This window comes from Melitaea cinxia, chromosome 10 (assembly GCF_905220565.1).
Source record: "Melitaea cinxia chromosome 10, ilMelCinx1.1, whole genome shotgun sequence".
NCBI classification, from domain to species: Eukaryota; Metazoa; Arthropoda; class Insecta; order Lepidoptera; family Nymphalidae; genus Melitaea; species Melitaea cinxia.
Window position 1 is genome coordinate 13,296,371 of NC_059403.1, and position 121,896 is coordinate 13,418,266.

The 121,896-nt window shown below is 34.3% G+C and overlaps 5 protein-coding genes and 4 long non-coding RNA genes across 9 annotated transcripts; 6 read left to right on the forward strand and 3 right to left on the reverse strand.

The window, feature by feature from the left end:
• Nucleotides 1-12,689: 12,689 nt before the first annotated feature.
• Nucleotides 12,690-22,083, forward strand: LOC123656978 (cytoglobin-like). Its single transcript, XM_045592586.1, has 4 exons — nucleotides 12,690-12,806; nucleotides 19,232-19,392; nucleotides 20,865-21,090; nucleotides 21,946-22,083. The coding sequence occupies exons 1-4, from the start codon at nucleotides 12,726-12,728 to the stop codon at nucleotides 22,081-22,083; spliced, it is 606 nt and encodes a 201-aa protein (XP_045448542.1). The 5' UTR covers nucleotides 12,690-12,725.
• An 11,556-nt stretch (nucleotides 22,084-33,639) lies between these two features.
• LOC123657032 (protein Gawky) lies at nucleotides 33,640-45,877 on the reverse strand. Its single transcript, XM_045592632.1, has 18 exons — nucleotides 45,810-45,877; nucleotides 45,071-45,171; nucleotides 43,877-44,896; nucleotides 43,697-43,798; nucleotides 43,494-43,616; nucleotides 43,228-43,409; nucleotides 42,417-42,986; nucleotides 41,890-42,338; nucleotides 41,552-41,803; nucleotides 41,196-41,352; nucleotides 40,656-40,778; nucleotides 40,324-40,461; nucleotides 39,957-40,111; nucleotides 37,189-37,333; nucleotides 36,256-36,588; nucleotides 35,866-35,985; nucleotides 35,471-35,608; nucleotides 33,640-33,756 (listed from the first exon to the last, which is right to left on the reverse strand). The coding sequence occupies exons 3-18, from the start codon at nucleotides 44,670-44,672 to the stop codon at nucleotides 33,640-33,642; spliced, it is 3,900 nt and encodes a 1,299-aa protein (XP_045448588.1). The 5' UTR covers nucleotides 44,673-44,896; nucleotides 45,071-45,171; nucleotides 45,810-45,877.
• A 4,321-nt stretch (nucleotides 45,878-50,198) lies between these two features.
• LOC123657089 (transmembrane protein 104 homolog) lies at nucleotides 50,199-55,833 on the forward strand. The gene is made up of 5 exons (XM_045592676.1): nucleotides 50,199-50,438; nucleotides 51,487-51,699; nucleotides 52,750-53,009; nucleotides 53,448-53,653; nucleotides 54,922-55,833. The coding sequence occupies exons 1-5, from the start codon at nucleotides 50,361-50,363 to the stop codon at nucleotides 55,680-55,682; spliced, it is 1,518 nt and encodes a 505-aa protein (XP_045448632.1). The 5' UTR covers nucleotides 50,199-50,360; the 3' UTR covers nucleotides 55,683-55,833.
• Nucleotides 55,834-62,337: 6,504 nt separating this feature from the next.
• Nucleotides 62,338-98,725, reverse strand: LOC123657447 ((E3-independent) E2 ubiquitin-conjugating enzyme). The gene is given in 25 exon segments (XM_045592990.1): nucleotides 62,338-62,881; nucleotides 64,158-64,308; nucleotides 64,995-65,192; nucleotides 66,508-66,740; nucleotides 68,365-68,483; nucleotides 69,711-69,800; nucleotides 70,592-70,694; nucleotides 71,291-71,396; nucleotides 72,393-72,650; nucleotides 74,539-74,628; nucleotides 75,280-75,410; nucleotides 75,593-75,749; nucleotides 76,535-76,621; nucleotides 87,417-87,552; nucleotides 87,907-88,007; nucleotides 88,579-88,701; nucleotides 89,813-90,020; nucleotides 90,415-90,546; nucleotides 90,820-90,980; nucleotides 91,605-91,758; nucleotides 92,244-92,379; nucleotides 93,188-93,299; nucleotides 94,272-94,514; nucleotides 95,113-95,340; nucleotides 98,429-98,725. Coding segments are annotated over 25 exon segments (4,011 nt in total). The 5' UTR covers nucleotides 98,654-98,725; the 3' UTR covers nucleotides 62,338-62,552.
• On the forward strand, nucleotides 77,497-78,517 carry LOC123657106. Its single transcript, XR_006743653.1, has 3 exons — nucleotides 77,497-77,665; nucleotides 77,762-77,851; nucleotides 77,930-78,517. It is a non-coding gene; the product is annotated as an uncharacterized LOC123657106 (long non-coding RNA).
• Nucleotides 85,429-86,681, forward strand: LOC123657105. The gene is made up of 3 exons (XR_006743652.1): nucleotides 85,429-85,597; nucleotides 85,694-85,783; nucleotides 85,862-86,681. It is a non-coding gene; the product is annotated as an uncharacterized LOC123657105 (long non-coding RNA).
• A 2,466-nt stretch (nucleotides 98,726-101,191) lies between the features above and the next one.
• LOC123657014 lies at nucleotides 101,192-102,002 on the reverse strand. Its single transcript, XR_006743636.1, has 3 exons — nucleotides 101,752-102,002; nucleotides 101,515-101,639; nucleotides 101,192-101,451 (listed from the first exon to the last, which is right to left on the reverse strand). It is a non-coding gene; the product is annotated as an uncharacterized LOC123657014 (long non-coding RNA).
• Nucleotides 102,003-106,567: 4,565 nt separating this feature from the next.
• On the forward strand, nucleotides 106,568-107,352 carry LOC123657027. The gene is made up of 2 exons (XR_006743638.1): nucleotides 106,568-106,764; nucleotides 106,877-107,352. It is a non-coding gene; the product is annotated as an uncharacterized LOC123657027 (long non-coding RNA).
• Nucleotides 107,353-111,058: 3,706 nt separating this feature from the next.
• LOC123657046 (TBC1 domain family member 16) lies at nucleotides 111,059-121,118 on the forward strand. The gene is made up of 7 exons (XM_045592644.1): nucleotides 111,059-112,112; nucleotides 116,378-116,574; nucleotides 117,273-117,774; nucleotides 118,009-118,153; nucleotides 119,352-119,458; nucleotides 120,408-120,589; nucleotides 120,677-121,118. The coding sequence occupies exons 1-7, from the start codon at nucleotides 111,238-111,240 to the stop codon at nucleotides 120,865-120,867; spliced, it is 2,199 nt and encodes a 732-aa protein (XP_045448600.1). The 5' UTR covers nucleotides 111,059-111,237; the 3' UTR covers nucleotides 120,868-121,118.
• Nucleotides 121,119-121,896: the final 778 nt, after the last annotated feature.

Here is a 121,896-nt window from a genome sequence, read left to right on the forward strand (position 1 = left end):
CACCTGCTGCGATACGTCGCTGCGGCAGCATCAGACAGAATGTTGATTACAGTGTCATATATTTTGTCAATAATAGCCCTATGCTCAGAATTATTACAGTACCTATCACAACATTTAGTCATTTCTTTCGGAAAGTTAATTTCTCTAAGTTTAGAGTTACAAATCTCACTATACCTTTGTATTTGAGAAATATTCCTTTCCCCCCACAATACTTTAGCCCTGTCGCCATTAGGCCGACAATTAGGTAACATTATTATAGGTTTTACACAAAATAAATCACAGTCTAGCACAAGTGGAAAGTGGTCCGACCAATAGACAACATATTTAATATATATACCTATTATTTATTGTCTTACTAGCTGACTCTGTGACTATACAATGATCCAACCACCTTACACTGCCATGCACATCGCTTACAAAGGTATAAGAATTTGAGTCTATTCCTAGATTTTTAACAGTAAGGTTAAAGCCCCGATTGAACATTTAATCTTTATTTAATAACTAGCTGACCTGGCGAACTTCGTATCACCTTATTTTTTTCTGAAATATAATAATAACATAATACATCAAAATAAAATATAGCCTATCTTTTAAGTTGGATCAAACTGCACACGGTGTGCAAATTTGACTAAAATCGGTTAAGTAGTTTAGGAGTCCATTGAGGACAAACATTGTGACACGAGATTTATATATATTAAGATTAATATCGCCGATCTCTATCAAATTTGTTATAATTTTGAATTTTGTGTCTTTTTTGTATGAGCGAGACAGAAGGTAAAAAGCAGGTGAGAAAACGGATAAAATACGAAGAAAATTAATTAAAAAAGTTTAAAGAAGAAGCAGAAATAAATCAACCATCTAGCCTTTTATATCCTGGGGAATAGGGTCGCCAACGCGCTTGCGATGCTCCTGGTGTTGCAGACGTCTATAAGCTACGGTAATCGCTTACCATCAGGTGAGCCGTACGCTTGTTTGCCGACCTAGTTGTATTAAAAAAATCCTACTGCTTGGCTAAGGCGTTTTTCTCCATGTAGAAGAAGGATTGAAACTTAATCTATTACACTACTCCACTGCAGGTTGGAAGACAATAATATTTATAATACTTAAACATCTTAATATTAATGTGTTCTTTCTTCTTTATTTGTTTTGTAACTGTATCGTAAAAGTTTCCAAAAAGACTCGATTATTCCTATACCAGACGGGTACATAATTGACTGTACTAAAATTGTAGCCCGTTCGTATCGATTACATTGGATTGTGTCCAGCAGCCTTATATCAGCCCTATATTAAGACTGCATTCGCACGAACAATAATGTGTCACATTTCACGTATAAACTAAAATTGTTTGCGGTAGCAAGTTAGTGTTACAAGTTTACCTATTGTTTAATTTGCCTTGAATTTTGGTACAATGTACTCTGTGTTTATTGCACTATAACTGATAGGTTTTATGTTACTGCCCTTAAGCTATAAATTGAGTTGTTTAATTATATCGTTGTGCAATACGCGACTGTGCTTAAAGCCCTCGTTTTCGTCACTCTCATAAAACATTACCATTAGCATAATATAAATTTTAGGCTTTTTAGACTATAATTACATACAGGTCTTTGCCGTGGTCCGGGTGTTTATGCAGTCCTAGTGGGTCTCCCCACCGTGCCTCGGAGAGCACATTAAGCCGTCGGTCCCGGTTGTTATCATGTACACCTGATAGCGATCGTTACTCATAGTAGGGAATATATCCGCCAACCCGCATAGGAGGGGCCTGGTGGATTAAGCTCTGATCCTTCTCCTACATGGGGAAAGACGCCTTTGCCCAGTAGTGGGATATTATAGGCTGAAGCGATTACAGGCTGAAGCGAGACTATAATTAAATTAAGTAAAAAAAGCAAATTAAGTAGAAATGTAACACAAGGAAATATCCTTCTTAAAATCTAGAGAAACTCAACTAGTGAAGTGCCTTCCCCTCCTGTTGATTTGTTCTTATGGTGAATAATGTAGTTAGAATTCCTGAGGATAGGCTGCGTTAGCGGGGGACCCTAAGGTCGGCGACATGTTTGTAATGCTCCTGGTGTTGCAGGCGTCCTTAAGCTACGGTATCCGCTTGCCATACGCGGATCGTACAATGATTGTATAAATTAAAAAAAATGTGGGCTGCTATTTGTACTTTAAAAAAATACTGTAAAAAATGTTTGCAAATTACATGCTTGTTATGTAAGCCGAGTAGTAAGTACGTGTAACTATGTGTGATATTTGGTTGATGGAAATGTATTTTTTTATTATGAAAATAAAAGAATGTTAAATTATTTACTGTCCATTCTAATTAAATAACTTAGGTCATCATTCTGGCATAAGTGCGATATAAGCATGGACGCGCATAAAAAAGTGACTTTTGACCTCCTTGGTTTACCGTTTTATATTATTGAAAACACAAACAGTAAATAAGTAATCTGAGTGTGCTAGATGTAATATTGCATTGGGCATGGCTACATCCTATTAGTCGATTGGTTGATTCAGTCTGTAATATTCCACTGATGGGCACAGGCCTCTTTCACGGTGTAGGAGAAGGATCAGAGCTTAGTCCACTTCGCTGCTACACTGCGTGTTGGCGAATATATTCCCTACCATGAGAGACATAAAAAAAAGAAACAAAAAAAAATTTTACTATTAACTTTTAATAAAGGAAGTCTGTCCGGGCAGCTAGTTTACAAATAATATCGACTAGCACGTAGAAAAACATAATTGTCCTTAAGCAATTTGCTAGTAAGAAATGTCACTCAAACTTACTATACCAGTGTGAAATTCGTCAGGTCAGCTCAGGTAGTTTTATATGTACTTATAATTTCGGTTTTATCTACGCAGTACTGAAATAAATTTTAATTCTGATAAGGTTATTTCCGCATATATAATTTCATTAGTAAAGGTAAATAATAACGTGATTATAATAATAATAATTGTTTTTGCTCGCAAACGAAAAAAAACGACTTCATTTACATCGACAAGTAATACGAAAATAGATGAAAAAATAATCGAGTAAATGCGCATTATCAAAGATTACTCAAAAGGTTGTTATCAGGTCTCTATAAAATTTAAATGAGACCACGCGAAGAATATCACCTTTCGATTAAAATAAGAATCAAAATCGGTCTACCCAGTCAAAAGTTCTTTGGTAAAATACATAAAAAGAAAATACCATCGAATTGACACCTCCTCCCCTTTTGGAAATCGGCTAAAATAACATGCAAACAGTATTATAATCATTCATGTATCGAATTCGTAAACAAGCTTTAAATATAAGGATACATATATTAATATTATATAAACATTTAATGTATTTTTATATGTATTTACGTATACAAATCAATTGTCCATTGTTCTTTTTTTTCCCAGTGGAAAAAACATAATGATAAAGCACGTTAATGAAATATTATAACGTCTATATTGATTGTCATACAATAAAAAATAAACAGACAAATTTATTATTTTGTAGATTGTAAAAACTTTTTTTTTGGAACTTTTAAAATTACTTTTGTTTGATGTGTTTTAATTCCCTCAATCTTAAGATAATAAATATAACATAAAATATCTTGATAAGCTTTTAAAAACCACCGTATTTCTTCAGCATATCTGATCAGTATGGATTTTTTAATAGGCTTAAGCCAAGTCTCGTATGTAAACTAATAATGAGACTGCAACTTTTCTGTAACTTTACTGTTACTTTAAGCAATGAAGTGTTTACCTTAGAGCCAAAAAAATAGAGCCCTGGCCTGGGGTGGTATTCTCTGAGGGGCGGCGCAAGCCGAGCGCAGGTGGCAGCGCAAGCCGAATATATAATATATTAGGGATGTAAAAAAATAATCAATTTTAAAGAAAGGTTCCTATAAATATGCATATATTTCGGATAATTTCCCAAGACTCGATTATTTTTTGGCCTAGAAAAGACGAAAATTAAAAAAAAAACGATTATTTTTTTAATCGATTATTTTTCGAAATGTCACGGCTCTTAAACTTACACTGTTTTTGCCTTTTTGCCTTAATTTACGGGGTGTTAAATTAAAATGGCCTGGGGCGCTGAATCTTAAATTACTTCACTGACTGACTTACTGATTTATCTTACAAACTTAATTTGACCTATTGACTTTAACCTACACATCAGGTTAACAGATTTAACCTGTTAGCTAAAATCAATAAGGAGATTAAAATAAATTTAGGTTCGACTAAGTTTATCCTGTAATTATATTCTAACGACACTACATAAATGTACATAAAAACCAAGTACTTATAGACCAGTGCAGTAGCTTTTGAAACCAAAAAAAAATATAATAGGATGAAACCCATTGTAAAAGAAAGAGAATATAACGAAAATGAAAGGAAAAATAAATTACGGATTTAAGAGTTAAAAAAAGGTTTATCTCGATTTCCGGCTAAACTACAAGTCCTATGGAAACAAGTTCAATGACAAAGTTGTAGGTAGTAAAAAGATCTACAACTATTGAATTTACACTATTTTCACATAACTTAATTCGTGTGAAAAATTAAAAAAAAAAACAAGTTTTGGTTTTTTTATTTTTTATCTTTTGAAGAAAAAAATTTTTTTACTGGTCTATTAACACTACACTCCCACAAAATTATCAGTACATATGTGTTAATTAACTCTTTTTCCGATATCGTACGACAGTTCAAGAAAACCCCCAAGAAGAGAACATCGATAAATCTGAAAAGAAAAAGAAAGAAAGACAGGGAGTTAAGTGAGTAATATTGAACACATTATTTATTTTTATTCAGGTAGGGCATAGCAGGAAATATCTTATTCAAAATCTAGAATAGCCGGATTGCGGAAATATCTAAACCTTACAGAAGATCACAGCAAAATAATACCGTTCTCAAATAGTATTGTGTCCCTGTGGTGAGTGTAAATAAATGCCGAGTAATAAACTGACTCAATCAACAAGCCGCAAATATAGCATAACTAATTAACTGTGACAATTATCCAAATGTATTCGTATCCTCATGACAAAAACAATCGCGGGATAGTTTTTTTTTTTTATGTATAATTGATTTAGTGTATATGTAATATACTTATAATGATAGTAAGCCAAATGAGTAATTTTGTATGTGAATAATAAGTCTTCAGAATAATTGCAATTATTAAAAAAAATCTTTGTCCCTTATTATTTTTATTGAAAATAGGTCATTAAAGAGATATGGCTCATACTAGAAACAGTTAGTAGCAGTAAACAATCGAAAAATTTTAGACGACCAACACAGATAAAATCTAAATTACTTCTAATTAAGTGTTAATTTCGTTCAGTTCGTGTATTTCGAGCGTCTATAAAGAACCTTGGACAAAAAAAGAAGCAGAAAATTAAAAAAAAATTAAGACCAAACAACCTATACGACATCTATCGTTAATAGCAAGTAAGGTGGTTGTCTTACTGTCTTCCTGTACATAGTTTTATCCGAATTTTAAATAATACTTTTCTTTTGTCATACAAACAACGATTATAAACAAACATTTATAATATTTTATCTTTAATGTTTATTATTATTTCTCTTATATTTTTTTATGACCTTAATGACGTAGCGCCTGGTTGACCGAGCTAAGCTCGGTATTTTTACTAAATCGTGAAGGATTAGTAGAAGAGAGAGTTAAAATGATTTGCTGCCGGTTTTAATGAAGTCTTTTTTAATAATAAAGTAACGCACGATGTGTAACAAAGGCAATGTATAAAATTAAAATAAAAAATGCCGGTAAATTAAAAATTGATACTAATCACAAAATCACAAGATTGAGAGTAATTGCTTCTCAAAAACTGATAGGCGCTCCAACAAATCGTGTTTTTTGGAAATCATATATATTATTGGAATCATATGTATTATTGGAATCATATAATACGAATTATATATTTATAAAATATGAATAATATTTTTTTTACCGAAATAATCAAAAATATAAATAAATATAAAAAATCAAAAATAATTAAAAAATAATAATGATAAAATATGAATAATATTTTTCAGTATTACCGACATAAATATTAAAAAAATGAGAACTGGCTATTTAAATAAAAAATAACGAGTGCAATTAGAAAAAAATAATAATAATCGATCTTGTCGCGCGTTAAAAAAAATATGTAATAAATATATGTAAATGCAATTAAATTAAAAGAGCATAGAACAAGAGAATATTAATTCTTTCTTAACGCGACGAACTAAATCACAGAGAGGTAAATATATATTTTTAAAAAAAAGTTAGCGATCAAATTCGATTGAAGATCAAAATTAAATTAGACTAATGTAGAAAGTAATTTAATACAAGGAAAGACAATTTTAAGCTTAATACAAATTTGAATGAACAAACAACTTTATCTTCCTTTTATGGATTAAACGAACGAGTTTAACAGAACCCGAAATTATTTTAAATCTATACTATGGACTGAAATACATTTTTGATTAATCCAATATTAATTAAAACTACACTGAGCGTTCGAATTATTTCTGACACGTGGGTGGAGGTTAACTGTGGTCACTTATCATAACGGGTCTCCTTGACACGTGGCTCCGCAGAAACTCCCTGGATGATCACCCGCCAGTCTCTCGACTTCAGTTGTCCAAACTCCACCACCCCATCTCCATCACGATGTCAGCCGGGGTTAAAAAAAATTTTCTCGGCCAGAGGGAAGAATCCCGATGCTGATCCGTGCTCCAGCACAGCACGAGCCACAAGGAGGATCGAAAAGGTTGAGCAGTTATTTATCGTAGATGTTGGGGTTCTAGCAGTCAACCCACAAAATCCTGCCACGTGGTATCACCGGCAAAGACGGCACCGCACGTGTCCGCCACGCCAAGGACCCCAACGAAATCGTACCCAGAACCTGACCGAGGCTGAAGACAAAGGAAAAGGAAGGAGCTGCACAGCACCAGCGCTTATATAGTGCTGAGCCTAATCTACACCGCGAACCCCACCATTGGTTGCTTACGCAGCCCTACGTCACACGAAATACGCTAATAGCGAAACACCTAGCAATGAAGAATAATAATTCGATGAAACGAAATAATTGTTAAGAGAATGACGAAGAATAAAAATATACGTTACAATCTGGAAATTTGAGGATTTGAACCGTGATCTTTTCAGTCGATCGCGACTGGCCGATTTCCCACATCAGCTATTACAACTTTATTGACAGGTGCGAAATTTACTTTCGTATTCTAACGATATTGTAGCCATTTTTTCATTGTCTTAAAACTGGGATAAAACGACATTTTGAATCCTAGCTAGATGTATTTATTTCCATATTTTCATATATATATATAATTGCTCGTTTAGTATTAGATATACAGAACTGTTTGTTCGCTTACAATAATGAGGAGGAGTTAATTAAGAAATGACTAAACTCCGTGAATGTTGTTTTTTTTGTGAATACATGATATATATAAAATTGTGGTGTAAGCAAAGTTGCCTTACACATAGGTACATTTTTTTTATTCTTTATTATTTATGGAGGGTTTCGTCAGTCTGACGATGCCACCCTCATAGGTCTTACAAAATATTTAATACTTTCTACGCTTAAGAGCTACTTTCACAATTTTACACAACATTCTGGCTTCCTCAAATAGCGGGTAAGCCAGAATACAGTTACACTAGCCAACCTCATACAAATCCACTTGCAAAACTGATTTTTCAACTTCGTTCCGAACATATTCTACCATAACGTGATATACGTCTTCTTTTAAATTACATTCGGTGCAATTTGGCGAATTTATTTTACCAATTAGATCAAAAAATCCGTTTAGAGGGATGTGTCCAGATCGAACATAGGTACATAAAAAATATTAAATAATATTTACAATTCATCATTCCGTCATTCCGAACACCGAGTCTAGTTAATATTTTTCCTAAAAAATCTATAATAATAATATAAAGTTTGTTTGTTTTTTTGAACGCGCTAATCTCAGGGACTTCTGGTCAAATTTGAAAAAAAATTTCAGTTTTAGATAGCCCATTTATCGGAGAAGGCTATATATCATCACGCTAAGACTAACAGAAACGGAACACCAATGAAGAATGTTTCAAATCGGGTATTTTTTTCCTTTTTCTCAAAAGCTTACTCTGCGTACGTTGCGTGCGGATTAAAGTTAGCATTAGCCAAAGTAAATATTCTACTTGGACAAAGTCGCGTGCAGAAGCTAGTTACTCCATAAGTTGACAGTTTATGTATTTATATAAAAATATAAATAAATCAATAAAAATAAAGCACATTATTTTACGTAATATTATAGTACTCATTATCAACTAGGTCCCCGATATGAACATTGACAAGGTACTGGGAAAAACGATGTATATCTATTTAGGTATAATTTTTTTTTATAATCATACTTTTTATATCAGTATCCAAAAATATCTAATTCACTTAACATAACGTTAAAAAAATACCGGATTTTGATTCTAAAATTGAAATAATTACGCGTTGTCACAACATTACAAATCATTAAATTCGACCGTTTCACAATTTTGTGTAAATTAAATATGATTGATATTTACATCAGAGTGCTTATGAACGTGGGCGTTTCTATAATTCTGTAGTAAATAATTGTGTTTTAATGTTGTCACAGCTAATGAAAAGTTAAGTTAGAGCGTGCTTACATCATGTTCACATACGTTTATTATTTTGTTTTCCTTCATAAATAAATCATTCTGATATAGCATTTTATTATATATTTTTTTATTATCTCATCGACATCTATTTTCACCGATTTTAATTTCAAGTATACGTTATAAATAATAAAATATACTAAAACACAGTTTTGAATATGTGGTATGGTAACGTTTTTACCTCATTTAGGTACGTAGAATTTCAGAACGTGTAGTAAGATTACGAATTTAGTTTATTTATTTAAATTTTTCACATATATTAATTTAATTTAATCGTTAAAATACTAATTATAACATAAACTGTAACCTACCTAGGCCATACCATCCAACTAGGCCGCAACAACTTCGAGAAGGAGGCCGATAAGAGAATTCGGTTGGGCTGGTCGGCGTTTGACAGGCTTCGTTGAGTCTTCACTTCGAAGATTTTGCAATCATTACAGCCTATACAGTCCACTGCTGGACATAGGCCTCCACAAGTTTACGCCAAAAATAACGTGAACTCATGTGTTTTGCCCATAGTCACCACGCTGGGCAGGCGGCTTGGTGAACGCAGTACTGGCTTTGTCGCACCGAAGACGCTGCTGCCCGTCTTCGGCCTGTGTATTTCAAAGCCAGCAGTTGGATGGTTATCCCGCCATCGGTCGGCTTCTTAAGTTCCAAGGTGGTTGTGGAACTTTGTTATCCCTTAGTCGCCTCTTACAACACCCACGGAAAGAGAGGTGGTGGCTAAATTCTTTAGTGCCGTAGCCACACAGCACGTTTTGCAATGCTTGAAGATAAAAATCTTCGAGCGATGCGTCCTGTCTGTGTTAACGTATGAAGCGGAGACGTGGACATTCACGAAGGGACTGGTTCACAAGCTTGAAGTCACTCAACATGCAATGGAAACGGGCTATGATTGGGGTTTCTCTCAAAAATAGAAATGAGACTCCGAGAGAGAGTGAAAGTAACCGACATAACCCACAGAATTAGTAGGAAGTGGCTGTGAGCTGGTCATCTGTGTTGCAGGACCGATGCCCGTCGGAGCAGACGTGCTCGTGGAGTGAAGACCGCGCTTGGCAAACGCAATGTGGGACGTTCTCCAGCCCGCTGGGCAGACGATCTACGTAACATTGCATATGTAGGGTAGATGAGGATTGTGAAAAACCCGGGTCCTATGTCCAGCGGTGGATTACAATTGGCTGTACTGATTGACTGACTGATAAAGCCTGCAACACCAAAAGCACCAATCCCCACGCCAGAAGCTCTGGTCACCTTACTCACTACAGAATATAACACTGCTTAAGTACAGTTTTATTTAGCTGTGATCTTTTGTAAGCTCGAGTTACTTCCCCAGTCGAGCTGCTCCAGATTTTGAGCAGAATAATATACCCTGCTATGTGCAACCTTAGTTGATATAATTATCCTGGTGTGCTCTACCTCAGTTAAAATAAAATCATCAACGTTATAACTAAAAAACCCAGCCGAAAGTTCTACCGCGAATTTCAGTTTAATTTAATTAACGAGTTTTAATTTTGTCAACGTACTACCGAGTAGGTACGTGACGTTTATTTTCAATTTCAAATTATATCACATCATACATTCGCTCGTCATTTATAAGTTCTTTTAACCTAATTGAAAAAAAACATAGCGAAAACTCCGACTGATGGTCCGCCTAATATTGTGTACTAATTATAATGCTTAAATTTATGTGAAAGAATTAGAAACATGGATATTTTATTTTTTACTAAACTAGACACACAAAAGCTGGTAATTGAACAATGAATAACACAGACTAATTTTAATCCACGGACCACGGTTAGATAGCGTTATATTTCGCGGACTATATGTTCTAGGGTATATCCTGATATTTTCGTTTGAATCGCTTTTTGTTGAAATCGCTTCTTAAACCCTTTGAGACATTATTCTACTTACATAGGCAAAAACTACTTTACGGCTTATCGTTAAGACTAGCTTACTAAACGTATTCTAACTTCTAAAAAATTGGCACTGCAGTAATTGAAAAATTATTTAGAGGGTAACAGTTTTAATTGTAATATAAAATACGTTACTTTCTTTGAGCATTTTATATTATAAATCTTACACCATTCAATTTTAACGAATATCTTAGGAGTTATTGTGATTATTACAGTGTATTCAAATAAGTTTTTTTTTACTTGTAATGTGTATGTTTTTTTTTACAAGTTTGTCTTTGATTGTAAACACACCAACAATAAACAAAGCTGTCAGCTTTACCCGTATTTTTCGTGTTTTCTCAAGTGACATCAGATCAACTTTATTCGACTTAACTATGGTATTGAAAATATTGATATGAAATAAAATTTCTCATACATTCGTATCTACCTTAACTATTCTTCTTTCTAAGCAATAACTACTTCAATACATTTAATTAAAAAAAACTGTATATTTTATTTATACATATTACGTCAGCTTTTTATTTTGGACAGACCATCGTCTCTAAATATAGTTATTTACTGTACATTTACATGTATGTCATGTGACGCATGATGTGAATTGACAGCATGCTGTAAATGGGCTGTTATCCTTAATTAATTTATTAAATAATAATTATAATAATAGACCAAACCGGAGTTGTATAATTCAACATTATAAATTGTTTATTAATAAAAATATTTACACTTCTAACTTAAATATTAAATTCTCAATTTTGGTAAATCTCGAGCTTCCCCCCCCGAGGGTTCCCAAAAGGAAAATATAAAAAAAACATAGACTGAAGATATTAATTAAGAAACACATGATATGATAAACATCAAAACTTTTCTTCTCGAACTATTGTCCGATAATAATGTACATATTAAAAAAAAAAATGTTTAATTTAATAACATAAACATAGCTAAAATCACATGACACAAAATCAACCCAAAAAATTAAACCAACAAACAATATATTTTTTGATAAGGCTTACTAAGTTAACTAATTTACATAGAGATAACTAATACTTAGAGCAGTTTAACAATTTACTTTCTAATTAAATTTTAATTTAAAAATTGACATAGCATTCTTGAAGAAAATAGTTTTTATGTATAGTATGTATACACATGCATATAATGTGACATTAATATAACATGAATGTCACGTTAATAAATAACGTGACATGAAATCTAAAAACAATGCTAATATTTATATTATATTAATAAAAGTGAACAGGGTTGAGAACACAAATGAATAATGCAGACTTTCTAAATAACATAATTGTGTTTGCAAGCAAACGAAGAAAAACCGACTTCAATTATATCGACAAGTAATACAACGTAGGTAGACAAAAAAATGTCAAGTAAATACGCATTATCAAAGATTACTCCAAAAGTTATAATCAGATCTCGATGAAATTTAAATATGACCACATGATAAACATCGGCTTTCGATCAAATTAAAAATCATCAAAATCGGTACACCCAGTAAAAAATTATGCTGATTTTCGAGAGTTTCCCTCGATTTCTCTGGGATCCCATCATCAGATCCTGGTTTCCTAATCATGGTACCAAACTAGGGATATCTCCTTTCCAACAAAAAAAGAATTATCGAAATCGGTCCATAAACGAAGGAGTTATCCCCGAACAAAAACGAATTGAGTAACCTCCTCCTTTTTTGAAGTCGGTTAAATAAAAAGTATGTTATCTAAGTTAATGAAGGTATTTATTTATTGCAATATAAATTGATTCGAAGTTACATTACTCATTATTACTTTAGCTTCGTCAGTATTCATTAGTTGTCCTGACTGTCCTTGCCCAGGCTTATCGGGAGACGGGTGTATTTGTAGGGAAGCCTCTACGTCTAAGCATATTCTCTTATCTAACAAAGAAACATACTTCTCTCTTTCGGCGCCTTAGATATACATTATTATATTATTATTTCATCGAAATAAAATATTTATTTAACCGATAACCGAGCAATTGCTTTTTGTCATAATTATAGTTATTTATTTAAAACTTACCACTTGACAGACAGTTAAACAACATGTCTGGTACACAAAGTAGATTACAAAAAGGTTTAGTGAGTGTAACTTACTTCAGTTGTTGTTCATTTACGATTATGTGAGGTTCTTTTGTTTCGAAGTATGCTTTTTTTTTACTTGTGTTCAACATTTGTTTTACTGTCTGCTTTCGTTGTACTGAAGAGGGTGAAACTTAAACGTAAGGTAAACCGATATTTTGTATAAATCTTCGTGTTATTAGATAAGTAGTTTATCCTATGAATTCCTTTAACGCCGAGTTGCACGAAAAGAAATTAAAATTTAAGTAGAGATTAAACTAATTTAATCACAAGAATTTCATACAATTCTTGCGATTAAATTAGTTTAATCACTACTTGGCGTAAGTCACTTAGATTAAGTGTACTAGTGTAGTAACTATTTATTAATATTATAATAATTACAACATACTTAGATACAGAACAAAAAATAACGAATTAGTAATTTTCAAATAATTTAATACGATTAATTTATTTAAATTTTAAACGGATGGATGGTTGTGATTGGCCTTTTTGATTATATTTCATTCTTGTTTGTTTTATAATTTTTTCTGTGCTGTGTACCATCCCTTATAAGTAAATAAATAAATAAATAAATAAATAAATATTAGGAAATTAATTTACGAATGAATACTAGCTAGATAAGCCTTTATAAGATACGAGTAGATAGACAATTTGTTACATAAATAATAAGTAAATTGCAGTTGAAAGACGGTTTAAAAAAGTAAAGATAGAATATTGCCTTAAAAACTCTACAATTTAGTTTATTATTTTCAAAATTATAAAAGTCTTCAAACCAACTTGACACAGATCAGGTTTCATTATTTAATATTACTAGCTGTGCCCGCGGCTTCACCCGCGTTGAAATCAGTGAGTCACAAAGTTTTTTCAACAAACTTCCAGTGAAACTCTCATCAAAATCGGCTTAGCCGATCCGTAAACCTTTCCCTTGAAGCCCTCTCTCCATTGGTGAAACCGCATAAAAATCCATTCAGTAGATTTTGAGGGAATCGATCACATACACTTTTGGGGACTTGGTTTTATAATACACTAACTGTTGCCCGCGGCTACGTCCGCTTGGTTATGAAGATATGCATTACTATTAAGATGTTTAACGCAAATTATTTTTTTATTTCAGTTACTTGAAATGCTTATCACAATGAGTAACTTTTTGAAAGGCACAATTTAGTATAATTTAATAGTTATTTTTATAAAACCTCTCTATACACCCCATTTTTAGTTTTATTTTCAGGCTGCAGTATAAATAACCGATCAGGCGAACTTATAGCTGCTGTATATGTTTCATATAAACTATTAACCCCAATTAAACCCCCTTCGCTGTGGAATATCGCAAAACCCGTTCTTAGCGGACGTCTACTAACTATAATCTATCTCCCTGCCAAATTTCATCTTTGTTCATCCTGGATGGATGGACCATCCAGCGGTTTTTGAATTCTCGTGATGAGTGAGTCAGTGACCTTTCTGTTTTATATATATAGATTACGATGCATTATTTGGACACCTCCTCAGCATCTATAGAGCATATATTTTAAAATTTCAAGTCTCTTACTTCAAAAACATAAGACTTTCATACAAACTTCCGAACCCCGTTTTATCCCCTTATGAGTTGATTTTCGTAAAATCAGTTCTTAGTGGATGTCTAAGCCCCATAAGGAACCTACCTGCCGAACCTTAAGTTTGTAGTTGTTATAGTTCGGAGATTTCGTGATGAGTGAGTCAACCTACCATCCCCCGTTTTAACCCCAAAAGGGAGTCGATTTCTAAAGATATATTATTTGAACACCTCCTCACTATCGATAGAGCATAAATTTTAAATTTCAAGTCTCTTACTTCAAAAACATAGGACTTTCATACAAACTTCTAACCCCCGTTTTATCCCTTTAGAGGTCAAATTTCGTAAAATCCGTTCTTAGCGGATGCCTACGTTTTATAAGGAGCCTACTTGCCAAATTTCAAGTTTGTAGGTGTTATAGTTTCGGAGATTTCGTGATGAGTGACCTTTCGCTTTTATATATATTATTATAGATTATTATAGATTACCGACTTAGAGCCTGTTTCGGTAGGAACCCCTGATAAAGTTTATCTGGCACGTAAGTTACTGACAGGCTTTATCAGAAGAAGGTTAAAAATGTGTTAGGGTATTTTATTTAGGGTTACATTAGAATCTGTTTTCCTTCAATTTATAAACTATAACTTTTTGATTTATAGTTCGATTTGACAAATAAATTTGAATTTTCTGATAATTAATTGTGTTTGCTCGCAAACGAAAAAAAAAACCGACTTCAGTTACATCGACGAGTAATACAACGTAGATCGACGAAAAAATAGTCAAGTAACGACGCGTTATCAAAGATTACTCAAAAAGTAGTTATCAGATATCAATAAAATTTATATGTGACCACATGACAAACATCAGCTTTCGATTAAATTAAAAATTATTAAAATCGGTACACCCAGTAAAAAGTTATTGCGGATTTTCAAGAAGTTCCCTCGATTTCTCTGGGATCCCATCATCAAATCCTGGTTTCCTTATCATGGTACTAAACTAAGGATATCTTCTTTCCAACAAAAAAAGAATTATCAAAATCGGTACACCCAGTAAAAAGTTATTGCGGATTTTCAAGAGTTTCTCTCGATTTCTCTGGGATCCCATCATCAGATCCTGGTTTCCTTATCATGGTACTAAACTAGAAATATCTCCTTTCTAACAAAAAAGAATTATCAAAATCGGTACATCCAATAGTAAGTTATGCGGTATAATACAACGTAAGTCGACGAAAAAAGCGTCAAGTAAAAACGCATTATTAGATATAGCTCGAAAAGTAGTTGTTAGATCTCAAATAAATTTAAATGGGACCAATTGGCACACACCACCTTTCGATTAAAAGAAAATTTGTCGAAATCGCTCCACCCAGTCAAAAGTTCTGATGTAACATACATAAAAAAAAATAATTGTGTTTGCCCGCAAACGAAAAAAAAAACCGACTTCAATTACATCGACGAGTAATACAACGTAGATCGACTAAAAATAGTCAAGTAACTACGCGTTATCAAAGATTACTCAAAAAGTAGTTATCAGATCTCGATAAAATTTATACGTAACCACATCGCACCTTCGGTGGAACAAGGGCGTATCTTACAAAAAATCGTAAAATGAGTTAAATATGCAGAAATGCCCAAAAAACACTCTAGTATCTAATGGGACAAAGACTCCCATTAGATTCACTTTAAAAGTCGCTACACGGCAATAGTGTCTTTGTCATTTTGAATCGATTTGGTGGGCGTTTTGGCGCGACATCGTCTCATTGGTCAGTTGCGCCGTTGCCCCCGCGTGCAATGTTTTTATCTTGGAGCGTCAAAGCCGCGAAGGTAAATATGCCTTTTGATATTTGATATTCCTGGAGAGACAAAGTCATATTTAGCACACTTATGCCTTTTTTGTGAGCAAATGCTTGGAAAGACAAAGCCATTGCAACATTTGTGACTTTGTACTTCCAACATTTTTATTATTTTATAGTGTTATGAACAAATGTGGTGTTGTTATTCCAATACATGTTTTATAAAATAGGCATAAAAACAATTCATACTTTCTCATACCGAATTCCTTTCTAACTCTGAGTAGTTGATTACACTGTGACAAATAATATTTTTTTTTAAGTTTAAAATGGTGTTGCTGTTTAAACTCTGAAGCTTTATTCTAAGTTATACAGTTAAATTTTCAGGGAAAAATGGGATCCCGAAGTCGAAAAGTTTTGATGATGTTAAATGATGACAAAGACATTCAGAATATCGAAGAAATGCATGTGCCTCAAATTGATAGCATCCAAACCACCTTCATTGAAGACCACCAGAATAAAAAAATCATCATCATCATCATCATCATCATCATCATCATACCAGCTCATGGACGCCCACTGATGAGCATAAGCCTCCCCTAATGCTTTCGACGACGATCGGTCCTGCGTTGGTTCTTTTTTTTGGCAGCGGGATTTGAAGAACTTAGACCCCACCGCACGGGCAATTTCCACCAGCCCGTCGTTGAGCTCGTCCACATTCACGCAGTCGGCCAGGCGACAGGCTAAAGCGATTTTGGAGTTCGAGTTGAAAGCTCTCGGGGTTTTGAATCTGAGCAGGCGCAGGTCGGAGCGCAGATCCTATCAGCCGACCCCTCTCAAACTTGATATTGATATTCAATGTGCCTCGGACAAGTCGGTGATCACTTCCTGTTTTCACAGCGTTGATCACTGAGACATCACTAAATATGTGCTTGTTCGTCGACATGATAAAGTCTTATCTCGTTCCTGACGGTGCCGTCGGGACTCCACCAGGTCATTTGCGCCGTTCCGGCTTCCTGAAGAAGGAGTTCATTATAAAGAGTCCCTCCTTCTCCATGAAGTCAGTCAGTAGCCAGTCCCGGGAGTTCCGTTGGTCGTATCCAAATTGCTCCACTCACAACTCATCACCGCATCGTCTGCTTAGCTTCGCATTGAAGTCCCCCATCACAGCAATGTAGTGGCATGTAGAGCTATGTATGGCTGTAGAGATTTCCTCATACATAGCTTCCACTTCGTCATATGAGTGTGTCCAGGTCAGTGCGTAAACCTGTATGACCTTTAGCGAATACCGCTTGGATATTCTGAGTATAAAGTACGCCACCCTACTCGACACTCTCCTGACGACGTCGATGTTGTTGACGAGAGCCTTGCGGACGAGGAACCTGACACCACCCTGGGACTGTTGGTCGCCCTCCCGATAGTACAGCAGGTTGCCAGACTTGAGACATCGAGTCCTCTCCCTCTCTTCGGACTTCAGATAAGCCTATAATATCCCAGCTCAACCTGCTGAGAGCTTCTTTCAACTCAATGAGCTTCGCGTCGGTCCACAGCGTCCTAGCGTTATATGTTGCCAGGGCCAAGTGTCGTCGTTGGGTGTGGTGGCCTGGCTTCTGCCGGAGATTATAGCCTCCTGCCCCGCCGTTATCGTGGCCTCCACCGTAGGACTAGCGGGGCCGCCGGGGACTGGGGGACAATTTTTTGTCGTGTCTGCCATTTAGGGGGATTTGGCGTAACCGCCACGCTTGCTAGGCTGTGCTTAGAAGGCGCTGCTGCCCACCCTCTAGTCGTTTTTCCTCTATCGCCTCTTACGATACCCACGGGATGAGATGGGGTGAAATTACAGATACTTCTTTAAGGGATAGATCTCGTGCTACGTGATTCATTTGTTTTCTATGAAAGCATCGTTGCTATTATTATTTTAGTTTCTTAGATACGTTTCCTTTTTATCGTTTTTTTTTTTTTTTTTTTTTTTTTTTTTGTTAAATATTTACTGTAAAAAGCCAAAGTGGTCTGTACAACAATAACTATGAAGATTGTTTGTAGTTTTATGTTTGTTAGTTTTGATTTGTTCAAGTGGAGTTAGTAAGTGAGTTTGATTTGTAAGAGTAAAGTAAAAAACGGACTGATTACTATGGACAAAGATTTTATAACGTTAATATTGACGCTAATTTTAAAGGCAAATTCCAAAGAGTTTCGCTAGAGTTTTTTAAGATTTTTCAACAGAAGTTCCTAAAAAAGATGTTTAATTATAAAATAAAACATTTTTTGCAACAAATAAACTAGTTTCTATTTTTCAAAATCTTTAAAACACGCACGATAAATATGGTCATAATTACAAAACGATTTAAATGTTGGTGGAACAAAGGCATAAATGTACACCTTATTTTGAAAAAAATATTAATAGCAATTAACAAAAAATATTTGACACTTGCAAACTACATGGCCATATTCACAAATAAATAGGTCGTATTTCATGCAAAGAACAAACACTTTGAAGCAGTACAAAGACGAATAATACGACTCGGAATGTAAAAAAAACTTTAAAATGGCTCTCCTGTAAAATTACAAAAAGTGGAGTTGAGCCCTTGTTCCACCGAAGGTGCGACATAATAAACATTAGCTTTCGATTAAATTAAAAATTAACAAAATCGGTACACCCAGTAAAAAGTTATTGCGGATTTTCGAGAGTTTCCCTCGATTTCTCTGGGATCCCATCATCAGATCCTAGTTTCGTTATCATGGTACCAAACTAGGGATATCCCCTTTCCAACAAAAAAAGAATTATCAAAATGGGTACATCCAGTAGAAAGTTATGCGGTATAATACAACGTAGGTCGACGAAAAAAGCGTCAAGTAAAAACGCATTATTAGATATAACTCGCAAAGTAGTTGTTAGATCTCAAATAAATTTAAATGGGACCAATTGGCACACACTACCTTTCGATTAAAAAAAATTTGTCGAAATCGGTCCACACGGTCAAAAGTTCTGATGTAACATACATAAAAAAATAAAAATAATAAAAAAAAATACAGTCGAATTGAGAACCTCCTCCTTTTTTGGAAGTCGGTTAAAAAGAAAAATATGTAACTGACTTTTATCTGTTGGATACTGTTATATGTCAAATAGCTATATCAGCCACCAGTGAAACAGGACCTTTGACAAACCAAAGCATACAAGTAATGGCGTTATTTCAAGCTACCATCTAATCTGTTTTCTGTCTAATATTTTGTTTTAAAGGTGACGATGGGTAGCTGGTTAAGTTACTTGTGGTGGGGTGGAGATCCAGACGTAGTGAACCCCCATTCTGGACTCACGAGACGTGAGATTTATGCAGTTCAGCAGTCATGGGCTCCAGTATACGCCAACTCTGTTGCAAATGGAACAGAGCTGTTAAAAAGGTAAACAAAGAGAAAACGTGTGAGAAAAAGGTTTGTGGTTGCACTCCTCTGAAACAGCTCGACCGTTTTTTTATGATTTTGGTATATGGTAGGTAGTAGGGCGTAATATATATTTCATGCCGCTAGATTATTAAGGGTGTCTCACTCTAAATCCAAAACAATATTTCTATTTAAACTTCGAACTTTGACAGTTCGCAAAACAGGACCGTCTGAAGGGTCAGCTAGTAGCTAGATATACTAATACAAGCCTTAATGACAAAATATAATTTGTTTTTACAACCGGCTCTACAGTAAGAACCTAATAAAATATTTATGTTGTAGTGTACTTCTATACTGAATACGCACTACTTTATTACTTACTTTGAATTTAACTTCAAGCGTTGGATGATAAAACGGTTATATTCTGTATTATTTCTATATCAAACAACTTCAATAAGTAAGGATAGTTAGAGCAAACTGCAGCGGCAACTGCAGAAACAATTAGTTTACATATTCGACGCGGTAGTACAAACAATACAGTTCCGGGCATTAATTTTATAACATTAAAAGACTTATGATTATGAAAAACTTTTAAATAAGTAAATAGTTTTTTTTTAAATACACCGCCTTTGTACACTGTTTTTTTTTTATTTATTTGTAATATGTTATTGTATTGATCGTTGTTGTGTACAATAAAGAGTATCTATCTAGTCTTATATAAAAATGCCAGCTCAATTTTCGTAAAAAAGTGTATGGTCATAAATACCTACATTTATGCTACTTAGTACTGAAAGCAAACGAAATTAATGATAAAATGGGTTCCCCCGTTTCAACGCCTTGGCGTAATTAAAAGCAGACTCCCGTGTCTGCGCGTTGTTACGGTAGATGAAAGCTGCTCCCTTTCGCGCCACTTAACTTTAAAACTCTAGTGATACGGCGGAAAAATATATAAAAAGCTGAAAGAAAAATAATAATTTATTTTTCTGTGTGAGTTATTATTCACCTGGAATCCGCATTCTTTATAATATTGGAAGACACTTGTTCTACAAGACAAAACAGATTTTCATACAAGTGACAGAAATCGATCTATTTGCTTTAGAATTCCAAGAAAATATAACAATAATGCTATTATCTAAACCTATTTTAACTTGATATCAATATTTTCTGATTTTTAGTAAGATTTTAATGTGAATACGCGCAATATTGTAAAGTATTTGGTCCAAATAAAGAATTTATCATTTATTTATATTTTTTTAAAGGTTCATCTGTCAAGGTTCAGAACTCTCCGTAAAATATAAACAAGTATATTAATCTTATAAGGATAGTGTGGTGTATTTATTTAATTTAAAAGAATTTTAAATGAATATATATATATATATATATATATATATATATATATATATATATTAAAATACACCACACTAATAGTGTGGTGTATTTAATCGTAATCGATACTTACTATATGTAGATTAAATAAAGGAAACTGTTTTCAGGTTTTTCCGATCTTATCCGGAAACCAAAGAGTTCTTCAAAATGATAAAGAAATCGTCTGAAGAAGATTACGCCCAGAATCCTCAGTTTAAAGCGCACGTGATCAATTTAATGAGTTCCATCAATTTAGCGGTGAACAACCTCCACCAGCCTGAAGTCGTTGCCGCCATGATGAATAAATTAGGAGAGTCGCACGGGAGACGAAAAATACAAGAAGAACATTTTTACGTAAGCTTAATACATTTAATACATACTTACTTAGTTTATAACCTTTTATATATTATGTATTTGAAATATACTAAGAAAGCTAACAAAAACTCAGCTCTAACGTTTCAAGTACATTTTTTTGGTGCTTTGCGTTGAGGAATAACTGTAAATTCCGAGAAAAAATTGTGAGCCATTAGCCAACCAGAAATAGAAAAACGTATTGGATTAACTGTAAATTCTTCCTAAAAAGGCTGTTGCTTAATTATTTAAAAGAAATGTCACAGAAGCTGTACTTTATATAACACTGGAAGAAATGATAAAATTCTAACTTCAAGTTTTCAACTTCGAAAAGTCAATGTTTGCTTTCTAGGAATTCATGTATATAATAAAATACCGCAAACGGTTTTACATTTGCCATCAAATAAAATTAAAGTACCTACACATACAAAAAACATATAAGAAAAGTCAAAAAAAATGGTTAGATTTAATGTTTCATGTACCTAAGAACATTTCATGTACCCAAGTATAAAAAGGGTAGGTACTACAAGCCAAAATTAATGTTTGATTTTTTTTTATATCACTAGGTCGGCAAACAAGCGTATGGCTCACCTGATGGTAAGCGATTACCGTAGCTTATAGACCCCTGCAACACCAGAAGCATCGCAAGCGCGTTGCCGACCCAATCCCCAATCCCCCCAGGAGCTCTGGTCAGCTTACTCACCAACAGGAACACAATAATATTTGAAAACAGTATTATTTAGCTTATTAGATATTAGAGACTTAATATATTTTTGTAAATTCCCTTTTATATACTAGTACTTAAATACTAGGAAATAAAATCCGTATTCAATTGTTTATTTTTTTTTTATTTTACAGTACTTAAAGGATGTCATTGTCAAAATGTTCATTGAAGTTTTAAAATTGGAGGGAGCAACGTTAGCCGCTTGGGGCAAAACTGTGGACTTTTGGTACAAGCATATCTTCGAATCACTGAACAACGCAGACACAAGATAACGCCTGAATTCTTATATTTACCTACTTACTAAAGATGTATGTACAAGAAGTAAATTCGTAAATAAAATAGCTCGCATCTTCGTTCAATGAAAATTAATCGTGAGTTAGTATTAGTAGTTAGAATAAAATAATTAAATATGCTTTTAATATTTGACATTTAAGATATTAGATATGTACCTATACTATCTAGGTATCATTATTTTATAGACTAGTATTTAGTTTATATTTATAAACTGTATTTTAAATGGCCTACAATCTACATTATGTAACTTAAAATATAAAAGAATGCTACGATTTTATAACATTTGATAAATAAGTAGCTTTAGTTAAAACTTGTAATTTAATAAAGAGTGTAAACTATTTGCATAAAAGGTGTAGCAATATTATGTTGTAAAATTAATAAATGAAATATTTAAACATATCAATAATAATTGTATATTGTTACTAAGAATTTACGGATTTATAATTTTTACAATTTTATATCAAAAGTATATATGTACGATAATGTACTCGTAAAAGAAAGCAATACAAAGCATTTTAATTACTCTAGATACTCCAGTAGAATGGCGCCATGACTACAGCTAAATATTGCTAAATTCCATGATATGTAGACGCAGTAAAAATTCAATGTTTATTTTAAAAAGAAAGAAAAAAATAGGCATTCAGTCGTGAAAAATTATTTTATAAGTAAATTTTATAGGTACTAAAATCCTTTTATATTTGACATTTTACATCGGATTTTTTTTTTTTTTTTGTAATCTCACTTAGCAAGCCGATATTACAATTCACCATGTAATGTTGTATTAGCAAAGAAATAAAAAAATGGTGATTCAATATTACTTTAATATATAACAAATGCCATATTTTTTTTATTTATTTTTTTTTTGTATAAAATGTACTATTTAGTAGCATAGTTTGGCCTACTCAAATGCCTTAAAATAAATAAATTTAAAAAAAATTCAAAATATTCGAATACATAATGTCAATAACTTCTAAAGTTACTAGCGTTATAAATAAACTACATCAAAAGCGATAAAAAAAAACTCTTGACAAAATATTTAATTAGTCTTTTAATCATTGTGTAAATAGCGAATAACACATGCATCTTCTGTAAATATGTGCAGAGAGCATTGAAATACAGATATCTATGTACAAATAATCATGTGAGCAAATATTGCGTTAATTTTACAAATTTGTTTAATCAGTAATACATTTAATATGTGTAAATATTCTCAATATCAAGACTTGTTTTATTTGACACTTACACGTTGTAGATCAACAATTTTTTTAGGAAGTAAAGTGTAGTTAGCAATCATATCTTACAACAGAAAAGCAACTAATATAACCTTATATCAACGAATGTACGTTTAGTTCTAAAACCTAAATAATTTTATTTTCATCTTCGTCGTTTTACATCATCTGAATAGAAAATAGTCGAATTGTTAAAAATAACTTTTAATATCCCAGGAGTCATGTGACATTAGGTAAATTTGGTTAACAGAATTTTGAATTTTACTAAATAAAAGGTAGAGTTCTATTTTAATTGATATAATATTATTTGTTAAAATGTGTACTTATATTTTTAAATATTAAAGATGGGCGAATAACTGTCTAGCCAGTTCCAAGAAAGTCGATTTATTCAGCCAAGCCGTTTTTGTTTCGTTTATTTAAACAGTTATTTTGATAAATTTCTCACTCTGTGTAAGTTTTTTTTTTAAATTACGCTTAAAGGCTTATTAAATTTTCTTTTTAATAATGGACCGAAGTAATAGTTACTATTTTTATTGGTTTAGCTATACAATCAACTGGAAAGAATATTGAATTATCCATGCTGCACGCCAATTAATCCTTGTAAAAGTTGACCATCCAGAAACGCAAACTTATTTGCTCTCTAATAATCAAGATGCCAAAAATGGTTTCAACCATCTATCTATGCTTTGTGTTGACTCGGTGCCAAAATTATCACAGATTCAGAGATCATATAATTAAATTAACTAATTGTATTTGCTCCCAAACGATTTTTTTTTATTTCAATTACATCGACAAGTATCTAATATAACGTAAGTAGACGAAAAAAAGTCAATAAAATACAATTCCTCTCCCTTTCTTGGAAGTCAGTTAAAAAGACAAGCGAATGTTATAGAATTTTAAAACCCCCGAGTAAAACGCTTTTTCGCATTGTCTACAAATACATCTCGACTGCAGCACCAAGTCAACGCGATCAAATCGCAAGATAATAACGGCAAGGAACCTACTCATTGAAACTTAACTAGTGAATCCAAACACAATGTCTGTAAATCTTCGAAGGATTAAATTCTCTTCAGACCGACGTGGTGGCAGCGTCAGGTCATGGTTTACATATAATTGTAATTTATATAAATCAAAGATCATATATATGCCAGAAATGTGAAGCGCTTATCGAATAACTTCATTTGATGCCGAAAATGGCTTGTACTATTTTGGAAGAACTAATAATATTCTTCGAACTGCTAAATAGATTTTTACCAAAAGTAGGTTTGAACCACCGCAAAGAAACTCGCTAAAAACATAAAAAACCGCACTGAAATCTTTCTATCGATTCGAGAGCTACGATGCCACAGACAAACATTAGCGAAAAACTTGCAAAAAAAAACAACACCCTTTTTTTGCATCGAGGGTTAAAAGTAGATTTGATTCCACAATAAAAATCGTTACAGATTACAATATAGAAAAAACGGCGCGAAAGGTCTGTGGACGGTCGGAACAAAGTTCCTATCGCTATTTGGTAGATGTTTGCTGTGCTGTCATAATTTATATTGCAAAATATCAAGTTAACAAAGTTAAATTAAAAACTTTCTAATAAAATATATTTAGTTCTATGTGATGCAATGTAGAGTACAGTGTACCTACATATATGTAAAAACCACAAAGCTGTACATGGAATAAATTATATTTAAAAAAAAAAAAAACAACGTCCATACAAGAAGTTTCGAGAAAAGGTTTCGTTACGCTTTTTTCGATCTCGATCTAGTCTCTCGCTCAGTATGTCTACCGCGCGTAACTTCGTTCCAAAAGTTTTTATTTGAGTAAATGTTGTAAAGATTTGGGAGGGGATTGTGGGAATAGGTGTGAAATGAAACTCACGCTTTTATATATAATTTTTTTATTTTTTTACAATTAATCAGATAACATACATATCAAACCAGCCGAAGTATGGCTAAACCCATTTATTATCTAAACTTATGAACAATACAAGAAATTGATACATCTCAAATTCACCTTAGTTTAAATATATAGATATATTATATATGCATTCACTCTACATATAATCTACAACCTACTTATTCATAATCTAATTTTTGCATAAATTCAAAGTAAATATGCCCAAAAGAAATATTGTTGAACTATGAATATACATATAACTTTTTGGCAATTAATTGAGTATCATTTCTGTGCATAGCAAAATTAATTTTTCTTTAACATGTAACTTAGATCTTATTCATAAAGAGGCCACAAATATAACAGCGTTTCTGTCGTCAGTTCGATTATATAGGGACTTTTGTTAAACATTATTGCCTATACTATAAACGTTACTCTTATGAAATGTAAGAAAAATATCCTTACGCGATAACTGAATTAGCCTAGCAGTGCTGTGCAGTAAGAGTAGGGTGTACGGCCACACTTGTGCGTACACGTTGCGCTGCGTACCGCCGGCCGGCGCCTGCGCTACACTTACCTTACAATACTTACTTACGATTCCGTTATACCGTACAACACTTCACATAATGATCAAAACAACTATTTGTCATCTACATAAAACTTTCTCCAAATGTTTATATTAAAATATGTCTACTTATTGTAACTTCTAAATAGTTACAGCCAACTTTACAAATAATTGATACATTAGACTCTCAAATAGATCTCTACTAACTATTATTAATGGTAAAAAATAAAGAATAAAATACTTCTAAACATTGCATTTCAATCACATAAGGTTTAGTTTAATTATACAATAATAACATCTTTTTAAAACCCGAACATAAGTATTACGAGAACATTGATATCGTTGAGTTCTGGAATGGAAAATAGCACACTTAAATTCACTAACTGTTACACTTACATAATAATTATTGTTCTTCTGTTTTGTTTGTAAAATAGATTGCTTTAGGTAGTTTCAGAAAATAACAATAAAAATATATATATTATATATATCGTCTATACGTCACGGTGATACAATTCATGATATATCTTAAAATAACTTAAAAGAAACGTTAATACAGGTGGGTGTACCAAATAACAGTGCAGTGCGCTTCGTAAGTACGGGGGGAGGCGATAAATAGGTTGACAATATGTGAGGTTAACGAACGAGGTAATAGATAGAGAAGGACAAGAGGCGGACGCCGACGCTTGCCTCTCTTATTTGGTACGACCGCGGACGCGCGCAGAGCCTCGGGAGCGAAAACAAGCGCCGTAAAGACAAGGCACATGGGTCGGTCCAGTGGACCTCCGCACCGGGGCTCTGCGTCTACGTGTACGGAAACACACCACGAGACGCAACTGACGACTAATTTACACTCACTTCACAATTTTGAGATTGAAAATATACGAGTTTCAAATAAATGCCGAAACGGTTAAAACGAAACTTAAGGAACACTATGGAAGCAATCTAATTGCGAACACATTTGTACTACGTAAAAAATTAATACACAACCCTTTGCGCGAAAAAGACTGAAAAGTTCAACTTTTTTTGTCACGTTTGAAACAGGTAACACTTTTAGTGAAAAATTAAGATTTTTTTTTTATCACGCCCAAAAACTCGCCGATGACTGACCTCGAGCGAGATGGATCATTGCATCGCGCGATATATAAATATAAAATATTTTTTTTAAATTACCTGTTTCATTACCAGTTAATACTACGTCTTTAGAATTAAATTTTTCTCATCACAGAGATTTACACAGAAAAAATCTTTTATAATTAGTCTATTGATATCATTATGAAAAATTTAGTATCTGCCTATTAAAAATACGATTCAAATACAAATATTGAGGATTTTTTTTAAATATTGGTGTAATGAGACGAGACAGCTTAAATCTATAATATAAACTTATCGATTATCATAACTTGATATTATTATAACGAATTACGTTACTGAGACACGTTTTAACATCTACGTTGTACTTTAACTCAAAGGTGGTACCAAAAATATACTTTATTATAAAAACAACGCCAATCGTTTATTACTTTAGAGAGTTATCAAACACTACAACACTAAAGGCAATTAAGTTCTTTCATTATTATGATATAACTTAAGACTTTATTATAATTATATAAAACCTAACACAATTACGGGGTTACGGATATGAATAGAAAGAAACGAATTCGAATAATAGAAATGTTAGTCGATATGCAACGTTTAAGATCAATGTTTAACGTAAATTAACTGCAAATGACATCGGTGGTAAACGATACTTACAAAAATTTAATGTTCAGTCTGTGCGTACAGATGACGATGTCATGACATATAACACTGGCTTGCGCGACGTGACGCGACGTGACGCGACGCGACGTGACGCGACGCCGTGTCGCCCCACGACACGTTTCCGCGGCTACGCGTGGCCTCGCTCCCGTACCACCGAACGACGAACGTATCCTATACGCTACTAAGTAAAAATATACGCAAAGCAGTATGTCTCGTCACATACAAAACGTGTCGATGGCAGTAGGAAACCTCTAATAAAATAAATATTTTTATCCGACTCACTGGATAATATTAAAAATATTTTTTTCTTAATCACAGCTATCAGTCTGTCAAAATTTAAAAATTAAGTATATTTTCAGAATTGGATTAGTCGTTCCTCACTTAAATAGGTTATTTATTCAAGTACGAGTACAATCAAGGTACAAAAGTGACTAATGTAAGACCGCAGAGTATTGTTTGACGCTGGTGCGTTTGACATACATGAGATTGTACAGTTAATTGGAACATAGAGATTTGGTCGTTGAAGCTACGTCATTATGTATATCAAGAACGGTGCGTCGAGAGGAGTCGAGTTCTCTTACAGTAGACGAACATTGAATATAAACAATTTCACACAGGTACAACAGAGATCTAATGAAAGAATAATACGAATAATAACTAGTTAGGATATGATAATTAATTATGCTCGATAACAAAAGCTCATTCAAAGCGATGTTCGAATGCGAGGAGACTAGAGAAGCAGTGTCTTGTGAAGTTAGCGAGCAGCAACTGGAGTCTACTGCATCAATTAACTGTTGGTGGGGGAGGGGTTGGCCTTGATACACATACATATATACATAAACGCTATATACTCGACAGTGAACGAATCGAATGCGAGCCAAGCGACATGAACTGGTACCGAAACACGGCAGAAAGTTTCGTGCCATGGAGGGACACATGTCAGTGGCTACGACTGGTACTGCCGATTGTGTCCACTTATTGATCTACGATAACATTACATATAGCAGTTAAAAATATTCTCAGCGATCACATTTATTTAAATTACCAAATAGAGAATTTAGCTTACTTCAACATTTTAATCAATGGCCCTCTGTTTACACGTAAAGTCACTCAGTACATTATTTTGTATTAATCAGTTGTTTGTGTTAATCGAGAACACCCTTTGTCTTACAGCTATATATACCAATAATACAAAAATTCATTCACTATAATTAAGGTAAATTTTAGATATTTAAACACTAAAATGTAAAATATTAAACATCCTAAATAAACTCTGATATTCCAATTTTTAGGCATTAGCTCAATTAATTAAATATATTCTTGAGTGACTATGACAAAAGAGAAATAAATGCAATATAATAATACTACCCAACCATTCCCTTGTATCATTAGACAGGTTCCAAGCTGCTCGGGCTGATCTGCCGCCTTAAGGCTACACCGCCTACCGCTACCGCTACCGCTAACTACGTCAAAGCCTTCGTTAGTTTATATTTGGTATTCACTTAATCGCACCACGAAACAAGACTAGAGGAATGATTGCCTCTTGTGCCGACGCCGACCCGCCACGACCCTCGTAATTAAGGAAGACTAGTTTCTTTGTAGATATCACCTAATATTCTTCTATTGTAATAGGACGTCAACGTACAAAAATATATATAAAAAAAGATAACAAGCAACTTTTAAACCTTATCAAATTAAAAGGCCCTCCTGAATATTGTACAATATCACTACGGCGACGCCAGAAACGACAGCGTCACGATACGAGCTCTCGTCAATGGAAAGATGAAATGTCTTTTTAGTATGCATCGCTGTCGAGCGCAATGGACGTTTCGAGGGTAAATAAACCACACCGTTCGTATATATTTGGTCCCTATACGAGTTTATCGATCAAATAAATAATATTTTAGCTATTTCGATTGAGATCGCATTAAAATGCGTTATTAAAGCCGATATCGTCACCGCGCCGCGCCTATGCCAAATATCCAATTTTTATTTAAATTCGACTAAGTCTCAGTGGATTTTGAACTACAACTAGGAGGCGAGGAGCGATGTAGACTATCGTAACGTTACACGTTACTGATTGAGATGCGTTCTAGGCGGACACATATACGCGAAAACGATGCAATACTCAACACAATGGTCCATTTTTAAGATAATTAAAAGCTAATCAACGGAGATGGCGAACATAATTTTTAAAAAAATTTCACTCGTGCGCCAAGGAAGTATAATAATAAAGTTTAAAAATAATAAAATAATAAAATAACAACAAATATGAGCAAACTACTATTTGAATACTTGAGCTAAAATAACACCAGAGCAGCTTGGACAGAACACCGAGCTCGGCGGCCGTTATAATAAATGGCTCCCATTTGTACGATCAATAGTTTGTGATGTCACATCCGCGCGGATTACCTAAGAATATATTACATGTGGTCGTTAATGGCAATAAGACATCGACTTTGGCATACAAGTGTTATGGAATCGGTTCGGGGCGCGACCCGCACGGAACCGCACGGGACCGGACGGGACCGCACGACGCCTTCGACGGATCATTCTCGAACTAGATAAACGATTCAGTTACATATTTAATTCGGGTAAACTTCATGAAAAACCAAATAAATAGATAAAAATATTTACACGTAAGTATAATATATAAAATGTTGATTGATGTCATAACACTTATAATAAAAAGTAAAACATAGCTAAGCTCATTAATGATTACACGAGGCGCCGCTCGCAGCTTTATATTGTCTACAGCTAGTCACGACCGGTGCCTAGCGCACAGTTCATTTACAAGTAATAACTTTCTGAAGGAAACTAGTAAACCTGCCATCGATTACGGTAACGTACCACAGTTTATTGAGGCACAATCATTGGTTTTTTATTCATTGCTTTTCATTTTTTTTTCGTTTTTTTTTTCTTTTTTTATTTTTTTTTTTTTTCTTATCCACTTACATTAAAATCTATGATAATTATTATAATTACTTTTAGGTACGTAAATTTATTCTAGATAACAGAAACAAGTCACGAAAATGTTAGAATCGAAAGCGTGAAGCGTATTAAAATCTTTTAAGAATAATTATAATTTCACAATATATACATATTACAGTATAAGGTGTAAGTCATATAAATACACAACAACATAATAATAACACAGACTAAATTGCACGTGGCGCAATCGTGTGCAGGAAAGAATGCAGTCCTTGAACCGAGAGGAGATTCAGTTTGCGCGGCCTAGCGCCACTCTCACAACCTACCGACACCGACACCGCTACACCACAACGCCTATATTATGTATCTTTATTTATTATAATAATAACATACTCATTACTTAAGTACTGTTTACATTTTTAACTGACTAAAAAACTTCAAGGCATGACTTATTACGTCTTTATTTTATGGACAACGTATTCTACAGGGCACTGGATCATTATACTTTCGGTTATTCGGCGTCTAATTTTTTTTTTTTGTGAATGATTTTTTTTTTCATAAAAATTAAATATTGAACTTTATTGCTGTAGTAAATTCACGTTACGACCAGACTACTGACGATTGAGATATCTTCGATCGGTGTAGACGTGGACAGAAACGACACCGGATTACTAACATTATTCAATTTATTTTATTTAACCCTATCGAATCGATAAAAAGAAACACCCTCACTTAAATTGAGCTCGACAACAATAGAATTGACATAATGACTGTTAAGCGGCTCGCGCTATTGTTGCGTAAACGTAAAACGAATGGAATAGGAACATCAGATCAAGAACCCGTACCGAAAACTAATTTCAAATTAATTTGGAAGATATGTCTAATCAGAGATGCGATCAATTTTGTTCCAAATATCGTTCTCATATCTTTGATAATAATTCTTTGGCACCTTAACATACGTCGTGACGACAAGATTGACCTTCGAGTTGGAAAAACGGCTCGTTTTTTATTTGCATACACAGTGCCTTTGATAGATAGTCATCATATCATACAAAATTAAGAAATCAGCACGCGTCCCGAGTTGGTCACGCGACTGGTCACAAGCGACTGATGGGAGGCGATGAGAAAGATGCAACTGACAACGGTAACGTCAAACGAACCGTCCGAATCGGTCCCTACAACACGGGTGATGCGCGGTAATGAGAAATACTAATATTGTTTCTAATTGAACACATCATACATCAAAACATTTAACACTAGATCTAGGGGTTCGAAGCGGTCGAAGAGTTCAAACGCACAAATACTTTCAACGTCGCAATCACTTACTTAGCTTATTTAATTTGTGAAGAGTCCTCGAGCGCGAGGCCTGTAAAGGTACAGCGATTACTTAACACCTAACTTAGCACTACGATCGTAATGTTTAATTAAAAGATCACTGGAAGATGCTCAAAATACATATAATGTACATTATTATAGTCAATCGCTTTATGTGACCGATCGATCGCAAAGCGTGGTGGGTCCGTCTTCGACGGTGGGCGTTGTACGCACTCTCGTCGGGGAGGCGAGGCTCCTACGCTCCTACGCTCCTACTCTCCTACTCTCCTACTCTCCCTACACTCCTACTCTCCCACTCCCCTCCTACCGCCGCGCTCGCCGTGTCGGTACGCTCTCTAGCCTCGCCTCTCAACTTAGCTAATCCCGTTACACATTGGTAATGATATATTTTGGCAGAGTATCTCTGTGGCACACCATCAATAAATTAAATATTAAATAAAAATGTAAATAAACTTTTATAATAACGAACATTTACAAGTGCGATCGTTGCCATAAAATATCAATAGTATGCTTATATCGTAACCTACGATAGGACTTAAGTGTAAACTTATATCTACAATGATGTAATACCGAGAGACCTACACGACTACAAGTATATTATTAACAGAATATCTAAAGCATATGTCACTTTGAATAACGTTCAAATTGAGCCTATAGAAAATACCACAAATCTTTTATTAAATAGATATGATATGGCTAAATTTAAGTTAGAACTTTATCCTTACCTATACACAAAAGTGTAATATTTTAATTACGGTCAATTATAGTACTTTATAACACTTCTCACAAATGTATGTAATATAAAATGATAAAACAATTTTCAATTTAATATATTAGGTTACCCTTACATTAATCGTATAATCTAGATAATCGTTTCATATATTAAACATAAAGTGGCACTTGAATCACAAATACTGGAAAAAATTTGGGGAAATTTTTAGCATCGGCGGAGGCTACGGAGCCCCACGACTGGCAAGATGCGCCTTCCCGCTCAGACTATACGGCTTAAAGGAATTTATCTCTACAAGAATGCACTTCGAATCTCATCAATTACAATTTTTGTTACTCTCATTAAAATTACCAACTAATAATAAAATCTTTCGAATAACGGGCGAAATGCACAAACATTTATTGCTGAATAAAATATCACTACTGGAAAAACGAAGGCTCATCGCGAGTGAGAATTTTTAAAACGGAATAAATAATCATAAAAATACGTACAGCGTATGCGAGAAAACACGAATAATAATTCAAAAAAATAATAATATAAAGAAAACACAAAAGAAACTCGGAACGCAACAGCTCGACGGGCGAAACAGCAACAGCCCTCGAGCGCAACAAAATAAATACATACTAAAATAAGGTCACGGGACGAGTGACTGAGGTAGCCCGCGACGCAACTACTCTACTCCGATAGCTTACATTATTTGGTAATCCTGCGCTAACACTACGTGAACACTTACGACAGTAGAACATAGTATCGTGGACAGTTGCTGCGGCGGACGCGCGTCCGACTCGACTGACTAGGCGAATGGTCCGCCCGGGAGCCCCGGGAGGCCCGGGGCGGCGAAGCGTAATTAAAACTAGTAGCGACGTGCGCGTCGGATGGACGTTAGACGAGCGACAGCTATCGCGACTCCGTTTGACGCGTTGCTTTATAAAGAGACTTGAAAGATAACATCGATACCGACCCTCCTCGCTTACAGGAGAAGAGGTCGTTCCGGAGATAAATAATGAAATATAAAGCCTCAATCGGAATCGATGGCCGTCGATCGCGTCGTTCGAACCGATCGCACGGTCAGACCGGACGAGTCTCCGGCGAGGCTCGCCTAGATGGACTCCCCGCCGAGCAGGTCCGGCGGCAGGAACGAGTTGAGCGACGAAGGCGTGGCGCGTTGCTCGTGCTGCTCCGGCCACAGCCCCGGGAAGGCGCCGCCCCAGCCGTCCTGCAACACGCCGTCAGAACGTACAGCAGGCGCTCGCTAGCCTACCGTGCTTAGGTAAAAGGCAGTAAAGATTAAGTATCGAAATTTGAGAATATTTAATTCAAATTTTAGATTTCTTCGAACTTAGTAAATTTGTTTCAAATATTTTAATTCGTGTAATGGCGTCCAAAATTTTACAAACAAAAGGAGTTAAAAACGATTCCAGCCTTTTATTTAACCGCGGCTTATACTTTACCTAAAAGGCCTCTCGATGACCTACAAATTAATGACACGCGAAAGCTGAATCCGAGATAATTAATTACACAATTCTTATGCGGCAACATTAAAACAATGTCACAAAGGTCGTTCAACCTACCGCATGTGCCATGATTGAAATTCGACACTTAAACAAAACTTCCACAATTATTTTTATTGACAATTAATTTACCATAGCAGTAAAATTTTCAATTGGCTAAAATCAACATTACGAAATATTACAATACGGTTTATGTAACTTTACTCTTGCTTATTCGAAAAAATGCTTTTTAAATAAATTATACTAATTTATATTTACGTTTAAAATTAAGTTAGTACAATAATATAAAGGAGTTAATTATATTATTTATATAACTGTCGACTCTTACAAGTTCAACTTTTGTGCGTCAACTACATTTGAACTAATATTAAGATAAATTTATAAACACTGTAAATTGTAAATTCACAACTTCGTGACAGTGGTATAGCGTTCGTTATCTTATCACTCTGTTTTGCGGTTACAGTCAACGAAACAAATAAAAATACATATTGGTGCAGATTTATCATTTAAAATTATAACAATGATACAGATTTCTGCATTTATTAATACAAGCTTAATGAACGAAGAATGCTTTAAGCATTTTAAGTAATTTAGTGCAAAGAATAGCTTAGCAACTAAAAACGTCACTGCACAACATAAATTTTGATCAGTAGATTAAATTTTAATTATATACGTTGATCTATTTTTATCTGTTGTTTCAGTCAAATGGCCTCAAAGCGGTTTCACGCAAATAGATATATAATTTCTGCCCTGACCATTGTTACTGATTAGGGACCATCCATAAATTACGACACATATTTGCAGTTGTACACATCAGTTTCAACATTATTTCTATTTCCATTTAAATTGTTTTTCAATAAAATCAACACCAAACAAACATAGGTAAGAAAATTGTTAAATATAAACCATTAATAAAATAAAAAAAAAATTGGCTCCTAATACTAGTACAAAAAATGTCCGTTTGCCAACAAAGCAATTTAAACTTTAATTTTTAAGTTAATCATATTAAGTATATAGTTCAAATATCAAGTTTTAATACCTACAATTAGAACTTATTTTGAAATGTAATGTCACCAAAATTTTATACCCCCTCCCCTCCCCGTGTCACACTTCAACCCACTACTCCTTTCCCTTAATATTTGACGTAATTTATGAATGACCTCTTAATGATATTGTCAATATTTTCGCGACAAGTTATGATCACACCTATGTGACATCTCAAATGAAGTCAATGTTAGTCTATCCTCACGACTTCGCTCCCTCAACAGACTTTTTATTGGCCATATCAATGTTTGTCAAGATCTGGGCGTTTGTATCTTGTGTTTCAGGATCCTCGGACTACACAGGATAAAATCCTACTGGGGGCTGTTGAGTGTAAAGCGTTTATTTATACATTTATTATTAATATTTCGCATGTACCTTAGTGCCTCCCCCGCGCCAGGCTCCGCCCCCTCCAGACCCCAGATGCTGCAAAATCATCTGCACCTCCGACTCGGCCGGCGACTCGGCGAAGATCGTCGTGTTGCTCAGCACACAGTTGTTCAGAGCCATCTGAGCCTGCAAACGAGCGTCCCATTAAAATACGAGAACAGAAAAGATTTCCAGTTAAATACGTTAATTTTACCACCTTACTCGGCGAACTTCGTACCAACCATACTTCTTTTTTTCGCGAATAAATCATTTACCCGATAATAACGAACGCAACAAAAACAACGAAATAATCCAGTTTGGTGCCACCGTTCGGATGTTACGAGCATAATTTATGTAGCATTTCGGCGATTTATTTTTATATATGATAGAAGATTGGTACGTACTTTGGCGGCCTCTTCCCGTGTGGAGTAGCGCGCCAGAGCGAGCCCCTGATTAAGGTAGAGGTGGAAGTTCTGCAGCGGCCCGTGCTGCACGCAGAGCGTCTTCAGGGTTGACCCGTCGATCTGAGAGAAATTTTTATTATAAAAAAATTTCAAATACTACTTATATTACAATACTTACACATACTTAGTCCTTTGTAATTTTTTTCTTTCGATAATAATGGGAAAGAACCAGAGAAATGCGAGTCCAACTTTTGTTTTGGGCTTTTAATACTGTCTTTTTTAAAGATCAAGGTTAAAATTGTTTTTAGGCATTGTAAAGTATAGTAAATATATATTGTGTAAAAATTTTCATGTACTAATTAATTTTAATCCACTAATGATGAACCCTACCTGTGCAGTGAGGTTCTTTAGTAGCAGCCAAGTAGACGCTTGCCATGAAGGCACAGCGCGCGAATTAACATGATGCTGAGGCCATTTGTTCAAGCCTGGGGGAGCAGGCCGAGGCTTCGCCCCCCATGCGTCAGCAGGCTTCAAACCACCGGCGCTCGTCGCAGGCGGGGCGTAGCTCCAAGTCGAGGAAGAGAGCGACCTTTCACCACCTGGTGGCGAAGTCTTTCCTCCAAGCATGTCGGTGTCTTTTATAGCTGTGAGCGAAAGAGGCGAACGAACGACCGATCCTGGCGTCATAGCGGGATCGTCTTCGACGTTTTTCATTTGATTACCCTGTTAAGAAATTATCTATTTAATATTTTATAGATGAATGGCGTTTTTTTTTTATAATTTACAAATGATATAAAATTTCTTTACGCGCATTCATAATGCGCGCTTAAAATATCGACATCATTTAAAAATTAAAAGACAGAATAAGAGTCTTATATATAATGTTTCTCAATTAGACTTACATCTGTGTATATATTTATAAATGTGTATGCTTTGTCCAACATTTTTAATTGGTGACAATATTTCTTGGATCTGGAGAGGCAAGTGTATCACAGTTTATACTATTATCCAAAAGTAAGGCTGCCAGCACACTATCCATTTTTTTTTTATATACCACTAGGTCGGCAAACAAGCGTACGGCTCATTTGACGGTAAGCTATTACCATAGCTTATAGACGCCTGCTACACCAGATGCATCGTAAACGCGTTGCCAACCCTACCCCCGATCTTTCCTAGGGATTCCGGTCACGATACAGCAAAACAACACTGCTTGAAAGCAGTATTATTCAGCTGTGATGTTCTGTAAGGCTATGTGAATATATGGCTTATGTTAAATGCGGTGAATAAATGTATCTGCGGTGTAAATGCGGTGAATATAAGTACCTTCCAGGGCTTGCCGGGCTCGAACTCGGGCACCAGGTCGTAGACGGGCTGGTGCGCGGCGTGCGCGGGCCAGGCGTCCTTGCCGTCCGCCACGTCCGCGCCGCTGTCCCCCCAGCCCTCCGCGCCGCGCCCCACGCCCCACGTACTGACGGAAACAATACCATATTCATAATAATCAACAATTAAAAATAGCTATTCAATCGCTTCAGCCTGTACGTATTTCCCCTTGTAGAAAATTGCCTACTATGAGTAACGATCGCTATCAGGTGTACAACAACCGGGACAGACGGCTTAACGTGCTTTTCGAGGCAAGGTATGGAGACCCACAAGAACTAAGAATCAGACCGGAAATAAATATTTGTATAAACACAAATATCCACTCCGAGCGGGAATCGAACCCGCTACTGTCGGTGTTTAGGTGTGGCCGAAACGGCACCCGCACTATTACACCAGAGCGGTCTTCACTTTTAACTTTAATCAAATATGCTTGAAATAGCTTTCGACGCATAAATTGGAAGGTAATGTAAAATCGAATGAAATGACGCCGCGTCGCGTGTAAGTTGCCCGGATTGCACAGTAAGGGTTTAAAAAATATTTTTGTACCTGTTTTTTCTTATTTAATTTTTATAGAAATTTATTATATTGTATTTTTCTATTATATATTAAACGGGTGGAGTGACTGACATCCAGAATAATACTAATATATTCTATAAAAGACGTTTCATTTTTAGATTATATAGATTAAAATCAAAGTTCTAGTTTAGTTATTTGCCTTAAATATTTACAATATTTTTTATTTTACCAATGCAATACCAATATTGGTATAATGACAGGCATAATGGTAGTGTGGTAAACAAGCTTACAGTGTACCCATCTTATGGTAAGCTTATACCATAACCTTCCATAGTTTGCCGTTTCCATAGGTCCGCCTGTAATACCAGAAGCATTGCAAACGCTTCGTCTAATCCACCCCCGACCACCCCCAGGAGCTCTGACTACCTTACTCATTTCAGTAATACAACACTACTTAATCGCACTAATAACTTCTGTAAGGTAGAGAGTAATTTCTAGCAATATTTGTGTATAGTTATTATATCCGCTCTTCCTTAACCTCAATAATATAGGAAGTATACTTTATCAATCTATTTTAAAAAAGTTAAATTCTTTCATGCTGAACTATTATTATTTCTTCTGTCTCAATTTTATACAAGCGTTACAAAAACAGAACAGTTTTGTAATATCCGATTTCACAAGATTTCGAGAGTAAAAATGTAGACCTTGTGATCTAGCACCTCAACTACTACCCTCGTATTTTCATCTCACACGTTTCTTAACTTTATTTTCTATAGCAGCATCAAAGAATACTAAACACCCAATTAATCTTAGTAACTTTACCTCTTATATAATGTTGGGGAAATCTTAATGCTTTCAAGTGAAACCTTAGGATTTCTGTGTAGCTATTTACAAAGAGGTTTTAAATAGACCTCTCTAGTTCTATTTTCAGTTTTCAGAAGTGTTCGACGATATTTTATAGGTATGCGAACATTATATGCTATGTATTGTACGACAAACATAAATATTACGTCTTATCAAAGATGTTGTGTACGAGTGACGTATTATATTACATTTGCAAACTTGTATAGTCGACAACGATATTACGATGATTAACTAATTATGTAAAGAACAAATCAAAGGAGTTAATTAAAAATTATTGATAATAATATTTTATCTGTATATTAATCTTTCTATCAATATGTTCCGTATCAAAGGACGATATCAGTTTATTTTTTTTTAACGTGATAGCAAACGCGCTACAGAACAGGCGCGGAAACGAAGAATACCACAAAGAGTTACAAAGTTTTCACACAAAACATGTGCGACTTCAATATATATACGCGAAAGAAAGAGCTAAAGAAATAAAATTTATGTAAAATAAATTTAAATTTTTTAGACTAGTCCTACGACTTACTTGTCTAAAGCGCATGCGCCTTAAGAGAAATGATATGTAGGTATACCTTAAGACCTATACATAATTATAACTAATTGTAATTTACTTCACATGTAATTCTGTGGCCTTATTAAAGAAATAAATAAACGAATGAATATGATAGCCGCGGTTAACAGTGAGTGTTTGAGAAAAATACTTACCAGATATCGTTTTTTTTTTTTTCTTTTTTTTTTCTTTTTTTTCTTTTTTTTCTTTTTTTTTTTTTGATTGTTTATTTGAATTTATTATATTTATATTTATTTTTATTTATGTTTATTTATATTTAATTGAATTTATGATAAAAATTAATGATAAAGCTAAATAGATTTCATTCTAATTTTAGTTTTATTTTTATAACAAAATAAATGGTAACTAGAATTTAGTTCTATTTTTATAATTTTCTCAAATTGTGATTTTGAATAAAAACCACACCCATATTTTTAAAAGCATTCCTCAACAATCAAATGTTTTTACTCTTGAAATTTACTATATAAATTACGTAAGTTCTACTGAAAATTATTTTATTAAAATGCAATATCCTGCCCTCAAAACAATATCAAGAAACTAGTCTAGAATGTTACTTTCAGTCTTCACATTTCACTGCACAAATTGTCGCCACACTATGTGACACGGTCACCTGTTTTAAAGGCAACCCCTTAACTTAAAATCTAATATGTACTGAAATCCCCGCTACTATGGATATTGTTATAATAAACATACATACCAAATTTCACTTTCCTAGAGTCATAGGAAAAAAGAACCTTAAGAAGAAAATACTTACGTATCAGCCTGGAGACCAGTCTGGTTAAGCTGTGGGCTGGTAGCGGACTTAGCAGTACCAGGAGCACGGCAGAAGTCATTACCTTCACCATCTTTATCCAACGACGGCAATTTCCATTGGTTTAAACGAGATTGCTGGCCACCTGCACTGTATGCCTATAGAAATATGACATATTTTTTAGAATAAATTCTTCATTATAAAAATAATTAAAAGACATGTAACTGGTTAAATATAAGAATGTGATGTTTCATTCAATGACGATTTATTGTTGAGTTTTTAAAATTGTCTCTAGAAAAGATAATTTTATAAATTACTAAATTAATTCTCAATTTGAAAAAATGAATTCTCAAAATGAAAAAACACTTACAGATTGAGTATCCTTAGTAATGGTCATATCATTGAAATTGTTCTGTAAATGAGTTAGCGGGTCGTGGCTCTGTTTGAATAAATCTGAACCACCAGCTTGTTGCTTCATATAGAGAGCTTGTTGTGTTGTTATCTGATTCTGTAAAGATATACCAATATTAGTACATTTCTCAACTAAAATACATCTATATTCGATGGTTTAAACATGACGTCATAACACGAATTTTTGACTGTTAATATAGAAAACTAAGATTAAATAGGGAGACAAAGATGATCACACAACATATGCTTTATTAACTTATGTACAAAATCTAATATTGAAGATATAGTTACCTGAAGACCAGCAATTTGTTGCTTGGCCTTTGAAATTTGCATTGAATATTGCAATGCTAGAGATGAATTTGCTTTCGATATAGCCAGGGTGTGCTGTTGCACAAATTGCTGCAACACTTTGATCTAAAAGTAGAAAAAAAAACATGTAGTAGCAATTATAAATGTTTAATATCAAAAAAACTAAATTGGAGACAGTAAAAACATTTCAGGTAAAATTATTCTTTTACTATTACATCAGAGCTATTAAACTTGTTTTCGATAGAAATCAACCATTGCTAGAAATGTAAAATGGACATTAGTTGTTTTTCCTTTCACGGCATAACAGCCCATAAACTACTTTGCATACAATAGATAATTGGCATAACGACTAGAATAGATCGCGGCGACTACTAAATCAAAAACACGAATCTGTTTTGTGTGAGCCATTGAACTATATACAATTATTTCAACAATAAAACTACAAGGTCTCGACAAACACAGATTTCCTTTCAAACATTAATATAATTTTGCTTTTATATTTAAGAATAATTAAGTCCTTACTTGTTGCAAGAGCTGGTTGAGAAGCACTAATGTTTGAGGTGCAAGTGGCTGATTTAATATCTGATGGTTGAGGTAACCAGCTGACACGGCCATCTGAATTTGTTGTACCAACATACGCAGCTGAGCTGTACTTGGTTGTCCACTACTACCAGTTCCGCTGTGAGAAAAACATTGAAAATTAAGAAGTATAGCTTTGTATTTATACTACAAAAAAACTTTTCATTTCCTTTTAAAATATTGCAGTCTTTTAGGTATTTTTTAAGAGCTTCTACAGAGAACTACAAAGTCAGCATAAAATTCTAAAAGTGACGTCGTTCAATGTAAAACGTCAAGTCGTTCAGAAACATATCAGTGACCTGTTAGGGTTGTAGGAGGGATGATGCTGCACGGAGGGCGGCGGGGGTTGGTTGAGCAGTTTCTGCACGACGGCCGGCGACACGGGCACCGTGGGCTGCGGCTGGAAGGGGCCGTGGTGGAAGTGCTCGTCGCGCCGCCAGCCGTCGCCGCGCGTCGCCGTCAGCATCTCCAGCGCCTCCTCCGCGTTCATGTCGCGACTGCGGAGCGCCACCTCCGCCTCCTCTTTCTTGTATCCCATCTCCACCAAGTATCTGTCAAATTGATTTACGATAACGGTAACTTAGCACTGTATCTATTACTCTACGTTTATTTGTACTCCGAGGAACTAAATAATTACCTGAACTGCTTGCTGTTCCACACCACCTCTTTGGGCAGTTGCTTGCCGAGCGCGCCGCTCTGGGGCGGTTTAGGGCCACCCCACTCGCCGATGTCGTCTGGCCAGGCCGCGGCCGGGCCGGAGGGCTTCGGCTTGGGCACCGGCCAGAGCGCCGGACCGGTGACGTCCGGCCACCCGGACACGTCTCGCTCGCCCCAGGCCGCCGCCGCGTGCGAGTCCTCCCAAGATCCGTTGCGCTGGGAATGTGCGCCCCAAACTGCGTCTGGCTTGCTGGGAGCTGGAGCTATGCGCTGCGGGGCGGGCGGGCCCTGCGGGGCGCCGCGCGCCATGCCGCCCATCCCGCGCTGCGCCCACAGCGATGTTCCGTCGTCGAACCCGGTACCCGCGCGACGCGCTGCCGGTGGTGAAGGCTCCTCCCAGCCTGATCCTTTAATCGCCTCCTTTGGACCCTTTTGCATATAACACGTGATGTCATTTTATGATTATAAAAAAGTAAAAAGGCTAGTGAAAAGTTTACTAAGTGTTACCTGGGCTCCCCATTGGTTAACACCTCCCGATGGCATCATTTTACTGGGGCCACCAGGGTGTTGATGGTGTTGACTCCACATGTCACCGTTTAGTCGACCGGATATGCCTCCGCGGAGATCGTGACGAGGATCCGTCGGTTGCTGACGAGGATCGGGAGTACGGTGAGGGTCGAGTCTCGGGTCGGAAGGCCTGTGGGGTTCTCCCCAGGCATTCCAATCGTCCTTTTTGGGAACCCACTGTTGAGAATGTTGTGGGGGTCCAGCAGGCCATTGCTGCGGCGGTGGCGCACCGGTCCAAACGCTCGCCGATTCTGAGGTATCATCATCCTCACCCCAAGTACCACCAATATTCGTTGTAGGTGTATGACCCCAAGGAGTCTTTGTTGCAGGTTGAGGTGGCGGTTGACCACCATTTCTAAGATTTGCTTCCCAGAGATCAGTTCCAAGGAAAGCACCATTGTTAACATTTGGCTTCCAGGCTGGCTGTCCCCCAGCAGCTGATGGCTCTACCTTAGCTCCTGGTTCCGGGGATCCAGGTACATCCCAGTTGGTATCTTGGTTGACGTGTTGCTAATAATGAAACAAATTTAAATTTAATACTTTATACTTGGAATACTTGCCAACTTGCATATATTGCAAAAATAAACATAATCCATGGCCTCACAAGACACAATTATGTGTCATGTAAATAGAAGAATTTATTACTAAATTTTCAACAAGTAAAACCACATGTAGGTCACATTTTACTTTTATTACTTAATATGAAAAATTTAGGACATACATACTGAATGTTTTATATAAAATTACTTACACCTCCCCAGCCATCTTGGCTGAATAAAGCTTCTCTCATAGAATTCAACTGCTCAATTTTAGCTGAAGAAGTATTATTGCTATTGCCATTGTTTCCATTTGCCGTAGATACCCCGTTGGTATTGGCATTAGGATTAGGCGGGTTATTGCCACCATTAGTTCCATTGGCAGTACTGCTTGTGCCTATGAAAACCAAATAAATAACGTTTCTTAATAACTTTAAAATTATTTATCTCTTATATTAGATCTTTATGCTTATAATCTTACCATTGCTTTGTGGTGCACCATTATTATTTTGTGCATTTGGCATATTAGGAGGTGATGTCTGCCAATTTTGTGATGCCCCACTAGTCGGTGGAATTTGATTGCCATTACCCTTATTGCTGTTCACTAAGACAAAAAAAATTAGCATGAATTATGATAAAATGTTATCTTGCATTGCAGAAAATTATGATAATAGTATAACTAACTGTCGGCTTGTGAAGCGGGTGGTCTTTGAGTGTTATTCCACTGCTGAGTATTGTTGGTTCCATTGTTGGTTTGGCCGCTAGAATTTCCACCCCAATTTCCAGCTAGAATTAAAAATATATGTTATTAATTTCTTTAAAAAGTTTGAAAATAAATTTTATAAAAAAGTAGATGGTACATACCATTATTAGAGGCAGGCGGGCTGCCCCACCCACTTGCTGCATTGAGGGAGCTTTCTCCACCACCTCGTAGCCTCAATCGATGTGGAACACCCCAAGAATCTAAATCATTGTTCTTTGCCATTTCTTTAATAATCTCTCCTTCATTTTCTATTAATTGCAACATGGCATCATATGTCATATCGCCATTAGCAAATGTCTTCAATACTGGCCGAGTTGATTCTTTTTCACCAACTTCCAATATTTTATTGTCATGGTTGGAGTCTACACACTTGTCGATAAAAGTAATCATTCGAGTTTTCGTTTTGCAAATCATTTTATGAATAGACTTTTTGTTTAGTAGTTGCGTCTTATCCATGCAAGGCTCATCTCGTATAATACAAACTGAGGATTTAAAAGCGTAATCAGACTTGTTCATATATTCTGGCGCTCCAAACGCCATCTTATAGTTTAAGTTAAAGCTACTGAAATACGGGTCACTGTATGAGATACCCTGGACTGTTATGGCGTTAATCATTAAAGGAATGCAGTAGTTAGGCGTATCGCCAATCATTTGGTTTTGTTGGATACTATCAACAAACTCTACATTATAAATATTATTATCTACCATTTTTACTCTAATTTGCTGACTTTCATTCTTCTCTTCGACTCGCTTATAAGCACCAAATTTATTTGTGTACACCACCAACATTGAGGTGGAATAATTACATTGCATTGGTTCGGTAACAGTATCAATATTGGAGTAACAATTATCCTTAATTAAATGTGGAACACATAATATTACAGAAACATTAGACATCAGACAATTATTATAAATAGAATAATTTTCTACAATATCCACCTAATATTATACTTATTTTCACAGATTGCATATTGTTTCAATTATAGACTAAGTAACAATGGTTCGTAGTGATGCAGTCAATAAAGCAGGTAGCAATGTTTTGTGCCTCTGTGGCAGAGGGCAGGGTGAGATCACCGCTGGAAGCTGCTGCGGAGTCGCCTCTAGCCCCAGATGGCCCAGCCCTACAATAAAATAAAAATCCTATAAAAGCCATATAGTTTACTATTGTTCATTTTATGCTAATGAAGTCACTAAACAGGTATCCTATTAATAGCGACTAGAAAATAAACTCCTAAGAGTATTTCAATATTAAATCTGTATTGTTAAAAGCTAATAGCCGTGACGTAAAAACATACCTTATAGGACGGACGAGAGGCTGAGCTGTATATCACAGATAATGTGGGCTCGGCAGATCCTTCAGAGCAGCTTTGCAGTTAGCTCGATCGTTTCACTTTTTCTGCACCAGAATAATACATTGCTATGGATATGTGCGTATTGTTGACCACTAACGTTAATCGATATTGACACGAAAGAATACATTTTGAGGTTAGCTCAAGGACTCAGGGAGAACCTAGTGCAATTTTCAAGTACTGATATGAAAAATCTGACGCGAAGTATGTTATTATAACGTGAACATGGTATTGCGTCGCGGCTAGGCTCGATAAGCGTATGTTCCGATCATACCGTATTCGCGTATAGCGATTTGCGACTTCAATCTCGTAAATTTACGAATAGTACACACGAACGCAGGTTTCCACACAACACTGATGTCAAGTCTGATTATTCAGATTCTACATTTTCACATCAAATAATTCGTTTCACAGCAGCAGGTACCATGTAGATACTTGTGTATTTCGGCCTTGAGACTCGATGTTGAATATCTACAGACTCGTATACATATATCTATCGACGTTATATATTTATCTACACTACCTATCTATACCTAGAGTGAAAGTCAAAGCGACCTATAAGAGTTTGAGCAAAAATATTGAAAATTATTATTGTCAAACGTTTATATCCATAGAATATATATTATAATTAAGAAACATTCACAAATATTGCAATTTTGTAAGAGAAAATACAAAAAATTCTTACGTGACACGAACGAGCACAACGGTGTTATATTACTAGACAGAATGAGACAGTAAATTTAGTTTGATACTGACGTTCTTCTTATTGGAACGAGACAAAACATACGCCTGAGAAAGCGATGCCATAAATGCTAAATACGTTTCAGGGCAATTTAAGTACACATTTGTTAAAAAGTTTATATTGTACGGCACATACCTTCGTTTTGTTTAATTGTTGGCACAATAACTACACAGTATAATACAAAATCACAATCCCCAAACCCCCGAGAACACGGCTTCGACGGCTGGATGGAATGATTTCGTCGTCGGGGTTCGCACGAAGAGTGATCAAACGTTGTCAATTCTAGGCGTACCCAATAACGGTAAAGATACACAATCGCTTAAGTCTCTTTGCTTTGGTCGGATAATAGCAATTTGCTTTGAATATATACCTATTAAACTATAATGTATAATACATAAATACCGTATAACCGTAGAGTACATGACTACTTAGATGTTAGGAGTATTATGTTATTATAAACTTGTAATTTTATTGTATGAGATTACAGGAATGACATCTTTGTGCAGTTTTTGAGACTCCAAATATGCATATACATGTTAGGTATAATAATTTTATACTTGAATATATAGGTACCTACCTACCTACTCATAAGCTAAATAATATTTTAGCACCAGTTGAATTATTAGGTTTGTAAGCAGTAAGAGTATTGTTTATAAGCAATATGCCTAGGTAAGTTACAGATAAAATGTTTTATTACAACCTAGTACAGAGCTAGTAAGTAACTCCATGATATTTACCTATCTATTATAGTACACTAACAATGAATCTAAAAATAATTATGTGTTCGGTAGTTGTACAAAAATAACAATAATGATAAATATCAAACATTTTAAAAGTGATTTACTAATAGAGGGTTATTAAAAAAGCCTTAGACTCACCACATTGTCATTAAATGAATAGGTATTGTTTGGACTATTATAATGTTTACGCTTTTCGCATCATTTAAAAAAAATGTTCCTTTTTAACCGACTTCAAAAAAGGAGCAGGCTACTCAATTAGGCCGTATAGGTATATTTTTTATGTATGTTCGGGGATAACTTCGTCGTTTATGTACCGATTTTGATAATTATTTTTTTGCAGGAAAGGAAATATCCCAAGTACGATGATAAAAAACCAGGATCTCATGATGGAAACCTAGAGAAATCGAGGGGAACCCTCGAAAATCGAAGTGACGATTAGTGCATTTGTTAATTTTTATCGTCTACTTACGTTGTGTTACTAAACTTGTCGATGTAATTGTCGGTTTTTTTTTCGTTTGCTAGCAAACACAATTATACATTGATTATAGGTACATATATTATTACGTCTTAATGAAAGAAAAATTATCTAAAGTTAATTAATGGGATGAACTAAACTAATTGAGCAAACAAGGTACATAAACCAAATGGTTGAAAATTTTTATTCAATGGTGAACGAAATTATTAATGATTTTGTCCCCAAAAATTGCTTATAAACAAGTTATGAATACCATGGTTAAAGTCTTTATAAAAGTGTTAGGTACGTGAAAAGACCAAGATTACAAAATGCTATTTATACAATTAAATTATATAAAGAAAATTGAAGTCTCTATTTGTAATATTAAAACAACCGCTTTTTACTAAATTCATATGTATGTATACACGGTACATATACCAAAATAACATTTTTTTTACAATTTTTGTCTGTCTATCTGTCTATTGTGAGAGTCAGAGAGAAATTAAAAGCGTCCTTTATAGATAAGATTAAAGAATAGGAATAAGATTGAAGAATAGGATTAAGTAGCACAGAATATAGGAGAGAATACATGAGTATTCCTGCGCAGATATATAGGTAGTAAGCCACTTGAGCTTCACACGGAACTCAAAGACGCAGTCATACTTGCGAAGTCCAAATACGAACCGAATGCAGAGGTTTTGGAGCTGCTCAAGTTTATTTAGTTGGTCCTCCCTCAAGTCTAGATAGCAAGTGTCAGCGAAATCAAGGATAGGATGAAGAAGAGATAGAAAGATGAGAAGAGAGAGAATTTGTCAAACATTATACCCAAGTTTTTAACTTTTAGAAAATAATAATTGGGAAAGTACGCCACCTAGAGGCACACTAGCAGTTAGTGTTAACCAATCCGATGAGCAGTGGCGGCGCTAGACCACATGAAGACGTCGGCGCCATCAAGTTCGTGAGGCCTATTTTACTTCACAGTAAAAAAAAAACGATTAAGTACCTGAGCCAAATTATACAATAATGTATGAGTTATCATTAGACGATACAGAGTGCTGGTATTCCGAAAAGTACGAGTGGAACCATTTAACGGCAGTTAAATGCACGAAGAGTGCCACGAAATATGTCCTAATCAACACATTGAAGGCAATACTAAAATTCAACAAAGTCATTGCATTAAGCTTGGTATTATCTATAGCCCACCGAATATCTTTTTGCTACATTCAGTAGTGCTTGAACTATGGCTGTAAGGCCTGTGGGAAAAACAGAAGAATTAAAAATTAGCAAGTTGAACAGGCCGTGGTGGGTGGGCTTGTTGCGTGTGTTGAAGGAAACAATTAAAATTGTTCCTCTAATACATAAAAGTAACATATTTGCATATACATACTTCTCATACTGCCTTCTTCGACGTAGCTCGGTTCAGCAAAACCATATCGTCAGCAAAATCGATATTATTAACGCAGATCTCCCCCCATATATGAACTAATATTGGTATCGTTAAGCTCACACAGGCTGATCAGACTAGTCGAGGTCGTATATCCTTGCCTCACGGCTCACCAGTTACCCCGCTAGCCATCTGTGCTCTCAATATCTAACAGTTAAATTCCTATCATAATATTTATGTTTTTACGAATTCATAATAGATTTTTTAAAGTAGGTACCTATATTTACTTGTTTTTACATTAGCTAAAATGTACCATCAACACTTAATGTTACTGGGTAATCCAAATAAACATAAATACTAGCGAGAACTAAAAAATGACGTGCCAATCATTAAGTTCCTAAATATCTCCTTGTCCCTCGATCGTCGTAAGTGCTGTTGTTCTTTCCCTAACTTCTAAAGTTGTGCCGTAAGTGCTTAATGGGAATGAGAAGTACGAGTATATGGGACAACATTGCCTTAGAGAACCTTTATATTCCCGTACTGTGACAGGTTAGGTACACGTATTTTTGTAACTTATACTATACTTAAGTGTGGCGTAGCGTGGAGGATGTTGGGACGGGTGTTGGGGCACGGATTTTTTGAATTGACAAAAAATGAATACAAATCCCATCCGCAATATTAGGTAATATTACTAGAGGGTGGAAGACTCGAATGAGAAATTACGTGTACTTATTACCTATTTATTTATCATCGAACAGACAATTTCCAAATAAAAAAAAAACTAATTTTAATCATCTGTATTTCAAATTAGTAGTCTGAAAATCATAATATTAACATTAATAACTTTACCCAAAAAATATATTTTTGGGTAGGGGCGGGGGTAGTCTAAAGCCTTACCACATATTACAAAGCATGGTTAGGGGTAAAAAAGTTGCTAATAAAACATCAGGTGATTAATGAACGACCCCTAATTCAAATAAAAAAAAAAAATAACACGGGGTAACAACATTGAGTACGGGCGGCGAATTTTTGGTAGGCTCCGCTTCCGGGTGGCAAAAACCGACGCTACGCTTCTGCTTTCGTGCTACCTTTTCTAATGTAACACTAGTTTTTCCACTATAGCATATGAAGTGAATCACTAATTTGTTCGTTTGTATATTCGCTGACCACGGCTTATCAAGATCCACTATTGCTGATCTGTAACTCCTAAAACTAGTGCTCCACTGTTCAAGTAGCAAATTTCTATAGAATATGTATCGACTCTCATACGTAAGTTTTTATCACTGCCTCAAAATTAATGTAATATTTTAGAATACTGTCATGAAAGAAAAGAACAAACTCAATGGAGTATTATTTGATATAAATAAAAAAGAAGATTGATATGTGTTTTCAACTGAATAACTCAGAAGCATTAAAGGCGCAAAACGAAGCAAGAGTCACTGATCATCTCCAGAATACATCTTTTTTTTTTTTAACAAAGTACCCACATTAAATTAAAAAATAAATGGAGACATGTCTCTTGTCTTAAATAAAAATATATACAAGTAACCAATTTCAGAGGTGGGCTTTTAATTGTGCTTGTGAGTAGTATATTCATAGAATAGATCAATATTTTATAAAATAAACTCGATTTTAATATTGTTATTTACAATTCCCCTTTTAGTTTGAAATTAAGTGGTAAATTATTTTTGAAAGTTATCAACCCCGTATTGTCATATTTGATATTTGTATACCTACTCAACATAAGCATAAGTGTCAAAATATCTGCAAAAGTCGATGTCAGCGAAGATAAAGAAATAATTAGACCATATTGAACATTTGCTGTTATAGCAATAAATTACAAGTATATTAACTGTTATTTCTGAATATATCTTTATTATTTCTCGGACAGATATGTCGTGTTGGAAGTTTTTGTCATGCCTCGTCGACCGTGGATAGTCAGAAAAATATTCAGGATGCCTCTTACCGAATCTGGTGATCAATACTCTGTATGGGTAAGTAACAAATAAGCAAAATAAATGTAGTTAACTATTTAAAAAAAACGCTTGCAGAATTTGAAAAATAGTAAAATCAGCTTCACCTTATTTTTTTTAATTGTTTGTGCTTATTTTAATAATAAATAAACAAATTTACTTCGGTGTAAAAATATGGTGTAGTATACTCAGTAGTTTTAATTTTTTTACTCATAATATTACAACGTAGTAAACAAAACTTTAATTCATATAGTTTGCTATGCCTAATTATCTTTTTAATTACATTATAAATAGAAAAATTAAAAGTAACAAGGAAAAAATTAATATAAAGACAAATAATAATAATACAACTAATTTATCATATCAATTAATAAACAATTCATCCAGTCTGTCAATCTTCTACATTGTATCACTTCAGCCTGTAATATCCCACTATTGGGCATAGGCCTCTTTCCCCATGCAGGAGAAGGGTCAGAGATTAATTCACCACACTGCTCCAATGTGGATTGGCGGATATATTCCCTACTATAAGTAACATCGCTATCAGGTGTGCATGATAACTGGGACCTACGACTTAACGTGCTCTCCGAGGCACGGGGGGAGACCCACAAAGACTGCATGAACACCCAGACCACGGTAAACACCTGTATGGCCTACACAAATGTTTGTGATGTGCGGGGATCGAACTCGCAACCGCCAGCACAACAGGCACAATCCATGGCTGTGACCATTGCGCCAATGCGTCGTCATTGTATATTAAGAATTAATTTTCTTTAAATTAAATCTAATTTAATAAGATATATAATTAACACAATTGGTATATTATAGTTTAATTAAAAAATAAATTATAGCTAGGAGCTGTAGTAATGGCAACCGGTTGATGTGCTAATGGTTGCAGGGTTTGTATGAGCCATACAGATGTTTGCCATGGTCTGGGCATTTGGTGTGAGTTACTGGACCCCCAACACAGTTCACGAACTATTATAGGCCATTGAGTTTGACTAAATATTAATTCTCATCTATAACTTGATAAAACCAATTTTTTTTAAAAACAGATCTATATTTTCAGGTTGGATTGATATACATATTCAACTTGATAGTAGGGACTGGTGCATTGACTCTCCCAGCAGCATTCGCACGAGCAGGATGGGGCCTCAGCACAATATCACTGGTCTTCCTTGCGTTCATGAGCTTCATGAATGCTACATATGTTATAGAAACTATGGCATGTGCCAATGCCGTTCTAAAATGGAAGAGACTCCAGTTTATTAAGAGAAATAGTGTAAGTATGACAAAATAAACAACATTTTATTATAATACTAGCTGTATGGTTCGACATGGGTAATTTCCATTCACATATCAGGATATAAAGTAGCTTGCGTTATTCCTATTATTGTATATAGTCCCCTTTTTTATCTACTACTAAGTTTTGTTACAATTAATTCAGCAGTTTTTGGGTAAAATAGTAATTAACATCCATCCATACATTCTCACAAATATTACGATGATCATTTATACATTTTAATATTTTTAAAATTTATAGCTTTAATTTGTAGAGATAGATTGAGTCTGTACAAAATTGATACTTGTTTTCAAATAAATACACTTGATATTGTATGCAAGATTTGTTTACACAAAGGGCATGAATGTGACTCATATCAACTGTGTTTAAAAATTTTATTGGAATGTGGTTATTAATTATTAAAGGAAGTCAGAGGTATTAATAAATTATTTTTCTGAGTTGTGTAAATTACTACATACTATTAAATAATTGTGTTTGTTCGCAAACGAAAAAAACTGACTTCAATTACATCGATAAGTAATGCAACATAAGTAGACGAAAAAAATTAACAAACGCACTAGTCGTCACTACGATTTTAGGGTTTCCCTCGATTACTCTGGGATTCCATCATGACATCCTGGTTTCCTTATCATGGTACCACACTTGGGATATCTTTTCTATAATAAAAAAGAATTATCAAAATTGGTATCATAAACGTCTAAGTTGTCCCCAAACATGCAGAAAAAAAAATATATTTATATACGGCCGAATTGAGTAACCTCCTCCTTTTTGAAGTCGGTTAAACAAAGTGTCCTGCCATATCTGTTTGTCTATCCCTACGAAAATAAACAAATAATTACTGAACAGATTTTCTTGCGGTTTTCACCAATAAACAGAGTGATGAAGGTTAAAATATGACAATAATGGACGAAAATGTTAGAATAAGTCAAGCCACATTCATCAAAAACACTGCCTTATCCTCTTGAGACATTATGTAATAATGTAAAGTGGAATACATAATGATTATTGAATTTTCTTGATATTTTATAGATTCAGGAAAATGATTCAGATGATGAAGGTGCTGCATCGCAGCACAGCTATGGTGATATGGAAGACCCTCTTGTGTGTGGGGATTCGATTCCCTCGCGTTACTACAGCCTCGACAAGCGAATTGAATTAGGCGAAATGGCAAATCTTTTCCTACATAAAACAGGTAGAACAATGTTCTACTGCACACTTTGTGTATATTTGTATGGAGATCTCTCTATATACTCGACAGCAGTGGCAAAGTCTTTAATGGATGTGATATGGTGAGTAGAACAATTTGTTTTGAAAATTATATCTAAATTATAATAAAATATATTATTAATACTACAATAATACAAACAATTGGAATGTCTGTATCGATTTTTTTTTTTTACTTTAATAATATAACACTTTATAAAACTTAGGTAAAAAAAAAAGAATAACTTTTATTAAAAATCTATGTATAATTTAAAATAAAAATGAATCGCTAATGCATGCACGCACATAATTTCACACACAGTACGCATATAACTTTTTGCGTCCATTATTCAACGTATGTCAGGAACTCGGGACAAGTTTTGTGTAAAAGAAAAATTTAAAATAATCGATAAATTAACAAGAGTCATAATAAATAAATAAATAATAATAAAATTTAAGGATTCTCATAACCTAGATTTAGGGAGATGATAAAATCAATAAAAATAATAAATATTTGTCCGCAGTTCGACAGTACCTGCTAACATGACAAACGCAACAGATTGGGACGTTCTACCATGCTTTAGTTCACTACCCAATTCAACATATACCCGCTTTGATTGCTACAGAATCGCTCTTGTGACATTCTTTGGAGCAATGGGTCCCTTTGTCTTCTTTAACGTACAGAAGACTAAGTACTTACAACTACTTACATCTGGAATGAGATGGCTTGGTAAGTTACAAAATTGTAATAATTATTTTTTTATGTCTAAATACATATTTTTATTTATTGTTTTATTATTATACATATGTAAATTAAGTCTGGGTAATGTACCTACTTGTTAAAAAAGGTTTCGTAGTTAAAGCTTTTATTAATCTCAAAAAAAATCTTATAAATATATATTATATTCTTTAGTAGTTGTGCAAGAAACCAAATCTAATATTTTTTAATAAATCGTCAAATCCCCTTGGCAGCATGCTACACTTGATTGTAATCATAATTATAATTTGTTAAGGGGACATCCATTCATTACGCGAGCTATTTTTCGATCAGTTTAGACCCCTCCCCTGTTAGGTGAGATGTAGTGAGATTTGCCTGCTCCCCCCTCCCTCCTCTTACTTGAGATTAATGTGAATATAATAGAGATTGACGGGAAATAATAAACTGTTCACGTATACTACAGTTAATTTATTTAACTTAAATTCAAATCGAAAAGTAAATGATTTTAATAGCCATGAGATTTTAGCGGGAAAAATGAACTCATTTTTTTGTAATATCTGTAATATTTTATATTTTTTGAAGTTGATGTAAGATTTTCGATTCTCTCACCCTCGGCTTAAATGAGATGTGGTGAGATTTCACTGGACCCCTCCCCCCCCCATTCTGAGCTCACGTAATTAATCGATGTAATCTATACTTAACATTACAAAGCTGAAAAGTTTGTTTGCTTGTTTAATCGCACAAATCTAAGGAACTACTACTACTATTTACCGAGGAAGGCTATAGGCTATATTTATCCTTAAATTGACGGGAATGAAACCGCGTGGCACAGCTAGTGCTCCATAATCAGAATAATCTTATATCTATAATTGAGTCAACAAGACAGTAAATATATGGCTATTATAAATTTAAACTAAATATTTGTTAATGATGATGCTCATTTGTAGGTTCTGATAATTAATACTACAATTTATTATTAAAGAAGATAGATTTAAAGAGCTTGCTCAGTTACATAATGTCAAGGTTTCTATACATAATGCATTTTAAACTAATGATGAAACAAGCAAATCATTTGCAAACACATTTTGTAATTCAGATAAATAATTGAAAAGCCATCGAAATAGCCATAAATCTTGTCATTGTACTTTACTATCTGTAATTATCTATACAAATAAAGAAAAAATAGAAATAAATAAGTAAATAATCATTATGAACAAATATAATTACTACTACAATTTTATCTTACTTAAAATGTGAAATTTTAAATTTTCTTGTTACAGCATTCGCAATTATGATATCAGTGGCAATACACTTGCTCATAGTGAATGGGCCTCAAGGGAAACCACCAGCATTCGACTTCACCGGAATCCCCACACTCTTTGGAGCCTGTGTCTACTCCTTCATGTGTCACCACTCGTTACCGGCTCTGATAAGTCCTATCAGAGGAAAAAATAGGTTAGGGCTGCATCTCTCTCTAGATTACATATTGATAAGCATCTTCTATCTCCTTCTGGCATTTACAGGCGCCTTCGCTTTCGCCTCATTAAATGACTTGTACACACTTAATTTTGTTCCAACGGACAACGAGAACATATTTTTAGAAATCATTGAATATTTCCTCGCATTGTTTCCAGTGTTTACGTTATCTACCAGTTTTCCCATAATAGCAATAACTTTAAGGAATAATCTTCAAAGTCTTTTCCTGGACACGAGTCAGTTGGAGTCATATAATTTTGTTTTAAGGAAATTGTTGTTTCCAGTAGTCGCTGTGGTACCACCATTATTGCTGACATATTTTATAGAAGATATCAGTATTTTAATTAAATTCACGGGTTCGTACGCAGGTACCGGTATACAGTACCTCATACCCACATTCTTAGTTCTTTCTGCCAGACGTCACTGCACAAACTTGCTCGGTCTAGGTGTTGTGAATAATTACAAAAGTCCCTTTTCAAATAAGGCGTGGGCGATATTCGTTCTTTTATGGTCATTCATGTGTATTATATTGGTGTCTGTTAATATGTTTGAGAGGAGTTCATGACATTTACATAGGGTGTAATGCTTTTTCGTTTCTACGTAACGTCATACAAAAGCTTACTTAGATACCGTGTGTTCATCGTTGTTATTTTTTTAAATGTATGAAATCTAGCCGCGGAGTACAATAAAATAAAAAGAACGCATAAATAAATGATTTAAAAAAATTGGATTCCTAAATTTTGCTCAAATTTATAATTATTTTTAAATCACAGAAAAAAATAAAAAATGAGCCAATTATGTACTTCAATTTCGAACCATTCTCCCGCGCGGAGAAAGAAGCCTACGCCCAGCTGTGGGTTGTTACAGCCTGAATAAATAAATAAAAAAATAAAAATAAATTCGAACAGTAAAATTGTTTATACTAAACAACATATACTAAAGTCTTATTCGCGCTAAAAAAAGATAGAAAAATGACTCGTAGTGCAACTGATAAGGAGAAAGGTATATAGGCTACTCACGTTTGGATAAAAATAAAACCAAAATGAAAGCAAAATTTTTATTACACAGTATATTCAAAAATTTATGTTAAATGATTATTATTTCATAATTTAATCAGAATTTTCATCAACATTATACTCCTAATTACAGACCTCTGTTTCGCGAGTTCTTATAACGCAGATTGTCGTTTATTTTATTTTTTATTTTTTTTCACACAGTAGTAATTCTTTTTATAGTTTCACTATTTTCACGAATAGGTATTACTTTTCAAAATTGTGGGTCGATTTGGACTCTTTTTCCTAATTTACTGTTAACTAATTGTTCGAGGGGCGTGGCTAAGCTGAGTGACAACGATGAGTCACTATCTTCTTATCGCGAATATACTATAGAAATACAATTTTTATTGTGTGCGTTAATTATTTTGAGTATCTTATTCCTGTATTCTGAAATGAAGTCATCAGGAATCACTTAGGAGATGCCCAACGCTATGTATTACGAGGTTATAGTAGGTTCCGATTACTCAAAAATGCTATGTGAGTATATCTTACTTAAAAAATATAATTATTCTTATGAATATTCAATCACATTGTAAAGTATTAATGTACTCATACAAATTGCCATACATACTACTCTATACAAATTATCATCCTTGATTTCGAATCAGTAGATCGAATTAAGTAGCAAATTCGGAACAAAAGATAATTTATATGCTTCTCCAAAGAACAATCAACATATCGCATCAAAACACATCTTAAGGTGTATAGCGAAAAAATTACTTTTGAATGTACAATATTACTATGAGAAAAAATTTATATTTGCATTTAGTAAATTTATTCAAGTAAAAAATCTTATAAAAAAAAAGGATTTGATTTTGAATGTCTTCCTCGACAGTTGAAGTTACTCATTACAATAACCAGTTTTTAAATAGTTTGCCAATTTTTATAAATATGATAGTATTGAATCGTAATGTAGGTAGGATAATAGGAGCATATTTTTATATGGTAGGTAAAAGTTGTGTGATTGTATTTTTCTATTGTTTTCTAATTATATGAAGTATAATTTTAATAATTAATATCGCAGTATTCACTTTGCTCGAAGTAAAAAGTGTGTAATGTTGTTTTTTTATTTATTAATAAAATACCAGTGTTACACTGCTGTCCACAACTAAAAAGACGTTTAAATGTTATTTATCATATTATTTCTAAATTCGTTTTTATTATGTACAAGAACCTCTTTTTAACATCAATTAATGGAGAACAGAGAAATATTAGAGATACTCTTCATGTTTTGAAAACTTAAAAATATTCGTTCAAATAAGTGGCAACTTTTTTTTTTTTTTTTTGATTGAACTTAATTTAAATTTCTTACTTAACTTTAAAATACTTCACGAAAATCAGAAAATATTAAATAAAATATCCTAAAATAATTAATATAAAGTAGTGCTGGCTTTTAAAAATACGCTCTAAATCGCTTTGTGTATTTATTTAACAATATTGGAGGCATAACGGCTTTTTAGTTTTAAAGACGGCATTAGCGAGGAATTATGCCCAGTAAAAAATAAAAGGAATATCTATCTATTCTTTAAAAATGGTTAAGATAAAATAATTTTACCATAATGATCTCTGATATTAATAAATGCATGAATTAACTATTCATTAATTTTTTTTATTGTGTCACATTTTAAATGTTGATATCGCTAGCACGTGGTAACAGTACCGACATTATTTTCACTAACAATTTGGATCGAATTTCGCTGAAATATTAGTGTTTATCGGTTTTAAATTATACAATATTGTTTTTATATTAAAACTGTTTTAATTGTATCATTCCCTGTTTTTATATTAATAATATTAACATGAGTTAAAAACCTCGAAATCTTTATTTAGATAATTATTTTAAGTAAATAGTATACATATAATGATTGATTTTTATGAAATGCACAATATATTGAACATTATATTGCATATGGTTGTCCTGTTATTTTTATTTATTTGATATCGGAGCTATAATTGTTAAATTTGTAACTGATTTATGTAAGAACTTATTTCATCATCATTAAGCGCGCGTGTATGTACTCATATTAAATAACGGTGTCTAACGAGGTAACGGTAAATGATGGCGCCGATAAACTTGAGCATTCATTGTTGTTAGCTTAAGAAATAATTATCAAATAATATGAATGTAACCATATATTTTTTGAATATATATTAATATATATATATTCAAAGAATTCTTAAAACGAATAAATGTTGAGGTTTATCAGTACATTTTTTCTTGCATTAAAAATTGTCACATTACTAAAGCTAACGACTATAAATATAGGTATGTAAAGTTTTTAAACCGGTTGAATTGAAATGTGCATTGCATTTTTATATAACAGTACCTATATGGAGTCACGCAAATAGTTTGTTAGTTTTTCTTTAGTTTCCTTCTAAGGAATAAAATCAGTCAGACGTTAAGAATTCATATTATACGTAGGTACTTAGCACACATTTTATAGCTTATGATTTATTTCTAGCTGCGTTTTGTATTATATTTGTTAATACATTAAAATTGTCTTAGTCTGACCTTGCCATGTCTAAAATTCCTTCAAAATAAATATACTTTAGAGTAAATAAGATTTACATATTTCATAGTCATGATGTCGTCTCAAGGACAATAATCGTGTTTATAGTTCTGTGCTTTGTTAGACATAACTCTTAGGGCTTGTTTCGCCGGTTGCTGATAGAGCTATCTGATATATAATGATATCCAACAGATAATGTAATATGTAGGTATATTTTTCTTTTTAACCATCCAAGACCACTATCTGTTGGACATTTTTATTCGCAATTTTTTTAAAAGTTGTAGTTTATTAGTTGAGGTAAAACAGCCCTAAGGTCCTGTACAAAGCGCTTCGAATCATCTTTTTTAATGCGCACGGCCAAGGAGTGGAATTCCCTCCCGGCGTCTGTATTTCCGAGTTCATACAACCCGAACATATTACTTAAAGCGCAAGTGAACAGGCTTCTTCTGGGCGAACTCGCTCCATCTTCGACCTCGTCTCTGCTCTAGAGCTAGAATGGGGTCAAGAGTAAGCCCACTATATAACAAAGTAAAAGTTTTACTTCCTGATGATAATGCCTATCTGTAATTCACGTGAGAGATAAAATCAACAATCGGTAAAACAGGCCCTTGGTTACAATTTTTTTGATATTAAATTGTATATAATATGTATAGACAGTATTTACTCTTTGATTTCAATAAATTTACTTATAATTTGTCTATAAATATAATTATCATTAAATATAATAAAATCGTTAAAAGCATTGTAATATGCAATTGAATGTTCTCTAATAAAAAGTAACTAAATCTTTTCTTAAATTACACTCTGTGATAGAATAACCATTCTGTATGATGTAGAATATATTATGTATTTTATTATTGTAAATACATTGACTGATGTCGTAATTTTTTATAGTGTATTTTTTATAAATAAATTTTTATTTTATCGTGTTGTAATCAATTTTGTTTTATTTACCTTTCATTTGGGATTGAAATTATAGATATCATTAACTAGTTAGTACTCAGGGCTTCACGCAGAATTTAGTAATGTAGTCATCCTCCTTTGGAAAATATTTTATAATTATATTACTAGTGATTCGCCCCGGCTTCGCACGGGTGCAATGCTGATACTATCAACAACAGGAGATACTTAAGAAACCTCTAAAATAATCAGTGTTTCTCTACCATATTCTGCATGTATTATACATATAAACTTTCCTCTTGATTCACTAAAACTGCATCAAAATCTGTTGCGTAGTTTTAAAGATTTAAGCATACATAGGGACAGACAGACGGGATGATTTGATTTATACTATGTAGTAATGGATATATATTTGCGTTCGCTGTTTACGCAGCTAATAGTTCCTTACCCACCAGGAGACAAGTGGATGCCTGGTGCAAATTCCCTGACATACTATAAGTCTCATTAAAGATTATATACGGTTAGTACCTACGTTCGCTTTCATTGCGAACCAATACGATGCAGATATAGGTATCTGCTTAGCTCAATATTGTTTTGAATTCACTTCTTTTTTATGCCTGGCTTAGTAAATATGTGAAAATCTAAGGATCAGTCAAGAAACTCTCAAAAATCCATTATTTATTTCACTTTTCGAACATTATTGACACGCGTATGACGATCGCTAAGAATAGTAATTTTTGACTACTCCAAATGTTAAATCATTTAAACCAGCCCTGCAGAGCTTAAGATTTTGAAGTCAACAATGCAATCGGAATGATTCAATGGTAAAACACTAGCTATTAAAGTCTGGCGAACTTTTGCTTTATTGTCGCAAAAATCCTAAGTGTTTTACCTTCCATAAAATAAAGTAGCTGCAAGACTGATGGCCAATTACAATATTCTTTATTTCTGAATTAATTCACTAGAGGTACAATTTTGACATAACCTCCATACAAATTGTATCAAAAACCTATCGCTAGTAAGCAAAATTAGAGATAGATACACATTATTGAAAACGCAAGTTAAACACTTAAATAGTTAAAGTAAATAAAAAACGTGAAAGTGAAAAGTAAATAAAACGTGAGGTTGAAGAATTATTTATTTTCATTACACATATTTGTCACTTATCGCGTATACAAGCGACAGGAAAGCCGTTCATAGCTCAATTGACTTTGGCATGAAGTTACATCGTTTTTGTGCAAGTGCGGCGCAGCGCGTTACACTCAGATACCCTATAAGCACTAACGACAAAATTAAACGCACTATTTTATTTGAAAATTCGAAACATTGCAATTTTGACAATAATATAAACGATATATATTTACTGGGATACAATTTCTCGATTAATTGAAAACAGTATTTTGACAAATCTAGAAAATAATTAAAGCGTTTGTAAAGGAGAGGAACAAGTCTTTTTAATATATTTTTGAGATTTTTTTCTTTGTATACAAAAGCAATATTTGGAATTATAACTCATTAATTTAATACAATATTTTTATTCAATATAAAAAAAGAAAACAAAGTATAAATTAAAATTACATAAAAAATTAATGAACGTTTAATAACCACACAACATAACGTACACATTGAAACATTAATGAGATAAACATACCATTCATTCATACATTAAAAACAATAAAAATTGGTTTCGACATTACCACACGAGTGATAGTTCAGTACACTACGTTTCACACGCTACTCGTTAACTAAAATAAACTGTCTTTATCAATAAACAATAGCATAAGCATCGGCGTGATTCCAGTAAGTACTCGTAACCTAACTTAGTAATGGTTTCGATTAAAGTATGCATTACTTTTTAACAAAACAAATTATCTATAATAAATATGTCTAACAGTTATTCGCATAAGATCGAATATTCCAAATTAGAATTTTTTTAATAATTTTCTGACGTGTTAGGTACATATTAATTAGCAATATGAACAACAAGTCAAAAAATAATAAATGATATTTCATGCAATCTCAATCGATGCAGACGAATGAATTTAAATTCGTGACAAATTATTAATAATAAAAACAATATCGGGAGCTACCCGATTCGAATTTCTAAAATATTCCTAGTGTCGAAAATGACATCACAATAAATACTATAACTACTAAAGTTTAGTTTAACGAGACGACTCGCGGAGTGGAACGAAACTAGCTGCGGGTCTGGCGAAGTGGTCCAACCTACGGCTACACTGAGGCTCAATGGCTTTCATTGTGACAATAATTCAGACATCAAGCCTTTAGGTATTAATTTTTACCATTAGATATATAATTCCATTGTAGTGACTTGGTTCACGCTTTATATAAACGTAGTATTTTTTGATAATTAATGTTTATAATAACCTGTAGCATAAGCGTTAGCGTTTGGTGAATTTTTATCAAAAAAATATTATAAAATTAATGACAAAAAACTATCACGTGACTTGATTGTTTATGTAATTTTCATATATTTATGACACGTTAATAATCGAATTCATCAATCGCTTTTTAAATCTGGACCCGCTGGACCGTCAGTGATTGTCGTTAATTCCATTTTACGGTATTTGAGATTAATGAACGCTTAACGTGTCCGAGAACGCCAATAATAATATATATAGACATTTATAGATGTGCGTAACAGTTTACTTTTAATAATAATACCGTACGAATATATATACTACAGTATACTATTTTTAATAATAATAATAATAATAAATATCTTATTTCACCAGAGGATAAATTTGTTTAATCAGACAAGATACTTCGTCGAATAATTTAAAACGGAAAAATAAAAGGCCAAACAGAAGGAAAAATTAATAAAAAATCTCTCCAAAGACACAATATCTATGAATACGCACGCTATAAACACTATAAATATATAAGAAATCGGCATCTCATATATCGGGGATATAAATAATTGTCTAAAGCTAACTAATACACGCTGGGCTATAACGTCGAGGGGGGCACGTGGATGTCGTGGCGCCGGAGAGCGCTGCGGAACGAGTCGAGGGACGAGCGCAGCGTGAGGCAGAACCCGCGGGAGGCCGGGATGAGCGGGTAGTCGGGCGGGCTGACGTCCGTGGGCCGGCCGTTGGACAGCGCCACCAGGCCCTCCACGCGCCGGCACAGGCTCGCGGCCGAGCTCCGCAGGTGCTGGAGGATCTCCGCGCGGAACGGCTCCGGGGGGTTCATCAGCATCCTCGTCATGGACTGCACGAGCTTCAATAGCACCATTTCATTGTACATGCGTGAGTTTTCTCTGCCTTGTTGGGTGCCTGGAAATATAATTATGAATCTGTGTTATTAAAGTTAACGGTTTTGACCTTTTTGTGCGATTATCATTTCAACTGTACCTACGTACAGTATCGAAACTGAAAATTTTCTATTTTTTGTTGCATGAAAAAATTACTTTTTATGTATATTTTCACAAAAAAACGACAAAATGCTATAAAATACACATAAAATCACATTTTTCATGAGCTTTTCTACTCAATATCGATACTTAACAAATCATTCAGCGTAAAAATGTAAAGTGCCTTTTTCAATTTCGATATTATACGCGGGGACAGTCAATTTGTTGTAGGGATAAATTTTTGACGTGAAAGCGTCTGATAAATCGATGAATGCCGGCTGCATGTACGAAAAAGTCCCGTTACGCTCATTATCGCGTATGCTCATTGTACGCTTGCGCCGCATCTATCTCTCTTCCACTCGATTGGCCTATGCGTCCGAGATGTTTTGTTATGACGTTTTCACGTTAAACTATCGCCCGTAAACCAATTTTACAGACAACCAATTTTTTACGCAAATTTATGATATTGATTAGTAATTAATATGTTTTTGCAGTCAAACAAAAAAAACCGACTTCAATTATATCGACAAGTAATACAACGTAGGTAGACGAAAAACTAGTCAAGTAAATACGCATTATCAAAGATTACTCCAAAAGTTGTAATCTTGATGAAATTTAAATATGACCACACGATAAACATCTGCTTTCGATTAAACTAAAAATCATTAAAATCGGTACATCCAGTAAAATGTTATGCAGATTTTTGAGAGTTTCCCTCGATTTCTCTGGGATCCCTTCATCAGATCCTAGTTTCCTCATCATGGTACCCCATCGGGGATATCTTCTTTCCAAAAAAATAATAATTATCAAAATCGGTTCATAAACGACGAAGTTATCCCCGAGCGTATACATATATATTTTGAAGTCGGTTAAAAATGATGCTTAAAAGGCTCTAATACTTTTAAGATTTCGAATACTTTTGTTAGTCTTCTCTTTTTCAACCTCAATTCGACTGTATTTTTATTATGTTACGTTTATTAACCTCATAATTTTTTCTTGGGTGTACCGATTTCGACGATTTTTTTTAATATTCAAAAGCTGGTGCTTATCGCGCGATTCTATCGTAAATCGAGCGAGATCTGACGAGTAGTTTTTGTGTTATACCTAACAATAAGTATTGCAGTATACTTGTCGATGTAAATCGAAGTCTGTATGTTTCGTTGGCGACCAAAGGCAACTGGTTTAGTAGCCGGGCTCACCCTTCTGCTTCTCGTAGCCGGCCTCGTTGAAGTAGGGCTCGGCGTTGAGGATGAGCCCCTGCAGCGACACGATGACCTGCAGCAGCGAGCTGTCCTTGCCCCACACCTCCACGCCGCGCCCCGACCACGTGCCCAGCAGCGACACGCACACCTGCGACACGTCACACTGCCCTCCACTACTTCGCCTAGCTTCAAATACCTTATCGCACGAAAGTAACACGTACTTATCGTATTAAGTGGTTGCGAATATACTCTTAAGCTAATATTTATTTCATACAAGTAGGTTGGAAAACGAGCTCGGTTTGGAAACGGCTCACCTGATGTTAAGCGATTACCGTAGCCTATAGACGCCTACGTCACCAGAGGCATCGCAATTGCGTCGCAGACCCTACCCCCTGCCTTACCAAGTAGCTCTGACTACCTAAATAACCACGGGAACACAACACTACTTGAGAGAGATGCTGGTTATCTGTGATCATTTTTAAGGTTGAGAAAAGAATGAAGGAGTAAAATAAAACATATCACGCCCTTTTTTATACTAGGTTGGCAAACAACGGCCGACCTGATCGTAAGCGTATACTGTAGCTCATAAGTATGAAGCGTTTATATAGAGGCTTGCAACATCAGAAGCATTACATTACCGACCCTACCGAGGAGTTCTAGCTACCTTACTACCACAGAAAGATAAACTACTTAAGGGAAATGTCAGTTAGTAGTGATACATATTAGTAGTGCTATAGATTTCGAGGAGGACATTTATAGGTTTCAAGTGTTTCGACAACATTGCAAACGGTGTCGCACAAAGTCGACAACGAGGGTCGCCAGTCGCCACAGCACCTTGCCGTCCTCGTAGAGGTTGGGGTTGAGGCGGTCGGAGCAGTAGGAGTGGTAGTGGCACAGCGGCGGCGCGCGCGGGTACTCGCCGCCCAGCTGCACGTCGAACACGAACAGGCCGCCCTCGTAGGGCGTGCGCGCCGGGCCCGCGATCATCACCGACACCAGGTCGATGCGGTCCTCGTAGCCGCGCACCCACACCTGCGACCGCGCATGCACGGTTACATTATTATTCATTTTTGAACTCTAATTGGTAACATCTACATTTTCATTAATTACACTAGCAAATAAATGCATCCATAAAATCTAAAAACAAGTGCGCTTTAGACCACACAACTGAAGTAAAATTTACGAAACGTATCTATCTTCACTAAATTATATCTCTCACTCTCTCTCTCTCGACTTCCGTTCGCCTCGCCCGATCGCACTTTTCGTAACGCTCTCATCACGCATTAACCGGCTTACTCCCTAAGTCAAGCATGCGTAAAGAGGTTTTACTTCAATAATTACTAATTCGAAACTTCAATTACTGTTATTGAATTTAATCCACATCTGCATATCATCGAAGGTAGTACGAAACTACTCTTAGGAGTGCCTAATAAAGTATCTTATCGTTTGCTGATAATATACAATCTCGTACATAAGTCATTAGGAATGTTTATCCAAAAAAGGTAAATAAAATAAAACACTGGTCGCGAAGAGTAATATCTGATAAACAAAGTGGATGATGTACTGTGTGGCTACGGTACTAAAGAATATAGTCACCCCCTCTCTTCCCGTGGGTGTCGTAAGAGGCGACTAAGGGATAACACAGTTCCACTACCACCTTGGAACTTAAAAAGCCGACCGGTGGCGGGATAACCACCCAACTGCTGGCTTTGAAATACACAGGCCGAAGACGGGTAGCAGCGTCTTCGGTGCGACAAAGCCAGCCCTGCGGTCACCAACCCGCCTGCCCAGCGTGGTGACTATGGGCAACACACATGAGTTCACGCTATTTTTGGCGTAAACTTGTGGAGGCCTATGTCCAGCAGTGGACTGTATAGGCTGTAATGAAAGTGGATGATGATGAAAAAATAAATAAGATAATTTAACCGAGGTAAGGCACAACCGGAAATATCCTGTTTAAAATCTAGAACATCCCAACGGGGAAAATATCTCGAGCTTACAAAGATCACCACTAAATAATACTGTTCTCAAGCTGTGCTGTTTATGGGGGTAGACTTGGCAATGCACTTGCGCCACTTCTGGTATTGCTGGTTATAAAGCTACAGTAACCGCTTATTATTGGGTCAGCCGTACGCTTGTTTGCCGACCTAGTGGTATAAAAACAAACGAGTGTACTTTAGACCACACAACTGAAGTAAAACTTTTTTAGCTCTATCTAACTCATATCTCCCTCTCAACTTCCGTTCGCCTCGCCCGATCAAACTTTTCGTAACGCTCTCGTCACGCATTCACCAGCTTCCTGCCCAGGTCGAGCGTCCGTAAGGAAGACTTCAAGGAACACAGTCACCCCGGGCGGCAGGTCGCTCTTGAGCAGCTTGATCTCTCTCTTGACGGCCGAGTAGAAGCTGCGCGGCTCGGAGGGCTGCAGCATGGACAGCCGGAAGCGGTGCGTGGCGGGCGCGGACTCCAGCACGCAGAAGCCCTCGCCGCCCTCGCCCCCCTCGCCGCCCTCGCCCGCCTCGTCCGCCTCGCCCGCCTCCGAGTCCCGCTCGCCCGTGGCCAGCGGCGCCGTCTCCGGACCTGGCGCTGTGGATACACACGGATTTATTATTTTACATTCATATATTTCATTACAAGTGTGGAAAGGCTGTCATTGCAAAGAGTTCCGACAAATATCTACCCGAGCCGAGGCGCAACCGAAGGCGAGGGTTGACAGTCGGAACAAATTGCAATGACGGTTCCGCACGTGTACTGAACGACTATTTTTAATACAGTTGCGAAAAAATGAAGCAATTTAATAAAATAATAAAATGAAAATTTCTGGAAAATGGCGCCAACCGTAGAATATACGCAAAGTTTTTTTTTCTTCACCCATTCTGGTAGGCAAAGGGAACTATACAGGGAACTACAGCCAAGTCTTCAGTAGAAGTTTTTTATTGATATGAAATGAAAATGAAATTTAATGAGATGAAATGAAATGAAACCTAACCAAACTCATTCAATCAAATCATTAAATCTAATATTGAAACAAATTAGTAGCTTCTTTTTAGAAATATACGTATTTGAATGAATCATAAAAACTTCTATGAGTTTTTTTAGTAAAAACTTCATGGTTGGTTTTTCTTTTTAATAGATATTATTTTGACAGTTGGGAAAGAGAACGCACGAGTTCGGGCAATACGCCACTTTTTGAGCAACTGTATTAAAAATTCATTTTTGAATTAAAACTTCTTTACGCACGCTTGACTGCTTGAAGGTGATGAATGCGTGACGACAGCGTTACGAAAAGTTTGATCGGTCGAGATGAACGGAGCAAGAGAGAGAGAGGGGTGCGAGCACACATTTTCTTTCTCTCTTTCTCTCATAGCCACTTACGTTTTTATATATCTAAGACACAGTGCAGGCCTATTCTGCAGACCTATTGTTAAAGAAGTTTTATTTCTGTCGTGATCTAAAGCACATTTTTTTTCCAGAAGGTACGTCATACTCGACTATCTTAAAGTACTTTTGGCGAGACCTTTTTTTCATACAGAAGTTTTTTTTTCATACTTGACTTCATAAAACTTATAATTCTTTAACTTTAAATTCGATAACATATTTGACAATTATTTTGAACATAACTATTTTTTAACAAAATCTCAGTAGAGAAAGATTACGTCAGATGGTCTCGAAAAAACCCGAAGTTAAGATTTATTCAACAGAATGACTTTATTTTCAATATTAAAACTCAAAACCGTACGCACGATCACGATTCTGCCTGTAACATCCCACAGGTGGACATTGGCCTCTTTTTCCATGTAGGAGAAAGATTGGAGCTTAATCCACTACGCTGCTCTAATGCGGCTTGGCATTTATGATAATCGCTTAACATGCTCTCCGAGTCACGTTGGGGAGACCCACAAGTACAGACAATCAGACCGAAAACAAATATTTGTACAAATACATCCCGAGCGGTCATCGAACTCGCAAATCGTCGGTGCTTTAGGCGACAACACGCACCACAACACCAGAGCGGTTCTTACGATTTTTTGGTATGTAATTGACACGGATTTTATACGTAAGCACAGATCAATTATAGTGACAAAACTAAAACTGACAATCCAAGCATCGAGTTTATAAGCTTATTTATATAATTACTAAGCTTTCATAAATCTATTAGAGTAGATTTGAGAATATTTTTTAAATTAAAGCCCGTGATTCTAACCTTTTCCTTCCGTCTTCGGAGCGGCCGCAGCAGGAGCATCTTTAACCTCACTAGACGTAGTTTTAACTTCTTCCTTTTTATCTTGATCGGCCAAGCTGACTACTAACGCGCCATATTGACTGAAAAACAAATATATATTTATAACTTCATTACTGATATAATAATATTAATTTTGACCAACTATAAAGTCGCTATAAAGGAAGGACTTGGTCTTTTAAAATCGAGCAGATTAACATTTCGAGTTTTTTTTATTTTTAAGTCAGGAAATGGGAGAATCGAAAACCATACACAGGGACGAAATAATCAAATATAAAAATTAACTAAAACCTCTTTTTACACTACTTCTTACACCTGTTATACTGTTTCCCTACAAACTACTGTCTTTATTGTTTCGACAATCAAAACTAATAAAATTATCACATAACCGAGTCTATCGCACATGTACATAAAACATAACACAGTCACAGGGAATACAGTCTCATCTTTAGAGCCATGCAGATAAAATGGTACTTTTCAATTTACAAGGATTATTTTACGCAAGACTTACATTAAACAAATTTAATAAACTATTTGGTTGTTACTGGTTAACATAATCACAAACACATTTATTAGACAAATAGAGAAATTAAGTTACCACTTTTAAGTCATCTACGGAATAAATAAATTAAAAAAAATTAAATGGGGTATTTACGTTGTGCTATTGGATAAAAATAAAGAAAATAAATAAAAAGTGGTTCAAAAGTAGATATAATATTGATAATTTGAAGTGTGGTCAGACAGACTTGTTTGTTACTGAACATAATTTGTATTATCTACTTGATATATATTCCATTTGAACCATTAAAAATAAATTAAAAAGAATAACAACCTTAATACTGCTAAGATGTCTCGAATTATGATTAATTATTACTACTAATTATTTTTATTTTTTCTTTACGGAACTAACATCTTTGTTTAATATAAGTGATGCGAGTTCTTATTTAATCTGTGCAATTAATTTTTATACAAGACCAGAAAGGTTATTATTTAGCGAATATACAGCTTGCACATATAATTTAGAAGCAAAAATTTATTTTAATGGATCACAATAGCGCAATTTTAGGCGTGTAACATAGTATACAAAAAAAGAAAAAAAAAATCAATAAAAAAATTATAGCAACATGATTTTGAATCTGTACATATATTTAAAAAAAAAACAGCAATTCAATTATATAGTGCCAATGTTATAGAAAATGAAGAAAAAAAAGTATCAATAAATATGTTTTTTTTTTTTTTAATATTTATATGTACATATTCTTAGAGGGATTAGTAAGGGATGGGATAAACAGAAACAAATAAAGGCTCACACTGAAAAGTGGTAGGGTAACTTCTCATCGGTCGCGTTTTGAATTTTCATTAAGCTGTTAAGGAAATCGACCAGCTCTTGCGGCCTTCTCCTGCGGAAAACAAATTACTGTTTATTGTTGAACCTTTATATTCATAACAAAATACTTTCAAAAGATTTTACAGCACATTTTAGAAGTTTAGAATGATTTTCGTATTCCTATTATTTATTATATTTATTACAATTTTGATCGCGTTATCTTAACACTTCGGGTGTTATGAATTAAGAATAAATTGAAGGTAGTATTTGTCTTTACAAACAAAAACAAGGTAGAATTATTTGATTTTTTAACCACATAGCCTTGTCACTCAATTGATAACATGTGTGGTATTGCCTATTTTCATAAAAAGTTTCATAATTCATATTTTCGATACGATAATATTTAAATTAACTATAAATTCGATTATTTCAGGACATTTACATAATGTGCCACGAAACAAAAATTGAAATAAGCATGGAAAGTTTTAATAATCTTACATACATGCTGTAATACACTTTATATTCATACAATGTTGAAGTTAACTGACAATAAATATTATAAATTCTTTCGGTAACATGAAAAATTATTAAAAAAATAGTTAAACATAATAGACCGCTCTAAAATATGGTTTAACGACCTTAGTGACGACATTTGAATATAAAAATGTCCAAATTATTTACTTTGAAAATACATGGAAAAAATTACATTACAACATAAAGCGCAAGGCGATCTTTGCACCTTCATTTCGGTCTTATAACGATCGTAGTTCATTTATATTTTTGTGCAAGACATGACTCATGTGTTACAGATTTTCTTTACATTCTTACGAGAGGCTCATTGTATATAGTAGGAGGATGTGTTACCGGCTGACTTCGGCGTGGGCTTTCACGAGTTGACGGTGAATAAGCGAACAGAGCTTGTAGCAGACATTACGCGATCCGCTATCTAATTCCGTGTCTGCTGATGCTAAAAAAAATACAATTAATAAATAATCAGTTACGATTTATAAAACATTATCTTCCTCTTTTTATGTTATGTCTGCTGATGATGATAATAATAACACAGTAAGCAAACAGCAATAAATAATAAACTATCTAATAGAGGTCTAGACGTTCTCTTTACCAACAACCGCTCTGGTCTAGTGGTGCGTGTGCCATGTACGCGCCTAAACACCGGTAGTTTGCGGGTTCGATTCCCGCTCGAGATGGATATTTGTATTTGTAAAAATATTACTTTCCTGTTTGGATGTTTGTCCTTGTAGATCTCCCAACCGTGCCTCGAAGAGCACATTAAACTGTCGATCCCGGTTGTTATCATATACACCTGATAGCGACCCCTACTCATAGTAGCGATATATTATCCGCCAACCCGCAGTGGAGCAGCTTGGTGGGTTAAGCTACGACTCTTCTTCTACATGGAGAAAGAGGCATATGCCCAGCCGTGGGATTTTACATGCTTAATCGTGAATACTTATAAGAATTACAGTTCTGGTGGGTAATATTTTAACTATATTTGACATTATTGTTATATGTTGATGTTTAGACCAGAAAAAAAATTCGTACCATTTTCACCAGTCGCATTATCCTGGACGACAGTAGCTTCGGAACCTGAAGCTTGCGCGAGCTCAATGTTCAAATCAAGCGATTTCTTTGGGGGATTGCTTTCTACCTGAAATGGGAAGGGGAAAAACAATTAGTGCATCAGCAAACACATCTTCATTGTCATTACGAAACAGCCCGAGTAAGAGACAGCTGATAGGTAATATAGTATTTAACGTATTAGTTTTCTTGATGTTTTGTTAGTAATACCAGTAAATTTAATTCTCAACTCTTCGTTATTATATGGCTTTTGGCTTTGTCAACAATGTCATGTGGGTTGAGGTATAAATAACACATATACATGTTTGTCACTTGATGAGTCGTGTGGAGGGCCCAGAAACAACCCAAACACATACACTCAGAATACGATAAATATCTGTATGGGCTTTGGCCTTATTCTAAAACTGAGATGATGATCACTGCTGTGACATCAATTTAGTTTCAATCAAATATCGATTTAATTTTATAAATCTAATAACACATTACACCAATATTGAGCGCTGACTTTAAACTTGACTCCAACATTTTATGAATATGTAGATACATATCATGTAGATATTGAATGCATACTAAATTCTTTTACATTTTGTTTATAAAAAAAAAACCAGATAAGTTAGACACGCATTCAAAAGGCCTAACTATTTCTGGCTTTACTCGAAGGCCTGGCAGCCTTATCCCCAGGAGCTCTGGCCGCATCACTCACCACAGGCACACAACGCTACTCGAGAGCAGTATTATGTAAGGTCGAGGTACTTCTGCAGACGGGCTGGCCAAGATTTTGAGCAGGATCATACTGTACCCTATCTCAATAGTGGTTATTAATATTTTAGTACCTATTAAAACTATATGGAAACGGGTCGAAAGCGATTTGATTGCTCTAGATATGTATTGTCATTGATTGCCTCTATTTGGTTTAAAAAAAAATACAATATATTAATTCCCGAACGTGGATGTATGGATGGGTATTTACTTGTGTCTTACTGGCATAGCCGTCTACCGTTCCTTTTGCGGCAATATCGGCATCAGTAACACAAAAAGGTGTCAGTGTTGCAGCTCCGACCTTTACCTCCATGGGCTCGACGACGAGGGGCGGCTCGGCGGTCGGCTCGGCGGACGGCTGCGCGGACGGCTCGCCGAGCGGCTCGTCGAGCGGCTCGGCGGGCGGCTCGGCGAGGTCGGCGAACGCGTCGAGCGCGTCGCCGGGCTCGGGCTCGGGCTCGGGCCCGTCGCTGGGCGCGAACAGGCGCGCCAGCTGCTCGTGGACGCGCCGCTCGCCCGCGCGCGGCGTGCTCGCGCCGCGCTCGCGGACGCGCTCGATCAGCCCCTGCGCGCCACACACTCGTCAGACACGACGCACCCCCTCCGACTTGTCGCACGGTACCCACGGGGGAAGTGCGGACACCCGCGCCGCCGCGAGTCGTCGTCGCCTCGTGTGACCCCAATATTCATTTTTATACCAGCGTTTCTTAATTTTCATTATATTTAATATATTTGCCATTCAATATCTGATACTAGCATCGATCAGTCTTGTTTCATTTACAATAAGTTTAATTGTAATTTTAATTATTTTAAATTACAGTATTAAATAATCTAGATTTTTTTTAAGTCCTCCCGCTGTCGTAAACGTAATTCACTAGTATAAGTAAATAATAAATCAACGCCTCACTCAACAGCCCACTAAAATCTACAGACGTCCAAACCACGGCTAACATCTGTATGACTAATCAACAGGTATGTCATGTGCAGGGAATGAATCCGCAACTGTCAACGCAACAGCCCTAAATTAGTGCTGTGACCGTTAAGCATACCTACAACCTATTCTATATGAATATAAAGTGTATCGCGCGCGTATATGCAAGTAACTTCATTTTGTAAACTAAAAAAGTTGCAAACAAACATACGGTCCGCCTTATAGTAAGCGGATACCGCAGCCTTTGAACGCCTGCAACGTTAGAAACATTGTATTCGCGTTGTCGAACCTAACGCTGAACCTCCTCAGAAGCTCTGGCCACCTCACTCACCACAGGAACACAATCAGTCAGTTCAGCCTATTGCAGTCCACTGCTGGACATCGGCCTCCCCAAGTTCGCGCCAGACATCCCGGTTGGGACAGGAACACAATACTGCTTACTTATAGCAGTACTATTAGCAAAGATCTTCTGTAAGGTTGAAAACATACACAGTCGATATAATGCAAATTTTGTACAAGATATTTCCTGCCGTGTCCTACGAACGAACTTCCAAACCAAAAAGTCAATGTATTAAATTTAAAATTATTGCGGTACGAAGTTTGCAATCTATATAAAAAATAAATGTTACTAAGCGCATAACTCGAGAATGGCTCGACCAATTCGGCTACTTTATTTTTTTGTACTTAATTATATAAAAGAAGTTTGTTTTATTATTTATTATTTATTTTATTTTATACTTTATTGTACACCACAAATATATTACAAAAAAAAGCATAAAGATAGTTACAGACAGTGAAGTACAATGGGCGGACTTATGGCTAATTAGCCATTTCTTCCAGACAACCCATTAAAAACCAATTTTGTTTGTAGTGCAATTGTTTAAAATTCACTACGCCAGTTAAAAAATTGCCGATTGAGAGTTTATACGTGATGTGAATAATAATATATTTTATTTATTATTGAATTTAAATTGTTCTTTACTCTAAATAATTGAGTAGTTGTCACGTAGAATGGTTACTTTTTGTGAACCTATAACCTATACAAATAAATAAAATTGGAGTGTCTGTTTGTAATATTAAAATAACCACTTTTTATACCAAAATAACATTTTTGAAAATGTTCGTCTGTCAGTCTGTCTGTTTGTTCCGGTTAATCTCTGCAACGGCTGAGCCAATTTTAAGAAGTAACTTAGGCTACTTTTATTTTAGAAATTTATTTATTTTATATCTGTGCGAACTAAACAAGAACTTTTTTGTTAAATTCCACGCGGACGAAGTCGCAGGTACAGTAGTATATAACATAAAAAACCCATTTTGACTATTTTTTATATACTTAAACTTATTGCGAATAAAATTAAAAAGATTACTCCACTATAAGTAGCCGCAGTGTAGTTGTACCTTTCTGTCAATATTTAACGTTAATACTATGCTACATACTATACTACTATTTTCTACATATAAATGTACTATATAGGATAAAGTTTAAATTAAAAATAAATTTATACTATATGTTAAAATTTACCAAAAAGTGGTCCTCATGAAAGAAGGTCGTCCCCATGAGTCTGTCTAAAAATCTGCAGTCTTTGTAGAGATTCAGTAATTTCCGCATTATCTGTGAGATATATAGTGAATGTGATAAATAAACATTTTTTTCATTATCATAAATACATATATACAGTTTGTATATATATATTGATATATTATAAGAATTCTCGTTAAAATTATTAAGTCAAAGTTAAGTGAAAGTAGGCTAGATATAGTGTATTTTGGTTAAAATAAGTATGTATTTAATTATGTATAATATCAGTATCTTATTATATAATAAATACACAACATTATTATATGTCATCCAGGATAGTACGAAAGTTTTACATGGTAGTATTTATTTTAAAAAGGCGAACTTTTTTTTTTAAATTCTGTTATAGATACACTTTCGTACTACGTGACGACGTATAAAGTTAAAAATTTAACTGCTTATACAAGGTCGACAAACCTATTAATCGGACAGAGTAGCCATTTTGGCCAGACATTTGGTTAAAAAGGCCGGACACTCAAAAGTTCACTGATTCGCGAATTGTGCTACGGGAATGCGAGATGACTGGTGAAAATTAAAAAGCCCAACAAAAGTCAGACAAGCCGAACACGCAATCAAAAAGCCTAACTATGTCCCGTTTTATTCGGACGCCTGACAGCCCTCAATCCTCAGGAGATTTGGCCACTTCACTCGCCACACGAGACAATACGAGAGCACCCCGCGGCCTACCTCCTGGCTCTGCAGCGTGGGGTGCTTGGCGAAGATCTCCTCGAGGCGGCACATGGCCATGCGGCCGCGCTCGATGTGCGCCGCCACGCGCGGCTCCAGCAGCTTGGGCAGCGCCAGGGCGCCCGGCCCCGCTGCCGCGCTCGCCGCGTCTGGGGGAGGACAGGCGGATGTTAGGCTTAATCGTATCGATGCCAACATTACCTAAATATATTATATATATATATATATATATATATATATATTCGATTTTATCCACGTAAAATAAAACAACAAAGAGGAAAACTGAATATTCCAGCTGCGAGGTGGCGTGTACCAGTGTGGGCGGGCGCGGGCGCGGGCGCGGGCGCGGCGGGCGCGTCGGGCGTGCGCGGCTCCGCGTCGCGCGTGGAACTCTGCGTCTCCCACGAGTCCTCCGAGCCCGAGCCGTCCGAGCCCCACAGCTCGCCGTCCTCCGAGTCGTACTCGCCCACCTGCGCACACGGACCATCCTCAGCTGATAGGAGCGAGAGCATACGGCTTTACACACATATATAATAAAAACTCTTTATTGTACACCAAGAATGAGCAGTTACAAAAAAAAAATAGAAGATAAGTACAAAAAAGGCAGCCTTATCGCTAATGAGCGATCTCTTCCAGGCAACCTTTGGGCAGAGGAAATGATATATATGTAGATGGTATAGATTTACAGTTTTTATCTAAACATATACGGTAAATTCAGACAAAAAAAGAATGTAAAAATAATATATATATGTGTATATATCGGGATTATAAGAACCTCCAATACAAATTTAAATACAATTAGTTTAATAACTATATACTTTGAAATAAAAAACTGTTACATATTCAGATTTCACTCCAATTGTAACAGTCACAATAATTTTAATGTAACAAAAATTTTGTAAGAACATTCTACACCTATGCTGACGCTAGACCATTTCCTTTGCCCTAAGGTTGCCTGGAAGAGATCGCTTTTTAGCAATAATGCCGCCCTTTGTACCTAATGAATATATTGTCAATATATTTTTTTTTTTTTTTATTTCTTTGATATGTATTGTTTCTGTTTTTGGTGTACAATAAAGTGTATTATTATTATTCTGACAAACAGCAATTCATAACTTTACAACAAGATTCATACTTTCATTATTTACAAACTTTTTTTTTTCATTCATCGATTAATTTAGTTGTCACATTAAAAAAGATATGCATGTTGTTTATTGTTTTGTGTATTAATTGTAAATAATATTTTATAATTTACCTTGTAGAGGTCTTGCGGCCAACACATGCTCGTGTGTCCGTCGACCCACCATACTTTGACGCGGCCAGTGGGAAAGTTATCTATCACCTGCAACAAAAATAATTCATAAATAAATAAAAAACACTGCATTTACTCAGACATTTATTTCAAGTATAACACTCTTTGCAGCTCATTTTTTTGTAAAATTATGTAAAGGAATAATAAATATTTACAACGTACACACATGGTCATCTTTTCCTAAAGTAAGCAACTTAATGCCTGTGTTATAAATAACAAGCCGACTGGTATAGCTAACATAGACATAATTGATGCATATATAAATATACTTATTACACCCAGACTCGGGGTGGGAATCGAACCCACGACCCCAGAAGCAGAAAGCAGGCAGGCACTACAAACTGCCCCAACAGGCTAATCAACAGTAGGTCAGTAGTAGGAAACTTCAAAAATACATAAAAAAAACTGTGAATCTTTACTTATATGTCAACAAAAAATCTTAATCTAACACACACACCCACACACATAAATAGTACACAAAGCGTAGCTGCATTTAAGTTAATTAGGAATTAAAAAAATGGCAACATTAGCGTCACAAAATTCTGTCAATCACATATTAATTCTTAATAGACTATAGTTTACCCTGTCCATCTGTCTGTTCGTATCTTACCTCACTTGTATACTGTAACGTAGTAAAATTGTGGTGCATAGCGACATCTAGTTATAGCCGCGGTATTACTATTGATCCTGGTATTGAGGTTTGTCTAGCGAAGCTTGCGGGCTCACTAGATGGCGTGCTTGGAGAGTTGCTATGTATTTGCACGGTTTTGTTTTTACATTGTTTCATATTTAAATATTTATTTAATTGCTTAGGATTTTTGTCTAAATTGTTTTTATAAATAATATTTAAAAAAAAATAAAAATATATAGATTTATTTCGGTTTGCTGTATTGGATAAATTTTTAATTTTGAGTGGCAACACTGCCAGATTAAAGGACTTTCGCTTCGACCATGATTGGGAACGGCGAGGGAAAGATTTCACGTTTTCGTGTTTTGTTGGCCAGGTTCGCCTGCATATTAAAAATTATGTCTCTGAAGTAGAGAATAATAATTTTATTTATCTCAACAATAATGGTGAGTTGATTTCGATATTTTGGTGGGACCTTTTTCCCTTTGTGTTTGTGATAACCTTTAGGTGTCATATTAACTCGTAATTTACTTTTGTTACAGCTTCCTTATTTTGTTCATTTTGAAATAGATATTTTTATCTGATTTCGGGGATGGTGGGAACGAGAGATTACACATATGCAATCTACTCTGGTAAGATTTCAAACCATTCTTTTAAATTTTGCATCGGTTCGATTCCGCCATTTTGACAACGTGTTTTCTTTGTTTCAGGGATTCTTTCATTTTTATATTTCCTTTGTATTTTATTGTTTTATTTTATTATATACGTAACTAATTAATAGAAATATGACTTTAGAAGAAAATACACTTGGGTTACCATGATGTAGGAAAAATTTAAATATGAAAAATTTATAATTTGAAATTAAGATGGAACTTAAATGAGTTACAAACAGAACTCAAACTTAAAATTATATTTCGATTTCATTCTGTCATTTTCGTTAAACTTCAATCATCGAGGCCTGGATATTTGAATTTGAAATTTAAATAAAACACTAAAAGGTATCTTTTCAATATTTTGAAAGCTGAGTCTACCGTGGATCACCAGAGCAATGAAACATCTGTCCGTATTAAAGTAGAACCTTTGGGCTGGAGATCCTGCTCATCGAAACTTCCTGTTGAAACCTTAACACCCTGTGGATGTCCAGAGCAAATTGACAATTCAAGTAATTGGTATGAATTAATGCAGAAGAGGTACAGACTTTCTCATTATTTAGTTGATCTATGCTTATTTACAAGGTTATTTGATTTCTGGTGGTATACTCGTTAAGCTCATTATACTCGTTAAGCACATTATACTCATCACGTATTTTTTTTTATTGTAGTAAATATATTAAGAACCTTCTCTCTACGACTGAGCAACCTTTAGTATTTGTTTAAATTGTAATTTCTGAAGTGATGGTTTTGGGGTTAGCTAGGTAGGCTTATTTATTATATTTTGTTACATGAGGGTAAGTGTAAAAAAATGGAAATTAAACTACCTTAATGTTGAATATCTAGTTGGTTTATTATTTAAGTCTTTTTTTTCCTACCTGCTTAAAATTTGTATTTGGTCCTAGCCCTAAAGATATATCACTATTTTTTTTGTCAACGGCACATTGTATTCCGAAATAGCCGGGCAACTTTTTCCGTCAATGTGTCGGGTGGCAAATGGCGCCCACGGATTAATTTAAATCGTAATGTTTATATACAAACAAAGATATTAAAGTGAAACAATAAAACCCATGGTTTATTTTGAATTTTTTTTTGTTGTAATCACAGTTTAATATCATTTTTTTTGTTGCGAGTATAATTTTTTTTTAATGTTATCTTGTTTGATGAGTATATCACCCGTAGATTTTGAAAATACTGTAATATTAGTAGTATTTTGAGTTTTGACAATTGTCAGTGTGTAAGAAAATTTTAAAAGTAAATCTTTTTTTTTTTTTGCATTTTGTTGGTAGTAAATCATATTTGCAATTATTCATTCTTGTGTGCACTGCATATTGTGCCTTGGCATTTTGTTTATTTTTTTCTTTTGGGAAGTTTTGACTTTCAAAGTTTTCCGTGAAGAGGTTCTTTTGACAATTGTTAAGATTCAGTAGTTTCTTAGACATAGTTACATTTATATTTATTTATTTGATTAGATTAGTTACTTTTATTTGATTTAGAGGTTGGGGTTATACCATACCACACTTCAAGTTGTTTGGATAATTCTGATAATTTAGATTATGTATTTTCTTTATTTTATTCTGGGTTCATATAGAGTTATATGAACATTTCAACTGACCAATGTTAAATTGTATTTGGTATTTCATAGTAAGTTGATTGTTTTTGTTTAGAGTTATTATAATTTATACCTAGTTTAGGTTATATACATATTTTTTTTTTGTTGAGTTGTGTATATGAAGGCTGTGCCACATTGATTATTTTGACACATAAGGCTGTATCACACCTTACAATTTTGTATGTTATTTAGTATTATTTCTTCTTTCTTCTGTATACTTTAGAAATATTATTTTGTAATGGAAGCATAGTTGTTGAGATATTATTTAGAGTAGGCTAAGTTTAAACATTTCTTTTTTTGTTTTTTTTAATAGTATGCTTAAATTCCGTATAAGTAATTTTGATTTTGTTGAAGCTTTTGTAACCTTTTTTTTTTAGTAACGATAATACCACCGGGATCCATTTCTAATATCTTGGCTGTACCGATTTTTATAAATCAAAATGGAACAAACTTTTGTGCAATTTCACTCTCTTTTGAAAGACGAATTAACTTATGAGGTGTCCATTCGTTCTGAAACGCCAGCACCTACTGTGCTTGGTTTAAAGAAACAATTAAAACATTTAATAACAGAGATTCCTTCTGAATCAATTTTGGAAACGGACATTGATGCGGAAACCGAGTTGGAGGTTGTTTCTCAAAAACTTCAGGATTTAAAAGATTTAATTAAGAAATTTGAGGAAAATAAAGAGCGACATATTGTTTGTAGGGCTAAAGCTTTAGCGTCACATTTATATTTTAGAAATTTAAGAATACATTCTTCCGAGCTCACCCTAAAGGGTAAGAAGAGTGAGATAAGTTCAAAATTGGATATTCTAATTTCGAGATTGGAACCTAACAATGATTGGGCTCAGGAAAGCGAATCTTTGACTTCAGACAGCTCCACAGTAGAATGCACTGGGGACAAAAATGTCGCCAAGTGGAAGTTAACTTACAATGGACAGGGAGACCCACGTAGCTTCATCGAACGTGTGGAAGAATATAAGAAGTCGTATGGAGTTTCAGATTCGAGGCTGTTCATTTCTGCCTTTCATCTTTTTACAGGTAAAGCTTTATTGTGGTTCAGAGGTAATAAATCATTAGTCTCAAATTGGTTAGAATTAAAAAAGTTATTTTTGGAAGAATTTGACGCAGTCGATTATGATCATGGGTTAATTGGAGAAATCAGAGCTCGTACGCAAGGCCCCGATGAACCAGTGTGTATTTATTTTTCGGTAATGTTCTGTATGTTTGCGAGATTAACGACTCAACTTTCTGAAAAACAAAAATTAGACATTCTTTTACATAACATTCGTCCATGTTATTCCGAGCAACTGGCCCTAGTAACCATAGATTCAGTAGCGGTTTTGAAAGAAAAGTGTCGTAAACTAGAGGCTGCCAAACAACGTTCTGCTTTATTTTCGGAGCCCAGTAGTAATAAAGCGCTTCTAAGTTCTGAGTTTGCTTACAAACCGAATTCAAAACAAGTAAACACAGTTTCGGCGACAGCGGTTAAGGTTAATAGGAGTGAAAATAATAATTTTTTACAGTCAAATAAAAAACTTTGTTATAAATGTGGTAAGGGAAACCACAACTTTAAATTTTGTAGGGTTGTTCCGAGGTCTCTAAGGTGTTTTTCGTGTGGATTGCAGAACTACACAGTTAAAACATGTCCAGTGTGTAGTAAGAGGACTTTGGTCAGACAACCACCTTCAGATAAAAATTCAAAAAACTAATATACCAGGACTGTGCAGAGACACAATTACATAGTGTTGTCAATTATAATAAAACAACTTGCATACCTGACACAGTTCTGTTTTCAATTAATGAAAAGGATGTTAGACCACATTTACAGACTTCAGTAGACAACTTAGAGATTACAGGATTACTAGATTCCGGTGCTTGCGCGTCAATTTTGGGTAACCAGGCGCACAAGGTTTTTTTGAAAATGGGTTACAAATTACATGTGGATAATGACACCACATTTTCTGTAGCAAATGGGGACCAACTCCATTGCTTGGGTTACATGTTTATTCCGATTACTTACAATTCTATGACTCACATTATTAAATTTTTTGTAATTCCATCTATTGTGGTAGATGTTATTTTTGGTTGTGACTTTTGGAAAACGTTTCAGTTAGCGCCAGGAATTTTTGATAATTTGGAATTGAGTAAGGCACCTTCAAGATTTTATAATTTAAATGTTATTGATAATGAACCAGTTCATACCATAAAATCTTTTGAATCATTAACAAACCAGCAAAAAGAATTAGCGAATTCAGTAGTAAATAAATTTTTGGATATTTCATCACAAAGGATAGGTTTAGGTAGAACTAACTTGATTGAACATATTATTGATACCGGTGATGCTTTACCTATTAAGATTAAACAATATCCACTTTCTCCGAAAAAGAAAGAGGCGTTATGTAAAGAACTAGATAGAATGCTGGAATTGGATGTAGTCACTCCTAGTGAGAGTCCTTGGAATAACCCAGTGATCTTGGTTAAAAAGGCAAATGGAGACTGGAGATTTTGCTTGGATTGCCGTAAGTTGAACTCAGTAACCAAGGGGGATTCATATTCGATTCCGTACATTCCGCAAATTCTGGATAGCCTAAAAGAAGCTAAATTTTTGTCATCAATTGATTTAAGTTCTAGTTTTTGGCAAATTCCGTTAAGTGAAGATTCTCAAGAGAAAACTAGTTTCACAGTTCCGGGTAGGGGTTTGTTTAAGTTTAAAGTTATGCCTTTTGGCTTATGCGGTGCTCCAGCACGACAACAGAGATTAATGGACCGGTTATTTAATCAAAATTTTTGTAACGATATAACGAATGGGAGAGTTTTTTGTTATATAGACGACATTGTGATTTGCTCTTCAGATTTTGAAACGCATTTAATTTTGTTAAATAGAGTTTTGGATAAATTAGAAATGGCTAAATTGTCAATAAATTTTGAAAAATGTAGTTTTTTTCGGAAATCATTACGTTATTTAGGGTACATGGTAGATGAATTCGGGTTACGGACTGATCCAGAGAAGGTTGCTGCGGTCATGAATTTTCCGACACCAAAATCCGCACAGGATGTAAAAATATTTTTAGGTACATGTTCCTGGTATAGACGTTTTATTAGAAACTTTTCGACTATAGCAGCCCCACTCAATAGATTAACTAGTAAAGGCAAGAACGCACCAAAATTTGAGTGGAGTGAACAAGCAGAGGTGGCATTTAATACTTTGAAAAATGCACTAGTAACGGCACCTGTGCTTGCGGTTCCGAATTTCGACAAGCCATTTAAGGTACATTGCGATGCTTCAGCTTATGGAGTTGGCGGTATGTTGACACAAGAGGTAGATGGACATGATCATCCCATCGCATATGTCAGTAGGAGTTTAAATAAAAATGAAAGGAATTACAGTGCGACAGAACGCGAAGCTCTTGCTGTCATTTTTGCAGTGGAGAAATTTCAAGCTTATTTTGGTTCAAAAACAATTACGATTATTACGGATCATGCATCGCTTAAGTGGTTTTTGAATTAGGAAAATCCCTCTGGGAGATTGGCCAGATGGGGTTGCAGATTGTCACAGTATAATTTTATTATTGAGCATAGAAAGGGTAGTGATAACGTAGTTCCGGATACCTTGTCGAGACTCTTAAAGGTTGATGTGGTTAAAGTTGGACGAAGTAGTTCGGGACAACAGACTATCGTTGATGACTGGTATGACAAAATATTCAATGGTTGTAAAAATAATCCAGCCAATTTTCCAAATTTTTGCATTTTGAATAATAAATTGTTCCGTTTCAGTAAATGTAAATACCAGCTTTTGAGTGAGTTCGATTGGAAAGAGGTAGTCCATAAGAGCGACATTAATAGGATTTTGAAAGAAAACCATGCAGACCCAACTGCTGGTCATTTCGGCGTGTTCAAAACTCATCGTAGAATATCACTTCGATACTTTTGGCGCGGTATGTATAAGGATGTGGTTGATTATGTTAAAAATTGTGATGTTTGTGCTGCTTATAAGCATTCAACAACAGCCACTCCTGGTTTATTAGGAAAACCAAAAGTCTGTAGTAGACCGTTTCAGGTTATTTCTGCTGATCTGGTAGGACCTTTGCCCAGATCTAGATCAGGTTTTACGTTTCTTTTTGTAGTAACTTGTTGCTTCTCAAAGTATACAATGTTGTTTCCGTTAAGGCGTGCCACAGGTGCCGCTGTTGTAAAGGCGCTTGAGAATTTTGTTTTTCTGAACCATAGTGTTCCGGAAACCGTAATTGTAGACAATGGATCGCAATTCACGGGTTCCGAATTCCGTAATCTCATAAAGCGTTACAATATTCCGAATTTGCATTACACACCATTGTATACACCACAAGTAAATCTTGTAGAGAGGTATAACAAGACTGTTATGACTGCAGTAGCTGCTTTTGTGAAAGACAACCACAGGTCCTGGGATGAAAACTTGTATAAAGTCCAGTTTGCCATTAACAGCGCGGTAAACGAGTCCACTGGTTTCTCCCCGTTTTTTCTTGTCCATGGAAGAGAACCGGTACTAAATGGTTCCTTTTATAAAGACTCGGATAAGGATTACGAGGTAGGAATGCCAAGGGAGGAATATGCTGGAAATTTTGGAATTTTACAGGACATATTTCGTCAAGTCAGAGAGAATTTGTTCCAGGCTCATGCAGAGAATGCAACGCATTATAATTTACGGCGCAGACCAGCACGTTATGCGGTAGGCGATATTGTGTGGAAAAAGACGTATACACAAAGCGATGCTGAGAAATTTTTTTACAGCCAAGTTGGCTCCTAAATATGAAAAGTGCAGGGTAGTAAAAGTTTTGTCACCTCTAGTGTATGAGTTGGTTAGAGTTGCTGACAACCATCCTATAGGTACTTGGCATATTAAGGATTTTAAGAGGTAAATGTTTAGCGTTTCATTTTTGTGGTCTTTACTGTTTGGATATTTAAGTTTCGACTATATTCAATTAGTTTTTTTTTGAGTGTGTAGTGATGTACTGAGTTAGCAGTTACATTACCATGGTTTGAATAGGGATTGATGAAGTTGATGTAAGTAAGGTTAGGATGCTTGAGATTTGAGTGTTCGTGGAAGACTAGCAAAAGGGAGTAAATAACTTGTGATGCTGATATTTACTGTCTTAAGATTTTGGCTGATTGATACATTGTATTTTTTTATTTTTTTGGATTTTTCCGTGTATTTTCCGTTTTGTTTAGTTCCTGGGTTATTGAATTTTATTTCAAGATTCTGATTTCAGGTCTTTGTTATGTTCAGTTCCAGGAAAACTACTATTTCTTATTTAGAACCAATTCTAATAAATAGTAGAAACTTTTGCATTTTCTTGTGATTAGTCGCTAGGAAGGGCGCACTACTACACATGATTCGATTTCAAACATTGTCTTTTGGCAATTGTATTCCGGCGGTTGGCAGCAAGGAGTGAGTCACCGTGGAGATAGCTTCATTGCATTTAACAATGAGCTGGGAGGTGATGTCAAGGTGCTCTCACTTAAGCACATTTTTAATACACCGCAATATTATTGTTTTTTTTCATACATTTTTTTTTTTTTAAGTGTTCCGGATAGTTTAGTTGGAATTTCTTTAGTTCAGGTCTGAAACGCTGAGGGCAGCGTGGTTCACCCGGTGAACCTTTTCGTAAGGGGGGGGGGGGGGTATTGTAACGTAGTAAAATTGTGGTGCATAGCGACATCTAGTTATAGCCGCGGTATTACTATTGATCCTGGTATTGAGGTTTGTCTAGCGAAGCTTGCGGGCTCACTAGATGGCGTGCTTGGAGAGTTGCTATGTATTTGCACGGTTTTGTTTTTACATTGTTTCATATTTAAATATTTATTTAATTGCTTAGGATTTTTGTCTAAATTGTTTTTATAAATAATATTTAAAAAAAAATAAAAATATATAGATTTATTTCGGTTTGCTGTATTGGATAAATTTTTAATTTTGAGTGGCAACACTGCCAGATTAAAGGACTTTCGCTTCGACCATGATTGGGAACGGCGAGGGAAAGATTTCACGTTTTCGTGTTTTGTTGGCCAGGTTCGCCTGCATATTAAAAATTATGTCTCTGAAGTAGAGAATAATAATTTTATTTATCTCAACAATAATGGTGAGTTGATTTCGATATTTTGGTGGGACCTTTTTCCCTTTGTGTTTGTGATAACCTTTAGGTGTCATATTAACTCGTAATTTACTTTTGTTACAGCTTCCTTATTTTGTTCATTTTGAAATAGATATTTTTATCTGATTTCGGGGATGGTGGGAACGAGAGATTACACATATGCAATCTACTCTGGTAAGATTTCAAACCATTCTTTTAAATTTTGCATCGGTTCGATTCCGCCATTTTGACAACGTGTTTTCTTTGTTTCAGGGATTCTTTCATTTTTATATTTCCTTTGTATTTTATTGTTTTATTTTATTATATACGTAACTAATTAATAGAAATATGACTTTAGAAGAAAATACACTTGGGTTACCATGATGTAGGAAAAATTTAAATATGAAAAATTTATAATTTGAAATTAAGATGGAACTTAAATGAGTTACAAACAGAACTCAAACTTAAAATTATATTTCGATTTCATTCTGTCATTTTCGTTAAACTTCAATCATCGAGGCCTGGATATTTGAATTTGAAATTTAAATAAAACACTAAAAGGTATCTTTTCAATATTTTGAAAGCTGAGTCTACCGTGGATCACCAGAGCAATGAAACATCTGTCCGTATTAAAGTAGAACCTTTGGGCTGGAGATCCTGCTCATCGAAACTTCCTGTTGAAACCTTAACACCCTGTGGATGTCCAGAGCAAATTGACAATTCAAGTAATTGGTATGAATTAATGCAGAAGAGGTACAGACTTTCTCATTATTTAGTTGATCTATGCTTATTTACAAGGTTATTTGATTTCTGGTGGTATACTCGTTAAGCTCATTATACTCGTTAAGCTCATTATACTCGTTAAGCTCATTATACTCGTTAAGCACATTATACTCATCACGTATTTTTTTTTATTGTAGTAAATATATTAAGAACCTTCTCTCTACGACTGAGCAACCTTAGTATTTGTTTAAATTGTAATTTCTGAAGTGATGGTTTTGGGGTTAGCTAGGTAGGCTTATTTATTATATTTTGTTACATGAGGGTAAGTGTAAAAAAATGGAAATTAAACTACCTTAATGTTGAATATCTAGTTGGTTTATTATTTAAATCTTTTTTTTCCTACCTGCTTAAAATTTGTATTTGGTCCTAGCCCTAAAGATATATCACTATTTTTTTTTGTCAACGGCACATTGTATTCCGAAATAGCCGGGCAACTTTTTCCGTCAATGTGTCGGGTGGCAATACTCGCAAATTGTAGCAAAGTGGTCCAAATCTAATATATAAAATTCTCGTGTCATGGTGTTAAACATTGAACTCCTCCGAAACGGCTGGACCAATTTTTATGAAATTTTGTGTGCATATCGGGTACGTCTGAGAATCGGCCAAAATCTATTTTTCATACCCCTAAACTGGGGGGGGGGGGGGATTAAGGGGGTTTATAACATATGTGGCAAAACAACGTTTGCAGGGTCAGCTAGTATCTATATATTAATACGTTAAGCAAAAACTTATATGTAGTATGAAATTTCCACTTATACACTTATAGTTTATATAGAAGAGTGCAAAATACTAATATATTTTTTTTAAATTATGCATAAAAATATATTAAATTAATAAAAAAAAACATTACACACACTACCGTCGATCTATTTGACACACACACACACACGCATTATACTCGTCTGTTGATTATCAGTCTGTAGTCAAAATGAAAAATTAAAAAAAAAGTTCTATATATTCACTTTTTTTTTTTAATATAATTTTTTTATTATGGTCGAATTTCGACCACGGGGCGACCACTATTATATATATTAATAATAAATACCTGTCCAGCAGTACAATTCGCGTCTTCGCCGGTGAAGTTGGCGACCCTGATGACGACAGTGCCCGGCCGGTACTGGAAGTCCGGATGATCTTTCAGGTCGTACACGCTCATCTCACTCTCGTGCAGAATTTGTGGCCTATACGATCAGTCAATTTATTTATATACTTATTGATTTATTTTTTGTTATTCACACTCAACGACTACCCGTAGAATGTAAACTCTGCGTCGTAGGTTCGAAAACATGCAATACACCAGAACACTCGCCCAGAGCTCACATCAAACAAACGTCTGTATAGCATATACAAATAATAATCATGTGCGGAGATCGAACCAGCAAATGCTGATCATCAGCCATTTGCTGTGACCACAAGGCGTAGAAAATATTGTTCATTTTTGAATGGCTCAAATAAAATATAATGATCTGTTTATTATTGTTAGCTAAAAGAATAATTGCATAGATTTATTATTATTATTTTATAACACAACTCACACAGGCTCGTCCCCGCAAGTGTAGGTGCGGTACCAGTGGACAATGGCGGTGCGGCCGTGGTGGTCCACGCGCTGTACTACACCGTACTCGCGGTGATTTAACTACAAATAACAACACATAAATTATAATCAATATAAATATATAATAATAAACGCCTCATACACAACTGACCCCTACTAGAATTTTCAACTGTGTCAGGGTCCGGAAACACAACAAACAAGCATAAACATCCAGTCCACGGCAAACATCTGTTTGGTCCATACAAATATATGTAAATTGCAGGAATCGAACCCGCGATTACTAGGGCAACAGCCATAAGCCAGAGCTGTGACCGTTGTGCTGACGCATCATAAAATTTAAAATGTCTTATTATTAAAATTATTAATTATACTTCTTTTATATAAATATTCGGTACAATGGAAATATTAGATTTTGAAAAAGTCATGGAAAAAGTCTCAATAAGAGTCAAGTAAATTTTTTTGTATTTAAAATCTTAATGTTAACATTTTCAGTGTTGTTCAAAGAAGAAAAGAAAAAACATTTTTACCACAAAAGAACAAATATTTTAAAAACAAAGTTTGACATTTTCCATTGTTTACTTTTAATTTTTTTGATTAGTAAACTTGTACCCATGAAGTTAATAAATTATATAAATATTTTACAAATGCTCACTTGATTCTCTTCGACATTAGAAGCTCCATTGACGACAAAGTCACCCGGAAAACATTCTTGTCCATCTAAATGGTGTATTGGATACAGTTGAGTCGAAGGAATTCCCATTTCTATAGTTCCATCCTAAAATTAAAATAAATCAACTTAGGTACTATCTAAATATTCGTCTAGTCCTTAGGTTCTCAACCTTTTATGGACTACCGTCCTTTTAAAGGAAAACAAAATTCCAACGCCCCCCTTCACACAATAGTTAATTATACTAATTTTACATCTCTCATGTTCGGTAAGTAGGTTCTTATTACCTCCAAATGGGGCTTGTAGGTGACTAATAAGCGCTCTAGGGTAATGATGTAGCTAGAAAAGCCCTAGGGCGGTAAGTAATTTAAAAAAAAACACTTCTTTCTTTCAAAAAGTTCATCTAACCATCACACTGGCAATAGACATCATGTATTCAGCCCAATGACCAAAGAGGTCGCTTTGCTATTCAGCCTTGTCTCCGTGTGAGTATAGTCATCAATTTTAAATATCGAACGGCGAAACTCAATTTTGATCTTGAAAAAAATAAATTAAAAAGTTCTTTACTTGATTCTTTTTAATGAAAAAAGCCGGGAATAGAAAACGTTTACTTTAAATATTGTTTTTGGTTTTTTTTATTTATAATTACGTGCTAATTAGGAAAAAACGTGAGTTCTTCAAGTGATGAAGATATAAGCTGCACTCCCGATTCAATGAAAATGGAAGCTGAAGCAGCAATTAACAATATTTTGCCTGAAACTTCTAAAGACAGAACATTTGAAAACTTACGACGAGTTCATAAAGTGTACCCAAAAAACACTTGTTCTTAAAATTTGAAAATTGTTCTCATTTCACTATAAATTTCAACAAATAAAATGTTTTATTCTTGTAATGCTGTTTTTTTATACTTATCTCGCAATCGAGATGTAAAGCAGAATAGTCAGCTCGGTTGTAAGCATCAAGTCGCTGCGCTCGTGCGCCTAAATATCTCGGGCTGCAATTGAAGCCTTACAGCCCTTGGCTACTAATCTACTACTATATATCTATTAATAACACAAATTAAAAATTAAGCGCTGTGGTTGCAGCAACTGGCGGGCGCGCTGGTTGCTGTGCGTGTGCGTGTGTGAGCGTGTGCGTGTGTGAGCGTGTGCGTGTGTGAGCGTGTGCGTGTGTGAGCGTGTGCGTGTGTGAGCGTGAGCGTGTGCGTGTGTGAGCTCACCTGCCAGACGACGTTGGCGCGGCTGGTGGTGTGCAGCGTCTCGACGACGACGCGGTCGGCGCGGCGCGGCGGCGGCGCGGGCGGCGCGCGGCGCGCGGCCCGCTTGAGGCGCTTGCCCCGCAGCAGGCGCACGGCCAGCTGCGGGGAGCGCGCGCCGCGCCCCGAGCCCGACGCCGCGGACGAGCAGCGGGACGACCACGTCGCGCCGCTGGGAGCCGACAATTACGTTTCGTTATAACTCTTTCATACCTCTAGGGTGAAAAATAAGCTTACGGTCGGCCTAATGGTAAGCTGATACGACACAATAGAAGCGCATTCCCGACTCCACCGTCAAGAGCTCACCTCCCTCCCCAGGAGCTCTGGCTACCGTACTCACCACGGAAACGCAATACTATTTTAGAGCAGTATTATTTAGCTGTGACCTTCTGTTGAGTTGAGGTACTTCCCCAGTCAAGCTGTCTAGATTGTTAGCAGGTTATTTCCCGCTGTGCCCTACCTCAATAAAATAATTTTGCTTTTGTCTTAAATTTATTTTCATAGTTATTTGACTAGTAATTTAGTTTGGCCTACGGCCATAAAGGATAGCAATTGGAGACAGTCACCTGTCGGTGTCGCTGCCGTCGCTGCTGGTATTCTCCCAGTTGTCGGAGTCGTCGTCGTCGACGCCGTTGAGCGCGCCTTCCTCGCGCGCCGGCTCCGGGCTGCGCGGACAGGATTTTTATGTGGATTACATACTTCATCACTTTCACTGGGTGTATCGTTTTTTATTATTCTTTTCTTAATTGAAAACTGGTTCTTGTCATGGTCCTTATTTAAATTTGATTGAGATCTGAGAAGTACTTTTTGAGTTTTCTATGATAATGCATATTTACTTGACTATTTTTTCTTTTACCCATAGGTTTTACTTTTTTCAAATAATAAATAAGTTTCGAAATCTAACTTCTGAGATAAATTCTAACCAAGACTTTTACTCAATACACCACCACATTCACACTGGTGATGCCTACCTGATACCCGAGTCATTCTTTTCCTCTGTAGCAGTGTCATCCTGGCCGGCGAGGGGCAGCGCCACGTCACCGCTGGGCTCGATCTTGATACTGGGGCAGTTCGCGTCCGCTTTCAACGCCTCATCCAATGATTCCTTATCTCCGTCCACGTCCATGCAGTGCTGTTGAAGCGAGATAATATGTTTAATCTATATGCTCTACCCACAGGATTTTTTTTAAATTAAAGTATACAACATCCATGGGTTCTAAAAAGCAACATAATAATATGTTTAACCTATCCTATGCAGATATAATTATTTTTTATTAAAATAGACAACATCTACGGACTCTATTTTGCCCATCCTTTTTGTTAAAATATCATCTTTCAGACACTTAAATACATACATGACTTCAGTTATCTGCATATATTTCAACTAATTGTGATTTGAGTGCTAAGTGGATGTGATAAATTCTAAATTATTTCTTGTTGCAACCTATTTAGATGAATTAATACAATCCATAGTTCATATATACAAGGGGAGATCAAAAGGTTACTAGTAGAATAACTAATTATTACTATAATATACACCAAATTCGCTCGCTAATATATTCTATATTAAATACCAGCAAAAACAAAAAAAAAATACAAAACAAGAAAAATATAAAGAAGGTTGGTTGAAGCTTTTGGATGAAAACTTTAAAAATAACAATTAAGTTGAACTGAAACAAAAAAAAAAAAAATAGGTATACTACATAAATACATAAGTATAAAATATTAATGAATACGAGTTATGGACGAGACTTACATCCGAAGGCTTCAGCTTCCGGTGAGATGATGCACGTTTCTTAGGCCTTGAAGGCATATGATCTGTTGAATTTGTTTCAGTCTTGGAAGCTTTTTTCGTTGGTCGGCTTTGTTTGCGAATGTTACGGTAATATTTACCTACGAATAAAAAAAAACTTAGAAGATAAATACAAGTTTTTTTATACACAAAAAAACAAAAAAAACGTGAACTGATAAGGAAGAGTAAAACCAAAAACGAATGTAAAATATTAAGAGAACAATCTCTTTCACAAAAAAAAAAAAAATTGGAAAAATATAGCAGTTAGTCTGTTTGGATATGTTTATTTTTTTGGATAATTAACTAATTTTTAGAAATTAAACTTCTTTAGAATCGTTTGTGATTTGAAACTCGATGAAACGAATAATGCGTCACGATAAAAAAAGAAAGACATAAATGAATAATGTGTAATAAAAAAATGATAAAAAAAGAATAATGCTCAAATCGCGTAAGCGAGGCGTTATTCACGAGCTTATTCACGAGACCGTGATTATCGTCGATACTTTCCTAAGACTTTTCAGAAGTTTAACTTCTGCCATGTGTGAATAATAAATGTGACCACACACACATTTTTAAATATCTGTTTATAGTACTATTAAAAACTTACTTTGTTGCTTTCTCCACTGTTTTTTACTAATAAAAGTGTCATCTGGACCAATAGTTAGAAAATTCCTGTCGCCAACCTGTAGTGTACAGGGTTCAAACACATTCAATAGTTTTAACCTTTTCAAATCTTCACCTGATAGGACAAAATTGCAACACATTAATAAACTAAAACAATGAACATTCTTATTTGATCTCATAAGACTCAAATTAATAGACACAGCACAGGTGGACGCAAATGGATACAGAAATATAAAAAACATATTGTACACTGTTAATGAGTCGGTTCAAAAGGCAAAACGTCTTTGGACTAAATATTAATTACAAAGTGACCCAATTATAATTGTGATGATTGTAGACCAAAATAATTTTTATATTTTGACAGAATTGCTTAATTAACGTATTGATTAATTTTAATTAAAATAATTACTTTAACTGTCGTTTGTTTGTTTTTCAGAGTAAGACAATTTTATTTGCAACTCCAACTCGATTTATTGCTGATGACCTAAAAATATCTAAATGTATTCAAAATGAGAAGGATTGCTTGCAGTTGCAGTGATTAGACTGCCTCGTCTATAGGTGCATACATTACAGGCTGAATATTTATATATATTATTTTGCATATTCAATGAACACTACTGACTGAGGTAGGGCACAGCAGAAATTTCCTGCTCAAAATATGGAGCAGCCCGACTGGGGTAGTACCTCGACCTTACAGAAGATCACAGCAAAATAATACTGTTTTCAAGCAGTATTGTTTTGCTGTGTGTGTGTGTGTGTGTGTCGGGATTGGGTCGGCAACGCGCTTGCGATGCTTCTGGTGTTGCAGGTGTCTATAAGCTACGGTATTCGCTTACCATCAGGTGAGCCGTACGCTTGTTTGCCGACCTAGTGACATAAAAAAAAACCACGAAGGTATAACTAGAGCTAATAAGGGCGCTTACCCTCGACCATGGCATTGGGCTGCTGCGGCGGCGCGTCGGCGCCCTGCGTGCACAGCGCGCGACACTGCCAGTGCACGTTCACGCTCTCCGTCATCACCGCTTCCACCGTGAACTGAAACGTCACCACACGTCATCACTCGTGTCGTTTTAGTCTACTTCAAAAAAGCAGGTTATTTTTGAACGAAAAATATATCTTTTTTTTTAAATATACAGTGTACATTGTCAAACACGGTGCGAATTCTCGATGACACACCGTTTAGTAATTTTGAGTTATTGCGAACAGACAAAGACAAATATTTTATTGATCAACAAAAGTTTGTTTGTTATAGATAATTAGAATGTATGTCTTACTTTTTAGTAATTATATAAGAACCATGATATGGGAGCTCGAGAGTCATTTACAGTATAATAGCAGTAAATTTTTCATTCTAAATTGAATCTGGAAGATTGTTACAGGAGACTTAAAGTGAAGAATAGAACAAGATCAGACCAGAAAGATTAAAACAGTCTCGACACGATGTAAATAATGTTCTAAATTTTTTTATCTCGTGTGGTATTAAAGTAAAAGTCACTAACATTACAAAATAATAATATATGAAATAATAGAAAAAATTAATACTTTTTTTAATGTATCCATATTCTATACAAAAGCTTTTACAAACCAACTGACATGAGTAAAGAGAAGGTGAAAGTTAATAAATTCTAGAAAGCTAAATAATAATTACTTAAAAAAGTAGATAAATAGTTAACTACTCATGAATAATAAAATTTAAAATTCTGAGTGTTAATTTTATAGATTATTATTATTATAACGACTAGACGAAACTACATAAGGATATATTGCAATTAAGTTACAAGTCACGTAAAAATCGAAATTCGGAATACCATTCGAACCTATGCCTAACAAGATGAACCTAACCTAAACACGACAAGAAGGATATTAGTTTTGTTATTAGTTAATGGACCAAAAAGTAGCCAAAAAATGTATTATTTAATTATTCTGATTATTATATTAAATCGAAGCACAATTTAAAGAAATTAAGTTGATTTATTTACTACTATCATGTTATAAAATTATTATCACCTTATGATCATGCATTTTGTGTTTCCGAGCAGCCTTCATTTCCTTAGTAATGTGTAGCCAATTGGCATTGTCCAAGGCGCCAAGAGGACCATATACGACTTGTCCCGGATAGAACTCTGATGATGAGTAGGGTGTTGCACGACGGCGGCGCATCGAATAATCCTCAAGTGTACAACTGTCCAAATCAGGAAACTCAAACCGAGACCCATCTGCTGATACTAAGCGAAGTTTACTGTGCACGGACTAAAAAAATATTGTTATATTATAAGTACAACCTTCATATAAAACGCATCTTCGGACATGAAGAAATAATTATTTAAGTAATAACAAGTTTAAAAGTCACACAGTGTAAAAGACAAAGAAAGGTCAATGATCCTGGGAATTTACACATAAATACACATAAATTGTTAAATCATCAAAAACATTTTTTGTAAGTATGAAGTTTTTTCTTAATAACTTCATAAGATGCAACCTAAAATTACTTTTTTCATAATAAGCTTGTTTTGTTTTCATAATAAATTTTTCCCTTATAAATTTTTGGGGCTTTTGTCCTAGATGGACATGCCAGTCAACAGGATAATTTGTAAAAATCAAAAATCATTCTAACAGATTCTGATAAGGGAGCCGATAGAATACTTTGCACTGCCCCAACATCCAAAAATTTATAGTATAATATGAATTGTAAGTACAGTAAATATTCTTTAATTGAAAACAAAATATGGGTATTTTTTATATATTTATAGCTATAAAAAAAGAAAATGTAGCTATATCAGTCAGCTATTACTGTGCTGTGTGCATGTGTTAAAAGAAAAAGAATTATATATTCTAAGGTAAAATATACCTTTGATGTTCCAACCCATGAATCGAGACAAACTGCCAGATCTGGTGTGAACTCTTCCAAAGGTTGTAATCTCTCACTGGCAACATTAGGAATGACATGTTTGGTGCCAACAATCTGCAATGCTGCTGTCATTGTAATATCTCTACAATAACCTCGCTGCGTATCCTTGCCAGCAATAAGACGACGGACTACATCTCCGGGCATTAACGAACGATCTGCTAAACCCACCTGCAATTCATTATTTAACATCAATTTATATTTAAAAATGATGGTCGCTGCAATGTAATTTACTTAGGATTAATGAAATACTTTTGAATTGTCATTTTACAAGTTAATTATTTAAGAATAAATAAGTAACAAGGTTTGATCAAGTCATATTAGCAACTTTTATATTACTTCAAAAAGTTTCTAGTTTAATAGATAGATTTATTAAATCTTTATATTTAAAATATGTGTAAAGTAGATAGTTTTTGCAACCGGGCGAAGCCGGGGCGGGTCACTAGTATATACAGCTGTCCCAGGAAAGAGTCGTCATTTCAAAAGCTTTTTATAATAAATAAATGAATCATAAAAACAATTATTGCAGTTTCATTGTTTAGAATACAAAAGATTCAGATAGGAAGTGTATTTTATCTGTTTTCCACCAATCCATACTCCCAGTAAACACAACCAAATTTACTACAATTTTTTATACTTAAGTTTTCAAATATCAGACTTGTCGTATTTAAGCCAAAATTTGGGTGTGATGCCATAAAGCTAACTTATTGAATTTTTTATGGTAGAAAGTAGATAAATTAGGGAAGTTTTTAAGATTCTTTTAAATCAATTATTTTGTTGCTATTATTTTTTTTTAATCTTCGAAGTTAGCATTTTTTAGCATGTTTCTTTTTTTTTAATTTTTATTTTGTGTTTAAGCACATGGTTTTGCTTTTAGGGTTTATTTGTGTGTGTATCAGTTAAGACCCAAAGTTTAGCTAAATTTAAAAAAAAATCAGGATTTATCTCAATTATTTACGAAGTATTACGATAAAAAATAGCGCTAAGGTTTAAAAACATTGAAAAAATAAGTCATATTTCCTAAACTATAAAAAATCGGATCATATATATATATAGGGGTGATTTGGAATCCCCAAGGGGTGTTCTAGCTCTGGACTTCCGCCTGACAGTCTTTCCTAAGACACCCTGTCCAGACCTCTAAGCTAAGTACTCTATAGTACCTGAACAGACAGACGTTGGCCTGTCTTGTGAAACATGTCAAACATGTGAAGTTGAAATTATGATTATTTTATCTAAACTTTACCAATTTTCTGCTTAATTTTTTAAAACCTTTTTTCCGTAAGAACAGGTTCTATATTACAAAAATACAAATAAAAAAATTAATATATTACAAAAATAAAAACAAAAAAATTGGTCAAATTGGCCCTGCTATTCTTGAGCTTTCGGCTTGGCACATTTAAATAGGAATCCATTTTAATTATATAATATAAATATTACAGTCATTAGCTTATATTTGCAGCTATAAAATAAACAACTCAGAAACAAACTGTAGGCATTCTTTTATTGAATTAGTTATGGGTTAAAATCAATACATATAATATAAAAAGTAGCGGGTTGCTTTCTGTACATTTAAGATATATGAGAAAAAGTATTATTGGGACTTTTATCAAATAGCACCGAAAACAATGATTGTCAGAATTTATGTCTGTTTGTCGGTGCATTTGTGCATGATAATCTCACAAACGGCTTATCCAATTTTGTGTGTTTTTCACTACTATATTGTTGCAAGCTTAGATTAAGATTTAGTGTTTGTTTCATGTCATAAATAAAAAAGTTATGCCAATTTAAAGAATAACGTGCTGTGTGGCTACAGCACCAAAGAATATAGCCACCCCCTCTCTTCCCGTGGGTCTCGTAAGAAGCGACTAAGGGATAACAAGGTTCCACTACAACCTTGGAACTTAAGAAGCCGACCGATGGCGGAATAACCATCTAACCATTGGCTTTGAAACACACAGGCCAAAGACGGGCAGCAGCGTCTTAAGTGCAACAAAACCAGCCCTGCGGTCACCAACCCACCTGCCCAGCGTGGTGACTATGGGCAACACGCATGAGTTCATGCATTTTTTGCGCGAACTTGTGGAGGCCTATGTCCAGTAGTGGACTGCAATAGGCTGGAATGATGATGATGATAAAAGAATAACGTTGAACATGTAAAGTCACTACTCCACATGGACGAAATCGCAAGCACAGCTAGTAAACAATATAAATACTTATAGTAAAAAAAAATAGGACCTTAGATAATTTTTAAGGACAATAAAATTTTACCATTACTTTTAATTCCTCGTTATCCCAGATTACAATGCAAGAAAATATACTTAATGAAACTTTTAAAATGTTTTTTTTTTTATGTACCAATCTGTCGATAAATTGCCACAAAAACATTGAAATAATTATTTTTCAACAGAATGAAGGAATTGTTTGGTTAAAATCTAGGATTTTCTTGTTAGCCTAATCAATAAATAGCAAGTGATTAATAAATCGTGAGGTATATTTGTTAATTATTGGTTTTATTTAATTATTTTTATTCACAATTTAAATATTGTATTCATTTAAGTATGCTGTATTTTTACTTTACCTAATATTGTTATACATGTTTTGTAAGTATAGTTTTTACAGTAATTTGACTAAGTATTCGATACTTAGTAAAAATAATATCTATATATATATATTGGAGCAAGTATGGAAATAAGAGGGACCGATGACAAGAGAGGAGCACCATTCTTAGTTCTGTTGAGAGTCAAGGACTCTGAAGATGTCAATTGCAGATTGTAATCAGGCTGATATTTGCTATATATATTAATTGTTGAAGTAATAAATGGAGATTGAGCAGAATTGAGTTTTATGCTTTCATATTAAAGTTTCGAGCTGCTAAGAGTTTCAGTGATAGGATGCCTAAGCAGTAACATACTTTCATTATATAAATTAGACCCTCATCAGATTAGTAATAAAGATTAAAACAATTACTGGATAATCTTATTTTTACTGTTTTTTATATAATTTATCTGTAATCTCCAAGTGTGGGTAGAAGTTTGATAAAATATAAAATACATTTAAAAGTTAATACCCTCTACATTTTTGTATGTATATAATTAACTATTTATATATATTTATTTACGTACATAAACTCTTTAAAGTTTTTAAGTCAAAAAATTTACTTGTGACTATTTTTGTGATAATCAATATAAAATTAATCTTTGATTACACGCAACAAAACACGTAAAGTTTTTGGAATTATTTCATTGATTTTTGCACTTACCGATTTTTCTGAAATAACTCTTTCTGTGCCTGAAGGATGCCAAACCACACGAATTTCACCTTTCTGTATAGGAGTTTCCATGTCGCTCTCCTGATCACTCGAGTTCGCTTCAAAATTCTCCAGAACCAGGCCGAAGACAACTTGTCCACGGTTGTTGATTTTATACACTTCATCTTCGTAAAAATATTGAAAATCAGTCGGTGATCCAGGATTTTGCCCCGCCATATTGACGGGAATTATCTAAAGACACAAATAATTTTGTTTTTACGTGATTATGTTCTTTCTGACAGCTGATTGTAATGTGTGGCGCATGCGTCAATTAATAATTATGCAACGGAAACGCCATCATGCGGATTTTAGGCAAAAAACTCAAAAAATGTTTCATTGTACGCAAAACTTTAAATACAAGTTAGAAGAAATAATGTTTAATGTTCAAAGAAAATACTTCACATATTTTACCTATAAGTTTTTATTAAGCTATTTTGCAAAAATCGAAGTTTTATTATTCATCACCTACCTATATAAAAAATATCACATTACTCATTTAAGCAAAGTTATGTAATAGCTCACTTAAAATCTAGATGTCTTGTTTATTTATTTCTTTATTAGATGAAACTATAATTTTTATAAAAAAAACCAACATTGTTATATTTTGGGAGCCGTAGAAATTAAAAAAAAAATGAATTCATTTTTTTTCGGACTATATACATAGGTACGTATTGGACGATAGTAATAATATTGGACTATTGGAGTACCTATTGAACTTGATTTGAAAGCTGTCATGCTGTCAAATTATAACAATTCCTAATTCTAATATTGTGAAATTGTTTTTTTCCTTTTGTGATACAGTACAAATCATCTTCAAATACAGACATTAAAAAATAAACAAAGTCGGAAGGAAATATATTCTTAGTTATTCTTCACCACTTCATTCGTGTTGTATTTTTACAATAAATATATTAAAAAAGAGAGAATTTACTTTGTGATAAAAAAAGTGTGTGTACATAAGTACGCACCTTAGAAGTTATACTTCATTAGATAACTAACTTGGGCGCGCATCGTAAAAATTCACTCTTATAATTTTTTCCTAACGCGGCAAAAGTATAATTTGAAGTATAACTTCAAAAATTAATTAATAATTACGTTGATTGACGTTTAATGACGTTTTTTTAGCCTTGCCGCAGTTAGCATCATGGAGCATAGAGAAAAGGAGAACGATCGCTATAGAAAATAGTGTCCCGAAAATATCGACGAAATAGCGTAGCGCTGCGATCGCTAAGTTGCCTCAATAAAAGCGCGGGCTGTTGTGCGCTAATTTGAACTGATCTATCAAGTCTATCAACGTTTAGTTCGATCATTTTATTAGACATTCGAAGGTGCATAAATTCCTAACAAGCTAAAAAACTGTTTCTGAGCTACAACAATTCAAAAAGTTGTAACAGTTGTTATCGTAATAATATACACACGTTTCTACGCTTTTACAGATGTTGTTTCGAATTTACACTAGCGTATAAATTAAGAGACTGGGTTTCATTTTACATGATATTCTTTTAGTTTTAACTTATGTGTATTTTAAGTATAAGTTACAATGACCGATAGAAAAAAAATTCAACGTATATAACAACTCCAGTGATGTGTATATACGTGGCGAACTCATGCGAAAATTTCGCATAAATTGAAAAGAAAAATCAGAATACAGTGATTAAACTTCGATAATTCGCAAGAAGGACGTGCCTTTCGGATCAGATAGTACTAAATAATAATTATAGAGAAGACTGTCTTATTTATAAGTCTGTGAGGTGTTTGCATATTTTTAACCATGGGCATTAATTTAATTCACAATAAAGATTCATTCAGAAGTAGACGATATTGGATTAAGTTACGTAATAATAATCTATTTCAATGCAATAAAGCTGCGATAGGAAGCTTAGTATAAAACTTCACAGTTAATAGAGAGTTAATATAACACTTATATTTTTTTTATAACCTTTACTTTTTGTTCACATTTATTGTACATGTACTTTAACTAAAATATTTACGATGTTTACCTATTAATAAGATTCGAATATGAAATTACCTGTAATATAATAAAAAAAGGTTCTGAATAGAAAAATATTTGCCAGATAGTGAAGTGTGAAGCGGAATGAAAACATATCAGAAACTTATCCGTTTCATATCGATATAGATTCAATAAGTTACAGATACTGAGACTTTATCAGTAAGATGTGAAATTGTTTTTATAAGATCAATATTTTAACATCCCACGTTGCGCCAACGCCTTGGCCTGTATAGTATTCTATAGCTTTTTTTGTATAAAAAGTACATTATTGTCTCTCATTAATTATGAACAATATTATGCATATTTTGATATGGTTTTATTAATTTTTTTTTTTCAATAAAAATCATAAAAACACCACAATTACTGTTTTTAATGATGCTTACAATATGTTTCTTCACATAATTTATAATTATAAATACAACATTTCTCAAAGTAAATTAAGAGTCAATAAATAGTACTAAAATTATCGGAAATATATTATCCATATTATTAGACTATCTGTAAATTATTTAATTAACAAGGAGACAATATAAACGTGACCTTTGCATTGTGACTTCTATAAAGGTTTACTGGCGAAGTGGTGAATTAGTATCAATATTGAGTGATAGTTAGTAGAAATGAAAGATCAAAATTTGCTATATTTAACGACATAGTAGTAAAATAAATAAAAAACAATTAAAATATCATATTTTTTTATTTCATAAAATTGCTTTATAAATGTATTTACATTATTTACAAGTTCATTTGCATACACTTAGATAATTAAAAAAAAAATCTGCTACCTAAAAAACATATCTATTGACTTACAAGGTGATTTGGAATTTTTCAAAGGTAATGTAGATACTCTCTTTCTTTTCACACTACTACTAAAAGATGTACTTGATGCTTGTTTTTACTTCAGGTGTCACAGTTCTAGATGGAGCCTCGATTTAGGTGAATCTTTAAGTTTATTTTCAATTTTCACCTAATGTGTAATAGTATGAGATTTTTATTTATATTAAAAGAAATTAAAGAAAATATATCGTACCTATAGTGTATGTCAGTTCCTTCACATAAGATAGTGGCTTGCAGAGTTTCCATATACATTTTTATATCTTCTATAGATGATATAGTATCATCAATAACAATTTCTGGTCATTGAGAGAAAGAAACCTGTTGTATCAGAAATGATTATGTGAGCAAAACTTAATAAATTATAATAAAATGCTCTTTATGCATTATGAATATATAAAATTATTCAAAAAAGCATGAGAAAATTATTTACCTTCACTGAAAGATTATTGGCAATAGTAAAATTCATATCTTCTTTTCGGGTGCGAATATTGATATGACTAAATATCAACTCTTCATCACAAGCAAAATAACACCATCCTTGGATCAGTATTGAGTGAAAATGAGCATGGATCTCTTCTAGTGTAACACATGATGGTGGAGACATGTTCGAGATAATGACCTAATGTTGAAATTTATGTACAAAAAAAAATATATTAAAATCTCGCAAATCTATAACAATATGATAAACATAATAATATCTAATTCTTTTACATTATTAGCTGTTACAATCTCTGGTGATTCCATATGACGGGGTCTTGCTGGTTGAGAATCTTCTTTTAAATTGTTACCTTGAATGATTTTTAACGAAGGTTGTGTATAATCCAGGTTTTCGATTGGTCAGTTATTAATATCATTTTGCACTATTGGAACTTGCTGTAACAAAAAAAAAGCAACTTTAAAGTAAAGTAAACAGATTTGATATTTCTTATATTTCAATATCATCTAAAAATAGTAAATTTTGGCATTGAAATCTCTTCAGAAATGTCCTTTTTCAAATCCTGAGGGTTTATTGGAATGACATTGTCATTCAAAAGAGTCAACCTTTCGCGAGGGATGATAATTTCAGCTCCATTAATCAATCGATCACCTTTCTTAATATCTTCTTCGGAAAGTGCTTCTCACAGATAAACTGATTTGGAGTCAATTGTTGTGATAAAGCTTTTACCCATTATCCCTCAATACGTTATTCTGAAAGTGAATGAATAAATTTTGAGAATGTAATTACTTGCAAATCTTGTAATTAACCTTAATTTCAAAAATTTCTTAAAAGTTCAATAAAGATTAATTTATTTAAAAAAAACCATGATTAACTAAGCAAATAATAATTTTACATATTCAGTATTCCAATGTACAGCTATGAATCAATAACGTATGAAAATATTATTACCTTTGGTAGTTTGGTACTTTGAATAAAGATGATTGACGCAAATTGTTTTTCAGTAATTCATTCTATTTTAGCGATCAGATGCTAAACCTCTTTTACATCCACGCACAATACAATATTTCACCATTTTTTAATGTTTCTTTGGTCAAAAATTAAAAAATTACGGAGCACGATTATTTTCTCACCAATGCCGCGAAGTAAATTTGTAAACATTGTTTACAAAATACATTATTCAACTAACTTCATTTACTTGTACTCATAAGCACATGTCATAAACAGCTAACTTCACAGAGGCAACTTACCGTCGGCAGCGCAGACTGGTGGCTGATACAAGTTTTTGGGACAGGCGGGCTATGCTTTAGTACGTAGCGATCGTTCTCCTGTTCTCTATGCTCCATGGTTAGCATCATGGAGCATAGAGAACAGGAGAACGATCGCTACGTACTAAAGCATAGCCCGCCTGTCCCTAAAAACTTGTACATAATTGTAGTTCATTTTCAGCCACCAGTCTGCGCTGCCGACGGTAAGTTGCCTCTGTGAAGTTAGCTGTTTATGTCATGTGCTTATGAGTACAAGTAAATGAAGTTAGTTGAATAATGTATTTTGTAAACAATGTTTACAAATTTTCTTTGCGGCATTTGTGAGAAAATAATCGTGCTCCGTAATTTTTTAATTTTTGACTAAAAGAAACATTAAAAAATGGTGAAACATTGTATTGTGCGTGGATGTAAAAGAGATTTAGCATCTGATCGCTAAAATAGAATGAAATACTGAAAAACAATTTGCGTCAATCATCTTTATTCAAAGTACCAAACTACCAAAGGTAATAATATCTTCATACGTTATTGATTCATAGCTGTACATTGGAATACTGAATATGTAAAATTATTATTTGCTTAGTTAATCATGGTTTTTTAAATAAATTAATCTTTATTGAACTTTTAAGAAATTGTTGAAATTAAGGTTAATTACAAGATTTGCAAGTAATTACATCCTCAAAATTTATTCATTCACTTTCAGAATAACGTATTGAGGGAAAATGGATAAAAGCTTTATGACAACAATTGACTCCAAATCAGTTTGTGTGTGAGAAGCACTTTCGCGAAGAAGATATTAAGAAAGCTGATCGATTGATTATTAATGGAGCTGAAATTATCATCCCTCGCGAAAGGTGGACTCTTTTGAATGACAATGTCATTCCAATAAAGCCTCAGGATTTAAAAAAGGGCATTTCTGAAGAGGTTTGAATGCCAAAATTTACTATTTTTAGATGATATTGAAATATAAGAAATATCAAATCTGTTTACTTTACTTTAAAGTTGCTTTTTTTGTTACAGCAAGTTCCAATAGTGCAAAATGACATTAATAACTGACCAATCGAAAATCTGGATTATACACAACCCTCGTTAAAAATCGTTCAAGGTAACAATTTAAAAGAAGATTCTCAACCAGCAGGACCCCATCATATGGAATCACCAGAGATTGTATCAGCTAATAATGTAAAAGAATTAGATATTATTATGTTTATCATATTGTTATAGATTTGCGAGATTTTAATATTTTTTTGTACATAAAGAGTGTAGCAGTATAAGCACGGGTCAGATGCCCCTGGGGGAATTTATGTCAAAATTTTGATGACGAAATCACCGTGTTAAGAGGAACATTTCCCTAGGTTACCACACCTCTGAACGCGCTAGTTTTTCAAAAAATTTTTTTTTTCAAATTTTGAAAAAAAATTTTTTTTTCTCTTGCAATATAATATTTATTTGTAATTTTTCTACCAATCGCTAGATACACTAAAGAAGCATTAAATAAGGTACTTTTGAAGTTTTCGCAGCAATTGATATATCGGAATATCACAAATTCAAAATTTTAAAATTTTAAATCTCACGTATTTTAAGAGACACTATCACGAATTTTTTTTTATAAATAGCCCTTACTACGCTCTATAAAATATATTTTTTTCAAAATTTTCTCTAGGGTAGATCAGTGTTAAAAAAAATATTATTACTATCCTCATATGAATAATTAAGCATCTGAGCAAGTAATACTGCTATAATTTTTAAATGTAATTTTAATATTTACGATATTAATAATTATAACAGTAAGAAATTGATGTGCGATTTTTGTTTTTTATGTTTAAAATTTATAATTCTTAATGATGAACTTTTACTTGTTTTATGCATTAAGTTGTATTTCTACTCAAGAGGCATGAAAATTAAAAGATTATTTTAGCTACGTCTAAAGAAATTCTTTTAGTTTGTGTTTTATTTGGGAATGTTTTATATGAGGTTAATTTATATGTATATTGTTACTATTTTAGTTCTCGGTTTATTGTTACATTTGTTTCGAGCGAGCATCTAGTCGTCGCTCCCAATACGCGACAAGTTGATGCGTGTTTGTTTACTTTGTTGTTTTCTTGAATTCGCGGTCTAAACGTATGTTTCTTTTGTCTGCTGATACGAAATCATCTTATTACGAAGTTGACTGCCATATAGTTCAATACACGTTCAATATTAGTGATTCTGATATAGTGATTCTAATATTTTTATACTGTGATTTTGAATAAAAATAATTTTAAATAAATTATTTAAAACTAACATTTAAAGGCGAAAACGCAGTAATGTATCATAGTGACATTGTATTTAAATAGTAACATTTCATGTGATCTTAGCTATTTATCTTCGTTGATAAAAATGCAGAGTGACAAGAATCTCAAATGTGTTGTGTGTGATAGATCTGTGTTTAAAGTGAAAGGTCAAAAAAAAATTTTAACAACCCCGGAAGATATCAAATTATGTCAAAGTGTGCTAGAAAAACCAAAAACTATTTTTCCAAATAGCAGTATGTGGAGCCTGTCGTATAAAAATTTATAAGCGCAAAGCTTCAGAAGCTTTCGATGAAACAGAAATTGAGCCGATTCCAGATTCGGACCCATCCGTTACTTATAAAGTACGGAGTGATTCTAACGAATTTTCAGAACATTATTTAGAACTCTTCATACCAAGAACTGTATCTACACATAGATATTGTTTTATTTGTTCAAGCACTAGAGATTTAATTACTGTACCTGACAATGCACGCTTACACTGTTATTCAAAGAAGTCTATTTTCATTCCTACAGGGAACCGTTGTTGTTCAACCCATATAATTAATAATAGGTTTTATGAAGACGATTTACAGTTAATTAAAATATATTCCTATGACACAAAAATTACAGCGAAAGATGTGAAAAATATTTTACACTCAGTCGATTATTCTCAAAAGACAATATCACAGTAACGATTGAAGAAGACAGTGGCGAAGATTAATTATTATTATTATTATTATTATTATTGTTATTATTATTGTTCTTATTATTAAAATTACATTTAAAAAATAAAAGCAGTATTACTCAGATGCTCAATTATTCATATGAGGATAGTAATAATATTTTTTTTAACACTGATCTACCCTAGAGAAAATTTTGAAAAAAATATATTTTATAGAGCGTAGTAAGGGCTATTTATAAAAAAAAATTCGTGATAGTGTCTCTTAAAATACGTGAGATTTAAAATTTTAAAATTTTGAATTTGTGATATTCCGATATATCAATTGCTGCGAAAACTTCAAAAGTACCTTATTTAATGCTTCTTTAGTGTATCTAGCGATTGGTAGAAAAATTACAAATAAATATTATATTGCAAGAGAAAAAAAAATTTTTTTTCAAAATTTGAAAAAAATTTTTTTTTGAAAAACTAGCGCGTTCAGAGGTGTGGTAACCTAGGGAAATGTTCCTCTTAACACGGTGATTTCGTCATCAAAATTTTGACATAAATTCCCCCAGGGGCATCTGACCCGTGCTTATACTGCTACACTCTTTAACATTAGGTCATTATCTCGAACATGTCTCCACCGTCATGTGTTACACTAGAAGAGATCCATGCTCATTTTCACTCAATACTGATCCAAGGATGGTGTTATTTTGCTTGTGATGAAGAGTTGATATTTAGTCATATCAATATTCGCACCCGAAAAGAAGATATGAATTTTACTATTGCCAATAATCTTTCAGTGAAGGTAAATAATTTTCTCATGCTTTTTTAAATAATTTTATCTATTCATAATGCATACAGAGCATTTTATTCTAATTTATTAAGTTTTGCTCACGTAATCATTTCTGATACAACAGGTTTCTTTCTCTCAACGACCAGAAATTGTTATTGATGATACTATATCATCTATAGAAGATATAAAAATGTATATGGAAACTCTGCAAGCCACTATTTTATGTGAAGGAACTGACATACACTATAGGTATGATATATTTTCTTTCATTTCTTTTAATATAAATTAAAATCTCATACTATTACACATTAGGTGAAAATTGAAAATAAACTTAAAGATTCACCTAAATTGAGGCTCCATCTAGAACGTGACACCTGAAGTAAAAGCAAGCATCAATTACATCTTTTAGTAGTAGTGTGAAAAGAAAGAGAGTATCTACATTACCTTTGAAAAATTCCAAATCATCTTGTAAGTCAAAGATATGTTTTTTAGGTAACAGATTTTTTTTTGTAATTATCTAACTGTATGCAAATGAACTTGTAAATAATGCAAATACATTTATAAAGCAATTTTATGAAATAAAAAAATATGATATTTTAATTGTTTTTTATTTATTTTACTACTATGTCATTAAATAAAGCAAATTTTGATCTTTCATTTCTACGAACTATCACTCAATATTGATACTAATGCACCACTTCGCCAGTAAACCTGTATAGTAGTCACAATGAAAAGCCACGTTTATATTGTCTCCTTGTTAATTAAATAATTAACAGATAGTCTAATAATATGGATAATATATTTCCTATAATTTTAGCACTATTTATTACTATATACTAATTTACTTTGAGAAAAGTTGTATTTATAATTATAAATTATGTGAAGAAACATATTGTAAGCATCATTAAAAACAGTAATTGTGGTGTTTTTATGATTTTTATTGAAAAAAAAAAAATTAATAAAACCATATCAAAATATGCATAATATTGTTCATAATTAATGAGAGACAATAATGTACTTTTTATACAAAAAAAAGCTATAGAATACTATACAGGACATGGCGTTGGCGCAACGGTCATAGCACTGGTTTGTGGTGGTTGCGGGTTCGATCCCCGCACATAACAAACATTTGTATTGGCCATACAGATATTTGCTGTGGTCTGTTTGTGCAGTCCTTTTGAGTCTACCCACCGTGCCTCGGAGAGAACGTTATGCCGTCGGTTCCTGTTGTTATCATGTACATCTGATAGCGATTGATAGGGAAATCTGCCAACCCACATTGGAGCAGCGTGGTGGATTAAGCTATGACTTCTACACGGAGAAAGTGGCCTATGCCCAGCAGTGGGATATTACAGCATTACAGGCTGAAGCATACAGGAAGAATACCACTAACAAATGCTATAGTTTTAACTTATTTAGTATCACAGAACAGAATAAAAGAAAAACAAAAAATAGACCGAATCCCAGCCGTGGAATGTTAAAATATTGATCTTATAAAAACAATTTCACATCTTACTGATAAAGTCTCAGTATCTGTAACTTATTGAATGTATAACGATATGAAACATCAGTTTCTGATATGTTTTCATTCCGTTTTAAACTTCACTATCTAGCAAATATTTTTCTATTCAGAACCTTTTTTAATTATATTATAGGTAATTTCATATTCGAATGTTATTAATAGGTAAACATCGTAAATATTCTAGTTAAAGTACATTTACAATAAATGTGAACAAAAAATAAAGGTTATAAAAAATGTATAAGTGTTATATTAACTGTGAAGTTTTATACCAAGCTATCGCAGCTTTATTGCATTGAAATAGATTATTATTACGTAACTTACTCCAATATCGTCTACTTCTGAATGAATCTTTATTGTGAATTAAATTAATGCCCGTGGTTAAAAATATGCAAACACCTCACAGACTTGTAAATAAGACAGTCTTCTCTATAATTATTATTTAGTACTATCTGATCCGAAAGGGACGTCCTTTTTTGCGAATTATCGAAGTTTAATCACTGTATTCTGATTTTTCTTTTCAATTTATGCGAAATTTTCGCATGAGTTCGCCACGTATATACACATCTCTGGAGTTGTTATATACGTTGAATTTTTTTTCTATCGGTCATTGTAATTTATACTTAAAATATACATAAGTTAAAACTTAAAGAATATCAGGTAAAATGAAACCCAGTCTCTTAATTTATATGCTAGTGTAAATTCGAAACAACATCTGTAAAAGCGTAGAAACGTGTGTATATTATTACGATAACAACTATTACAACTTTTTGAATTGTTGTAGCTCAGAAACAGTTTTTCAGCTTGTTAGGAATTTATGCACCTTCGAATGTCTAAAAAATGATCGAACTAAATGTTGATAGACTTGATAGATCAGTTCAAATTAGCGCACAACAGCCCGCGCTTTTATTGAGGCAACTTAGCGATCGCAGCGCTACGCTATTTCGTCGATATTTTCGGGACACTATTTTCTATAGCGATCGTTCTCCTCTTCTCTATGCTCCATGGTTAGCATGGTTAGCAACGTGACCAGATTTAGTAGATTTCTACTTTTTTGGTAGATTTCGAGGTACCGGTAACAGTGTTTAGTAGGTAAAAAATATTTGGTATATTTTGGTAGATTTCACGCTTTTCAACTATTCTGGTACTTTTTTTTCCTTCACAGGGCAAATCTCTCGAAAAAATGCGGGGTATTACCCTATTCGTCGAATTGATTGTAACTATCTCTTTGTCATATTAATTATTCGAGAGGGAAAGCAGTAAAAATTGATGAGGTAGGTATATCTTTAATTTTTACTCTTTTCGTAACCATTCGTGCCGTGATCCAGTGATGTAAAAGTAGCCGATTTATCCGTGGAACTCGCGAATAGATACTGATAAAACGATTTTAGTGTATATTCTTCCGATTTACTCTATTTTGGCACATAAAACTTAAATTATACGAGTTTTGAGGTTTGTAACACTGTTTGTACCTGAATTTAACTGTACATAAATGGTACTTCTCGAGTTCTCAGAGGTATTTTATATGAGCTTCTTATTAAACAAGCCAATTTTAGCTGTATTTCATAGGTATTAAGGATTGAATAATCTTGTCCTTGGAATGTAGGGGCTTCCCACAGTTATCAATTCCGAGTGAAACACAAAATTACATTATAAAGTAGAATCAGTAAAGGATGCTAAGAAATAGAGCTTTCAAATCAAATTAGTGGACTCAAAACAGCTTTATGACAATGTTATAAAGAAGAAGAACCATAACTTGATCACAATTTAAGAATTCCTATATTTCTGTAGATTTTAATTTTAAGTAATAAACATTGATTTATCTAATTTATGGTGTTCATTTTATTGTTTTACTGTTATAATCAAGGGAACAATATTAAGCTTCTTCGTTGAAACACAGACCCTACCTGTTTTTACCGAGTTTTTTATTGACGGTTATCATATTATACTATTAAAGGATCCCTGCTGAAAATTCCAAATAAAAAGAGATAGATCTATCTGGTATCCAGATAAAAATTGTATAAAAAAATTTCAAACGCAGTAGTTTACAATAACTTCCCATACAAATCATCGTTTTTTTACTTAGAATTTTCTGCAGGGATAACTGATAAACAATGAAGAAGGGTTTGAACGGATTCTCAATTGCAATCGATCGTTTGTCAGTATTTTTTAAGGATATTGATTAACAAATTTTAATGTATGCTCTTTCACGTTGGCGACTAAGTTTATCAATGCCAGGCAATCAGTAATTTATTGATAGATTTTAAGTATTTGAACATTCACTAAAGGTAAAACTGCCGGAATATTGCACTTCTATCGCTTTTGTCATTAACGTACCGCAATCGCCAATGGCAACTGTTCATCTTGGAAGCACTTTAAAACAGTAATGTTATTTTAGAAACAAGTTACTGGCATTAGTACTGTTATCCCTTGAGTTATTTATAGAAGAAATAATCGATAGAGTTATCGTTAAGTAGGTCTTCCAACATTATAAAAGAAACCATGTATAATATGAAAACAGTAATATTAATATATTCTAAAGATTAAACAGAATGAAATAAAAATATTAAGTTATCTAGATGAATTGATTGAGTGCTTCATAGATTGTAGATAATAGTTACATAACTATTATCTATAATCTTTAAATAAATAATTCGAACAAAAAAAAATTGTTATCCTACAAATCATTTCCTAATCTAATCCAATGTTAACAGGTCAAAAAGAGTACCTACTCAAGAGTATTCGTTACATGTAATATGAGCGAGACGCTTAGATATTGTGTCACAGGCACAGCTGACGTTAACGCGAGCACTGGCTTCAAGCGATCAATACCGCGTTATCAACACGTTTAACCCAGTGTGGGTGTTTACATGCGCGTAGTATTCGTACCGCGCTTAAATGAGTTTGACGCGAGTGATAACGCTAAGTTTCAATACGGTTTCTTTTATTAAGAAATGTAAACCAACATGCCCCTGCCGGATCTCATAAAACGTGCGTCGAGCTATTTCCTGGGACTCGAGTTCGATGACAACGAGCCGCTGCCGGATTACGTCGACAATGAAATTTTGTTTTGTAAAAATAATGTGTGCGTTCATCCACCAACTATTGCGAGACACGAATTGGATATTGTTCATCATCCGGGTTATTTGACGATAACGACGAAGGTATTTACTGATCAACACAATAACGCTAAACGACCCACGCTATTTCTGAACTGGATACCTAATTCTACTTTAAAAAAATGTCCATCTGCCGTCGAAACAAGTCCCAGTGACGAGATCGGCTATGGTATCAAAGCTGCACATCCTCGAGACATACCAACTCAAAAGACAGTAGAGCAGAAGAAAAGAAAATATACCAATAATGATAACGCCTTCTCTGACTCCTCAGAGACCACCAGCCTCAATTCAAATTCAGATAAACAAAGCATTAAATCAAACGATACGAGGTACACCCAAAACGACACAACTCATGAGGAATTAACTTCTAGTTCCAAGCCAACAATAAAATCAGCTGATTCCAGTAAAGATGATGTATTCGTTTCTTTAGATAAGGAAGAATCGAAAGATCAGATATTTGAATTTGATCGTCATGTTCGTTCCCAGTCAATGACGTCCGTTAATATAACGATTGCTAACCCAAATGTGGAAAACGTTGATCTTACACCAGACTCTGTTTCTGGTAGTTTCATGAGGTCCCTGTCGATGAGTTCGTGCGATGAAGGCAATCCTAATTGGATGAGTACGCCAGAGTTCTTGGCATTGAAACATAATTTGGTTTTCCCCGACAGCGTTCAGAGCTCCCCAGTGCCGCAAAGACGACAGCCTTTGAAATGTCGAAGGTGAGCTTAAAGTTCAATCTATTTTCGATTAGCGAATTAAAATTATAATGAGACCCTGAGACCACATGTAATTGCGTTTGCTTACAAACGAAAAAAACTAACTTCAATTACATAGACATGTAATACAACGTAAGTAGACGAAAAAATAGTCAAGTAAATACGCGTCAAATATTCCTCAAAAAGCCTTGATCAAATCTCAATTAAATTAGAATGGGAATACAAGATAAGTATCAGCTTTCGATTAAAGCAAGAATAATCAAAATCGGTATACCCAGTAAAAAGTTATGCGCTATAATACAAAGTAGGTCGACGAAAAAATACTCAAGTATACACATTATTGACATAACTCGAAAAGTACTCGTTAGAATTAGTTAAATTTAAATGGGACCACATGACACGCACCGCCATTCATTTAAAGAAATACCAGAATCGATCCACCCAGTCAAAAGTTATACATGTAACAGATAAAAACATACAATCGGATTGAGAATCTACTCCTTATTCGGAAGTCGGTTAAAAACCTACCTATTCATAAAAAAGTACAGAACAAAATACTTACGTAGCTGTCTGTTGTGTACGTATTTCCCTACGTTAGTAATAATAATAACTATGTTACTACGTTGACTATGTTACGACGTCGCGTTGGCGAAACGGTTACAGCCATGGCTTGTGCCTGTTGCGCAGGCGGTTGCGGGTTCGATCCCCGCACATGACAAACATTTGTATTGGCCATACAGGTGTTTGCAATGGTCTGGGTGTTTGTGCAGTCCTTGTGGGTCTCTACATGGGGAAAGAGGCCTATGCCCAGAAGTGGGATATTACAGGCTGAAGTGTACTACATCAAATTGTTGTTTTCAATTGACTAATTTGTGTACCACAGTCACACTTATAACGCGCTGAAATACTCTGTTTAAAATAAATAAATAACACTGCTAACTATACGTATTTAAATTTTGAAGGTATCGTTAAGTAAAGGTTGACAATGACAAATGTTTCACAATTTAATCAGGTTTAATTCGCCATTAAATACCTATTATCGCCGCGTCATTCACTATTGGTTTTTATTAGGATTCCGTACCCAAAGGAAATATTTTACCTAGTCAATGGTACGGAACCCTTCGTGCGCGAGTCCGACTCACCCTTGACCGTTTTTTTTTTATATTTCATGTCACAGTGTACCAATTAATGTAGATATTTAATACCTACAGTATATCCTTTACAGTTTCACAAAGGTCATGTTCCTTGATTCTCTCATTAACAGTTTTAATAAGATGCAAAGTTTTTACTAATGTCTATAACTTTTACGTCCCACAAATCGAACCTACGATATATTTCAAAATTATTATTCAGCATGGAAGCGCCGTGACGCGTGTTGGCGCAACGGTCATAGCACTGGGTTGTGGCTGTTACGCTAGCGGTTTCACGTTCGATCCCCACACATGACAAACATTTGTATTGGCCATACAGATGTTTGCCATAGTCTTTATAGGTCTCCCCACCGTGTCTCGGAGAACACGTTAAGCCGTCGGTCCCGGTTGTTATCATCTACACATGATAGCGATTGTTACTACATAGTAGGAATATATCCGCCAACTAGCATTGGAGCAGCGTGGTGGATTAAGATCCTTCTCCTCGGGAAAGAGGCCTATTCCCATCTGTGGGATATTACAGGCTGAAGCCTAAGCGTATGGAAATCTAGAATTATTTGAACACTAACCCGCGACTTCATTCACATATAAATTTTTTATCTCTTAGTTTCTAAGCGGCGTAGTAAAATGAAAAGTTTATAACGTAGGTATTATATATACTTCTAGCAATATAACTGAAAAAAAAAAAACAGCCAAGTGCGAGTCAGACTCGCGCACCGAGGGTTCCGTTAAAACAAAATTATTAAAAATATCTAATACTAAACGAAGAATTCTTGTATATATATATATATCTTTTTTTTTCTAATTGCACTCATGATTTTTTATTTAAATAACCAGTTCATATATTTTTGTTATTATGTCGGTAAAATCGGAAAATATTATTCATATTTTATCAATATGTAATTCGTATTTAAATATGATTTCCAAATAAACACGATTTACTAAAAATACCGAGCTAAGCTCGGTCTTAAACAACATATAGGCAGACATCAATTTATAAATCATGTTTTTGGCTTCTGTTGGTTCTATCAAAACCTTTCATACTAACATTTTTGTCTCAACTATCTTCTATATATACACTTACAGACATGAACTAGTTACAGTTTTACTGTACCTAGAAGTAGATTAATATTTGCTGGCTTTATTTGAATCAGCTTCTACCCGTATTTTAAATATGCATTCAGCATTCAGCCTGTAATATCCCACAGTTGGGCATAGGTCTCTTCTTCCATATAGGAGAAGGATTGGAGCTTAATCCACCATGCTTCTCCACTACAGGTTGGCGGATTTTAAATATACTTGGCTGTAATCTAAACTTATTTAGTAGTTTAATATATACCAGCAATACCCGTGGGAACAATTCGCACTAAATAAGTAAAAAAATTAATGACCGACAATCATGTTGATATTGTTTCAAAATTAAAGCCGTCCTATATATGATTTTAATAATTTAAGCAATTAGAAAGTTTTTAGTTGTGTATTCCGGTAGAGCAAACAATTATCTATTTCTATAAAATTATATATAATTTATGTGGAGTAATTGTGAGGACATGAATATACGTTTTATGTTAAAATGTTAAATATTATTTAAGTGACATTTGTCGTGATACATACATATTTATTCTGCGTTATTCAATTAAATTGTTTAGGATTCCCCAGTTTATATATGAACGTAACAACTAATTTAACCTAAGTGTCATAAATAATAACAATCTGAATTAATTAAAAAAACCCTTTTATTACACATTAGCATGCGAAATATTAGCGTGTCTATGGATACTGAGGAGTAAGTATACGAAATTCAAACGTAATGTTCCCATTTCGTGGGTATTTCATTGTCATTATATAGGTATGTATATAAATAGTCTGCGCGTTCCTTCACGTTCAGCGTCTCTCCCTTTGGTATGTCATTATTGAGGTCTAATGATTCTCTCCGACTTAACTTTTATGTTATGTTGGGTTCTAAGCTTTGACCCGCATTTAATATTTACTTTATTCTTAAGTGACATTGGTAAGACTTTTAGCTAAAATCCGTACAATGATAATACAATTAAAAGTTGAATTCAATTTCAGACTTTCAACAGACGAGACGGTTCGAAAAATTACCTACTTTTTTCGATTTAAAGCCTGTTTGTTGACTAAGGATTGGATCTGAGATCCAACTTTTATATTTTATAACGGTGTGATAGATATTGTGTGCCGGAAATAAATATTAATTAATTTAATTATTTACTATCGCAAACTTAACTGCTTTTTTTATTTTAATAACATTAGTAATTGATGCTGTGTGGCTACGGCAGTAAAGAATATAGCCACTCCCTCTCTTCCCGTGGCTGTCGTAAGAGGCGACTAAGGGATAACACAGTTCCACTACCTCCTTGCAACTTATAAAGCCTACCGATGCAGGGATAACCATCCAACTGCTGGCTTTGAAATACACAGACCGAAGACGGGCAGCAGCGTCTTCGGTGCGACAAAGTCAGCCTGTGGTCATCAACCCGCCTGCCCAGCGTGGTGACTATGGCCAACACACATAGTAGTTTACGCCATTTTTGGCGCGAACTTGTGGAGGCCTATGTCCAGCAGGTGGACTACGATAGGCTGAAGTGATGAGTAATTGATATATCAAAATTTTATATTTTTTAATCGACTTCAAGAAAAAAAAGAGGAGGTTCTCAATTCGACTGTATTTTTTTTATGTATCCTCGCCTCAGAACTATCTTCCAGATGGACCGATTTCGTCATCGTCGGCTTGTCATGTGGTGTTTCAGAAACTTTATTTAAGAGGGTATTCGGTTTTAATTCACTTGAGTTATTATAAGCCTAACCAGTAATATTTTGCAATCCGGATTCCCATAGTTCTCTTTGACATAACAAGGCAGTTGTAGTTACGGCCATGATTTCTTCTTCTGATGCAAAAAAAAATCTTTACCTTTAGTCGAAAAAACACAACTCATTAATTTTTAAATTACAAATTCCTGGAAACAAGAGTATATCTGCCAACGCGTTTTTATACCTTATATGTTGCCACAAGGGAGTATTAAGCTGTTGGAACTGTTGACGCAGCCGATTTTGATCAGCTGATTTATTAAATTTTAATTTAACACTATTTTGTAGGTTTTCTGTGGATCTAAGTCAAATGCGTTCTTTGCGATTATTCTTCAATGATGATGATTGCACGTGCGGTCAACTGGTCGTAGCATCCAGGGAGTCTCAGTACAAGATATTACACTTCCATCACGGAGGTCTCGATCACCTAGCGCAAGTGTTGCACAGGTGGCACGCCTTGTTGCATAACATTAAATTGACACCAGGTAGGTAAAATAAATTTATATTTACTTATTAATTAGTATAAGTCTAAGAAAAATAAATATTTTATATATTTATGAACTCATAATCTATTAAAATAAGTAGGAATCGCCTAAGTATATTAATAAATGTTAACTATTTTCATAATTAGCTTGACTAGTCTTACAAATCTTGTTGTACATTATAATATAGCGTTATAGTCACACACACTAACTGAGGTAGAGCACAGCAGGAATTTCCTGCTCAAAATATGGAGCAGCCCGACTAGGGTAGTACCTCGACCTTACAGTAGATCACAGCAAAATAATACTGTTTTCAAGCAGTATTGTGTTCCTGTTGGTGAGTAAGGTGACCAGAGCTCCTGGGGGGATTGGGGATTGGGTCGACAACGCACTGGCGATGCTTCTGGTGTTGCAGGTGTCTATAAGCTACGGTAATCGCTTACCATCAGGTGAGCCGTACGCTTGTTTGCCGACCTAGTGACAAAAAAAAAAAAAAAACACATGTAGAGCAAAGCTATAACTATATATGGTCTGATAAGACGTAACAAAAACGAGAAAAAGACATTCGCTTAAAAGTGCATAGTCTGTTTCATCATTTAAAGATGCCTGGATACAATTTTATCATAACGAAACTCACAGATACTGGTTGTAGAAAAAGCTAGTTTTTTATTGTTTCTATGTTTTATTGTTTTCTTTTTTAGGATCTGAAGAACCTAATTTACCATATCGTCACTTCATGGTTTGCCGTCCGGAGGTCCAGAAATCAGAGCAACATCCTGAAGAAGGAAAAGTTCCAAAAATTACTCCAGAGCTATTTTACGGCAAAGTCATGAATGGGAAAGGAGCGATCGAAGATGATCTGTTCTTAAGGAAATGCGTTTTCTTCGGAGGACTGGACAAAGAATTAAGACGAGAAGTATGGCCGTTCCTATTACATTGTTATCCATATAACTCAAATTATGATGAAAGGGAAATTATTTTACAAATTAGAACAAGAGAATATGATGAAATAACGAAAAGGCGATTAGAGAAAATGACTCCTGAACAACATGCGATCTTTTGGAAGACGGTACAGAGCGTAATAGAGAAAGATGTCGTTAGGACGGATAGAGGGAATCCATTCTTCGCAGGTGAAAATAATTATAACGTCGAAATTATGAAGAACATTTTACTGAATTACGCAGTCTATAATCCAGCATTAGGGTAAGTCCTATCTTGTGTTGTTAATGGATTGTAGAATAAGATAGTGATCAAATGTTTTATAGTTCATAAAATGAAAGACTCTTAGTACACAAACAAACCCGTGAGGTTTTCGCTGTACATAACAGAGAGAAATATTGTGTATTTGTTCCGTATTGGCAAACAAACTAAAATAAAATGAAATCCAGACATTAATTTTATGTAGGTATGTGATCCTATAAACTAATATTTTTGTAGATACACGCAAGGGATGAGCGACCTACTGGCGCCTGTTTTATGCGAAATAAAGTGTGAGCCAGAAGCATTCTGGTGCTTTGTTGGTCTCATGCAGCGAGCAATTTTCGTTTGTACTCCCACGGACAACGACATGGATAACAATTTGGTAATCATCACTCATATAATAAGATCTAAGATACCATTATCATTGTTCTGTTAGTGCAAAATAGTTTTTTCATTAATTCCTCCTTAGTTGAATTACAAATAATTTTTAAACAATGACTACATAAGTATAAAGTTCTTTACTATTTAATTATACGATGTAAAGTATACGATATATCGTATAATTAACTACTTATAACAATTTAACACAAGTTTGGTGTTTATTAACAACTAACTGTTCCGCGACTTCGGTCGTTTTAATTTATCATCATATCACCATCCCATAATAATGTTACGCTATCAAAAATAATACATTTTACACCTTTTGCAATATCTTCATTCATTATTTGCTGCCGCTTTCCTTCATAAACAGGCTATGATGTACCTATCACTGAGAACAGCAGTGAGATTTTTTTGAATTTAAAACAATTATCGATCCTTAAAAAATTAGCGCGTTCAATCGACCAAACTCTTAAGCTTTATAGTATATATTATTACCTGATACGTATCAATAAAAATTATTTACTTAATCAGTGCGCAATAACTTACAAACATTCGTCAGCATTATTTTATGAGATTTGTCGCCTCGTAGTCGAGAGTCTATTGTATTATGGTACGGGAGCCAGGTACAAATTTGGTCAAATATTTCTTCTCGAGCGAAACTTCGTAAATTGCATTAGGGATTTATACACGGAGTAGTATATAAAATTTCTATGGTCTGTGGAATTATATTATGAATATATAAATATAATATAAATTTTATAGTCATTTCCTTCCACTTTTATCTCTAATTAACTTAAATTAACTAAAAATATTAGTACTGGAAGAATGATAATATGAATAAATTAGGACTTGTGTCCTAAATGTGTAGTGATAAGATAATTTGTTTATAAGTATAATTATTATTTGCTCACGCTCAAGCAAATATTTATTTGCTCACTGTGTGCCCGTGATACACATGATGTACAAGGATCGATATTGATTTTAAGCGCTCGACGAGAGTTGGGTTCGCTTCGCGCGTCCTGTAGGGTTTTGTAAACAGAAAATTTTCAAAATTAAAAATAAATTAAATGTAAAATGAATTATTATATCCCTAAGTAAAATTGAATTTAATATCCATACCGATAACATGTCGCGTTGTAGCACCCACATATGCATATTGACATAGGCTACTTTCATAAAAAAAATCTCCGTTTTTACAGAGTTATCTTCGTGAACTAATAAGGATCATGCTGCCGCATTTTTATAAACATCTCGAGAAACACGTGGACGCCATGGAATTGTTATTTTGTCACAGATGGATTTTATTGTAAGCTTCCGTCAAATATTTTAATAAAGAATTTTAACGGTAACTACAAATACTTAAAACTATTACCAGAAAATCGTTATACATAAAAACGTACGACATAATATTTCCAAATAAAGTACATATATATAGGTACAATTTGTATGCTAGTTTCTGTGATCACTGTGTCTAAATGAATGCCTAAAAAAAGTGCCTAAAATAAATTTTTACGATACGCTCGCATACCTTCACAAAAAAATAAACCGACACCCTGAAGTTAGCTAGCCAATGAAGTATAACTTCTTACGTGCGTACACACACACTTGTTGTATCGAATTATCGATCGATTGTCTGTTAGTTTTATAATCGCATTACATATTGTATAAGTTGTATTTTTGTTGACGTCGATGGAATGAAACTTACAGGGTCGGTCTTAGGGGACTAATGGGGCTACAGCCCCGGGGCCTTCACAATAGAGACTTCGAAAAAAAAAAAAAATTCCGACTAGTAAACACTAGTAATCAACTTTTCCTTTCATATTTTTTTTTCGCGTTTTACCTTTTAAAAAAATTGTCCATTTTATTTGGAAAATAATTTGGGGCCAAGAGGCCTCCACTCTTTTGTTGCCCCGAGGCCTCCAGACCTCTAAATCCGGTCCTGGAAACTTACTACAAAATCTTATTGTCAAGTTGGTATACTACTTACATCAGTTAAAATAACTTTACATAACACGTTGTGCCGGCGTCGTAGAGTCGTATTTATTATTCACCAATTAGGGATGGCCTTAGAGTTATACGGTTTGAAATTGATGAATTTCAAACGACGATGTTTGAAACATCAAAGTGGCCTTGTCGTTAGCGTTACCACACCGATAGTTACTGATATATATATACAGAATGTATTAACATAATATGTTATATATTTATTTTTCACATATAATGGAGATATTTCCAATAACTTATTTTTCTTGTAGATGTTTTAAACGTGAATTCACGGAAGCAGTCGCTCTTCGTATGTGGGAGGCTTGCTGGGCGAACTATCAGACGGATTATTTCCACCTATTCCTGTGTCTTGCCATCATTGCCGTATATGCTGATGATGTTATTGCACAAGATCTCAATACAGATGAAATGTTGTTGCATTTCAGTTCATTGGGTGAGTATAAGAAATTATTAGTGATGACAATTAGATGATAAATTATATTATGTGCGATTTCTCTATGTAAATATTTATTACTTTCAGCCATGTACATGGACGGTCGCCTCATTCTCCGAAAGGCGCGTGGTCTACTTCATCAGTTCAGGCAGCTAGTTCGCATCCCTTGCACTCTGGTTGGTATGTGTCAGAGATGTGGTCCCGGTATATGGGACTCCACTCACAGACCCAGCGTGGAATGTACTGGAGCTCACGATTTCTGTAAATACGGAGTGTAATGATCTGTTTGGATGGTAATCTTCCAAAAAAATGCATATGGAATTCCAAAGAAATGCTTTAGTTTTCAGATAATTTTTAGTCTTGACTAAGATGCGTATAAACATAGTCTGAAATCAGGATTAAGGATTATCTTCTTCTGCTTTAAAAAAAATTAGTCTATCTAACAGTTGCTTTATAAATTTAGATATAATTTTGTTCTTAGTCAGTCGAAACACGTGAATTTTAATAAAATTATTCTTAAACTTGTTCATTCAGGGTTATGTTTTGATGTTATAATATAATAATTAGTTTGTTAACAAATTAGTTTTATATGCTACGTCTAGTCATTTATCGTTACAATTTATTGTAAAGTAAAATTTTATCAGTTGGCGCTTAGAATTTATTAATACGATGAAAATGTCAATCTCGGAAAAATAATAACGAATCAATTCTATTGTAACAAAAACATAAAAATATTTTTTTTTATATTTAATTAAAAAAAAAAAAACTGATTTTAACGTATATTTTTGTGTGTTTGCGTATAGCTTCGTCGCTTATAAACTGATTTTCATAATTCTTTTTTTGTCGGAAAGGAAATATCCTTAGGGTAGTAGCACCATGATAAGGAAAAAAGGATCTGATGATGGCAACCCAGAAAAATCGAGGGGAACCTTCGAAAATCGTAGTGACGACTACTGTTTGTTAATTTTTTCGTCTACTTACGTTGTATTACTTGTCGATCTAATTGAAGTCGGTTTTTTTCGTTTGCTAGCAAACACAAGTATATTTTAATCAATAAACAAGAAATGGCTCTTATGTTTAGTTTGAAATATTATTTGATGTATGGTGTGTAAAAAAAGTCAAATAAAATGAAATTAATAAACGTACTTCGCTCGCAGGCGATTGTGCAAGGAATTCTCACCGTTTATGTAAAAATTGTACCTGAATATCACTATATACAAAAATTCGTTATCATTTCATCTAATTATTATAATCAATAAATAAAATTATCGTTAAAACCCAATCTAGTAGCAGTAGTTAAAGTATTT

Excerpts from the sequence above, each read along its gene's own strand:
- LOC123657089 (XM_045592676.1), top strand. The coding sequence starts at position 50,361 with ATGCCTCGTCGACCGTGGATAGTCAGAAAAATATTCAGGATGCCTCTT. Across the intron at positions 50,439-51,486 it reads GTGATCAATACTCTGTATGG|GTTGGATTGATATACATATT; the intron begins GTAAGTAACAAA and ends CTATATTTTCAG. Across the intron at positions 53,010-53,447 it reads TCTTTAATGGATGTGATATG|TTCGACAGTACCTGCTAACA; the intron begins GTGAGTAGAACA and ends ATTTGTCCGCAG.
- LOC123656978 (XM_045592586.1), top strand. The coding sequence starts at position 12,726 with ATGCTTTTTTTTTACTTGTGTTCAACATTTGTTTTACTGTCTGCTTTC. Across the intron at positions 19,393-20,864 it reads GGAACAGAGCTGTTAAAAAG|GTTTTTCCGATCTTATCCGG; the intron begins GTAAACAAAGAG and ends AACTGTTTTCAG. Across the intron at positions 21,091-21,945 it reads TACAAGAAGAACATTTTTAC|TACTTAAAGGATGTCATTGT; the intron begins GTAAGCTTAATA and ends TTTATTTTACAG.
- LOC123657046 (XM_045592644.1), top strand. The coding sequence starts at position 111,238 with ATGCCCCTGCCGGATCTCATAAAACGTGCGTCGAGCTATTTCCTGGGA. Across the intron at positions 118,154-119,351 it reads ACGACATGGATAACAATTTG|AGTTATCTTCGTGAACTAAT; the intron begins GTAATCATCACT and ends CCGTTTTTACAG. Across the intron at positions 119,459-120,407 it reads TGTCACAGATGGATTTTATT|ATGTTTTAAACGTGAATTCA; the intron begins GTAAGCTTCCGT and ends TTTTTCTTGTAG.
- LOC123657032 (XM_045592632.1), bottom strand. The coding sequence starts at position 44,672 with ATGTCTAATGTTTCTGTAATATTATGTGTTCCACATTTAATTAAGGAT. Across the intron at positions 40,112-40,323 it reads TTACTAAGGATACTCAATCT|GCATACAGTGCAGGTGGCCA; the intron begins GTAAGTGTTTTT and ends ATATTTCTATAG. Across the intron at positions 35,609-35,865 it reads CACGGGAAGAGGCCGCCAAA|GCTCAGATGGCTCTGAACAA; the intron begins GTACGTACCAAT and ends GCTCGTTTGCAG.